This window comes from Anomaloglossus baeobatrachus, chromosome 4 (genome assembly GCF_048569485.1).
Source record: "Anomaloglossus baeobatrachus isolate aAnoBae1 chromosome 4, aAnoBae1.hap1, whole genome shotgun sequence".
Lineage (NCBI taxonomy): Eukaryota > Metazoa > Chordata > Amphibia > Anura > Aromobatidae > Anomaloglossus > Anomaloglossus baeobatrachus.
The window spans coordinates 290973048-291114551 of record NC_134356.1 but is presented as its reverse complement, the minus strand read 5'-3'; positions in this window follow the sequence as shown (position 1 = coordinate 291114551).

The window sequence follows — 141504 nt, the reverse complement described above, 5'->3', positions numbered from 1 at the left end:
TGGGGGGTATTGCAACTTTTCGGCATTTTGAGGCGAAATTGTTCCTTTGGGGGGGTATTGCAATTTTTTGCCATTTTGAGGCGAAATTGCTCCTTTGCGGGGGTATTGCAATTTTTTGCCATTTTGAGGTGAAATTGTTCCTTTGGGGGGTATTGCAACTTTTCGGCATTTTGAGGCGAAATTGTTCCTTTGAGGGGGTATTGCAATTTCTTGCCATTTTGAGGCGAAATTGTTCTTTTGGGGGGGTATTGCAACTTTTTGCCATTTTGAGGCGAAATTGTTCCTTTTGGGGGGTATTACAATTTTTGGCCATTTTGAGGCGAAATTGTTCCTTTGGGGGGGTATTGCAACTTTTCGGCATTTTGAGGCGAAATTGTTCCTTTGGGGGGGTATTGCAACTTTTGGCCATTTTGAAGCGAAATTGTTGCTTTGGGGGGGTATTGCAATTTTTTGCCAGTTTGAGGCGAAATTGTTCCTTTGGGGGAGTATTGCAACTTTTCGGCATTTTGAGGCGAAATTGTTCCTTTGGGGGGGTATTGCAATTTCTTGCCATTTTGAGGCGAAATTGTTCCTTTGGGGGGGTATTGCAACTTTTGGCCATTTTGAAGCTAAATTGTTCCTTTCTGGAGGTATTGCAACTTTTGGCCATTTTGAAGCGAAATTGTTCCTTTGGGGGGGTATTTCAACTTTTCGGGATTTTGAAGCGAAATTGTTCCTTTGGGGGGGTATTGCAACTTTTGACCATTTTGAAGCGAAATTGTTCCTTTCGGGGGGTTTTGAAACTTTTCGGCATTTTGAGGCGAAATTGTTCCTTTGGGGGGGTATTGCAATTTTTTTTCCATTTTGAGGCGAAATTGTTCCTTTAGGGGGTATTGCAACTTTTCGGCAATTTGAAGCGAAATTGTTCCTTTGGGGGGGTATTGCAATTTTTTTCCATTTTGAGGCGAAATTGTTCCTTTGGGGGGGTATTGCAACTTTTGGCCATTTTGAAGCGAAATTGTTCCTTTCGGGGGGTATTGCAATTTTTCGCCATTTTGAGGCGAAATTGTTTCTTTGGGGGGTATTGCAACTTTTGGCCATTTTGAAGCGAAATTGTTCCTTTGGGGGGGTATTGCAACTTTTGACCATTTTGAAGCGAAACTGTTCCTTTCGGGGGGTTTTGAAACTTTTCGGCATTTTGAGGCGAAATTGTTCCTTTGGGGGGGTATTGCAACTTTTGGCCATTTTGAAGCGAAATTGTACCTTTGGGGGGTATTGCAACTTTTGGCCATTTTGAAGCGAAATTGTTCCTTTCGGGGGGTATTGCAACTTTTCGGCATTTTGAGGAGAAATTGTTCCTTTGGGGGGTATTGCAACTTTTGGCCATTTTGAAGCGAAATTGTTCCTTTGGGGGGGTATTGCATTTTTTTTTCCATTTTGAGGCGAAATTGTTCCTTTGTGGGGGTATTGCAATTTTTTGCCATTTTGAGGCGAAATTGTTCCTTTGGGGGGGTATTGCAACTTTTGGCCATTTTGGAGCGAAATTGTTCCTTTCGGGGGGTATTGCAACTTTTCAGCATTTTGAGGCGAAATTGTTCCTTTGGGGGGGTATTGCAATTTTTTGCCATTTTGAGGCGAAATTTTTCCTTTGGGGGGGTATTGCAATTTTTTGCCATTTTGAGGCGAAATTGTTCCTTTGGGGGGGTATTGCAACTTTTCGGCATTTTGAGGTGAAATTGTTCCTTTTGGGGGTATTACAATTTTTGGCCATTTTGAGGCGAAATTGTTCCTTTGGGGGGGTATTGCAACTTTTCGGCATTTTGAGGCGACATTGTTCCTTTGGGGGGGGGTATTGCAACTTTTGGCCATTTTGAAGCGAAATTGTTGCTTTGGGGGGGTATTGCAATTTTTTGCCATTTTGAGGCGAAATTGTTCCTTTGGGGGGTATTGCAATTTTTTTTCCATTTTGAGGCGAAATTGTTCCTTTGTGGGGGTATTGCAATTTTTTGCCAGTTTGAGGCGAAATTGTTCCTTTGGGGGGGTATTGCAACTTTTCGGCATTTTGAGGCGAAATTGTTCCTTTGGGGGGGTATTGCAATTTCTTGCCATTTTGAGGCGAAATTGTTCCTTTGGGGAGGTATTGCAAATTTTGGCCATTTTGAAGCTAAATTGTTCCTTTCGGGAGGTATTTAAACTTTTCGGCATTTTGAGGCGAAATTGTTCCTTTGGGGGGGTATTGCAACTTTTGGCCATTTTGAAGCGAAATTGTTCCTTTGGGGGGTATTGCAACTTTTCGGCATTTTGAAGTGAAATTGTTCCTTTGGGAGGGTTTTGCAACTTTTGGCCATTTTGAAGCGAAATTGTTCCTTTGGGGGGGTATTGCAACTTTTCGGCATTTTGAAGCGAAATTGTTCCTTTGGGGGGGTATTGCAACTTTTACCATTTTGAAGCGAAATTGTTCCTTTCGGAGGGTTTTGAAACTTTTCGGCATTTTGAGGCGAAATTGTTCCTTTGGGGGGGTATTGCAATTTTTTTCCATTTTGAGGCGAAATTGTTCCTTTGGGGGGGTATTGCAACTTTTGGCCATTTTGAAGCGAAATTGTTCCTTTCGGGGGGTATTGCAATTTTTCGCCATTTTGAGGCGAAATTGTTTCTTTGGGGGGGTATTGCAACTTTTGGCCATTTTGAAGCGAAATTGTTCCTTTGGGGGGGTATTGCAACTTTTGACCATTTTGAAGCGAAACTGTTCCTTTCGGGGGGTTTTGAAACTTTTCGGCATTTTGAGGCGAAATTGTTCCTTTGGGGGGGTATTGCAATTTTTTTTCCATTTTGAGGCGAAATTGTTCCTTTGGGGGGGTATTGCAACTTTTGGCCATTTTGAAGCGAAATTGTACTTTTGGGGGGGTATTGCAACTTTTCGGCATTTTGAAGCGAAATTGTTCCTTTGGGGGGTATTGCAATTTTTTTTCCATTTTGAGGCGAAATTGTTCCTTTAAGGGGGTATTGCAACTTTTGGCCATTTTGAAGCGAAATTGTACCTTTGGGGGGGTATTGCAACTTTTGGCCATTTTGAAGTGAAATTGTTCCTTTGGGGGGTATTGCAATTTTTTGCCATTTTGAGGCGAAATTGTTCCTTTGGGGGGGTATTACAATTTTTGGCCATTTTGAGGCGAAATTGTTCCTTTGGGGGGGTATTGCAACTTTTCGGCATTTTAAGGCGAAATTGTTCCTTTGGGGGGTATTGCAATTTTTTGCCATTTTGAGGCGAAATTGTTCCTTTGGGGGGTATTGCAACTTTTCGGCAATTTGAAGCGAAATTGTTCCTTTGGGGGGGTATTGCAATTTTTTTCCATTTTGAGGCGAAATTGTTCCTTTGGGGGGGTATTGCAACTTTTGGCCATTTTGAAGCGAAATTGTTCCTTTCGGGGGGTATTGCAATTTTTCGCCATTTTGAGGCGAAATTGTTTCTTTGGGGGGGTATTGCAACTTTTGGCCATTTTGAAGCGAAATTGTTCCTTTGGGGGGGTATTGCAACTTTTGACCATTTTGAAGCGAAACTGTTCCTTTCGGGGGGTTTTGAAACTTTTCGGCATTTTGAGGCGAAATTGTTCCTTTGGGGGGGTATTGCAATTTTTTTTCCATTTTGAGGCGAAATTGTTCCTTTGGGGGGGTATTGCAACTTTTGGCCATTTTGAAGCGAAATTGTACTTTTGGGGGGGTATTGCAACTTTTCGGCATTTTGAAGCGAAATTGTTCCTTTGGGGGGTATTGCAATTTTTTTTCCATTTTGAGGCGAAATTGTTCCTTTAAGGGGGTATTGCAACTTTTGGCCATTTTGAAGCGAAATTGTACCTTTGGGGGGGTATTGCAACTTTTGGCCATTTTGAAGTGAAATTGTTCCTTTGGGGGGTATTGCAATTTTTTGCCATTTTGAGGCGAAATTGTTCCTTTGGGGGGGTATTACAATTTTTGGCCATTTTGAGGCGAAATTGTTCCTTTGGGGGGGTATTGCAACTTTTCGGCATTTTAAGGCGAAATTGTTCCTTTGGGGGGTATTGCAATTTTTTGCCATTTTGAGGCGAAATTGTTCCTTTGGGGGGGTATTGCAACTTTTCGGCATTTTGAAGCGAAATTGTTCCTTTGGGGGGGAATTGCAACTTTTGGCCATTTTGAAGCGAAATTGTTCCTTTGGAGGGGTATTGCAACTTTTCGGCATTTTGAAGCGAAATTGTTCCTTTGGGGGGGTATTGCAATTTTTTTTCCATTTTGAGGCGAAATTGTTCCTTTGGGGGGTATTGCAACTTTTCGGCAATTTGAAGCGAAATTGTTCCTTTGGGGGGGTATTGCAATTTTTTTCCATTTTGAGGCGAAATTGTTCCTTTGGGGGGGTATTGCAACTTTTGGCCATTTTGAAGCGAAATTGTTCCTTTCGGGGGGTATTGCAATTTTTCGCCATTTTGAGGCGAAATTGTTTCTTTGGGGGGTATTGCAACTTTTGGCCATTTTGAAGCGAAATTGTTCCTTTGGGGGGGTATTGCAACTTTTGACCATTTTGAAGCGAAACTGTTCCTTTCGGGGGGTTTTGAAACTTTTCGGCATTTTGAGGCGAAATTGTTCCTTTGGGGGGGTATTGCAACTTTTGGCCATTTTGAAGCGAAATTGTACCTTTGGGGGGTATTGCAACTTTTGGCCATTTTGAAGCGAAATTGTTCCTTTCGGGGGGTATTGCAACTTTTCGGCATTTTGAGGAGAAATTGTTCCTTTGGGGGGTATTGCAACTTTTGGCCATTTTGAAGCGAAATTGTTCCTTTGGGGGGGTATTGCAATTTTTTTTCCATTTTGAGGCGAAATTGTTCCTTTGTGGGGGTATTGCAATTTTTTGCCATTTTGAGGCGAAATTGTTCCTTTGGGGGGGTATTGCAACTTTTGGCCATTTTGGAGCGAAATTGTTCCTTTCGGGGGGTATTGCAACTTTTCAGCATTTTGAGGCGAAATTGTTCCTTTGGGGGGGTATTGCAATTTTTTGCCATTTTGAGGCGAAATTTTTCCTTTGGGGGGGTATTGCAATTTTTTGCCATTTTGAGGCGAAATTGTTCCTTTGGGGGGGTATTGCAACTTTTCGGCATTTTGAGGTGAAATTGTTCCTTTTGGGGGTTTTACAATTTTTGGCCATTTTGAGGCGAAATTGTTCCTTTGGGGGGGTATTGCAACTTTTCGGCATTTTGAGGCGACATTGTTCCTTTGGGGGGGGTATTGCAACTTTTGGCCATTTTGAAGCGAAATTGTTGCTTTGGGGGGGTATTGCAATTTTTTGCCATTTTGAGGCGAAATTGTTCCTTTGGGGGGTATTGCAATTTTTTTTCCATTTTGAGGTGAAATTGTTCCTTTGGGGGGGTATTGCAATTTTTTGCCAGTTTGAGGCGAAATTGTTCCTTTGGGGGGGTATTGCAACTTTTCGGCATTTTGAGGCGAAATTGTTCCTTTGGGGGGGTATTGCAATTTCTTGCCATTTTGAGGCGAAATTGTTCCTTTGGGGAGGTATTGCAAATTTTGGCCATTTTGAAGCTAAATTGTTCCTTTCGGGAGGTATTTAAACTTTTCGGCATTTTGAGGCGAAATTGTTCCTTTGGGGGGTATTGCAACTTTTGGCCATTTTGAAGCGAAATTGTTCCTTTGGGGGGTATTGCAACTTTTCGGCATTTTGAAGTGAAATTGTTCCTTTGGGGGGGTTTTGCAACTTTTGGCCATTTTGAAGCGAAATTGTTCCTTTGGGGGGGTATTGCAACTTTTCGGCATTTTGAAGCGAAATTGTTCCTTTGGGGGGGTATTGCAACTTTTACCATTTTGAAGCGAAATTGTTCCTTTCGGGGGGTTTTGAAACTTTTCGGCATTTTGAGGCGAAATTGTTCCTTTGGGGGGGTATTGCAATTTTTTTTTCCATTTTGAGGCGAAATTGTTCCTTTGGGGGGTATTGCAACTTTTCGGCAATTTGAAGCGAAATTGTTCCTTTGGGGGGGTATTGCAATTTTTTTCCATTTTGAGGCGAAATTGTTCCTTTGGGGGGGTATTGCAACTTTTGGCCATTTTGAAGCGAAATTGTTCCTTTCGGGGGGTATTGCAATTTTTCGCCATTTTGAGGCGAAATTGTTTCTTTGGGGGGGTATTGCAACTTTTGGCCATTTTGAAGCGAAATTGTTCCTTTGGGGGGGTATTGCAACTTTTGACCATTTTGAAGCGAAACTGTTCCTTTCGGGGGGTTTTGAAACTTTTCGGCATTTTGAGGCGAAATTGTTCCTTTGGGGGGGTATTGCAATTTCTTGCCATTTTGAGGCGAAATTGTTCCTTTGGGGAGGTATTGCAAATTTTGGCCATTTTGAAGCTAAATTGTTCCTTTCGGGAGGTATTTAAACTTTTCGGCATTTTGAGGCGAAATTGTTCCTTTGGGGGGTATTGCAACTTTTGGCCATTTTGAAGCGAAATTGTTCCTTTGGGGGGTATTGCAACTTTTCGGCATTTTGAAGTGAAATTGTTCCTTTGGGGGGGTTTTGCAACTTTTGGCCATTTTGAAGCGAAATTGTTCCTTTGGGGGGGTATTGCAACTTTTCGGCATTTTGAAGCGAAATTGTTCCTTTGGGGGGGTATTGCAACTTTTACCATTTTGAAGCGAAATTGTTCCTTTCGGGGGGTTTTGAAACTTTTCGGCATTTTGAGGCGAAATTGTTCCTTTGGGGGGGTATTGCAATTTTTTTTTCCATTTTGAGGCGAAATTGTTCCTTTGGGGGGTATTGCAACTTTTCGGCAATTTGAAGCGAAATTGTTCCTTTGGGGGGGTATTGCAATTTTTTTCCATTTTGAGGCGAAATTGTTCCTTTGGGGGGGTATTGCAACTTTTGGCCATTTTGAAGCGAAATTGTTCCTTTCGGGGGGTATTGCAATTTTTCGCCATTTTGAGGCGAAATTGTTTCTTTGGGGGGGTATTGCAACTTTTGGCCATTTTGAAGCGAAATTGTTCCTTTGGGGGGGTATTGCAACTTTTGACCATTTTGAAGCGAAACTGTTCCTTTCGGGGGGTTTTGAAACTTTTCGGCATTTTGAGGCGAAATTGTTCCTTTGGGGGGGTATTGCAATTTTTTTTCCATTTTGAGGCGAAATTGTTCCTTTGGGGGGGTATTGCAACTTTTGGCCATTTTGAAGCGAAATTGTACTTTTGGGGGGGTATTGCAACTTTTCGGCATTTTGAAGCGAAATTGTTCCTTTGGGGGGTATTGCAATTTTTTTTCCATTTTGAGGCGAAATTGTTCCTTTAAGGGGGTATTGCAACTTTTGGCCATTTTGAAGCGAAATTGTACCTTTAGGGGGGTATTGCAACTTTTGGCCATTTTGAAGTGAAATTGTTCCTTTGGGGGGTATTGCAATTTTTTGCCATTTTGAGGCGAAATTGTTCCTTTGGGGGGTATTACAATTTTTGGCCATTTTGAGGCGAAATTGTTCCTTTGGGGGGGTATTGCAACTTTTCGGCATTTTAAGGCGAAATTGTTCCTTTGGGGGGTATTGCAATTTTTTGCCATTTTGAGGCGAAATTGTTCCTTTGGGGGGGTATTGCAACTTTTCGGCATTTTGAAGCGAAATTGTTCCTTTGGGGGGGAATTGCAACTTTTGGCCATTTTGAAGCGAAATTGTTCCTTTGGAGGGGTATTGCAACTTTTCGGCATTTTGAAGCGAAATTGTTCCTTTGGGGGGGTATTGCAACTTTTGGCCATTTTGAAGCGAAATTGTTCCTTTGGGGGGGTATTGCAATTTTTTGCCATTTTGAGGCGAAATTGTTCCTTTGGGGGGGTATTGCAATTTTTTTTTCCATTTTGAGGCGAAATTGTTCCTTTGGGTGGGGTATTGCAACTTTTGGCCATTTTGAAGCGAAATTGTACCTTTGAGGGGGTATTGCAACTTTTCGGCATTTTGAAGCGAAATTGTTCCTTTGGGGGGTATTGCAATTTTTTTCCATTTTGAGGCGAAATTGTTCCTTTGGGGGGCTATTGCAACTTTTGGCCATTTTGAAGCGAAATTGTTCCTTTCGGGGGGTATTGCAACTTTTCGGCATTTTAAGGCGAAATTGTTCCTTTGGGGGGGTATTGCAACTTTTGGCCATTTTGAAGCGAAATTGTTCCTTTGGGGGGTATTGCAATTTTTTTTTCCATTTTGAGGCGAAATTGTTCCTTTGGGGGGTATTGCAACTTTTCGGCATTTTGAGGCGAAATTGTTCCTTTGGGGGGGTATTGCAATTTTTTGCCATTTTGAGGCGAAATTGCTCCTTTGGGGGGTATTGCAATTTTTTGCCATTTTGAGGTGAAATTGTTCCTTTGGGGGGTATTGCAACTTTTCGGCATTTTGAGGCGAAATTGTTCCTTTGAGGGGGTATTGCAATTTCTTGCCATTTTGAGGCGAAATTGTTCTTTTGGGGGGGTATTGCAACTTTTCGGCATTTTGAGGCGAAATTGTTGCTTTGGGGGGGTATTGCAATTTTTTGCCAGTTTGAGGCGAAATTGTTCCTTTGGGGGAGTATTGCAACTTTTCGGCATTTTGAGGCGAAATTGTTCCTTTGGGGGGGTATTGCAACTTTTCGGCATTTTGAGGCGAAATTGTTCCTTTGGGGGGGTATTGCAACTTTTGGCCATTTTGAAGCGAAATTGTTGCTTTGGGGGGGTATTGCAATTTTTTGCCAGTTTGAGGCGAAATTGTTCCTTTGGGGGAGTATTGCAACTTTTCGGCATTTTGAGGCGAAATTGTTCCTTTGGGGGGGTATTGCAATTTCTTGCCATTTTGAGGCGAAATTGTTCCTTTCTGGAGGTATTGAAACTTTTGGCCATTTTGAAGCGAAATTGTTCCTTTGGGGGGGTATTGCAACTTTTCGGGATTTTGAAGCGAAATTGTTCCTTTGGGGGGGTATTGCAACTTTTGACCATTTTGAAGCGAAATTGTTCCTTTCGGGGGGTTTTGAAACTTTTCGGCATTTTGAGGCGAAATTGTTCCTTTGGGGGGGTATTGCAATTTTTTTCCATTTTGAGGCGAAATTGTTCCTTTGGGGGGTATTGCAACTTTTCGGCAATTTGAAGCGAAATTGTTCCTTTGGGGGGGGTATTGCAATTTTTTTCCATTTTGAGGCGAAATTGTTCCTTTGGGGGGGTATTGCAACTTTTGGCCATTTTGAAGCGAAATTGTTCCTTTCGGGGGGTATTGCAATTTTTCGCCATTTTGAGGCGAAATTGTTTCTTTGGGGGGTATTGCAACTTTTGGCCATTTTGAAGCGAAATTGTTCCTTTGGGGGGGTATTGCAACTTTTGACCATTTTGAAGCGAAACTGTTCCTTTCGGGGGGTTTTGAAACTTTTCGGCATTTTGAGGCGAAATTGTTCCTTTGGGGGGGTATTGCAATTTTTTTTTCCTTTTTGAGGCGAAATTGTTCCTTTGGGGGGGTATTGCAACTTTTGGCCATTTTGAAGCGAAATTGTACCTTTGGGGGGGTATTGCAACTTTTGGCCATTTTGAAGCGAAATTGTTCCTTTTGGGGGGTATTGCAACTTTTCGGCATTTTGACGAGAAATTGTTCCTTTGGGGGGGTATTGCAACTTTTGGCCATTTTGAAGCGAAATTGTTCCTTTGGGGGGGTATTGCAATTTTTTTTCCATTTTGAGGCGAAATTGTTCCTTTGTGGGGGTATTGCAATTTTTTGCCATTTTGAGGCGAAATTGTTCCTTTGGGGGGGTATTGCAACTTTTGGCCATTTTGGAGCGAAATTGTTCCTTTCGGGGGGTATTGCAACTTTTCAGCATTTTGAGGCGAAATTGTTCCTTTGGGGGGGTATTGCAATTTTTTGCCATTTTGAGGCGAAATTTTTCATTTGGGGGGGTATTGCAATTTTTTGCCATTTTGAGGCGAAATTGTTCCTTTGGGGGGGTATTGCAACTTTTCGCCATTTTGAGGTGAAATTGTTCCTTTTGGGGGTATTACAATTTTTGGCCATTTTGAGGCGAAATTGTTCCTTTGGGGGGGGTATTGCAACTTTTCGGCATTTTGAGGCGAAATTGTTCCTTTGGGGGGGGGTATTGCAACTTTTGGCCATTTTGAAGCGAAATTGTTGCTTTGGGGGGGTATTGCAATTTTTTGCCATTTTGAGGCGAAATTGTTCCTTTGGGGGGTATTGCAATTTTTTTTCCATTTTGAGGCGAAATTGTTCCTTTGGGGGGGTATTGCAATTTTTTGCCATTTTGTGGCGAAATTGTTCCTTTGGGGGGGTATTGCAACTTTTCGGCATTTTGAGGCGAAATTGTTCCTTTGGGGGGTATTGCAACTTTTCGGCATTTTCAGGCGAAATTGTTCCTTTGGGGGGGTATTGCAATTTCTTGCCATTTTGAGGCGAAATTGTTCCTTTGGGGGGGAATTGCAACTTTTGGCCATTTTGAAGCGAAATTGTTCCTTTGGGGGGGTATTGCAACTTTTCGGCATTTTGAAGCGAAATTGTTCCTTTGGGGGGGAATTGCAACTTTTGGCCATTTTGAAGCGAAATTGTTCCTTTGGGGGGGTATTACAATTTTTTGCCATTTTGAGGCGAAATTGTTCCTTTGGGGGGGTATTGCAATTTTTTTTCCATTTTGAAGCGAATTTGTACCTTTGAGGGGGTATTGCAACTTTTGGCCATTTTGAAGCGAAATTGTTCCTTTGGGGGGTATTGCAACTTTTGGCCATTTTGAAGCGAAATTGTTCCTTTGGGGGGGTATTGCAACTTTTCGGCATTTTGAGGCGAAATTGTTCCTTTGGGGGGGTATTGCAATTTGTTGCCATTTTGAGGCGAAATTGTTCTTTTGGGGGGTATTGCAACTTTTCGGCATTTTGAAGCGAAATTGTTCCTTTGGGGGGTATTGCAACTTTTCGGCATTTTGAAGCGAAATTGTTCCTTTGAAGGGTATTGCAATTTTTTGCCATTTTGAGGCGAAATTGTTCCTTTGGGGGGGTATTGCAATTTTTCGGCATTTTGAGGCGAAATTGTTCCTTTGGGGGGGTATTGCAATTTTTTGCCATTTTGAGGCGAAATATTTCCTTTGGGGGGGTATTGCAACTTTTGGCCATTTTGAAGCGAAATTGTTCCTTTGGGGGGGTATTGCAACTTTTGGCCATTTTGAAGCGAAATTGTTCCTTTGGGGGGGTATTGAAACTTTTCGGCATTTTGAGGCGAAATTGTTCCTTTGGGGGGGTATTGCAATTTTTTGCCATTTTGAGGCGAAATTGTTCATTTGGGGGGTATTACAATTTTTCGGCATTTTGAGGCGAAATTGTTCCTTTGGGGGGGTATTGCAATTTTTTGCCATTTTGAGGCGAAATTGTTCCTTTGGGGGGGTATTGCAACTTTTGGCCATTTTGAAGCGAAATTGTTCCTTTCGGGGGTAATGCAACTTTTGGCCATTTTGAAGCGAAATTGTTCCTTTGGGGGGTATTGCAACTTTTCGGCATTTTGAGGAGAAATTGTTCCTTTGGGGGGTATTGCAATTTTTTGCCATTTTGAGGTGAAATTTTTCCTTTGGGGGGGTATTGCAACTTTTGGCCATTTTGAAGCGAAATTGTTCCTTTGGGGGGGTATTGCAACTTTTGGCCATTTTGAAGCGAAATTGTTCCTTTGGGGGGTATTGCAACTTTTCGGCATTTTGAAGCGAAATTGTTCCTTTGGGGGGTATTGCAATTTTTGGCCATTTTGATGCGAAATTGTTACTTTGGGTTTGCATTGCAACTTTTGGTCATTTTGAGGAGAAATTGTTCCTTTGGGGGGTATTGCAATTTTTTGCCATTTTGAGGCGAAATTGTTCCTTTGGGGGAGTATTGCAATTTTTGGCCATTTTGAGGCGAAATTGTTCCTTTGGGGGGTATTGCAACTTTCCGGCATTTTGAGGCAAAATTGTTCCTTGGGGGGGGGTATTGCAACTTTTCGCCATTTTGAAGCGAAATTGTTCCTTTGGGGAGGTATTGCAACTTTTGGCCATTTTGAAGCGAAATTGTTCCTTTCGGGGGGTAATGCAACTTTTCTGCATCTTGAGGCGAAATTGTTCCTTTGGGGGGTATTGCAATTTTTTGCCATTTTGAGGCGAAATTGTTCCTTTGGGGGGGTATTGCAACTTTTGGCCATTTTGAAGCGAAATTGTTCCTTTGGGGGGTATTGCAATTTTTTGCCATTTTGAGGCGAAATTATTCCTTTGGGGGGGTATTGCAACTTTTGGCCATTTTGAAGCGAAATTGTTCCTTTGGGGGGGTATTGCAACTTTTGGCCATTTTGAAGCGAAATTGTTCCTTTGGGGGGTATTGCAACTTTTCGGCATTTTGAGGCAAAATTGTTCCTTTGGGGGGGTATTGCAATTTTTTGCCATTTTGAGGCGAAATTGTTCCTTTGGGGGGTATTGCAACTTTTCGGCATTTTGAAGCGAAATTGTTCCTTTGGGGGGTATTGCAACTTTTCGGCATTTTGAAGCGAAATTGTTCCTTTGAAGGGTATTGCAATTTTTTGCCATTTTGAGGCGAAATTGTTCCTTTGGGGGGGTATTGCAACTTTTGGCCATTTTGAAGCGAAATTGTTCCCTTGGGGGGGTATTGCAACTTTTCGGCATTTTGAGGCGAAATTGTTCCTTTGGGGGGGTATTGCAACTTTTCGGCATTTTGATGCGAAATTGTTCCTTTGGGGGGGTATTGCAATTTTTTGCCATTTTGAGGCGAAATTGTTCATTTGAGGGGTATTACAATTTTTCGGCATTTTGAGGCGAAATTGTTCCTTTGGGGGGGTATTGCAATTTTTTGCCATTTTGAGGCGAAATTGTTACTTTGGGGGGGTATTGCAACTTTTCGCCATTTTGAAGCGAAATTGTTCCTTTCGGGGGGTATTTAAAGTTTTCAGCATTTTGAGGCGAAATTGTTCCTTTGGGGGGGTATTGCAACTTTTCGGCATTTTGATGCGAAATTGTTCCTTTGGGGGGTATTGCAACTTTTCGGCATTTTGAAGCGAAATTGTTCCTTTGGGGGGTATTGCAACTTTTCGGCATTTTGAAGCGAAATTGTTCCTTTGAAGGGTATTGCAATTTTTTGCCATTTTGAGGCGAAATTGTTCCTTTGGGGGGGTATTGCAATTTTTCGCCATTTTGAGGCGAAATTGTTCCTTTGGGGGGGTATTGCAACTTTTGGCCATTTAGAAGCGAAATTGTTCCTTTGGGGGGGTATTGCAACTTTTCGGCAATTTGAAGCGAAATTGTTCCTTTGGGGGGGTATTGCAATTTTTTCCATTTTGAGGCGAAATTGTTCCTTTGGAGGGGTATTGCAACTTTTGGCCATTTTGAAGCGAAATTGTTCCTTTCCGGGGGTATTGCAACTTTTCGGCATTTTGATGCGAAATTGTTCCTTTCGGGGGGTAATGCAACTTTTCGGCATTTTGAAGCGAAATTGTTCCTTTGGGGGGTATTGCAATTTTTTTTCCATTTTGAGGCGAAATTGTTCCTTTGGGGGGTATTGCAACTTTTGGCCATTTTGAAGCGAAATTGTTCCTTTGGGGGGGTATTGCAACTTTTCGGCATTTTGAGGCGAAATTGTTCCTTTGGGGGGTATTGCAATTTTTTGCCATTTTGAGGCGAAATTGTTCCTTTGGGGGGGTATTGCAATTTTTTGCCATTTTGAGGCGAAATTGTTCCTTTGGGGGGTATTGCAACTTTCCGGCATTTTGAGGCAAAATTGTTCCTTTGGGGGGGTTATTGCAACTTTTCGCCATTTTGAAGCGAAATTATTCCTTTGGGGGGGTATTGCAACTTTTCGGTATTTTGAGGCGAAATTGTTCCTTTGGGGGGGTATTGCAATTTTTTGCCATTTTGAGGCGAAATTGTTCCTTTGGGGGGATATTGCAACTTTTGGCCATTTTGAAGCGAAATTGTTCCTTTGGGGGGGTATTGCAACTTTTGGCCATTTTGAAGCGAAATTGTTCCTTTGGGGGGTATTGCAACTTTTCGGCATTTTGAGGCAAAATTGTTCCTTTGGGGGGGTATTGCAATTTTTTGCCATTTTGAGGCGAAATTTTTCCTTTGGGGGGGTATTGCAATTTTTGGCCTCTTTGAGGCGAAATTGTTCCTTTGGGGGGTATTGCAACTTTCCGGCATTTTGAGGCAAAATTGTTCCTTTGGGGGGGTATTGCAACTTTTGGCCATTTTGAAGCGAAATTGTTCCTTTGGGGGGGTATTGCAACTTTTGGCCATTTTGAAGCGAAATTGTTCCTTTCGGGGGATAATGCAACTTTTCGGCATTTTGAGGCGAAATTGTTCCTTTGGGGGGGTATTGCAATTTTTTGCCATTTTGAGGCGAAATTGTTCCTTTGGGGGGGGTATTGCAACTTTTGGCCATTTTGAAGCGAAATTGTTCCTTTGGGGGGTATTGCAATTTTTTGCCATTTTGAGGCGAAATTGTTCCTTTAGGGGGGTATTGCAACTTTTGGCCATTTTGAAGCGAAATTGTTCCTTTCGGGGGGTATTGAAACTTTTCGGCATTTTAAGGCGAAATTGTTCCTTTGGGGGGATATTGCAATTTTTTTTCCATTTTGAGGCGAAATTGTTCCTTTGGGGGGTATTGCAACTTTTGGCGATTTTGAAGCGAAATTGTTCCTTTGGGGGGGTAATGCAACTTTTCGGCATTTTGAAGCGAAATTGTTCCTTTGGGGGGGTATAGCAATTTTTTGCCATTTTGAGGCGAAATTGTTCCTTTGGGGGGGTATTGCAACTTTTCGGCATTTTGAGGCGAAATTGTTCCTTTGGGGGCGTATTTCAATTTTTTGACATTTTGAGGCGAAATTGTTCCTTTGGGGGGTATTGCAACTTTTGGCCATTTTAAAGCGAAATTGTTCCTTTGGGGGGGTATTGCAACTTTTGGCCATTATGAAGCGAAATTGTTCCTTTGGGGGGGTATTGCAACTTTTCGGCATTTTGAAGCGAAATTGTTCCTTTGAAGGGTATTGCAATTTTTTGCCATTTTGAGGCGAAATTGTTCCTTTGGGGGGGTATTGCAATTTTTCGCCATTTTGAGGCGAAATTGTTCCTTTGGGGGGGTATTGCAACTTTTGGCCATTTTGAAGCGAAATTGTTCCTTTGGGGGGGTATTGCAACTTTTCGGCAATTTGAAGCGAAATTGTTCCTTTGGGGGGGTATTGCAATTTTTTCCATTTTGAGGCGAAATTGTTCCTTTGGGGGGTATTGCAACTTTTGGCGATTTTGAAGCGAAATTGTTCCTTTGGGGGGGTAATGCAACTTTTCGGCATTTTGAAGCGAAATTGTTCCTTTGGGGGGGTATAGCAATTTTTTGCCATTTTGAGGCGAAATTGTTCCTTTGGGGGGGTATTGCAACTTTTCGGCATTTTGAGGCGAAATTGTTCCTTTGGGGGCGTATTTCAATTTTTTGACATTTTGAGGCGAAATTGTTCCTTTGGGGGGTATTGCAACTTTTGGCCATTTTAAAGCGAAATTGTTCCTTTGGGGGGGTATTGCAACTTTTGGCCATTATGAAGCGAAATTGTTCCTTTGGGGGGGTATTGCAACTTTTCGGCATTTTGAAGCGAAATTGTTCCTTTGAAGGGTATTGCAATTTTTTGCCATTTTGAGGCGAAATTGTTCCTTTGGGGGGGTATTGCAATTTTTCGCCATTTTGAGGCGAAATTGTTCCTTTGGGGGGTATTGCAACTTTTGGCCATTTTGAAGCGAAATTGTTCCTTTGGGGGGGTATTGCAACTTTTCGGCAATTTGAAGCGAAATTGTTCCTTTGGGGGGGTATTGCAATTTTTTCCATTTTGAGGCGAAATTGTTCCTTTGGAGGGGTATTGCAACTTTTGGCCATTTTGAAGCGAAATTGTTCCTTTCCGGGGGTATTGCAACTTTTCGGCATTTTGATGCGAAATTGTTCCTTTCGGGGGGTAATGCAACTTTTCGGCATTTTGAAGCGAAATTGTTCCTTTGGGGGGTATTGCAATTTTTTTTCCATTTTGAGGCGAAATTGTTCCTTTGGGGGGTATTGCAACTTTTGGCCATTTTGAAGCGAAATTGTTCCTTTGGGGGGGTATTGCAACTTTTCGGCATTTTGAGGCGAAATTGTTCCTTTGGGGGGTATTGCAATTTTTTGCCATTTTGAGGCGAAATTGTTCCTTTGGGGGGGTATTGCAATTTTTTGCCATTTTGAGGCGAAATTGTTCCTTTGGGGGGTATTGCAACTTTCCGGCATTTTGAGGCAAAATTGTTCCTTTGGGGGGGTTATTGCAACTTTTCGCCATTTTGAAGCGAAATTATTCCTTTGGGGGGGTATTGCAACTTTTCGGTATTTTGAGGCGAAATTGTTCCTTTGGGGGGGTATTGCAATTTTTTGCCATTTTGAGGCGAAATTGTTCCTTTGGGGGGATATTGCAACTTTTGGCCATTTTGAAGCGAAATTGTTCCTTTGGGGGGGTATTGCAACTTTTGGCCATTTTGAAGCGAAATTGTTCCTTTGGGGGGTATTGCAACTTTTCGGCATTTTGAGGCAAAATTGTTCCTTTGGGGGGGTATTGCAATTTTTTGCCATTTTGAGGCGAAATTTTTCCTTTGGGGGGGTATTGCAATTTTTGGCCATTTTGAGGCGAAATTGTTCCTTTGTGGGGTATTGCAACTTTCCGGCATTTTGAGGCAAAATTGTTCCTTTGGGGGGGTATTGCAACTTTTGGCCATTTTGAAGCGAAATTGTTCCTTTGGGGGGGTATTGCAACTTTTGGCCATTTTGAAGCGAAATTGTTCCTTTCGGGGGATAATGCAACTTTTCGGCATTTTGAGGCGAAATTGTTCCTTTGGGGGGGTATTGCAATTTTTTGCCATTTTGAGGCGAAATTGTTCCTTTGGGGGGGGTATTGCAACTTTTGGCCATTTTGAAGCGAAATTGTTCCTTTGGGGGGTATTGCAATTTTTTGCCATTTTGAGGCGAAATTGTTCCTTTAGGGGGGTATTGCAACTTTTGGCCATTTTGAAGCGAAATTGTTCCTTTCGGGGGGTATTGAAACTTTTCGGCATTTTAAGGCGAAATTGTTCCTTTGGGGGGATATTGCAATTTTTTTTCCATTTTGAGGCGAAATTGTTCCTTTGGGGGGTATTGCAACTTTTGGCGATTTTGAAGCGAAATTGTTCCTTTGGGGGGGTAATGCAACTTTTCGGCATTTTGAAGCGAAATTGTTCCTTTGGGGGGGTATAGCAATTTTTTGCCATTTTGAGGCGAAATTGTTCCTTTGGGGGGGTATTGCAACTTTTCGGCATTTTGAGGCGAAATTGTTCCTTTGGGGGCGTATTTCAATTTTTTGACATTTTGAGGCGAAATTGTTCCTTTGGGGGGTATTGCAACTTTTGGCCATTTTAAAGCGAAATTGTTCCTTTGGGGGGGTATTGCAACTTTTGGCCATTATGAAGCGAAATTGTTCCTTTGGGGGGGTATTGCAACTTTTCGGCATTTTGAGGCGAAATTGTTCCTTTGGGGGGGTATTGCAATTTTTTGCCATTTTGAGGCGAAATTGTTCCTTTGGGGGGGTATTGCAACTTTTGGCCATTTTGAAGCGAAATTGTTCCTTTCGGGGGGTAATGCAACTTTTCGGCATTTTGAGGAGAAATTGTTCCTTGGGGGGGTATTGCAATTTTTTGCCATTTTGAGGCGAAATTGTTCCTTTGGGGGGGTATTGCAACTTTTGGCCATTTTGAAGCGAAATTGTTCCTTTGGGGGGTATTGCAACTTTTCGGCATTTTGAAGCGAAATTGTTCCTTTGGGGGGTATTGCAATTTTTTGCCATTTTGAGGCGAAATTGTTCCTTTGGGGGGGTATTGCAATTTTTCGGCATTTTGAGGCGAAATAGTTCCTTTGGGGGGGTATTGCAATTTTTTCCCATTTTGAGGCGAAATTGTTCCTTTGGGGGGATATTGCAACTTTTGGCCATTTTGAAGCGAAATTGTTCCTTTGGGGGGGTATTGCAACTTTTCGGCATTTTGAGGCGAAATTGTTCCTTTGGGGGGGTATTGCAATTTTTTGCCATTTTGAGGCGAAATTGTTCATTTGGGGGGTATTACAATTTTTCGGCATTTTGAGGCGAAATTGTTCCTTTGGGGGGTATTGCAATTTTTTGCCATTTTGAGGCGAAATTGTTACTTTGGGGGGGTATTGCAACTTTTGGCCATTTTGAAGCGAAATTGTTCCTTTCGGGGGGTATTTAAACTTTTCAGCATTTTGATGCGAAATTGTTCCTTTGGGGGGGTATTGCAATTTTTTTCCATTTTGAGGCGAAATTGTTCCTTTGGGGGGGTATTGCAACTTTTCGGCATTTTGAGGCGAAATTATTCCTTTGGGGGCGTATTTCAATTTTTTGACATTTTGAGGCGAAATTGTTCCTTTGGGGGGGTATTGCAACTTTTGGCCATTTTAAAGCGAAATTGTTCCTTTGGGGGGGTATTGCAACTTTTGGCCATTATGAAGCGAAATTGTTCCTTGGGGGGGTATTGCAACTTTTCGGCATTTTGAGGCGAAATTGTTCCTTTGGGGGGGTATTGCAATTTTTTGCCATTTTGAGGCGAAATTGTTCCTTTGGGGGGGTATTGCAACTTTTTGCCATTTTGAAGCGAAATTGTTCCTTTCGGGGGGTAATGCAACTTTTCGGCATTTTGAGGAGAAATTGTTCCTTTGGGGGGGTATTGCAATTTTTTGCCATTTTGAAGCGAAATTGTTCCTTTGGGGGGTATTGCAACTTTTCGGCATTTTGAAGCGAAATTGTTCCTTTGGGGGGTATTGCAATTTTTTGCCATTTTGAGGCGAAATTGTTCCTTTGGGGGGGTATTGCAATTTTTCGGCATTTTGAGGCGAAATTGTTCCTTTGGGGGGGTATTGCAATTTTTTCCCATTTTGAGGCGAAATTGTTCCTTTGGGGGGGTATTGCAACTTTTGGCCATTTTGAAGCGAAATTGTTCCTTTGGGGGGGTATTGCAACTTTTGGCCATTTTGAAGCGAAATTGTTCCTTTGGGGGGGTATTGCAACTTTTCGGCATTTTGAGGCGAAATTGTTCCTTTGGGGGGGTATTGCAATTTTTTGCCATTTTGAGGCGAAATTGTTCATTTGGGGGGTATTACAATTTTTCGGCATTTTGAGGCGAAATTGTTCCTTTGGGGGGGTATTGCAATTTTTTGCCATTTTGAGGCGAAATTGTTACTTTGGGGGGGTATTGCAACTTTTGGCCATTTTGAAGCGAAATTGTTCCTTTCGGGGGGTATTTAAACTTTTCAGCATTTTGAGGCGAAATTGTTCCTTTGGGGGGGTATTGCAATTTTTTTCCATTTTGAGGCGAAATTGTTCCTTTGGGGGGGTATTGCAACTTTTGGCCATTTTGAAGCGAAATTGTTCCTTTCCGGGGGTATTGCAACTTTTCGGCATTTTGATGCGAAATTGTTCCTTTCGGGGGGTATTGCACCTTTTCGGCATTTTGAGGCGAAATTGTTCCTTTGGGGGGTATTGCAATTTTTTTTCCATTTTGAGGCGAAATTGTTCCTTTCGGGGGGTATTGCAACTTTTCGGCATTTTGAGGCGAAATTGTTCCTTTGGGGGGGTATTGCAATTTTTTGCCATTTTGAGGCGAAATTGTTCCTTTGGGGGGTATTGCAACTTTTGGCCATTTTGAAGCGAAATTGTTCCTTTGGGGGTATTGCAATTTTTTTCCATTTTGAGGCGAAATTGTTCCTTTGGGGGGGTATTGCAACTTTTGGCCATTTTGAAGCGAAATTGTTCCTTTCGGTGGGTATTGCAACTTTTCGGCATTTTAAGGCGAAATTGTTCCTTTGGGGGGTATTGCAACTTTTGACCATTTTGAAGCGAAATTGTTCCTTTCGGGGGGTATTGCAACTTTTCGGCATTTGGAGGCGAAATTGTTCCTTTGGGGGTATTGCAATTTCTTGCCATTTTGAGGCGAAATTGTTCCTTTGGGGGGGTATTGCAACTTTTGGCCATTTTAAAGCGAAATTGTTCCTTTCGGGTGGTATTTAAACTTTTCGGCATTTTGAGGCGAAATTGTTCCTTTGGGGGGTATAGCAATTTTTTTTCCATTTTGAGGCGAAATTGTTCCTTTGGGGGGGTATTGCAACTTTTCGGCATTTTGAAGCGAAATTGTTCCTTTGGGGGGGAATTGCAACTTTTGGCCACTTTAAAGCGAAATTGTTCCTTTGGGGGGGTATTGCAACTTTTAACCATTTTGAAGCGAAATTGTTCCTTTCGGGGGGTATTGAAACTTTTCGGCATTTTGAGGCGAAATTGTTCCTTTGGGGGGGTATTGCAATTTTTTTTCGATTTTAGGGCGAAATTGTTCCTTTGGGGGGGTATTGCAACTTTTCGGCAATTTGAAGCGAAATTGTTCCTTTGGGGGGGTATTGCAATTTTTTTCCATTTTGAGGCGAAATTGTTCCTTTGGGGGGGTATTGCAACTTTTGGGCATTTTGAAGCGAAATTGTTCCTTTGGGGGGGTATTGCAACTTTTCGGCATTTTGAGGCGAAATTGTTCCTTTGGGGGGGTATTGCAACTTTTGGCCATTTTGAAGCGAAATTGTTCCTTTGGGGGGTATTGCAATTTTTTTCCATTTTGAGGCGAAATTGTTCCTTTGGGGGGGTATTGCAACTTTTGGCCATTTTGAAGCGAAATTGTTCCTTTCGGGGGTATTGCAACTTTTCGGCATTTTTAGGCGAAATTGTTCCTTTGGGGGGGTATTGCAACTTTTGGCCATTTTGAAGCGAAATTGTTCCTTTGGGGGGTATTGCAATTTTTTGCCATTTTGAGGCGAAAATGTTCCTTTGGGGGGTATTGCAACTTTTGGCCATTTTGAAGCGAAATTGTTCCTTTCGGGGGCTATTGCAACTTTTCGGCATTTAGAGGCGAAATTGTTCCTTTGGGGGGGTATTGCAATTTCTTGCCATTTTGAGGCGAAATTGTTCCTTTGGGGGGGTATTGCAACTTTTGGCCATTTTAAAGCGAAATTGTTCCTTTCGGGTGGTATTTAAACTTTTCGGCATTTTGAGGCGAAATTGTTCCTTTGGGGGGGGTATAGCAATTTTTTTTCCATTTTGAGGCAAAATTGTTCCTTTGAGGGGGTATTGCAACTTTTGGCCATTTTGAAGCGAAATTGTTCCTTTGGGGGGGTATTGCAACTTTTCGGCATTTTGAAGCGAAATTGTTCCTTTGGGGGGGTTTTGCAACTTTTGGCCATTTTAAAGCGAAATTGTTCCTTTGGGGGGGTATTGCAACTTTTAACCATTTTGAAGCGAAATTGTTCCTTTCGGGGGGTATTGAAACTTTTCGGCATATTGAGGCGAAATTGTTCCTTTGGGGGGGTTTTGCAATTTTTTTTCGATTTTGGGGCGAAATTGTTCCTTTGGGGGGGTATTGCAACTTTTCGGCAATTTGAAGCGAAATTGTTCCTTTCGGGGGGTATTTAAACTTTTCAGCATTTTGAGGCGAAATTGTTCCTTTGGGGGGGTATTGCAATTTTTTTCCATTTTGAGGCGAAATTGTTCCTTTGGGGGGGGTATTGCAACTTTTGGCCATTTTGAAGCGAAATTGTTCCTTTGGGGGGGTATTGCAACTTTTCGGCATTTTGAGGCAAAATTGTTCCTTTGGGGGGGTATTGCAACTTTTGGCCATTTTGAAGCGAAATTGTTCCTTTGGGGGGTATTGCATTTTTTTTCCATTTTGAGGCGAAATCGTTCCTTTGGGGGGGTATTGCAAGTTTTGGCCATTTTGAAGCGAAATTGTTCCTTTCGGGGGGTATTGCAACTTTTCGGCATTTTGAGGCGAAATTGTTCCTTTGGGGGGGTATTGCAACTTTTCGGCAATTTGATTCAAAATTGTTCCTTGGGGGGTATTGCAATTTTTCTCCATTTTAAGGCGAAATTGTTCCTTTGGGGGGGTATTGCAACTTTTGGCCATTTTGAAGCGAAATTGCTCCTTTCGGGGGGTATTGCAACTTTTCGGCATTTTGAGGCGAAATTGTTCCTTTGGGAAGGTATTGCAATTTCTTGCCATTTTGAGGCGAAATTGTTCCTTTGGAGGGGTATTGCAACTTTTGGCCATTTTGAAGCGAAATTGTTCCTTTGGAGGGGTATTGCAACTTTTCGGCATTTTGAAGCAAAATTGTTCCTTTGGGGGGTATTGCAACTTTTGGCCATTTTGAAGCGAAATTGTTCCTTTGGGGGGGTATTGAAACTTTTCGGCATTTTGAGGCGAAATTGTTCCTTTGGGAGGATAATGCAATTTTTTTTCCATTTTGAGGCGAAATTGTTCCTTTGGGGGGTATTGCAACTTTTCGGCAATTTGAAGCGAAATTGTTCCTTTGGGGGTATTGCAATTTTTTTCCATTTTGAGGCGAAATTGTTCCTTTGGGGGGTATTGCAACTTTTGGCCATTTTGAAGAGAAATTGTTCCTTTCCGGGGGTATTGCAACTTTTCGGCATTTTGAGGCGAAATTGTTCCTTGGGGGGGTATTGCAATTTTTTTTCCATTTTGAGGCGAAATTGTTCCTTTGGGGGGGTATTTCAACTTTTCGGGATTTTGAAGCGAAATTGTTCCTTTGGGGGGGTATTGCAACTTTTGACCATTTTGAAGCGAAATTGTTCCTTTCGGGGGGTTTTGAAACTTTTCGGCATTTTGAGGCGAAATTGTTCCTTTGGGGGGGTATTGCAATTTTTTTTCCATTTTGAGGCGAAATTGTTCCTTTGGGGGGTATTGCAACTTTTGGCCATTTTGAAGCGAAATTGCTCCTTTCGGGGGGTATTGCAACTTTTCGGCATTTTGAGGCGAAATTGTTCCTTTGGGAAGGTATTGCAATTTCTTGCCATTTTGAGGCGAAATTGTTCCTTTGGGGGGGTATTGCAACTTTTGGCCATTTTGAAGCGAAATTGTTCCTTTCGGGGGGTATTTAAACTTTTCAGGATTTTGAGGCGAAATTGTTCCTTGGGGGGTATTGCAATTTTTTTTCCATTTTGAGGCGAAATTGTTCCTTTGGAGGGGTATTGCAACTTTTGGCCATTTTGAAGCGAAATTGTTCCTTTGGAGGGGTATTGCAACTTTTCGGCATTTTGAAGCAAAATTGTTCCTTTGGGGGGTATTGCAACTTTTGGCCATTTTGAAGCGAAATTGTTCCTTTGGGGGGGTATTGAAACTTTTCGGCATTTTGAGGCGAAATTGTTCCTTTGGGAGGATAATGCAATTTTTTTTCCATTTTGAGGCGAAATTGTTCCTTTGGGGGGTATTGCAACTTTTCGGCAATTTGAAGCGAAATTGTTCCTTTGGGGGTATTGCAATTTTTTTCCATTTTGAGGCGAAATTGTTCCTTTGGGGGGTATTGCAACTTTTGGCCATTTTGAAGAGAAATTGTTCCTTTCCGGGGGTATTGCAACTTTTCGGCATTTTGAGGCGAAATTGTTCCTTGGGGGGGTATTGCAATTTTTTTTCCATTTTGAGGCGAAATTGTTCCTTTGGGGGGGTATTGCAATTTTTGGCCATTTTGAGGCGAAATTGTTCCTTTGGGGGGTATTGCAACTTTCCGGCATTTTAAGGCAAAATTGTTCCTTTGGGGGGTATTGCAACTTTTGGCCATTTTGATGCGAAATTATTCCTTTAGGGGGGTATTGCAACTTTTCGGCATTTTGAGGCGAAATTGTTCCTTTGGGGGGGTATTGCAATTTTTTGCCATTTTGAGGCGAAATTGTTCCTTTGGGGGGGTATTGCAACTTTTGGCCATTTTGAAGCGAAATTGTTTCTTTGGGGGGGTATTGCAACTTTTGGCCATTTTGAAGCGAAATTGTTCCTTTGAAGGGGGTATTGCAACTTTTGGCCATTTTGAGGCGAAATTGTTCCTTTGGGGGGTATTGCAACTTTCCGGCATTTTGAGGCAAAATTGTTCCTTTGGGGGGGTATTGCAACTTTTGGTCATTTTGAAGCGAAATTGTTCCTTTGGGGGGCTATTGCAACTTTTGGCCATTTTGAAGCGAAATTGTTCCTTTCGGTGGATAATGCAACTTTTCGGCATTTTGAGGCGAAATTGTTCCTTTGGGGGGTATTGCAATTTTTTGCCATTTTGAGGCGAAATTGTTCCTTTAGGGGGGTATTGCAACTTTTGGCCATTTTGAAGCGAAATTGTTCCTTTGGGGGGTATTGCAATTTTTTGCCATTTTGAGGCGAAATTGTTCCTTTGGGGGGGTATTGCAACTTTTGGCCATTTTGAAGAGAAATTGTTCCTTTGGGGGTGTATTGCAACTTTTCGGCATTTTGAGGCGAAATTGTTCCTTTGGGGGGGTATTGCAATTTTTTGCCATTTTGAGGCGAAATTGTTCCTTTGGGGGGGTATTGCAACTTTTGGCCATTTTGAAGCGAAATTGTTCCTTTAGGGGGTATTGCAACTTTTGGCCATTTTGAAGCGAAATTGTTCCTTTCGGGGGGTAATGCAACTTTTCGGCATTTTGAGGCGAACTTGTTCCTTTGGGGGGGTATTGCAATTTTTTGCCATTTTGAGGCGAAATTGTTCCTTTGGGGGATATTGCAACTTTTGGCCATTTTGAAGCGAAATTGTTCCTTTGGGGGGGTATTGCTGCTTTTTGCCATTTTGAGGCAAAATTGTTCCTTTGGGGGGGTATTGCAACTTTTGGCCATTTTGAAGCGAAATTGTTCCTTTCGGGGGGTATTGAAACTTTTCGGCATTTTGAGGCGAAATTGTTCCTTTGGGGGGATATTGCAATTTTTTTTCCATTTTGAGGCGAAATTGTTCCTTTGGGGGGGTATTGCAACCTTTGGCCATTTTGAAGCGAAATTGTTCCTTTGGGGGGTATTGCAATTTTTTGCCATTTTGAGGCGAAATTGTTCCTTTGGGGGGGTATTGCAATTTTTTGCCATTTTGAGGCGAAATTGTTCCTTTCGGGGGGTATTGAAACTTTTCGGCATTTTGAGGCGAAATTGTTCCTTTGGGGGGATATTGCAATTTTTCGGCATTTGGAGGCGAAATTGTTCCTTTGGGGGGTATTGCAATTTCTTGCCATTTTGAGGCGAAATTGTTCCTTTGGGGGGGTATTGCAACTTTTGGCCATTTTAAAGCGAAATTGTTATTTCGGGTGGTATTTAAACTTTTCGGCATTTTGAGGCGAAATTGTTCCTTTGGGGGGGTATAGCAATTTTTTTTCCATTTTGAGGCGAAATTGTTCCTTTGAGGGGGTATTGCAACTTTTGGCCATTTTGAAGCTAAATTGTTCCTTTGGGGGGGTATTGCAACTTTTCGGCATTTTGAAGCGAAATTGTTCCTTTGGGGGGGTATTGCAACTTTTGGCCACTTTAAAGCGAAATTGTTCCTTTGGGGGGGTATTGCAACTTTTAACCATTTTGAAGCGAAATTGTTCCTTTCGGGGGGTATTGCAATTTTTTTTCGATTTTAGGGCGAAATTGTTCCTTTGGGGGGGTATTGCAACTTTTCGGCAATTTGAAGCAAAATTGTTCCTTTGGGGGGGTATTGAAATTTTTTCCATTTTGAGGCGAAATTGTTCCTTTGGGGGGGTATTGCAACTTTTGGCCATTTTGAAGCGAAATTGTTCCTTTGGGGGGGTATTGCAACTTTTCGGCATTTTGAGGCGAAATTGTTCCTTTGGGGGGTATTGCAACTTTTGGCCATTTTGAAGCGAAATTGTTTCTTTGGGGGGGTATTGCAACTTTTGGCCATTTTGAAGCGAAATTGTTCCTTTGAAGGGGGTATTGCAACTTTTGGCCATTTTGAGGCGAAATTGTTCCTTTGGGGGGTATTGCAACTTTCCGGCATTTTGAGGCAAAATTGTTCCTTTGGGGGGGTATTGCAACTTTTGGTCATTTTGAAGCGAAATTGTTCCTTTGGGGGGCTATTGCAACTTTTGGCCATTTTGAAGCGAAATTGTTCCTTTCGGGGGATAATGCAACTTTTCAGCATTTTGAGGCGAAATTGTTCCTTTGGGGGGGTATTGCAATTTTTTGCCATTTTGAGGCGAAATTGTTCCTTTAGGGGGGTATTGCAACTTTTGGCCATTTTGAAGCAAAATTGTTCCTTTGGGGGGTATTGCAATTTTTTTCCATTTTGAGGCGAAATTGTTCTTTTGGGATGGTATTGCAACTTTTGGCCAGTTTGAAGCGAAATTGTTCCTTTCGGGGGTATTGCAACTTTTCGGCATTTTGAGGCGAAATTGTTCCTTTGGGGGGGTATTGCAACTTTTGGCCATTTTGAAGCAAAATTGTTCCTTTGGGGGGGTATTGCAACTTTTGACCATTTTGAAGCGAAATTGTTCCTTTCGGGGGGTATTGCAACTTTTCGGCATTTTGAGGCGAAATTGTTCCTTTGGGGGGGTATTGCAATTTTTTGCCATTTTGAGGCGAAAATGTTCCTTTGGGGGGTATTGCAACTTTTGGCCATTTTGAAGCGAAATTGTTCCTTTCGGGGGGTAATGCAACTTTTCGGCATTTTGAGGCGAAATTGTTCTTTTGGGGGGGTATTGCAACTTTTCGGCATTTTGAGGCGAAATTGTTCCTTTGGGGGGTATTGCAACTTTTGACCATTTTGAAGCGAAATTGTTCCTTTCGGGGGGTATTGCAACTTTTCGGCATTTTGAGGCGAAATTGTTCCTTTGGGGGGGTATTGCAATTTCTTGCCATTTTGAGGCGAAATTGTTCCTTTGGGGGGGTATTGCAACTTTTGGCCATTTTAAAGCGAAATTGTTCCTTTCGGGTGGTATTTAAAATTTTCGGCATTTTGAGGCGAAATTGTTCCTTTGGGGTGGTATAGCAATTTTTTTTCCATTTTGAGGCAAAATTGTTCCTTTGAGGGGGTATTGCAACTTTTGGCCATTTTGAAGCGAAATTGTTCCTTTGGGGGGGTATTGCAACTTTTTGGCATTTTGAAGCGAAATTGTTCCTTTGGGGGGGTTTTGCAACTTTTGACCATTTTAAAGCGAAATTGTTCCTTTGGGGGGGTATTGCAACTTTTAACCATTTTGAAGCGAAATTGTTCCTTTGGGGGGGTATTGCAACTTTTCGGCATATTGAGGCGAAATTGTTCCTTTGGGGGGGTATTGCAATTTTTTTTCGATTTTGGGGCGAAATTGTTCCTTTGGGGGGGTATTGCAACTTTTCGGCAATTTGAAGCGAAATTGTTCCTTTCGGGGGGTATTTAAACTTTTCAGCATTTTGAGGCGAAATTGTTCCTTTGGGGGGGTATTGCAATTTTTTTCCATTTTGAGGCGAAATTGTTCCTTTGGGGGGGGTATTGCAACTTTTGGCCATTTTGAAGCGAAATTGTTCCTTTGGGGGGGTATTGCAACTTTTCAGCATTTTGAGGCGAAATTGTTCCTTTGGGGGGGTATTGCAACTTTTGGCCATTTTGAAGCGAAATTGTTCCTTTGGGGGGTATTGCAATATTTTTCCATTTTGAGGCGAAATCGTTCCTTTGGGGGGGTATTGCAACTTTTGTCCATTTTGAAGCGAAATTGTTCCTTTCGGGGGGTATTGCAACTTTTCGGCATTTTGAGGCGAAATTGTTCCTTTGGGGGGGTATTGCAACTTTTGGCCATTTTGAAGCGAAATTGTTCCTTTGGGGGGGTATTGCAACTTTTGACCATTTTGAAGCGAAATTGTTCCTTTCGGGGGGTATTGCAACTTTTCGGCAATTTGATGCAAAATTGTTCCTTGGGGGGGTATTGCAATTTTTTTCCATTTTAAGGCGAAATTGTTCCTTTGGGGGGGTATTGCAACTTTTGGCCATTTTGAAGCGAAATTGCTCCTTTCGGGGGGTATTGCAACTTTTCGGCATTTTGAGGCGAAATTGTTCCTTTGGGAAGGTATTGCAATTTCTTGCAATTTTGAGGCGAAATTGTTCCTTTGGGGGGGTATTGCAACTTTTGGCCATTTTGAAGCGAAATTGTTCCTTTCGGGGGGTATTTAAACTTTTCGGCATTTTGAGGCGAAATTGTTCCTTGGGGGGTATTGCAATTTTTTTTCCATTTTGAGGCGAAATTGTTCCTTTGGGGGGGTATTGCAACTTTTGGCCATTTTGAAGCGGAATTGTTCCTTTGGAGGGGTATTGCAACTTTTCGGCATTTTGAAGCAAAATTGTTCCTTTGGGGGGTATTGCAACTTTTGGCCATTTTGAAGCGAAATTGTTCCTTTGGGGGGGTATTGCAACTTTTGACCATTTTGAAGCGAAATTGTTCCTTTCGGGGGTATTGAAACTTTTCGGCATTTTGAGGCGAAATTGTTCCTTTGAGAGGATAATGCAATTTTTTTTCCATTTTGAGGCGAAATTGTTCCTTTGGGGGGTATTGCAACTTTTGGCCATTTTGAAGAGAAATTGTTCCTTTCCGGGGGTATTGCAACTTTTCGGCATTTTGAGGCGAAATTGTTCCTTTGGGGGGGATTGCAATTTTTTTTCCATTTTGAGGCAAAATTGTTCCTTTGGGGGGGTATTGCAATTTTTTGCCATTTTGAGGCGAAATTGTTCCTTTGGGGGTGTATTGCAATTTTTGGCCATTTTGAGGCGAAATTGTTCCTTTGGGGGGTATTGCAACTTTCCGGCATTTTAAGGCAAAATTGTTCCTTTGGGGGGTATTGCAACTTTTGGCCATTTTGATGCGAAATTATTCCTTTAGGGGGGTATTGCAACTTTTCGGCATTTTGAGGCGAAATTGTTCCTTTGGGGGGGTATTGCAATTTTTTGCCATTTTGAGGCGAAATTGTTCCTTTGGGGGGGTATTGCAACTTTTGGCCATTTTGAAGCGAAATTGTTTCTTTGGGGGGGTATTGCAACTTTTGGCCATTTTGAAGCGAAATTGTTCCTTTGAAGGGGGTATTGCAACTTTTGGCCATTTTGAGGCGAAATTGTTCCTTTGGGGGGTATTGCAACTTTCCGGCATTTTGAGGCAAAATTGTTCCTTTGGGGGGGTATTGCAACTTTTGGTCATTTTGAAGCGAAATTGTTCCTTTGGGGGGCTATTGCAACTTTTGGCCATTTTGAAGCGAAATTGTTCCTTTCGGGGGATAATGCAACTTTTCGGCATTTTGAGGCGAAATTGTTCCTTTGGGGGGTATTGCAATTTTTTGCCATTTTGAGGCGAAATTGTTCCTTTAGGGGGTATTGCAACTTTTGGCCATTTTGAAGCGAAATTGTTCCTTTGGGGGGTATTGCAATTTTTTGCCATTTTGAGGCGAAATTGTTCCTTTGGGGGGGTATTGCAACTTTTGGCCATTTTGAAGAGAATTTGTTACTTTGGGGGTGTATTGCAACTTTTCGGCATTTTGAGGCGAAATTGTTCCTTTGGGGGGGTATTGCAATTTTTTGCCATTTTGAGGCGAAATTGTTCCTTTGGGGGGGTATTGCAACTTTTGGCCATTTTGAAGCGAAATTGTTCCTTTGGGGGGGTATTGCAACTTTTGGCCATTTTGAAGCGAAATTGTTCCTTTCGGGGGGTAATGCAACTTTTCGGCATTTTGAGGCGAAATTGTTCCTTTGGGGGGGGTATTGCAATTTTTTGCCATTTTGAGGCGAAATTGTTCCTTTGGGGGATATTGCAACTTTTGGCCATTTTGAAGCGAAATTGTTCCTTTGGGGGGGTATTGCAACTTTTTGCCATTTTGAGGCAAAATTGTTCCTTTGGGGGGTATTGCAACTTTTGGCCATTTTGAAGCGAAATTGTTCCTTTCGGGGGGTATTGAAACTTTTCGGCATTTTGAGGCGAAATTGTTCCTTTGGGGGGATATTGCAATTTTTTTTCCATTTTGAGGCGAAATTGTTCCTTTGGGGGGGTATTGCAACTTTTGGCCATTTTGAAGCGAAATTGTGCCTTTGGGGGGGTATTGCAACTTTTCGGCATTTTAAAGCGAAATTGTTCCTTTGGGGGGTATTGCAATTTTTTGCCATTTTGAGGCGAAATTGTTCCTTTGGGGGGGTATTGCAACTTTTGGCCATTTTGAAGCGAAATTGTTCCTTTGGGGGGGATATTGCAATTTTTTTTCCATTTTGAGGCGAAATTGTTCCTTTGGGGGGGTAATGCAACTTTTCGGCATTTTGAAGCGAAATTGTTCCTTTGGGGAGGTATTGCAATTTTTTGCCATTTTGAGGCGAAATTGTTCCTTTGGGGGGTATTGCAACTTTTCGGCATTTTGAGGCAAAATTGTTCCTTTGGGGGGGTATTGCAACTTTTGGCCATTTTGAAGCGAAATTGTTCCTTTGGGGGTGTATTGCAACATTTCGGCATTTTGAAGCGAAATTGTTCCTTTGGGGGGTATTGCAACTTTTGGCCATTTTGAAGCGAAATTGTTCCTTTGGGGGGGTATTGCAATTTTTTGCCATTTTGAGGCGAAATTGTTCCTTTGGGGGGTATTGCAACTTTTGGCCATTTTGAAGCGAAATTGTTCCTTTGGGGGGGTATTGCAACTTTTGGCCATTTTGAAGCGAAATTGTTCCTTTCGGGGTATTGCAACTTTTGGCCATTTTGAAGCGAAATTGTTCCTTTGGGGGGGTAATGCAACATTTGGCCATTTTGAAGTGAAATTGTTCCTTTGGGGGGGTATTGCAACTTTTCGGCATTTTGAGGCGAAATTGTTCCTTTGGGGGGGTATTGCAATTTTTTGCCATTTTGAGGCGAAATTGTTCCTTGGGGGGGTATTGCAACTTTTGGCCATTTTGAAGCGAAATTGTTCCTTTGGGGGTGTATTGCAACTTTTGGCCATTTTGAAGCGAAATTGTTCCTTTCGGGGGGTATTGAAACTTTTCGGCATTTTGAGGCGAAATTGTTCCTTTGGGAGGGTATTGCAATTTTTTTTCCATTTTGAGGCGAAATTGTTCCTTTGGGGGGGTATTGCAACTTTTGGCCATTTTGAAGCGAAATTGTTCCTTTGGGGGGGTATTGCAACTTTTGGCCATTTTGAAGCGAAATTGTTCCTTTTGGGGGGTAATGCAACTTTTCGGCATTTTGAGGCGAAATTGTTCCTTTGGGGGGGTATTGCAATTTTTTGCCATTTTGAGGCGAAATTGTTCCTTTGGGAGGGTATTGCAATTTTTTTCCATTTTGAGGCGAAATTGTTCCTTTCGGGGGGTAATGCAACTTTTCGGCATTTTGAGGCGAAATTGTTCCTTTGGGGGGGTATTGCAATTTTTTGCCATTTTAAGGCGAAATTGTTCCTTTGGGGGGGTATTGCAACTTTTGGCCATTTTGAAGCGAAATTGTTCCTTTGGGGGGGTATTGCAATTCTTTGCCATTTTGAGGCGAAATTGTTCCTTTGGGGGGGGTATTGCAACTTTTGGCCATTTTGAAGCGAAATTGTTCCTTTCGGGGGGTATTGAAACTTTTCGGCATTTTGAGGCGAAATTGTTCCTTTGGGGGGATATTGCAATTTTTTTCCATTTTGAGGCGAAATTGTTCCTTTGGGGGGGTATTGCAACTTTTGGCCATTTTGAAGCGAAATTGTTCCTTTGGGGGGGTATTGCAATTTTTTGCCATTTTGAGGCGAAATTGTTCCTTTGGGGGTGTATTGCAACTTTTCGGCATTTTGAGGCGAAATTGTTCCTTTGGGGGGGTATTGCAATTTTTTGCCATTTTGAGGCGAAATTGTTCCTTTGGGGGGTATTGCAACTTTTGGCCATTTTGAAGCGAAATTGTTCCTTTGGGGGGGTATTGCAACTTTTGGCCATTTTGAAGCGAAATTGTTCCTTTCGGGGGGTAATGCAACTTTTCGGCATTTTGAGGTGAAATTGTTCCTTTGGGGGGGTATTGCAATTTTTTGCCATTTTGAGGCGAAATTGTTCCTTTGGGGGATATTGCAACTTTTGGCCATTTTGAAGCGAAATTGTTCCTTTCGGGGGGTATTGAAACTTTTCGGCATTTTGAGGCGAAATTGTTCCTTTGGGGGGATATTGCAATTTTTTTTCCATTTTGAGGCGAAATTGTTCCTTTGGGGGGGTATTGCAACTTTTGGCCATTTTGAAGCGAAATTGTTCCTTTGCGGGGGTATTGCAACTTTTCGGCATTTTGAAGCGAAATTGTTCCTTTGGGGGGTATTGCAATTTTTTGCCATTTTGAGGCGAAATTGTTCCTTTGGGGGGGATTTCAACTTTTGGCCATTTTGAAGCGAAATTGTTCCTTTGGGGGGGTATTGCAATTTTTTGCCATTTTGAGGCGAAATTGTTCCTTTCGGGGGGTATTGAAACTTTTCGGCATTTTGAGGCGAAATTGTTCCTTTGGGGGGATATTGCAATTTTTTTTCCATTTTGAGGCGAAATTGTTCCTTTGGGGGGGTAATGCAACTTTTCGGCATTTTGAAGCGAAATTGTTCCTTTGGGGAGGTATTGCAATTTTTTGCCATTTTGAGGCGAAATTGTTCCTTTGGGGGGGTATTGCAACTTTTCGGCATTTTGAGGCAAAATTGTTCCTTTGGGGGGGTATTGCAACTTTTGGCCATTTTGAAGCGAAATTGTTCCTTTGGGGGGTATTGCAACTTTTGGCCATTTTGAAGCGAAATCGTTCCTTTGGGGGTGTATTGCAACTTTTCGGCATTTTGAAGCGAAATTGTTCCTTTGGGGGGTATTGCAACTTTTGGCCATTTTGAAGCGAAATTGTTCCTTTGGGGGGGTATTGCAATTTTTTGCCATTTTGAGGCGAAATTGTTCCTTTAGGGGGTATTGCAACTTTTGTCCATTTTGAAGCGAAATTGTTCCTTTGGGGGGGTATTGCAACTTTTGGCCATTTTGAAGCGAAATTGTTCCTTTCGGGGGATAAGGCCTTGTGCGCACTAGGCGTTTTTGCCGCGTTTTTAGCGGCGTTTTTTACCGCGTTTTTGTGCTGAAAACGCAGTGACATTGCTTCCCAAGCAATGTCAATGGGTTTTCATAAGTGCTGTCCCCACACAGCGTTTTTTTTTTAGCTGCGTTTTTGTGGTGACCACAAAAACGCAGCATGTCAATTATTTCTGCGTTTTTCACTGCGTTTTTCACTCATTGAATTCAATGAGATGTTAAAAACGCAATGAAAAACGCATATAGCCGCGTTTCTATGACTAAAAACGCAGCTATACACGCAAGGGGTGGGCACTACAGTGACGTGTACAGGAAAAGGATTCCTTCTGTTGGTAAACACAGAAGCATGAATCCTCCCGGTACCGTCACCGCTGCGTCCACCTCCCGTCCTGTCCATGTCAGCTCCGTGCGGCGCCATGTCTGGGCGGGAGGTGGAGGCAGCGGCGAAAACCAAAGTGAACAGTAGAAAAATAAAAAAATGTCATATATACTCACCTGTCCGCAGGGTCCGGTGCAATGCCCGCTCCCATCTCCTCCCGGTACCGCCGCTCTGGCTGTGTGCAGTCTCCCCGGCCGGCAGGACCTTGCTTGCAGGACCTGGCGAGGGATCACCTGATGCAGTCACCTGACGCATCAGCTGATCGTAGTCTCGCCGGCTTTTTCCTGCCCGGCCGGCTATCAGCTGATCCTGCCGTCAGGGGACTTCATCAGCTGATTACCGGCAGCTGCAGCAGCGATCGGACGGGATCAGACTCCTGTCCAATCGATCGCTCCAGGAGCTGCCGGTCATCAGCACTTAAGTGAGTATTATTATTTTTTTTTTTCTACTGATGCATCAGCTGATTGTATAATCGGCTTTTATACAATCAGCTGATGTGTGATGTGATTCAGGCTTTTGAACCTGACACATCATCTGATCGCTTTGCCTTCCAGCAAACCGATCAGATGATATTGGATCCGGATTGGACGGCGTGGGACCCTGACCCAGGATTACTGCGGAGGGGGGTTAATTTCAATAAAGATGGAGTCACTAATTGTGTTGTGTTTTATTTCTAATAAAAATATTTTTCTGTGTGTTGTGTTTTTTTTATCATTACTAGAAATTCATGGTGGCCATGCCTAATATTGGCGTGACATCATGAATTTCGGGCTTAGGGCTAGCTGATAATATACAGCTAGCCCTAACTCCATTATTACCTAGCTAGCCACCCGGCATCAGGGCAGCTAGAAGAGTTGGATACAGCGCCAGAAGATGGCGCTTCTATGAAAGCGCCATTTTCTGGGGTGGCTGCGGACTGCAATTCGCAGTGGGGGTGCCCAGAAAGCATGGGCACCCTGCACTGTGGATTCCAATCCCCAGCTGCCTAGTTGTACCCGGCTGGACTCAAAAATTATGCGAAGCCCACGTCATTTTTTTTTTTTAATTATTTCATGAAATAATTAAAAAAAAAGGGCTTCTCTATATTTTTGGTTCCCAGCCGGGTACAAATAGGCAGCTGGGGGTTGGGGGCAGCCCGTATCTGCCTGCTGTACCCGGCTAGCATAGAAAAATATGGCGAAGCCCATGTCATTTTTTTTTCTTTTTGGGCAAAAAACTGCATACAGTCCTGGATGGAGGCTGCTGAGCCTTGTAGTTCTGCAGCTGCTGCCTGCTCTCCTGCATACACTAGTGAATGGAGGATGCTGAGACTTGTAGTTCTGCAGCTGCTGTCTGCTCTCCTGCATACACTAGTGAATGGAGGATGCTGAGACTTGTAGTCCTGCAGCTGCTGTCTGCTCTCCTGCATTCACTAGTGAATGGAGGATGCTGAGACTTGTAGTCCTGCAGCTGCTGTCTGCTCTCCTGCATACACTAGTGAATGGAGGATGCTGAGACTTGTAGTCCTGCAGCTGCTGTCTGCTCTCCTGCATACACTAGTGAATGGAGGATGCTGAGACTTGTAGTTCTGCAGCTGCTGCCTGCTCTACTGCATTCACTAGTGAATGGAGGATGCTGAGACTTGTAGTTCTGCAGCTGCTGCCTGCTCTCCTGCATACACTAGTGAATGGAGGATGCTGAGACTTGTAGTTCTGCAGCTGCTGTCTGCTCTCCTGCATACAATGAACATTTTGAAGAAGGAAATGACATCAGACCTTTTTTTTTTTTTTTTTTTTCATCAACAATCTTTAATGGCATTGTGCACTGATTAAAAACGCAGTGAGCAAAAACGCAGCACAAACGCACGCGTTTTTGCCGCGTTTTTTAGCCGCGGGTGCGTTTTTTAGACAAAAACGCACATAAAAACGCAGCGTGAAAAAAACACCTAGTGCGCACATAGCCTAATGCAACTTTTGGCCATTTTGAAGCGAAATTGTTCCTTTGGGGGGGTATTGCAACATTTGGCCATTTTGAAGCGAAATTGTTCCTTTGGGGGGGTATTGCAACTTTTCGGCATTTTGAGGCGAAATTGTTCCTTTGGGGGGTATTGCAATTTTTTGCCATTTTGAGGCGAAATTGTTCCTTGGGGGGGTATTGCAACTTTTGGCCATTTTGAAGCGAAATTGTTCCTTTCGGGGGGTATTGAAACTTTTCGGCATTTTGAGGCGAAATTGTTCCTTTGGGAGGGTATTGCAATTTTTTTTCCATTTTGAGGCGAAATTGTTCCTTTGGGGGGGTATTGCAACTTTTGGCCATTTTGAAGCGAAATTGTTTCTTTGGGGGGGTATTGCAACTTTTGGCCATTTTGAAGCGAAATTGTTCCTTTGAAGGGGGTATTGCAACTTTTGGCCATTTTGAGGCGAAATTGTTCCTTTGGGGGGTATTGCAACTTTCCGGCATTTTGAGGCAAAATTGTTCCTTTGGGGGGGTATTGCAACTTTTGGTCATTTTGAAGCGAAATTGTTCCTTTGGGGGGCTATTGCAACTTTTGGCCATTTTGAAGCGAAATTGTTCCTTTCGGGGGATAATGCAACTTTTCGGCATTTTGAGGCGAAATTGTTCCTTTGGGGGGTATTGCAACTTTTGGCCATTTTGAAGCGAAATTGTTCCTTTGGGGGGTATTGCAATTTTTTGCCATTTTGAGGCGAAATTGTTCCTTTGGGGGGGTATTGCAACTTTTGGCCATTTTGAAGAGAATTTGTTCCTTTGGGGGTGTATTGCAACTTTTCGGCATTTTGAGGCGAAATTGTTCCTTTGGGGGGGTATTGCAATTTTTTGCCATTTTGAGGCGAAATTGTTCCTTTGGGGGGGTATTGCAACTTTTGGCCATTTTGAAGCGAAATTGTTCCTTTGGGGGGGTATTGCAACTTTTGGCCATTTTGAAGCGAAATTGTTCCTTTCGGGGGGTAATGCAACTTTTCGGCATTTTGAGGCGAAATTGTTCCTTTGGGGGGGGTATTGCAATTTTTTGCCATTTTGAGGCGAAATTGTTCCTTTGGGGGATATTGCAACTTTTGGCCATTTTGAAGCGAAATTGTTCCTTTGGGGGGGTATTGCAACTTTTTGCCATTTTGAGGCAAAATTGTTCCTTTGGGGGGGTATTGCAACTTTTGGCCATTTTGAAGCGAAATTGTTCCTTTCGGGGGGTATTGAAACTTTTCGGCATTTTGAGGCGAAATTGTTCCTTTGGGGGGATATTGCAATTTTTTTTCCATTTTGAGGCGAAATTGTTCCTTTGGGGGGGTATTGCAACTTTTGGCCATTTTGAAGCGAAATTGTGCCTTTGGGGGGGTATTGCAACTTTTCGGCATTTTAAAGCGAAATTGTTCCTTTGGGGGGTATTGCAATTTTTTGCCATTTTGAGGCGAAATTGTTCCTTTGGGGGGGTATTGCAACTTTTGGCCATTTTGAAGCGAAATTGTTCCTTTGGGGGGGATATTGCAATTTTTTTTCCATTTTGAGGCGAAATTGTTCCTTTGGGGGGGTAATGCAACTTTTCGGCATTTTGAAGCGAAATTGTTCCTTTGGGGAGGTATTGCAATTTTTTGCCATTTTGAGGCGAAATTGTTCCTTTGGGGGGTATTGCAACTTTTCGGCATTTTGAGGCAAAATTGTTCCTTTGGGGGGGTATTGCAACTTTTGGCCATTTTGAAGCGAAATTGTTCCTTTGGGGGTGTATTGCAACATTTCGGCATTTTGAAGCGAAATTGTTCCTTTGGGGGGTATTGCAACTTTTGGCCATTTTGAAGCGAAATTGTTCCTTTGGGGGGGTATTGCAATTTTTTGCCATTTTGAGGCGAAATTGTTCCTTTGGGGGGTATTGCAACTTTTGGCCATTTTGAAGCGAAATTGTTCCTTTGGGGGGTATTGCAACTTTTGGCCATTTTGAAGCGAAATTGTTCCTTTCGGGGGGTATTGAAACTTTTCGGCATTTTGAGGCGAAATTGTTCCTTTGGGGGGGTATTGCAACTTTTGGCCATTTTGAAGAGAATTTGTTCCTTTGGGGGTGTATTGCAACTTTTCGGCATTTTGAGGCGAAATTGTTCCTTTGGGGGGGTATTGCAATTTTTTGCCATTTTGAGGCGAAATTGTTCCTTTGGGGGGGTATTGCAACTTTTGGCCATTTTGAAGCGAAATTGTTCCTTTGGGGGGGTATTGCAACTTTTGGCCATTTTGAAGCGAAATTGTTCCTTTCGGGGGGTAATGCAACTTTTCGGCATTTTGAGGCGAAATTGTTCCTTTGGGGGGGGTATTGCAATTTTTTGCCATTTTGAGGCGAAATTGTTCCTTTGGGGGATATTGCAACTTTTGGCCATTTTGAAGCGAAATTGTTCCTTTGGGGGGGTATTGCAACTTTTTGCCATTTTGAGGCAAAATTGTTCCTTTGGGGGGGTATTGCAACTTTTGGCCATTTTGAAGCGAAATTGTTCCTTTCGGGGGGTATTGAAACTTTTCGGCATTTTGAGGCGAAATTGTTCCTTTGGGGGGATATTGCAATTTTTTTTCCATTTTGAGGCGAAATTGTTCCTTTGGGGGGGTATTGCAACTTTTGGCCATTTTGAAGCGAAATTGTGCCTTTGGGGGGGTATTGCAACTTTTCGGCATTTTAAAGCGAAATTGTTCCTTTGGGGGGTATTGCAATTTTTTGCCATTTTGAGGCGAAATTGTTCCTTTGGGGGGGTATTGCAACTTTTGGCCATTTTGAAGCGAAATTGTTCCTTTGGGGGGGATATTGCAATTTTTTTTCCATTTTGAGGCGAAATTGTTCCTTTGGGGGGGTAATGCAACTTTTCGGCATTTTGAAGCGAAATTGTTCCTTTGGGGAGGTATTGCAATTTTTTGCCATTTTGAGGCGAAATTGTTCCTTTGGGGGGTATTGCAACTTTTCGGCATTTTGAGGCAAAATTGTTCCTTTGGGGGGGTATTGCAACTTTTGGCCATTTTGAAGCGAAATTGTTCCTTTGGGGGTGTATTGCAACATTTCGGCATTTTGAAGCGAAATTGTTCCTTTGGGGGGTATTGCAACTTTTGGCCATTTTGAAGCGAAATTGTTCCTTTGGGGGGGTATTGCAATTTTTTGCCATTTTGAGGCGAAATTGTTCCTTTGGGGGGTATTGCAACTTTTGGCCATTTTGAAGCGAAATTGTTCCTTTGGGGGGTATTGCAACTTTTGGCCATTTTGAAGCGAAATTGTTCCTTTCGGGGGGTATTGAAACTTTTCGGCATTTTGAGGCGAAATTGTTCCTTTGGGGGGATATTGCAATTTTTTTTCCATTTTGAGGCGAAATTGTTCCTTTGGGGGGGTATTGCAACTTTTGGCCATTTTGAAGCGAAATTGTTCCTTTGGGGGTGTATTGCAACATTTCGGCATTTTGAAGCGAAATTGTTCCTTTGGGGGGTATTGCAACTTTTGGCCGTTTTGAAGCGAAATTGTTCCTTTGGGGGGGTATTGCAACTTTTGGCCATTTTGAAGCGAAATTGTTCCTTTCGGGGTATTGCAACTTTTGGCCATTTTGAAGCGAAATTGTTCCTTTGGGGGGGTATTGCAACATTTGGCCATTTTGAAGTGAAATTGTTCCTTTGGGGGGGTATTGCAACTTTTCGGCATTTTGAGGCGAAATTGTTCCTTTGGGGGGGTATTGCAATTTTTTGCCATTTTGAGGCGAAATTGTTCCTTGGGGGGGTATTGCAACTTTTGGCCATTTTGAAGCGAAATTGTTCCTTTGGGGGTGTATTGCAACTTTTGGCCATTTTGAAGCGAAATTGTTCCTTTCGGGGGGTATTGAAACTTTTCGGCATTTTGAGGCGAAATTGTTCCTTTGGGAGGGTATTGCAATTTTTTTTCCATTTTGAGGCGAAATTGTTCCTTTGGGGGGGTATTGCAACTTTTGGCCATTTTGAAGCGAAATTGTTCCTTTGGGGGGGTATTGCAACTTTTGGCCATTTTGAAGCGAAATTGTTCCTTTCGGGGGGTAATGCAACTTTTCGGCATTTTGAGGCGAAATTGTTCCTTTGGGGGGGTATTGCAATTTTTTGCCATTTTGAGGCGAAATTGTTCCTTTGGGAGGGTATTGCAATTTTTTTTCCATTTTGAGGCGAAATTGTTCCTTTCGGGGGGTAATGCAACTTTTCGGCATTTTGAGGCGAAATTGTTCCTTTGGGGGGGTATTGCAATTTTTTGCCATTTTAAGGCGAAATTGTTCTTTTGGGGGGGTATTGCAACTTTTGGCCATTTTGAAGCGAAATTGTTCCTTTGGGGGGGTATTGCAATTCTTTGCCATTTTGAGGCGAAATTGTTCCTTTGGGGGCGTATTGCAACTTTTGGCCATTTTGAAGCGAAATTGTTCCTTTCGGGGGGTATTGAAACTTTTCGGCATTTTGAGGCGAAATTGTTCCTTTGGGGGGATATTGCAATTTTTTTCCATTTTGAGGCGAAATTGTTCCTTTGGGGGGGTATTGCAACTTTTGGCCATTTTGAAGCGAAATTGTTCCTTTGGGGGGGTATTGCAATTTTTTGCCATTTTGAGGCGAAATTGTTCCTTTGGGGGTGTATTGCAACTTTTCGGCATTTTGAGGCGAAATGGTTCCTTTGGGGGGGTATTGCAATTTTTTGCCATTTTGAGGCGAAATTGTTCCTTTGGGGGGGTATTGCAACTTTTGGCCATTTTGAAGCGAAATTGTTCCTTTCGGGGGGTATTGAAACTTTTCGGCATTTTGAGGCGAAATTGTTCCTTTGGGGGGATATTGCAATTTTTTTTCCATTTTGAGGCGAAATTGTTCCTTTGGGGGGGTATTGCAACTTTTGGCCATTTTGAAGCGAAATTGTTCCTTTGGGGGGGTATTGCAACTTTTCGGCATTTTGAAGCGAAATTGTTCCTTTGGGGGGTATTGCAATTTTTTGCCATTTTGAGGCGAAATTGTTCCTTTGGGGGGGATTTCAACTTTTGGCCATTTTGAAGCGAAATTGTTCCTTTGGGGGGGTATTGCAATTTTTTGCCATTTTGAGGCGAAATTGTTCCTTTCGGGGGGTATTGAAACTTTTCGGCATTTTGAGGCGAAATTGTTCCTTTGGGGGATATTGCAATTTTTTTTCCATTTTGAGGCGAAATTGTTCCTTTGGGGGGGTAATGCAACTTTTCGGCATTTTGAAGCGAAATTGTTCCTTTGGGGAGGTATTGTAATTTTTTGCCATTTTGAGGCGAAATTGTTCCTTTGGGGGGGTATTGCAACTTTTCGGCATTTTGAGGCAAAATTGTTCCTTTGGGGGGGTATTGCAACTTTTGGCCATTTTGAAGCGAAATTGTTCCTTTGGGGGGGTATTGCAACTTTTGGCCATTTTGAAGCGAAATCGTTCCTTTGGGGGTGTATTGCAACTTTTCGGCATTTTGAAGCGAAATTGTTCCTTTGGGGGGTATTGCAACTTTTGGCCATTTTGAAGCGAAATTGTTCCTTTGGGGGGGTATTGCAATTTTTTGCCATTTTGAGGCGAAATTGTTCCTTTGGGGGGTATTGCAACTTTTGGCCATTTTGAAGCGAAATTGTTCCTTTGGGGGGGTATTGCAACTTTTGGCCATTTTGAAGCGAAATTGTTCCTTTCGGGGGATAAGGCCTTGTGCGCACTAGGCGTTTTTGCCGCGTTTTTAGCGGCGTTTTTTACCGCGTTTTTGTGCTGAAAACGCAGTGACATTGCTTCCCCAGCAATGTCAATGGGTTTTCATAAGTGCTGTCCCCACACAGCGTTTTTTTTTAGCTGCGTTTTTGTGGTGACCACAAAAACGCAGCATGTCAATTATTTCTGCGTTTTTCACTGCGTTTTTCACTCATTGAATTCAATGAGATGTTAAAAACGCAATGAAAAACGCATATAGCCGCGTTTCTATGACTAAAAACGCAGCTATACACGCAAGGTGACGTGTACAGGAAGATGATTCCTTCTGTTGGTAAACACAGAAGCATGAATCCTCCCGGTACCGTCACCGCTGCGTCCACCTCCCGTCCTGTCCATGTCAGCTCCGTGCGGCGCCATGTCTGGGCGGGAGGTGGAGGCAGCGGCGAAAACCAAAGTGAACAGTAGAAAAATAAAAAAATGTCATATATACTCACCTGTCCGCAGGGTCCGGTGCAATGCCCGCTCCCATCTCCTCCTGGTACCGCCGCTCTGGCTGTGTGCAGTCTCCCCGGCCGGCAGGACCTTGCTTGCAGGACCTGGCGAGGGATCACCTGATGCAGTCACCTGACGCATCAGCTGATCGTAGTCTCGCCGGCTTTTTCCTGCCCGGCCGGCTATCAGCTGATCCTGCCGTCAGGGGACTTCATCAGCTGATTACCGGCAGCTGCTGCAGCGATCGGACGGGATCAGACTCCTGTCCAATCGATCGCTCCAGGAGCTGCCGGTCATCAGCACTTAAGTGAGTATTATTATTTTTTTTTTTCTACTGATGCATCAGCTGATTGTATAATCGGCTTTTATACAATCAGCTGATGTGTGATGTGATTCAGGCTTTTGAACCTGACACATCATCTGATCGCTTTGCCTTCCAGCAAACCGATCAGATGATATTGGATCCGGATTGGACGGCGTGGGACCCTGACCCAGGATTACTGCGGAGGGGGGTTAATTTCAATAAAGATGGAGTCACTAATTGTGTTGTGTTTTATTTCTAATAAAAATATTTTTCTGTGTGTTGTGTTTTTTTTTTATCATTACTAGAAATTCATGGTGGCCATGCCTAATATTGGCGTGACATCATGAATTTCGGGCTTAGGGCTAGCTGATAATATACAGCTAGCCCTAACTCCATTATTACCTAGCTAGCCACCCGGCATCAGGGCAGCTAGAAGAGTTGGATACAGCGCCAGAAGATGGCGCTTCTATGAAAGCGCCATTTTCTGGGGTGGCTGCGGACTGCAATTCGCAGTGGGGGTGCCCAGAAAGCATGGGCACCCTGCACTGTGGATTCCAATCCCCAGCTGCCTAGTTGTACCCGGCTGGACTCAAAAATTATGCGAAGCCCACGTCATTTTTTTTTTAAAATTATTTCATGAAATAATTAAAAAAAAGGGCTTCTCTATATTTTTGGTTCCCAGCCGGGTACAAATAGGCAGCTGGGGGTTGGGGGCAGCCCGTATCTGCCTGCTGTACCCGGCTAGCATAGAAAAATATGGCGAAGCCCATGTCATTTTTTTTTCTTTTTGGGCAAAAAACTGCATACAGTCCTGGATGGAGGCTGCTGAGCCTTGTAGTTCTGCAGCTGCTGCCTGCTCTCCTGCATACACTAGTGAATGGAGGATGCTGAGACTTGTAGTTCTGCAGCTGCTGTCTGCTCTCCTGCATACACTAGTGAATGGAGGATGCTGAGACTTGTAGTCCTGCAGCTGCTGTCTGCTCTCCTGCATACACTAGTGAATGGAGGATGCTGAGACTTGTAGTCCTGCAGCTGCTGTCTGCTCTCCTGCATACACTAGTGAATGGAGGATGCTGAGACTTGTAGTTCTGCAGCTGCTGCCTGCTCTACTGCATTCACTAGTGAATGGAGGATGCTGAGACTTGTAGTTCTGCAGCTGCTGCCTGCTCTCCTGCATACACTAGTGAATGGAGGATGCTGAGACTTGTAGTTCTGCAGCTGCTGTCTGCTCTCCTGCATAAAATGAACATTTTGAAGAAGGAAATGACATCAGACCTTTTTTTTTTTTTTTTTTTCATCAACAATCTTTAATGGCATTGTGCACTGATTTAAAACGCAGTGAGCAAAAACGCAGCAAAAACGCACCAAATCGCGGCAAAAACGCATGCGTTTTTGCCGCGTTTTTTTAGCCGCGGGTGCGTTTTTTAGACAAAAACGCACATAAAAACGCAGCGTGAAAAAAACGCCTAGTGCGCACATAGCCTAATGCAACTTTTGGCCATTTTGAAGCGAAATTGTTCCTTTGGGGGGGTATTGCAACATTTGGCCATTTTGAAGCGAAATTGTTCCTTTGGGGGGTATTGCAACTTTTCGGCATTTTGAGGCGAAATTGTTCCTTTGGGGGGTATTGCAACTTTTGGCCATTTTGAAGCGAAATTGTTCCTTTGGGGGTGTATTGCAACTTTTGGCCATTTTGAAGCGAAATTGTTCCTTTCGGGGGGTATTGCAATTTTTTTTCCATTTTGAGGCGAAATTGTTCCTTTGGGAGGGTATTGCAATTTTTTTTCCATTTTGAGGCGAAATTGTTCCTTTCGGGGGGTAATGCAACTTTTCGGCATTTTGAGGCGAAATTGTTCCTTTGGGGGGTATTGCAATTTTTTGCCATTTTAAGGCGAAATTGTTCCTTTGGGGGGGTATTGCAACTTTTGGCCATTTTGAAGCGAAATTGTTCCTTTGGGGGGGTATTGCAATTCTTTGCCATTTTGAGGCGAAATTGTTCCTTTGGGGGGGTATTGCAACTTTTGGCCATTTTGAAGCGAAATTGTTCCTTTCGGGGGGTATTGAAACTTTTCGGCATTTTGAGGCGAAATTGTTCCTTTGGGGGGATATTGCAATTTTTTTCCATTTTGAGGCGAAATTGTTCCTTTGGGGGGGTATTGCAACTTTTGGCCATTTTGAAGCGAAATTGTTCCTTGGGGGGTATTGCAACTTTTCGGCATTTTGAAGCGAAATTGTTCCTTTGGGGGGTATTGCAACTTTTGGCCATTTTGAAGCGAAATTGTTCCTTTGGGGGGGTATTGCAATTTTTTGCCATTTTGAGGCGAAATTGTTCCTTTGGGGGGTATTGCAACTTTTGGCCATTTTGAAGCGAAATTGTTCCTTTGGGGGGGTATTGCAACTTTTGGCCATTTTGAAGCGAAATTGTTCCTTTCGGGGGATAATGCAACTTTTCAGCATTTTGAGGCGAAATTGTTCCTTTGGGGGGGTATTGCAATTTTTTGCCATTTTGAGGCGAAATTGTTCCTTTTGGGGGGTATTGCAACTGTTGGCCATTTTGAAGCGAAATTGTTCCTTTGAGGGGGTATTGCAACTTTTGGCCATTTTGAAGCGAAATTGTTCCTTTGGGGGGTATTGCAACTTTTCGGCATTTTGAGACGAAATTGTTCCTTTGGGGGGTATTGCAATTTTTTGCCATTTTGAGGCGAAATTGTTCCTTTGGGGGGGTATTGCAACTTTTGGCCATTTTGAAGCGAAATTGTTCCTTTGGGGGTGTATTGCAACTTTTGGCCATTTTGAAGCGAAATTGTTCCTTTTGGGGGGTAATGCAACTTTTCGGCATTTTGAGGCGAAATTGTTCCTTTGGGGGGGTATTGCAATTTTTTGCCATTTTGAGGCAAAATTGTTCCTTTGGGGGGGGGTATTGCAACTTTTCGCCATTTTGAAGCGAAATTATTCCTTTGGGGGGGTATTGCAACTTTTCGGCATTTTGAGGCGAAATTGTTCCTTTGGGGGGGTATTGCAATTTTTTGCCATTTTGAGGCAAAATTGTTCCTTTGGGGGGATATTGCAACTTTTGGCCATTTTGAAGCGAAATTGTTCCTTTCGGGGGGTAATGCAACTTTTCTGCATCCTGAGGCGAAATTGTTCCTTTGGGGGGTATTGCAATTTTTAAACCATTTTGAGGCGAAATTGTTACTTTGGGGGGGTATTGCAACTTTTGGCCATTTTGAAGCGAAATTGTTCCTTTGGGGGGTATTGCAATTTTTTGCCATTTTGAGGCGAAATTATTCCTTTGGGGGGGTATTGCAACTTTTGGCCATTTTGAAGCGAAATTGTTCCTTTGGGGGGTATTGCAACTTTCCGGCATTTTGAGGCAAAATTGTTCCTTTGGGGGGGTTTTGCAACTTTTGGCTATTTTGAAGCGAAATTATTCCTTTGGGGTGGTATTGCAACAATTCGGCATTTTGAGGTGAAATTGTTCCTTTGGGGGGGTATTGCAACTTTTGGCCATTTTGAAGCGAAATTGTTCCTTTGGGGGGGTATTGCAACTTTTGGCCATTTTGAAGCGAAATTGTTCCTTTCGGGGGATAATGCAACTTTTCGGCATTTTGAGGCGAAATTGTTCCTTTGGGGGGGTATTGCAATTTTTTGCCATTTTGAGGCGAAATTGTTCCTTTGGGGGGGTATTGCAACTTTTGGCCATTTTGAAGCGAAATTGTTCCTTTGGGGGGTATTGCAATTTTTTGCCATTTTGAGGCGAAATTGTTCCTTTAGGGGGGTATTGCAACTTTTGGCCATTTTGAAGCGAAATTGTTCCTTTCGGGGGGTATTGAAACTTTTCGGCATTTTAAGGTGAAATTGTTCCTTTGGGGGGATATTGCAATTTTTTTTCCATTTTGAGGCGAAATTGTTCCTTTGGGGGGTATTGCAACTTTTGGCGATTTTGAAGCGAAATTGTTCCTTTGGGGGGGGTAATGCAACTTTTCGGCATTTTGAACCGAAATTGTTCCTTTGGGGGGGTATTGCAATTTTTTGCCATTTTGAGGCGAAATTGTTCCTTTGGGGGGGTATTGCAACTTTTCGGCATTTTGAGGCGAAATTGTTCCTTTGGGGGCGTATTTCAATTTTTTGCCATTTTGAGGCGAAATTGTTCCTTTGGGGGGGTATTGCACTTTTGGCCATTTTGAAGCGAAATTGTTCCTTTGGGGGGGTATTGCAACTTTTCGGCATTTTGAGGCGAAATTGTTCCTTTGGGGGGGTATTGCAATTTTTTGCCATTTTGAGGCGAAATTGTTCCTTTGGGGGGGTATTGCAACTTTTGGCCATTTTGAAGCGAAATTGTTCCTTTCGGGGGGTAATGCAACTTTTCGGCATTTTGAGGAGAAATTGTTCCTTTGGGGGGGTATTGCAATTTTTTGCCATTTTGAGGCGAAATTGTTTCTTTGGGGGGGTATTGCAACTTTTGGCCATTTTGAAGCGAAATTGTTCCTTTTGGGGGGTATTGCAACTTTTGGCCATTTTGAAGCGAAATTGTTCCTTTGGGGGGTATTGCAACTTTCCGGCATTTTGAGGCAAAATTGTTCCTTTGGGGGGGTTTTGCAACTTTTGGCTATTTTGAAGCGAAATTATTCCTTTGGGGTGGTATTGCAACAATTCGGCATTTTGAGGCGAAATTGTTCCTTTGGGGGGGTATTGCAATTTTTTGCCATTTTGAGGCGAAATTGTTCCTTTGGGGGGGTATTGCAACTTTTGGCCATTTTGAAGCGAAATTGTTCCTTTGAGGGGGTATTGCAACTTTTGGCCATTTTGAAGCGAAATTGTTCCTTTCGGGGGATAATGCAACTTTTGGCCATTTTGAAGCGAAATTGTTCCTTTAGGGGGGTATTGCAACTTTTGGCCATTTTGAAGCGAAATTGTTCCTTTCGGGGGGTATTGAAACTTTTCGGCATTTTAAGGTGAAATTGTTCCTTTGGGGGGATATTGCAATTTTTTTTCCATTTTGAGGTGAAATTGCTCCTTTGGGGGGTATTGCAACTTTTGGCGATTTTGAAGCGAAATTGTTCCTTTGGGGGGGGTAATGCAACTTTTCGGCATTTTGAAGCGAAATTGTTCCTTTGGGGGGGTATTGCAATTTTTTGCCATTTTGAGGCGAAATTGTTCCTTTGGGGGGGTATTGCAACTTTTCGGCATTTTGAGGCGAAATTGTTCCTTTGGGGGCGTATTTCAATTTTTTGCCATTTTGAGGCGAAATTGTTCCTTTGGGGGGGTATTGCAACTTTTGGCCATTTTGAAGCGAAATTGTTCCTTTGGGGGGGTATTTCAACTTTTCGGCATTTTGAGGCGAAATTGTTCCTTTGGGGGGGTATTGCAATTTTTTGCCATTTTGAGGCGAAATTGTTCCTTTGGGGGGGTATTGCAACTTTTGGCCATTTTGAAGCGAAATTGTTCCTTTCGGGGGGTAATGCAACTTTTCGGCATTTTGAGGAGAAATTGTTCCTTTGGGGGGGTATTGCAATTTTTTGCCATTTTGAGGCGAAATTGTTCCTTTGGGGGGGTATTGCAACTTTTGGCCATTTTGAAGCGAAATTGTTCCTTTGGGGGGTATTGCAACTTTTGGGCATTTTGAAGCGAAATTGTTCCTTTGGGGGGTATTGCAATTTTTTGCCATTTTGAGGCGAAATTGTTCCTTTGGGGGGTATTGCAATTTTTTGGCATTTTGAGGCGAAATTGTTCCTTTGGGGGGGTATTGCAATTTTTTGCCATTTTGAGGCGAAATTGTTCCTTTGGGGGGGTATTGCAACTTTTGGCCATTTTGAAGCGAAATTGTTCCTTTGGGGGGGTATTGCAACTTTTGGCCATTTTGAAGCGAAATTGTTCCTTTGGGGGGTATTGCAACTTTTCGGCATTTTGAGGCGAAATTGTTCCTTTGGGGGGGTATTGCAATTTTTTGCCATTTTGAGGCGAAATTGTTCATTTTGGGGGGTACTACAATTTTTTGCCATTTTGAGGCGAAATTGTTACTTTGGGGGGGTATTGCAACTTTTGGCCATTTTGAAGCGAAATTGTTCCTTTCGGGGGGTATTTAAACTTTTCAGCATTTTGAGGCGAAATTGTTCCTTTGGGGGGGTATTGCAACTTTTCGGCAATTTGAAGCGAAATTGTTCCTTTGGGGGGGTATTGCAATTTTTTTCCATTTTGAGGCGAAATTGTTCCTTTGGGGGGTATTGCAACTTTTGGCCATTTTGAAGCGAAATTGTTCCTTTCCGGGGGTATTGCAACTTTTCGGCATTTTGATGCGAAATTGTTCCTTTCGGGGGGTATTGCACCTTTTCGGCATTTTGTGGCGAAATTGTTCCTTTGGGGGGTATTGCAATTTTTTTTCCATTTTGAGGCGAAATTGTTCCTTTCGGGGGGTATTGCAACTTTTCGGCATTTGGAGGCGAAATTGTTCCTTTGGGGGGTATTGCAATTTCTTGCCATTTTGAGGCGAAATTGTTCCTTTGGGGGGGTATTGCAACTTTTGGCCATTTTGAAGCGAAATTGTTCCTTTGGGGGGGTATTGCAACTTTTCGGCATTTTGAGGCGAAATTGTTCCTTTGGGGGGGTATTGCAACTTTTGACCATTTTGAAGCGAAATTGTTCCTTTCGGGGGGTATTGAAACTTTTCGGCATTTTGAGGCGAAATTGTTCCTTTGGGGGGGTATTGCAATTTTTTTTCGATTTTAGGGCGAAATTGTTCCTTTGGGGGGGTATTGCAACTTTTCGGCAATTTGAAGCGAAATTGTTCCTTTGGGGGGGTATTGCAATTTTTTTCCATTTTGAGGCGAAATTGTTCCTTTGGGGGGTATTGCAACTTTTGGCCATTTTGAAGAGAAATTGTTCCTTTGGGGGGGTATTGCAACTTTTCGGCATTTTGAGGCGAAATTGTTCCTTTGGGGGGGTATTGCAACTTTTGGCCATTTTGAAGCGAAATTTTTCCTTTGGGGGGTATTGCAATTTTTTTCCATTTTGAGGCGAAATTGTTCCTTTGGGGGGGTATTGCAACTTTTGGCCATTTTGAAGCGAAATTGTTCCTTTCGGGGGTATTGCAACTTTTCGGCATTTTGAGGCGAAATTGTTCCTTTGGGGGGGTATTGCAATTTTTTGCCATTTTGAGGCGAAATTGTTCCTTTGGGGGGGTATTGCAACTTTTGGCCATTTTGAAGCGAAATTGTTCCTTTGGGGGGGTATTGCAACTTTTGGCCATTTTGAAGCGAAATTGTTCCTTTGGGGGGTATTGCAACTTTTCGGCATTTTGAGGCGAAATTGTTCCTTTGGGGGGGTATTGCAATTTTTTGCCATTTTGAGGCGAAATTGTTCGTTTGGGGGGTACTACAATTTTTTGCCATTTTGAGGCGAAATTGTTACTTTGGGGGGGTATTGCAACTTTTGGCCATTTTGAAGCGAAATTGTTCCTTTCGGGGGGTATTTAAACTTTTCAGCATTTTGAGGCGAAATTGTTCCTTTGGGGGGGTATTGCAACTTTTCGGCAATTTGAAGCGAAATTGTTCCTTTCCGGGGGTATTGCAACTTTTCGGCATTTTGATGCGAAATTGTTCCTTTCGGGGGGTATTGCACCTTTTCGGCATTTTGAGGCGAAATTGTTCCTTTGGGGGGTATTGCAATTTTTTTTCCATTTTGAGGCGAAATTGTTCCTTTCGGGGGGTATTGCAACTTTTCGGCATTTGGAGGCGAAATTGTTCCTTTGGGGGGTATTGCAATTTCTTGCCATTTTGAGGCGAAATTGTTCCTTTTGGGGGGGTATTGCAACTTTTGGCCATTTTGAAGCGAAATTGTTCCTTTGGGGGGGTATTGCAACTTTTCGGCATTTTGAGGCGAAATTGTTCCTTTGGGGGGGTATTGCAACTTTTGGCCATTTTGAAGCGAAATTGTTCCTTTGGGGGGTATTGCAATTTTTTTCCATTTTGAGGCGAAATTGTTCCTTTGGGGGGGTATTGCAACTTTTGGCCATTTTGAAGCGAAATTGTTCCTTTCGTGGGTATTGCAACTTTTCGGCATTTTGAGGCGAAATTGTTCCTTTGGGGGGGTATTGCAACTTTTGGCCATTTTGAAGCGAAATTGTTCCTTTGGGGGGGTATTGCAACTTTTGACCATTTTGAAGCGAAATTGTTCCTTTCGGGGGGTATTGAAACTTTTCGGCATTTTGAGGCGAAATTGTTCCTTTGGGGGGGTATTGCAATTTTTTTTCGATTTTAGGGCGAAATTGTTCCTTTGGGGGGTATTGCAACTTTTCGGCAATTTGAAGCGAAATTGTTCCTTTGGGGGGGTATTGCAATTTTTTTCCATTTTGAGGCGAAATTGTTCCTTTGGGGGGTATTGCAACTTTTGGCCATTTTGAAGAGAAATTGTTCCTTTGGGGGGGTATTGCAACTTTTCGGCATTTTGAGGCGAAATTGTTCCTTTGGGGGGGTATTGCAACTTTTGGCCATTTTGAAGCGAAATTGTTCCTTTGGGGGGTATTGCAATTTTTTTCCATTTTGAGGCGAAATTGTTCCTTTGGGGGGGTATTGCAACTTTTGGCCATTTTGAAGCGAAATTGTTCCTTTCGGGGGTATTGCAACTTTTCGGCATTTTGAGGCGAAATTGTTCCTTTGGGGGGGTATTGCAACTTTTGGCCATTTTGAAGCGAAATTGTTCCTTTGGGGGGGTATTGCAACTTTTGACCATTTTGAAGCGAAATTGTTCCTTTCGGGGGGTATTGCAACTTTTGGCCATTTTGAAGCGAAATTGTTCCTTTGGGGGGGTATTGCAACTTTTCGGCATTTTGAGGCGAAATTGTTCCTTTGGGGGGGTATTGCAACTTTTGGCCATTTTGAAGCGAAATTGTTCCTTTGGGGGGTATTGCAATTTTTTTCCATTTTGAGGCGAAATTGTTCCTTTGGGGGGGTATTGCAACTTTTGGCCATTTTGAAGCGAAATTGTTCCTTTCGGGGGTATTGCAACTTTTCGGCATTTTGAGGCGAAATTGTTCCTTTGGGGGGGTATTGCAACTTTTGGCCATTTTGAAGCGAAATTGTTCCTTTGGGGGGGTATTGCAACTTTTGACCATTTTGAAGCGAAATTGTTCCTTTCGGGGGGTATTGCAACTTTTCGGCATTTTGAGGCGAAATTGTTCCTTTGGGGGGGTATTGCAATTTTTTGCCATTTTGAGGCGAAAATGTTCCTTTGGGGGGTATTGCAACTTTTGGCCATTTTGAAGCGAAATTGTTCCTTTTGGGGGGTAATGCAACTTTTCGGCATTTTGAGGCGAAATTGTTCTTTTGGGGGGGTATTGCAACTTTTGGCCATTTTGAAGCGAAATTGTTCCTTTCGGGGGGTATTGCAACTTTTCGGCATTTTGAGGCGAAATTGTTCCTTTGGGGGGTATTGCAACTTTTGACCATTTTGAAGCGAAATTGTTCCTTTCGGGGGGTATTGCAACTTTTCGGCATTTTGAGGCGAAATTGTTCCTTTGGGGGGGTATTGCAATTTTTTGCCATTTTGAGGCGAAATTGTTCCTTTGGGGGGGTATTGCAACTTTTGGCCATTTTGAAGCGAAATTGTTCCTTTGGGGGGTATTGCAACTTTTGGGCATTTTGAAGCGAAATTGTTCCTTTGGGGGGTATTGCAATTTTTTGCCATTTTGAGGCGAAATTGTTCCTTTGGGGGGTATTGCAATTTTTTGGCATTTTGAGGCGAAATTGTTCCTTTGGGGGGGTATTGCAATTTTTTGCAATTTTGAGGCGAAATTGTTCCTTTGGGGGGGTATTGCAACTTTTGGCCATTTTGAAGCGAAATTGTTCCTTTGGGGGGGTATTGCAATTTTTGGCCATTTTGAAGCGAAATTGTTCCTTTGGGGGGTATTGCAACTTTTCGGCATTTTGAGGCGAAATTGTTCCTTTGGGGGGGTATTGCAATTTATTGCCATTTTGAGGCGAAATTGTTCATTTGGGGGGTACTACAATTTTTCGGCATTTTGAGGCGAAATTGTTCCTTTGGGGGGGTATTGCAATTTTTTGCCATTTTGAGGCGAAATTGTTACTTTGGGGGGGTATTGCAACTTTTGGCCATTTTGAAGCGAAATTGTTCCTTTCGGGGGGTATTTAAACTTTTCAGCATTTTGAGGCGAAATTGTTCCTTTGGGGGGGTATTGCAACTTTTCGGCAATTTGAAGCGAAATTGTTCCTTTGGGGGGGTATTGCAATTTTTTTCCATTTTGAGGCGAAATTGTTCCTTTGGGGGGTATTGCAACTTTTGGCCATTTTGAAGCGAAATTGTTCCTTTCCGGGGGTATTGCAACTTTTCGGCATTTTGATGCGAAATTGTTCCTTTCGGGGGGTATTGCACCTTTTCGGCATTTTGAGGCGAAATTCTTCCTTTGGGGGGTATTGCAATTTTTTTTCCATTTTGAGGCGAAATTGTTCCTTTCGGGGGGTATTGCAACTTTTCGGCATTTGGAGGCGAAATTGTTCCTTTGGGGGGTATTGCAATTTCTTGCCATTTTGAGGCGAAATTGTTCCTTTGGGGGGGTATTGCAACTTTTGGCCATTTTGAAGCGAAATTGTTCCTTTGGGGGGGTATTGCAACTTTTCGGCATTTTGAGGCGAAATTGTTCCTTTGGGGGGGTATTGCAACTTTTGGCCATTTTGAAGCGAAATTGTTCCTTTGGGGGGTATTGCAATTTTTTTCCATTTTGAGGCGAAATTGTTCCTTTGGGGGGGTATTGCAACTTTTGGCCATTTTGAAGCGAAATTGTTCCTTTCGTGGGTATTGCAACTTTTCGGCATTTTGAGGCGAAATTGTTCCTTTGGGGGGGTATTGCAACTTTTGGCCATTTTGAAGCGAAATTGTTCCTTTGGGGGGGTATTGCAACTTTTGACCATTTTGAAGCGAAATTGTTCCTTTCGGGGGGTATTGAAACTTTTCGGCATTTTGAGGCGAAATTGTTCCTTTGGGGGGGTATTGCAACTTTTCGGCAATTTGAAGCGAAATTGTTCCTTTGGGGGGGTATTGCAATTTTTTTCCATTTTGAGGCGAAATTGTTCCTTTGGGGGGGTATTGCAACTTTTGGCCATTTTGAAGAGAAATTGTTCCTTTGGGGGGGTATTGCAACTTTTCGGCATTTTGAGGCGAAATTGTTCCTTTGGGGGGGTATTGCAACTTTTGGCCATTTTGAAGCGAAATTGTTCCTTTGGGGGGTATTGCAATTTTTTTCCATTTTGAGGCGAAATTGTTCCTTTGGGGGGGTATTGCAACTTTTGGCCATTTTGAAGCGAAATTGTTCCTTTCGGGGGTATTGCAACTTTTCGGCATTTTGAGGCGAAATTGTTCCTTTGGGGGGGTATTGCAACTTTTGGCCATTTTGAAGCGAAATTGTTCCTTTGGGGGGGTATTGCAACTTTTGACCATTTTGAAGCGAAATTGATCCTTTCGGGGGGTATTGCAACTTTTGGCCATTTTGAAGCGAAATTGTTCCTTTGGGGGGGTATTGCAACTTTTCGGCATTTTGAGGCGAAATTGTTCCTTTGGGGGGGTATTGCAACTTTTGGCCATTTTGAAGCGAAATTGTTCCTTTGGGGGGTATTGCAATTTTTTTCCATTTTGAGGCGAAATTGTTCCTTTGGGGGGGTATTGCAACTTTTGGCCATTTTGAAGCGAAATTGTTCCTTTCGGGGGTATTGCAACTTTTCGGCATTTTGAGGCGAAATTGTTCCTTTGGGGGGTATTGCAACTTTTGGCCATTTTGAAGCGAAATTGTTCCTTTGGGGGGGTATTGCAACTTTTGACCATTTTGAAGCGAAATTGTTCCTTTCGGGGGGTATTGCAACTTTTCGGCATTTTGAGGCGAAATTGTTCCTTTGGGGGGGTATTGCAATTTTTTGCCATTTTGAGGCGAAAATGTTCCTTTGGGGGGTATTGCAACTTTTGGCCATTTTGAAGCGAAATTGTTCCTTTCGGGGGGTAATGCAACTTTTCGGCATTTTGAGGCGAAATTGTTCTTTTGGGGGGGTATTGCAACTTTTGGCCATTTTGAAGCGAAATTGTTCCTTTCGGGGGGTATTGCAACTTTTCGGCATTTTGAGGCGAAATTGTTCCTTTGGGGGGTATTGCAACTTTTGACCATTTTGAAGCGAAATTGTTCCTTTCGGGGGGTATTGCAACTTTTCGGCATTTTGAGGCGAAATTGTTCCTTTGGGGGGGTATTGCAATTTCTTGCCATTTTGAGGCGAAATTGTTCTTTTGGGGGGGTATTGCAACTTTTGGCCATTTTAAAGCGAAATTGTTCCTTTCGGGTGGTATTTAAACTTTTCGGCATTTTGAGGCGAAATTGTTCCTTTGGGGGGGTATAGCAATTTTTTTTCCATTTTGAGGCAAAATTGTTCCTTTGAGGGGGTATTGCAACTTTTTGCCATTTTGAAGCGAAATTGTTCCTTTGGGGGGTATTGCAACTTTTCGGCATTTTGAAGCGAAATTGTTCCTTTGGGGGGGTTTTGCAACTTTTGGCCATTTTAAAGCGAAATTGTTCCTTTGGGGGGGTATTGCAACTTTTAACCATTTTGAAGCGAAATTGTTCCTTTCGGGGGGTATTGAAACTTTTCGGCATATTGAGGCGAAATTGTTCCTTGGGGGGGGTATTGCAATTTTTTTTCGATTTTGGGGCGAAATTGTTCCTTTGGGGGGTTATTGCAACTTTTCGGCAATTTGAAGCAAAATTGTTCCTTTCGGGGGGTATTTAAACTTTTCAGCATTTTGAGGCGAAATTGTTCCTTTGGGGGGGTATTGCAATTTTTTTCCATTTTGAGGCGAAATTGTTCCTTTGGGGGGGTATTGCAACTTTTGCCATTTTGAAGCGAAATTGTTCCTTTGGGGGGGTATTGCAATTTTTTTCCATTTTGAAGCGAAATTGTTCCCTTGGGGGGGTATTGCAACTTTTGGCCATTTTGAAGCGAAATTGTTCCTTTGGGGGGTATTGCAATTTTTTTCAATTTTGAGGCGAAATCGTTCCTTTGGGGGGGTATTGCAACTTTTGGCCATTTTGAAGCGAAATTGTTCCTTTTGGGGGGTATTGCAACTTTTCGGCATTTTGAGGCGAAATTGTTCCTTTGGGGGGGGTATTGCAATTTTTTTTCCATTTTGAGGCAAAATTGTTCCTTTGGGGGGGTATTGCAATTTTTTGCCATTTTGAGGCGAAATTGTTCCTTTGGGGGTGTATTGCAATTTTTGGCCATTTTGAGGCGAAATTGATCCTTTGGGGGGTATTGCAACTTTCCGGCATTTTAAGGCAAAATTGTTCCTTTGGGGGGGTATTGCAACTTTTGACCATTTTGAAGCGAAATTGTTCCTTTCGGGGGTATTGAAACTTTTCGGCATTTTGAGGCGAAATTGTTCCTTTGGGGGGATATTGCAATTTTTTTTCCATTTTGAGGCGAAATTGTTCCTTTGGGGGGGTATTGCAACTTTTCGGCAATTTGAAGCGAAATTGTTCCTTTGGGGGTATTGCAATTTTTTTCCATTTTGAGGCGAAATCGTTCCTTTGGGGGGGTATTGCAACTTTTGGCCATTTTGAAGCGAAATTGTTCCTTTCGGGGGGTATTGCAACTTTTCGGCATTTTGAGGCGAAATTGTTCCTTTGGGGGGGTATTGCAACTTTTGGCCATTTTGAAGCGAAATTGTTCCTTTGGGGGGGTATTGCAACTTTTGACCATTTTGAAGCGAAATTGTTCCTTTCGGGGGGTATTGAAACTTTTCGGCATTTTGAGGCGAAATTGTTCCTTTGGGGGGGTATTGCAATTTTTTTTCCATTTTGAGGCGAAATTGTTCCTTTGGGAGGGTATTGCAACTTTTCGACAATTTGATGCAAAATTGTTCCTTGGGGGGGTATTGCAAATTTTTTTCCATTTTAAGGCGAAATTGTTACTTTGGGGGGGTATTGCAACTTTTGGCCATTTTGAAGCGAAATTGCTCCTTTCGGGGGGTATTGCAACTTTTCGGCATTTTGAGGCGAAATTGTTCCTTTGGGGGGGTATTGCAATTTCTTGCCATTTTGAGGCGAAATTGTTCCTTTTGGGGGGTATTGCAACTTTTGGCCATTTTGAAGCGAAATTGTTCCTTTCGGGTGGTATTTAAACTTTTCGGCATTTTGAGGCGAAATTGTTCCTTTGGGGGGGTATTGCAACTTTTGGCCATTTTGAAGCGAAATTGTTCCTTTGGGGGGGTATTGCAACTTTTGACCATTTTGAAGCGAAATTGTTCCTTTCGGGGGTATTGAAACTTTTCGGCATTTTGAGGCGAAATTGTTCCTTTGGGAGGATATTGCAATTTTTTTTCCATTTTGATGCGAAATTGTTCCTTTGGGGGGGTATTGCAACTTTTCGGCAATTTGAAGCGAAATTGTTCCTTTGGGGGTATTGCAATTTTTTTCCATTTTGAGGCGAAATTGTTCCTTTGGGGGGTATTGCAACTTTTGGCCATTTTGAAGAGAAATTGTTCCTTTCCGGGGGTATTGCAACTTTTCGGCATTTTGAGGCGAAATTGTTCCTTTGGGGGGGTATTGCAATTTTTTTCCATTTTGAGGCAAAATTGTTCCTTTGGGGGGGTATTGCAATTTTTTGCCATTTTGAGGCGAAATTGTTCCTTTGGGGGTGTATTGCAATTTTTGGCCATTTTGAGGCGAAATTGTTCCTTTGGGGGGTATTGCAACTTTCCGGCATTTTAAGCCAAAATTGTTCCTTTGGGGGGGTATTTCAACTTTTGGCCATTTTGATGCGAAATTATTCCTTTGGGGGGTATTGCAACTTTTCGGCATTTTGAGGCGAAATTGTTCCTTTGGGGGGGTATTGCAATTTTTTGCCATTTTGAGGCGAAATTGTTCCTTTGGGGGGGTATTGCAACTTTTGGCCATTTTGAAGCGAAATTGTTTCTTTGGGGGTATTGCAACTTTTGGCCATTTTGAAGCGAAATTGTTCCTTTGAAGGGGGTATTGCAACTTTTGGCCATTTTGAGGCGAAATTGTTCCTTTGGGGGGTATTGCAACTTTCCGGCATTTTGAGGCAAAATTGTTCCTTTGGGGGGGTATTGCAACTTTTGGTCATTTTGAAGCGAAATTGTTCCTTTGGGGGGGTATTGCAACTTTTGGCCATTTTGAAGCGAAATTGTTCCTTTCGGGGGATAATGCAACTTTTCGGCATTTTTAGGCGAAATTGTTCCTTTGGGGGGTATTGCAATTTTTTGCCATTTTGAGGCGAAATTGTTCCTTTAGGGGGGTATTGCAACTTTTGACCATTTTGAAGCGAAATTGTTCCTTTCGGGGGTATTGAAACTTTTCGGCATTTTGAGGCGAAATTGTTCCTTTGGGAGGATATTGCAATTTTTTTTCCATTTTGAGGCGAAATTGTTCCTTTGGGGGGGTATTGCAACTTTTCGGCAATTTGAAGCGAAATTGTTCCTTTGGGGGTATTGCAATTTTTTTCCATTTTGAGGCGAAATTGTTCCTTTGGGGGGTATTGCAACTTTTGGCCATTTTGAAGAGAAATTGTTCCTTTCCGGGGGTATTGCAACTTTTCGGCATTTTGAGGCGAAATTGTTCCTTTGGGGGGGTATTGCAATTTTTTTCCATTTTGAGGCAAAATTGTTCCTTTGGGGGGGTATTGCAATTTTTTGCCATTTTGAGGCGAAATTGTTCCTTTGGGGGTGTATTGCAATTTTTGGCCATTTTGAGGCGAAATTGTTCCTTTGGGGGGTATTGCAACTTTCCGGCATTTTAAGGCAAAATTGTTCCTTTGGGGGGGTATTGCAACTTTTGGCCATTTTGATGCGAAATTATTCCTTTGGGGGGTATTGCAACTTTTCGGCATTTTGAGGCGAAATTGTTCCTTTGGGGGGGTATTGCAATTTTTTGCCATTTTGAGGCGAAATTGTTCCTTTGGGGGGGTATTGCAACTTTTGGCCATTTTGAAGCGAAATTGTTTCTTTGGGGGTATTGCAACTTTTGGCCATTTTGAAGCGAAATTGTTCCTTTGAAGGGGGTATTGCAACTTTTGGCCATTTTGAGGCGAAATTGTTCCTTTGGGGGGTATTGCAACTTTCCGGCATTTTGAGGCAAAATTGTTCCTTTGGGGGGGTATTGCAACTTTTGGTCATTTTGAAGCGAAATTGTTCCTTTGGGGGGGTATTGCAACTTTTGGCCATTTTGAAGCGAAATTGTTCCTTTCGGGGGATAATGCAACTTTTCGGCATTTTGAGGCGAAATTGTTCCTTTGGGGGGTATTGCAATTTTTTGCCATTTTGAGGCGAAATTGTTCCTTTAGGGGGGTATTGCAACTTTTGGCCATTTTGAAGCAAAATTGTTCCTTTGGGGGTGTATTGCAATTTTTTGCCATTTTGAGGCGAAATTGTTCCTTTGGGGGGGTATTGCAACTTTTGGCCATTTTGAAGAGAAATTGTTCCTTTGGGGGTGTATTGCAACTTTTCGGCATTTTGAGGCGAAATTGTTCCTTTGGGGGGGTATTGCAATTTTTTGCCATTTTGAGGCGAAATTGTTCCTTTGGGGGGGTATTGCAACTTTTGGCCACTTTGAAGCGAAATTGTTCCTTTGGGGGGGTATTGCAACTTTTGGCCATTTTGAAGCGAAATTGTTCCTTTCGGGGGGTAATGCAACTTTTCGGCATTTTGAGGCGAAATTGTTCCTTTGGGGGGGTATTGCAATTTTTTGCCATTTTGAGGCGAAATTGTTCCTTTGGGGGATATTGCAACTTTTGGCCATTTTGAAGCGAAATTGTTCCTTTGGGGGGGTATTGCAACTTTTTGCCATTTTGAGGCGAAATTGTTCCTTTGGGGGGGTATTGCAACTTTTGGCCATTTTGAAGCGAAATTGTTCCTTTGGGGGGTATTGCAATTTTTTGCCATTTTGAGGCGAAATTGTTCCTTTGGGGGGGTATTGCAACTTTTGGCCATTTTGAAGCGAAATTGTTCCTTTGGGGGGGTATTGCAATTTTTTGCCATTTTGAGGCGAAATTGTTCCTTTCGGGGGGTATTGAAACTTTTCGGCATTTTGAGGCGAAATTGTTCCTTTGGGGGGGTATTGCAACTTTTGGCCATTTTGAAGCGAAATTGTTCCTTTGGGGGGTATTGCAACTTTTGGCCATTTTGAAGCGAAATCGTTCCTTTGGGGGTGTATTGCAACTTTTCGGCATTTTGAAGCGAAATTGTTCCTTTGGGGGGTATTGCAACTTTTGGCCATTTTGAAGCGAAATTGTTCCTTTGGGGGGGTATTGCAATTTTTTGCCATTTTTAGGCGAAATTGTTCCTTTTGGGGGGTATTGCAACTTTTGGCCATTTTGAAGCGAAATTGTTCCTTTGGGGGGGTATTGCAACTTTTGGCCATTTTGAAGCGAAATTGTTCCTTTGGGGGGGTATTGCAACTTTTCGGCATTTTGAGATGAAATTGTTCCTTTGGGGGGGTATTGCAATTTTTTGCCATTTTGAGGCGAAATTGTTCCTTTGGGGGGGTATTGCAACTTTTGGCCATTTTGAAGCGAAATTGTTCCTTTGGGGGGGTATTGCAACTTTTGGCCATTTTGAAGCGAAATTGTTCCTTTCGGGGGGTAATGCAACTTTTCGGCATTTTGAGGCGAAATTGTTCCTTTGGGGGGGTATTGCAATTTTTTGCCATTTTGAGGCGAAATTGTTCCTTTGGGGGGGTATTGCAACTTTTGGCCATTTTGAAGCAAAATTGTTCCTTTGTGGGTGTATTGCAACTTTTGGCCATTTTGAAGCGAAATTGTTCCTTTCGGGGGGTATTGAAACTTTTCGGCATTTTGAGGCGAAATTGTTCCTTTGGGAGGGTATTGCAATTTTTTTTCCATTTTGAGGCGAAATTGTTCCTTTCGGGGGGTAATGCAACTTTTCGGCATTTTGAGGCGAAATTGTTCCTTTGGGGGGGTATTGCAATTTTTTGCCATTTTAAGGCGAAATTGTTCCTTTGGGGGGGTATTGCAACTTTTGGCCATTTTGAAGCGAAATTGTTCCTTTGGGGGGGTATTGCAATTCTTTGCCATTTTGAGGCGAAATTGTTCCTTTGGGGGGGTATTGCAACTTTTCGGCATTTTGAAGCGAAATTGTTCCTTTGGGGGGTATTGCAACTTTTGGCCATTTTGAAGCGAAATTGTTCCTTTGGGGGGGTATTGCAATTTTTTGCCATTTTGAGGCGAAATTGATCCTTTGGGGGGGTATTGCAACTTTTGGCCATTTTGAAGCGAAATTGTTCCTTTCGGGGGATAATGCAACTTTTCGGCATTTTGAGGCGAAATTGTTCCTTTGGGGGGGTATTGCAATTTTTTGCCATTTTGAGGCGAAATTGTTCCTTTTGGGGGGTATTGCAACTTTTGGCCATTTTGAAGCGAAATTGTTCCTTTGGGGGGTATTGCAACTTTTCGGCATTTTGAGACGAAATTGTTCATTTTGGGGGTATTGCAATTTTTTGCCATTTTGAGGCGAAATTGTTCCTTTGGGGGGGTATTGCAACTTTTGGCCATTTTGAAGCGAAATTGTTCCTTTGGTGGTGTATTGCAACTTTTGGCCATTTTGAAGCGAAATTGTTCCTTTCGGGGGGTAATGCAACTTTTCGGCATTTTGAGGCGAAATTGTTCCTTTGGGGGGTATTGCAACTTTTGGCCATTTTGAAGCGAAATTGTTCCTTTGGGGGGGTATTGCAATTCTTTGCCATTTTGAGGCGAAATTGTTCCTTTGGGGGGGTATTGCAACTTTTGGCCATTTTGAAGCGAAATTGTTCCTTTGAAGGGGGTATTGCAACTTTTGGCCATTTTGAGGCGAAATTATTCCTTTGGGGGGTATTGCAACTTTCCGGCATTTTGAGGCAAAATTGTTCCTTTGGGGGGGTATTGCAACTTTTGGTCATTTTGAAGCGAAATTTTTCCTTTGGGGGTGTATTGCAACTTTTGGCCATTTTGAAACGAAATTGTTCCTTTCGGGGGATAATGCAACTTTTCGGCATTTTGAGGCGAAATTGTTCCTTTGGTGGGTATTGCAATTTTTTGCCATTTTGAGGCGAAATTGTTCCTTTGGGGGGGTATTGCAACTTTTGGCCATTTTGAAGCAAAATTGTTCCTTTGGGGGTGTATTGCAACTTTTGGCCATTTTGAAGCGAAATTGTTCCTTTCGGGGGTATTGAAACTTTTCGGCATTTTGAGGCGAAATTGTTCCTTTGGGGGGATATTGCAATTTTTTTTCCATTTTGAGGCGAAATTGTTCCTTTGGGGGGGTATTGCAACTTTTCGGCAATTTGAAGCGAAATTGTTCCTTTGAGGGTATTGCAATTTTTTTCCATTTTGAGGCGAAATCGTTCCTTTGGGGGGGTATTGCAACTTTTGGCCATTTTGAAGCGAAATTGTTCCTTTCGGGGGGTATTGCAACTTTTGACCATTTTGAAGCGAAATTGTTCCTTTCGGGGGGTATTGAAACTTTTCGGCATTTTGAGGCGAAATTGTTCCTTTGGGGGGGTATTGCAATTTTTTTTCCATTTTGAGGCGAAATTGTTCCTATGGGAGGGTATTGCAACTTTTCGACAATTTGATGCAAAATTGTTCCTTGGGGGGGTATTGCAATTTTTTTCCATTTTAAGGCGAAATTGTTCCTTTGGGGGGGTATTGCAACTTTTGGCCATTTTGAAGCGAAATTGCTCCTTTCGGGGGGTATTGCAACTTTTCGGCATTTTGAGGCGAAATTGTTCCTTTGGGGGGGTATTGCAATTTCTTGCCATTTTGAGGCGAAATTGTTCCTTTGGGGGGGTATTGCAACTTTTGGCCATTTTGAAGCGAAATTGTTCCTTTCGGGTGGTATTTAAACTTTTCGGCATTTTGAGGCGAAATTGTTCCTTTGGGGGGGTATTGCAACTTTTGGCCATTTTGAAGCGAAATTGTTCCTTTGGGGGGGTATTGCAACTTTTGACCATTTTGAAGCGAAATTGTTCCTTTCGGGGGTATTGAAACTTTTCGGCATTTTGAGGCGAAATTGTTCCTTTGGGAGGATATTGCAATTTTTTTTCCATTTTGAGGCGAAATTGTTCCTTTGGGGGGGTATTGCAACTTTTCGGCAATTTGAAGCGAAATTGTTCCTTTGGGGGTATTGCAATTTTTTTCCATTTTGAGGCGAAATTATTCCTTTGGGGGGTATTGCAACTTTTGGCCATTTTGAAGAGAAATTGTTCCTTTCCGGGGGTATTGCAACTTTTCGGCATTTTGAGGCGAAATTGTTCCTTTGGGGGGGTATTGCAATTTTTTTTCCATTTTGAGGCAAAATTGTTCCTTTGGGGGGGTATTGCAATTTTTTGCCATTTTGAGGCGAAATTGTTCCTTTGGGGGTGTATTGCAATTTTTGGCCATTTTGAGGCGAAATTGTTCCTTTGGGGGGTATTGCAACTTTCCGGCATTTTAAGGCAAAATTGTTCCTTTGGGGGGGTATTGCAACTTTTGGCCATTTTGATGCGAAATTATTCCTTTGGGGGGTATTGCAACTTTTCGGCATTTTGAGGCGAAATTGTTCCTTTGGGGGGGTATTGCAATTTTTTGCCATTTTGAGGCGAAATTGTTCCTTTGGGGGGGTATTGCAACTTTTGGCCATTTTGAAGCGAAATTGTTTCTTTGGGGGGGTATTGCAACTTTTGGCCATTTTGAAGCGAAATTGTTCCTTTGAAGGGGGTATTGCAACTTTTGGCCATTTTGAGGCGAAATTGTTCCTTTGGGGGGTATTGCAACTTTCCGGCATTTTGAGGCAAAATTGTTCCTTTGGGGGGGTATTGCAACTTTTGGTCATTTTGAAGCGAAATTGTTCCTTTGGGGGGGTATTGCAACTTTTGGCCATTTTGAAGCGAAATTGTTCCTTTCGGGGGATAATGCAACTTTTCGGCATTTTGAGGCGAAATTGTTCCTTTGGGGGGTATTGCAATTTTTTGCCATTTTGAGGCGAAATTGTTCCTTTAGGGGGGTATTGCAACTTTTGGCCATTTTGAAGCAAAATTGTTCCTTTGGGGGGGTATTGCAATTTTTTGCCATTTTGAGGCGAAATTGTTCCTTTGGGGGGGTATTGCAACTTTTGGCCATTTTGAAGAGAAATTGTTCCTTTGGGGGTGTATTGCAACTTTTCGGCATTTTGAGGCGAAATTGTTCCTTTGGGGGGGTATTGCAATTTTTTGCCATTTTGAGGCGAAATTGTTCCTTTGGGGGGGTATTGCAACTTTTGGCCACTTTGAAGCGAAATTGTTCCTTTGGGGGGGTATTGCAACTTTTGGCCATTTTGAAGCGAAATTGTTCCTTTCGGGGGGTAATGCAACTTTTCGGCATTTTGAGGCGAAATTGTTCCTTTGGGGGGGGTATTGCAATTTTTTGCCATTTTGAGGCGAAATTGTTCCTTTGGGGGATATTGCAACTTTTGGCCATTTTGAAGCGAAATTGTTCCTTTGGGGGGGTATTGCAACTTTTTGCCATTTTGAGGCGAAATTGTTCCTTTGGGGGGGTATTGCAACTTTTGGCCATTTTGAATCGAAATTGTTCCTTTGAGGGTATTGCAATTTTTTTCCATTTTGAGGCGAAATCGTTCCTTTGGGGGGGTATTGCAACTTTTGGCCATTTTGAAGCGAAATTGTTCCTTTCGGGGGGTATTGCAACTTTTCGGCATTTTGAGGCGAAATTGTTCCTTTGGGGGGGTATTGCAACTTTTGGCCATTTTGAAGCGAAATTGTTCCTTTGGGGGGGTATTGCAACTTTTGACCATTTTGAAGCGAAATTGTTCCTTTCGGGGGGTATTGAAACTTTTCGGCATTTTGAGGCGAAATTGTTCCTTTGGGGGGGTATTGCAATTTTTTTTCCATTTTGAGGCGAAATTGTTCCTTTGGGAGGGTATTGCAACTTTTGGCCATTTTGAAGCGAAATTGCTCCTTTCGGGGGGTATTGCAACTTTTCGGCATTTTGAGGCGAAATTGTTCCTTTGGGGGGGTATTGCAATTTCTTGCCATTTTGAGGCGAAATTGTTCCTTTGGGGGGGTATTGCAACTTTTGGCCATTTTGAAGCGAAATTGTTCCTTTCGGGTGGTATTTAAACTTTTCGGCATTTTGAGGCGAAATTGTTCCTTTGGGGGGGTATTGCAACTTTTGGCCATTTTGAAGCGAAATTGTTCCTTTGGGGGGGTATTGCAACTTTTGACCATTTTGAAGCGAAATTGTTCCTTTCGGGGGTATTGAAACTTTTCGGCATTTTGAGGCGAAATTGTTCCTTTGGGAGGATATTGCAATTTTTTTTCCATTTTGAGGCGAAATTGTTCCTTTGGGGGGGTATTGCAACTTTTCGGCAATTTGAAGCGAAATTGTTCCTTTGGGGGTATTGCAATTTTTTTCCATTTTGAGGCGAAATTATTCCTTTGGGGGGTATTGCAACTTTTGGCCATTTTGAAGAGAAATTGTTCCTTTCCGGGGGTATTGCAACTTTTCGGCATTTTGAGGCGAAATTGTTCCTTTGGGGGGGTATTGCAATTTTTTTTCCATTTTGAGGCAAAATTGTTCCTTTGGGGGGGTATTGCAATTTTTTGCCATTTTGAGGCGAAATTGTTCCTTTGGGGGTGTATTGCAATTTTTGGCCATTTTGAGGCGAAATTGTTCCTTTGGGGGGTATTGCAACTTTCCGGCATTTTAAGGCAAAATTGTTCCTTTGGGGGGGTATTGCAACTTTTGGCCATTTTGATGCGAAATTATTCCTTTGGGGGGTATTGCAACTTTTCGGCATTTTGAGGCGAAATTGTTCCTTTGGGGGGGTATTGCAATTTTTTGCCATTTTGAGGCGAAATTGTTCCTTTGGGGGGGTATTGCAACTTTTGGCCATTTTGAAGCGAAATTGTTTCTTTGGGGGGGTATTGCAACTTTTGGCCATTTTGAAGCGAAATTGTTCCTTTGAAGGGGGTATTGCAACTTTTGGCCATTTTGAGGCGAAATTGTTCCTTGGGGGGTATTGCAACTTTCCGGCATTTTGAGGCAAAATTGTTCCTTTGGGGGGGTATTGCAACTTTTGGTCATTTTGAAGCGAAATTGTTCCTTTGGGGGGGTATTGCAACTTTTGGCCATTTTGAAGCGAAATTGTTCCTTTCGGGGGATAATGCAACTTTTCGGCATTTTGAGGCGAAATTGTTCCTTTGGGGGGTATTGCAATTTTTTGCCATTTTGAGGCGAAATTGTTCCTTTAGGGGGGTATTGCAACTTTTGGCCATTTTGAAGCAAAATTGTTCCTTTGGGGGGGTATTGCAATTTTTTGCCATTTTGAGGCGAAATTGTTCCTTTGGGGGGGTATTGCAACTTTTGGCCATTTTGAAGAGAAATTGTTCCTTTGGGGGTGTATTGCAACTTTTCGGCATTTTGAGGCGAAATTGTTCCTTTGGGGGGGTATTGCAATTTTTTGCCATTTTGAGGCGAAATTGTTCCTTTGGGGGGGGTATTGCAATTTTTTGCCATTTTGAGGCGAAATTGTTCCTTTGGGGGATATTGCAACTTTTGGCCATTTTGAAGCGAAATTGTTCCTTTGGGGGGGTATTGCAACTTTTTGCCATTTTGAGGCGAAATTGTTCCTTTGGGGGGGTATTGCAACTTTTGGCCATTTTGAAGCGAAATTGTTCCTTTGGGGGGTATTGCAATTTTTTGCCATTTTGAGGCGAAATTGTTCCTTTGGGGGGGGGTATTGCAACTTTTGGCCATTTTGAAGCGAAATTGTTCCTTTGGGGGGGTATTGCAATTTTTTGCCATTTTGAGGCGAAATTGTTCCTTTCGGGGGGTATTGAAACTTTTCGGCATTTTGAGGCGAAATTGTTCCTTTGGGGGGATATTGCAATTTTTTTCCATTTTGAGGCGAAATTGTTCCTTTGGGGGGGTAATGCAACTTTTCGGCATTTTGAAGCGAAATTGTTCCTTTGGGGAGGTATTGCAATTTTTTGCCATTTTGAGGCGAAATTGTTCCTTTGGGGGGGTATTGCAACTTTTCGGCATTTTGAGGCAAAATTGTTCCTTTGGGGGGGTATTGCAACTTTTGGCCATTTTGAAGCGAAATTGTTCCTTTGGGGGGTATTGCAACTTTTGGCCATTTTGAAGCGAAATCGTTCCTTTGGGGGTGTATTGCAACTTTTCGGCATTTTGAAGCGAAATTGTTCCTTTGGGGGGTATTGCAACTTTTGGCCATTTTGAAGCGAAATTGTTCCTTTGGGGGGGTATTGCAATTTTTTGCCATTTTGAGGCGAAATTGTTCCTTTGGGGGGTATTGCAACTTTTGGCCATTTTGAAGCGAAATTGTTCCTTTGGGGGGGTATTGCAACTTTTGGCCATTTTGAAGCGAAATTGTTCCTTTCGGGGGATAATGCAACTTTTCGGCATTTTGAGGCGAAATTGTTCCTTTGGGGGGGTATTGCAATTTTTTGCCATTTTTAGGCGAAATTGTTCCTTTTGGGGGGTATTGCAACTTTTGGCCATTTTGAAGCGAAATTGTTCCTTTGGGGGGGTATTGCAACTTTTGGCCATTTTGAAGCGAAATTGTTCCTTTGGGGGGGTATTGCAACTTTTCGGCATTTTGAGATGAAATTGTTCCTTTGGGGGGGTATTGCAATTTTTTGCCATTTTGAGGCGAAATTGTTCCTTGGGGGGGTATTGCAACTTTTGGCCATTTTGAAGCGAAATTGTTCCTTTGGGGGTGTATTGCAACTTTTGGCCATTTTGAAGCGAAATTGTTCCTTTCGGGGGGTATTGAAACTTTTCAGCATTTTGAGGCGAAATTGTTCCTTTGGGAGGGTATTGCAATTTTTTTTCCATTTTGAGGCGAAATTGTTTCTTTGGGGGGGTATTGCAACTTTTGGCCATTTTGAAGCGAAATTGTTCCTTTGGGGGGGTATTGCAACTTTTGGCCATTTTGAAGCGAAATTGTTCCTTTCGGGGGGTAATGCAACTTTTCGGCATTTTGAGGCGAAATTGTTCCTTTGGGGGGTATTGCAATTTTTTGCCATTTTGAGGCGAAATTGTTCCTTTGGGGGGGTATTGCAACTTTTGGCCATTTTGAAGCAAAATTGTTCCTTTGGGGGTGTATTGCAACTTTTGGCCATTTTGAAGCGAAATTGTTCCTTTCGGGGGGTATTGAAACTTTTCGGCATTTTGAGGCGAAATTGTTCCTTTGGGAGGGTATTGCAATTTTTTTTCCATTTTGAGGCGAAATTGTTCCTTTCGGGGGGTAATGCAACTTTTCGGCATTTTGAGGCGAAATTGTTCCTTTGGGGGGGTATTGCAATTTTTTGCCATTTTAAGGCGAAATTGTTCCTTTGGGGGGGTATTGCAACTTTTGGCCATTTTGAAGCGAAATTGTTCCTTTGAGGGGGTATTGCAATTCTTTGCCATTTTGAGGCGAAATTGTTCCTTTGGGGGGGTATTGCAACTTTTGGCCATTTTGAAGCGAAATTGTTCCTTTCGGGGGGTATTGAAACTTTTTGGCATTTTGAGGTGAAATTGTTCCTTTGGGGGGATATTGCAATTTTTTTCCATTTTGAGGCGAAATTGTTCCTTTGGGGGGGTATTGCAACTTTTGGCCATTTTGAAGCGAAATTGTTCCTTTGGGGGGTATTGCAACTTTTGGCCATTTTGAAGCGAAATTGTTCCTTTGGGGGGGTATTGCAATTTTTTGCCATTTTGAGGGGAAATTGATCCTTTGGGGGGGTATTGCAACTTTTGGCCATTTTGAAGCGAAATTGTCCCTTTGGGGGGGTATTGCAACTTTTGGCCATTTTGAAGCGAAATTGTTCCTTTCGGGGGATAATGCAACTTTTCGGCATTTTGAGGCGAAATTGTTCCTTTGGGGGGGTATTGCAATTTTTTGCCATTTTGAGGCGAAATTGTTCCTTTTGGGGGGTATTGCAACTTTTGGCCATTTTGAAGCGAAATTGTTCCTTTGGGGGGTATTGCAACTTTTCGGCATTTTGAGACGAAATTGTTCATTTTGGGGGTATTGCAATTTTTTGCCATTTTGAGGCGAAATTGTTCCTTTGGGGGGGTATTGCAACTTTTGGCCATTTTGCAGCGAAATTGTTCCTTTGGTGGTGTATTGCAACTTTTGGCCATTTTGAAGCGAAAATGTTCCTTTCGGGGGGTAATGCAACTTTTCGGCATTTTGAGGCGAAATTGTTCCTTTGGGGGGGTATTGCAATTTTTTGCCATTTTGAGGCAAAATTGTTCCTTTGGGGGGTATTGCAACTTTTGGCCATTTTGAAGCGAAATTGTTCCTTTGAAGGGGGTATTGCAACTTTTGGCCATTTTGAGGCGAAATTGTTCCTTTGGGGGGTATTGCAACTTTCCGGCATTTTGAGGCAAAATTGTTCCTTTGGGGGGGTATTGCAACTTTTGGTCATTTTGAAGCGAAATTGTTCCTTTGGGGGTGTATTGCAACTTTTGGCCATTTTGAAGCGAAATTGTTCCTTTCGGGGGATAATGCAACTTTTCGGCATTTTGAGGCGAAATTGTTCCTTTGGGGGGTATTGCAATTTTTTGCCATTTTGAGGCGAAATTGTTCCTTTGGGGGGGTATTGCAACTTTTTGCCATTTTGAGGCGAAATTGTTCCTTTGGGGGGGTATTGCAATTTTTTGCCATTTTGAGGCGAAATTGTTCCTTTGGGGGGGTATTGCAACTTTTGGCCATTTTGAAGAGAAATTGTTCCTTTGGGGGGGTATTACAACTTTTTGCCATTTTGAGGCGAAATTGTTCCTTTGGGGGGGTATTGCAACTTTTGGCCATTTTGAAGAAAAATTGTTCCTTTGGGGGGGTATTGCAACTTTTTGCCATTTTGAGGCGAAATTGTTCCTTTGGGGGGGTATTGCAACTTTTGGCCATTTTGAAGCGAAATTGTTCCTTTGGGGGGGTATTGCAACTTTTCAGCATTTTGAAGCGAAATTGTTCCTTTGGGGGGTATTGCAATTTTTTGCCATTTTGAGGCGAAATTGTTCCTTTGGGGGGGTATTGCAACTTTTGGCCATTTTGAAGCGAAATTGTTCCTTTGGGGGGGTATTGCAATTTTTTTCCATTTTGAGGCGAAATTGTTCCTTTGGGGGGTATTGAAACTTTTCGGCATTTTGAGGCGAAATTGTTCCTTTGGGGGGATATTGCAATTTTTTTTCCATTTTGAGGCGAAATTGTTCCTTTGGGGGGGTATTGCAACTTTTGGCCATTTTGAAGCGAAATTGTTCCTTTGGGGGGGTATTGCAACTTTTGGCCATTTTGAAGCGAAATCGTTCCTTTGGGGGTGTATTGCAACTTTTCGGCATTTTGAAGCGAAATTGTTCCTTTGGGGGGTATTGCAACTTTTGGCCATTTTGAAGCGAAATTGTTCCTTTGGGGGGGTATTACAACTTTTGGCCATTTTGAAGCGAAATTGTTCCTTTCGGGGGGTATTGCAACTTTTCGGCATTTTGAGACGAAATTGTTCCTTTGGGGGGGTATTGCAATTTTTTGCCATTTTGAGGCGAAATTGTTCCTTGGGGGGGTATTGCAACTTTTGGCCATTTTGAAGCGAAATTGTTCCTTTGGGGGTGTATTGCAACTTTTGGCCATTTTGAAGCGAAATTGTTCCTTTCGGGGGGTATTGAAACTTTTCGGCATTTTGAGGCGAAATTGTTCCTTTGGGAGGGTATTGCAATTTTTTTTCCATTTTGAGGCGAAATTGTTCCTTTGGGGGGGTATTGCAACTTTTGGCCATTTTGAAGCGAAATTGTTCCTTTGGGGGGGTATTTCAACTTTTGGCCATTTTGAAGCGAAATTGTTCCTTTCGGGGGGTAATGCAACTTTTCGGCATTTTGAGGCGAAATTGTTCCTTTGGGGGGGTATTGCAATTTTTTGCCATTTTGAGGCGAAATTGTTCCTTTGGGGGGGTATTGCAACTTTTGGCCATTTTGAAGCAAAATTGTTCCTTTGGGGGTGTATTGCAACTTTTGGCCATTTTGAAGCGAAATTGTTCCTTTCGGGGGGTATTGAAACTTTTCGGCATTTTGAGGCGAAATTGTTCCTTTGGGAGGGTATTGCAATTTTTTTTCAATTTTGAGGCGAAATTGTTCCTTTCGGGGGGTAATGCAACTTTTCGGCATTTTGAGGCGAAATTGTTCCTTTGGGGGGGTATTGCAATTTTTTGCCATTTTAAGGCGAAATTGTTCCTTTGGGGGGGTATTGCAATTCTTTGCCATTTTGAGGCGAAATTGTTCCTTTGGGGGGGTATTGCAACTTTTGGCCATTTTGAAGCGAAATTGTTCCTTTCGGGGGGTATTGAAACTTTTTGGCATTTTGAGGCGAAATTGTTCCTTTGGGGGGATATTGCAATTTTTTTCCATTTTGAGGCGAAATTGTTCCTTTGGGGGGGTATTGCAACTTTTGGCCATTTTGAAGCGAAATTGTTCCTTGGGGGGGTATTGCAACTTTTCGGCATTTTGAAGCGAAATTGTTCCTTTGGGGGGTATTGCAACTTTTGGCCATTTTGAAGCGAAATTGTTCCTTTGGGGGGTATTGCAATTTTTTGCCATTTTGAGGCGAAATTGTTCCTTTGGGGGGGTATTGCAACTTTTGGCCATTTTGAAGCGAAATTGTTCCTTTGGGGGGGTATTGCAACTTTTGGCCATTTTGAAGCGAAATTGTTCCTTTCGGGGGGTAATGCAACTTTTCGGCATTTTGAGGCGAAATTGTTCCTTTGGGGGGGTATTGCAATTTTTTGCCATTTTGAGGCGAAATTGTTCCTTTGGGGGGGTATTGCAACTTTTGGCCATTTTGAAGCAAAATTGTTCCTTTGGGGGTGTATTGCAACTTTTGGCCATTTTGAAGCGAAATTGTTCCTTTCGGGGGGTATTGAAACTTTTCGGCATTTTGAGGCGAAATTGTTCCTTTGGGAGGGTATTGCAATTTTTTTTCAATTTTGAGGCGAAATTGTTCCTTTCGGGGGGTAATGCAACTTTTCGGCATTTTGAGGCGAAATTGTTCCTTTGGGGGGGTATTGCAATTTTTTGCCATTTTAAGGCGAAATTGTTCCTTTGGGGGGGTATTGCAACTTTTGGCCATTTTGAAGCGAAATTGTTCCTTTGGGGGGGTATTGCAATTCTTTGCCATTTTGAGGCGAAATTGTTCCTTTGGGGGGGTATTGCAACTTTTGGCCATTTTGAAGCGAAATTGTTCCTTTCGGGGGGGTATTGAAACTTTTTGGCATTTTGAGGCGAAATTGTTCCTTTGGGGGGATATTGCAATTTTTTTCCATTTTGAGGCGAAATTGTTCCTTTGGGGGGGTATTGCAAGTTTTGGCCATTTTGAAGCGAAATTGTTCCTTGGGGGGGTATTGCAACTTTTCGGCATTTTGAAGCGAAATTGTTCCTTTGGGGGGTATTGCAACTTTTGGCCATTTTGAAGCGAAATTGTTCCTTTGGGGGGTTATTGCAACTTTTGGCCATTTTGAAGAAAAATTGTTCCTTTCGGGGGATAATGCAACTTTTCGGCATTTTGAGGCAAAATTGTTCCTTTGGGGGGGTATTGCAATTTTTTGCCATTTTGAGGCGAAATTGTTCCTTTTGGGGGGTATTGCAACTTTTGGCCATTTTGAAGCGAAATTGTTCCTTTGGGGGGTATTGCAACTTTTCGGCATTTTGAGACGAAATTGTTCATTTTGGGGGTATTGCAATTTTTTGCCATTTTGAGGCGAAATTGTTCCTTTGGGGGGGTATTGCAACTTTTGGCCATTTTGAAGCGAAATTGTTCCTTTGGGGGTGTATTGCACTTTTTGGCCATTTTGAAGCGAAATTGTTCCTTTCAGGGGATAATGCAACTTTTCGGCATTTTGAGGCGAAATTGTTCCTTTGGGGGGGTAAAGCAATTTTTTTCCATTTTGAAGCGAAATTGTTCCTTTCGGGGGGTAATGCAACTTTTCGGCATTTTGAGGCGAAATTGTTCCTTTGGGGGGGTATTGCAATTTTTTGCCATTTTGAGGCGAAATTGTTCCTTTGGGGGATATTGCAACTTTTGGCCATTTTGAAGCGAAATTGTTCCTTTGGGGGGGTATTGCAACTTTTTGCCATTTTGAGGCGAAATTGTTCCTTTGGGGGGGTATTGCAACTTTTGGCCATTTTGAAGCGAAATTGTTCCTTTGGGGGGGTATTGCAACTTTTCGGCATTTTGAAGCGAAATTGTTCCTTTGGGGGGTATTGCAATTTTTTGCCATTTTGAGGCGAAATTGTTCCTTTGGGGGGGTATTGCAACTTTTGGCCATTTTGAAGCGAAATTGTTCCTTTGGGGGGGTATTGCAATTTTTTGCCATTTTGAGGCGAAATTGTTCCTTTCGGGGGGTATTGAAACTTTTCGGCATTTTGAGGCGAAATTGTTCCTTTGGGGGGATATTGCAATTTTTTTTCCATTTTTAGGCGCAATTGTTCCTTTGGGGGGGTAATGCAACTTTTCGGCATTTTGAAGCGAAATTGTTCCTTTGGGGAGGTATTGCAATTTTTTGCCATTTTGAGGCGAAATTGTTCCTTTGGGGGGGTATTGCAACTTTTCGGCATTTTGAGGCAAAATTGTTCCTTTGGGGGGGTATTGCAACTTTTGGCCATTTTGAAGCGAAATTGTTCCTTTGGGGGGGTATTGCAACTTTTGGCCATTTTGAAGCAAAATCGTTCCTTTGGGGGTGTATTGCAACTTTTCGGCATTTTGAAGCGAAATTGTTCCTTTGCGGGGTATTGCAACTTTTGGCCATTTTGAAGCGAAATTGTTCCTTTGGGGGGGTATTGCAACTTTTGGCCATTTTGAAGCGAAATTGTTCCTTTGGGGGGGTATTGCAACTTTTGGCCATTTTGAAGCGAAATTGTTCCTTTCGGGGGATAATGCAACTTTTCGGCATTTTGAGGCGAAATTGTTCCTTTGGAGGGGTATTGCAATTTTTTGCCATTTTGAGGCGAAATTGTTCCTTTTGGGGGGTATTGCAACTTTTGGCCATTTTGAAGCGAAATTGTTCCTTTGGGGGGGGTATTGCAACTTTTGGCCATTTTGAAGCGAAATTGTTCCTTTCGGGGGGTATTGAAACTTTTCGGCATTTTGAGGCGAAATTGTTCCTTTGGGAGGGTATTGCAATTTTTTTTCCATTTTGAGGCGAAATTGTTCCTTTGGGGGGGTATTGCAACTTTTGGCCATTTTGAAGCGAAATTGTTCCTTTGGGGGGGTATTGCAACTTTTGGTCATTTTGAAGCGAAATTGTTCCTTTCGGGGGGTAATGCAACTTTTCGGCATTTTGAGGCGAAATTGTTCCTTTGGGGGGGTATTGCAATTTTTTGCCATTTTGAGGCGAAATTGTTCCTTTGGGGGGGTATTGCAACTTTTGGCCATTTTGAAGCAAAATTGTTCCTTTGGGGGTGTATTGCAACTTTTGGCCATTTTGAAGCGAAATTGTTCCTTTCGGGGGGTATTGAAACTTTTCGGCATTTTGAGGCGAAATTGTTCCTTTGGGAGGGTATTGCAATTTTTTTTCAATTTTGAGGCGAAATTGTTCCTTTCGGGGGGTAATGCAACTTTTCGGCATTTTGAGGCGAAATTGTTCCTTTGGGGGGGTATTGCAATTTTTTGCCATTTTAAGGCGAAATTGTTCCTTTGGGGGGGTATTGCAACTTTTGGCCATTTTGAAGCGAAATTGTTCCTTTGGGGGGGTATTGCAATTCTTTGCCATTTTGAGGCGAAATTGTTCCTTTGGAAGGGTATTGCAACTTTTGGCCATTTTGAAGCGAAATTGTTCCTTTCGGGGGGTATTGAAACTTTTTGGCATTTTGAGGCGAAATTGTTCCTTTGGGGGATATTGCAATTTTTTTCCATTTTGAGGCGAAATTGTTCCTTTGGGGGGGTATTGCAACTTTTGGCCATTTTGAAGCGAAATTGTTCCTTGGGGGGGTATTGCAACTTTTCGGCATTTTGAAGCGAAATTGTTCCTTTGGGGGGTATTGCAACTTTTGGCCATTTTGAAGCGAAATTGTTCCTTTGGGGGGTATTGCAATTTTTTGCCATTTTGAGGCGAAATTGTTCCTTTGGGGGGGTATTGCAACTTTTGGCCATTTTGAAGCGAAATTGTTCCTTTGGGGGGGTATTGCAACTTTTGGCCATTTTGAAGCGAAATTGTTCCTTTCGGGGGATAATGCAACTTTTCGGCATTTTGAGGCGAAATTGTTCCTTTGGGGGGGTATTGCAATTTTTTGCCTTTTTGAGGCGAAATTGTTCCTTTTGGGGGGTATTGCAACTTTTGGCCATTTTGAAGCGAAATTGTTCCTTTGGGGGGTATTGCAACTTTTCGTCATTTTGAGACGAAATTGTTCATTTTGGGGGTATTGCAATTTTTTGCCATTTTGAGGCGAAATTGTTCCTTTGGGGGGGTATTGCAACTTTTGACCATTTTGAAGCGAAATTGTTCCTTTGGGGGTGTATTGCAACTTTTGGCCATTTTGAAGCGAAATTGTTCCTTTCGGGGGGTAATGCAACTTTTCGGCATTTTGAGGCGAAATTGTTCCTTTGGGGGGGTATTGCAATGTTTTGCCATTTTGAGGCGAAATTGTTCCTTTGGGGGGTATTGCAACTTTTGGCCATTTTGAAGCGAAATTGTTCCTTTGGGGGGGTATTGCAATTCTTTGCCATTTTGAGGCGAAATTGTTCCTTGGGGGGGTATTGCAACTTTTGGCCATTTTGAAGCGAAATTTTTCCTTTCGGGGGGTATTGAAACTTTTCGGCATTTTGAGGCGAAATTGTTCCTTTGGGGGGATATTGCAATTTTTTTTCCATTTTGAGGCGAAATTGTTCCTTTGGGGGGGTATTGCAACTTTTGGCCAGTTTGAAGCGAAATTGTTCCTTTGGGGGGTATTGCAACTTTTCGGCATTTTGAAGCGAAATTGTTCCTTTGGGGGGTATTGCAATTTTTTGCCATTTTGAGGCGAAATTGTTCCTTTGGGGGGGTATTGCAATTTTTCGGCATTTTGAGGCGAAATTGTTCCTTTGGTAGGGTATTGCAATTTTTTGCCATTTTGAGGCGAAATTGTTCCTTTGGGGGGGTATTGCAATTCTTTGCCATTTTGAGGCGAAATTGTTCCTTTGGGGGGGTATTGCAACTTTTGGCCATTTTGAAGCGAAATTGTTCCTTTCGGGGGGTATTGAAACTTTTCGGCATTTTGAGGCGAAATTGTTCCTTTGGGGGGATATTGCAATTTTTTTTTCCATTTTGAGGCGAAATTGTTCCTTTGGGGGGGTATTGCAACTTTTGGCCAGTTTGAAGCGAAATTGTTCCTTTGGGGGGTATTGCAACTTTTCGGCATTTTGAAGCGAAATTGTTCCTTTGGGGGTATTGCAATTTTTCGGCATTTTGAGGCGAAATTGTTCCTTTGGTAGGGTATTGCAATTTTTTGCCATTTTGAGGCGAAATTGTTCCTTTGGGGGGGTATTGCAACTTTTCGGCATTTTGAGGCGAAATTGTTCCTTTGGGGGGTATTGCAATTTTTTGCCATTTTGAGGCGAAATTGTTCCTTTGGGGGGGTATTGCAACTTTTGGCCATTTTGAAGCGAAATTATTCCTTTGGGGGGGTATTGCAACTTTTCAGCATTTTGAGGCGAAATTGTTCCTTTGGGGGGTATTGCAATTTTTTGCCATTTTGAGGCGAAATTGTTCCTTTGGGGGGGTATTGCAACTTTTGGCCATTTTGAAGCGAAATTGTTCCTTTGGGAGGGTATTGCAACTTTTGGCCATTTTGAAGCGAAATTGCTCCTTTGGGGGGGTATTGCAACTTTTGACCATTTTGATGCAAAATTGTTCCTTTGGGGGGTATTGCAACTTTTGGCCATTTTGAAGCGAAATTGTTCCTTTGGGGGGGTATTGCAACTTTTCGGCATTTTGAGGTGAAATTGTTCCTTTGGGGGTATTGCAATTTTTTGCCATTTTGAGGCGAAATTGTTCCTTTTGGGGGGTATTGCAACTTTTGGCCATTTTGAAGCGAAATTGTTCCTTTGGGGGGGGTATTGCAACTTTTGGCCATTTTGAAGCGAAATTGTTCCTTTGGGGGGGTATTGCAACTTTTCGGCATTTTGAGGCGAAATTGTTCCTTTGGGGGGGTATTGCAATTTTTTGCCATTTTGAGGCGAAATTGTTCCTTGGGGGGGTATTGCAACTTTTGGCCATTTTGAAGCGAAATTGTTCCTTTGGGGGGGTATTGAAACTTTTCGGCATTTTGAGGCGAAATTGTTCCTTTGGGAGGGTATTGCAATTTTTTTTCCATTTTGAGGCGAAATTGTTCCTTTGGGGGGGTATTGCAACTTTTGGCCATTTTGAAGCGAAATTGTTCCTTTGGGGGGGTATTGCAACTTTTGGCCATTTTGAAGCGAAATTGTTCCTTTCGGGGGGTAATGCAACTTTTCGGCATTTTGAGGCGAAATTGTTCCTTTGGGGGGGTATTGCAATTTTTTGCCATTTTGAGGCGAAATTGTTCCTTTGGGGGGGTATTGCAACTTTTGGCCATTTTGAAGCGAAATTGTTCCTTTGGGGGTGTATTGCAACTTTTGGCCATTTTGAAGCGAAATTGTTCCTTTCGGGGGGTATTGAAACTTTTCGGCATTTTGAGGCGAAATTGTTCCTTTGGGAGGGTATTGCAATTTTTTTTCCATTTTGAGGCGAAATTGTTCCTTTCGGGGGGTAATGCAACTTTTCGGCATTTTGAGGCGAAATTGTTCCTTTGGGGGGGTATTGCAACTTTTGGCCATTTTGAAGCGAAATTGTTCCTTTCGGGGGGTATTGAAACTTTTCGGCATTTTGAGGCGAAATTGTTCCTTTGGGGGGATATTGCAATTTTTTTCCATTTTGAGGCGAAATTGTTCCTTTGGGGGGTATTGCAACTTTTGGCCATTTTGAAGCGAAATTGTTCCTTGGGGGGTATTGCAACTTTTCGGCATTTTGAAGCGAAATTGTTCCTTTGGGGGGTATTGCCACTTTTGGCCATTTTGAAGCGAAATTGTTCCTTTGGGGGGGTATTGCAACTTTTGGCCATTTTGAAGCGAAATTGTTCCTTTCGGGGGATAATGCAACTTTTCGGCATTTTGAGGCTAAATTGTTCCTTTGGGGGGGTATTGCAATTTTTTGCCATTTTGAGGCGAAATTGTTCCTTTTGGGGGGTATTGCAACTTTTGACCATTTTGAAGCGAAATTGTTCCTTTGGGGGTGTATTGCAACTTTTGGCCATTTTGAAGCGAAATTGTTCCTTTCGGGGGGTAATGCAACTTTTCGGCATTTTGAGGCGAAATTGTTCCTTTGGGGGGGTATTGCAATGTTTTGCCATTTTGAGGCGAAATTGTTCCTTTGGGGGGTATTGCAACTTTTGGCCATTTTGAAGCGAAATTGTTCCTTTGGGGGGGTATTGCAATTCTTTGCCATTTTGAGGCGAAATTGTTCCTTTGGGGGGGTATTGCAACTTTTGGCCATTTTGAAGCGAAATTGTTCCTTTCGGGGGGTATTGAAACTTTTCGGCATTTTGAGGCGAAATTGTTCCTTTGGGGGGATATTGCATTTTTTTTTTCCATTTTGAGGCGAAATTGTTCCTTTGGGGGGCTATTGCAACTTTTGGCCAGTTTGAAGCGAAATTGTTCCTTTGGGGGGTATTGCAACTTTTCGGCATTTGAAGCGAAATTGTTCCTTTGGGGGGTATTGCAATTTTTTGCCATTTTGAGGCGAAATTGTTCCTTTGGTAGGGTATTGCAATTTTTTGCCATTTTGAGGCGAAATTGTTCCTTTGGGGGGTATTGCAATTCTTTGCCATTTTGAGGCGAAATTGTTCCTTTGGGGGGGGTATTGCAACTTTTGGCCATTTTGAAGCGAAATTGTTCCTTTCGGGGGGTATTGAAACTTTTCGGCATTTTGAGGCGAAATTGTTCCTTTGGGGGGATGTTGCAATTTTTTTTTCCATTTTGAGGCGAAATTGTTCCTTTGGGGGGGTATTGCAACTTTTGGCCAGTTTGAAGCGAAATTGTTCCTTTGGGGGGTATTGCAACTTTTCGGCATTTTGAAGCGAAATTGTTCCTTTGGGGGGTATTGCAATTTTTTGCCATTTTGAGGCGAAATTGTTCCTTTTGGGGGGTATTGCAATTTTTCGGCATTTTGAGGCGAAATTGTTCCTTTGGTAGGGTATTGCAATTTTTTGCCATTTTGAGGCGAAATTGTTCCTTTGGGGAGGTATTGCAACTTTTTGCCATTTTGAAGCGAAATTGTTCCTTTGGGGGGGTATTGCAATTTTTGGCCATTTTGAGGCGAAATTGTTCCTTTGGGGGGTAATGCAACTTTCCGGCATTTTGAGGCAAAATTGTTCCTTTGGGGTGGGTATTGCAACTTTTGGCCATTTTGAAGCGAAATTATTCCTTTGGGGGGGTATTGCAACTTTTCGGCATTTTGAGGCAAAATTGTTCCTTTGGGGGGTATTGCAATTTTTTGCCATTTTGAGGCGAAATTGTTCCTTTGGGGGGTATTGCAATTTTTGGCCATTTTGAGGCGAAATTGTTCCTTTGGGGGGTAATGCAACTTTCCGGCATTTTGAGGCAAAATTGTTCCTTTGGGGTGGGTATTGCAACTTTTGGCCATTTTGAAGCGAAATTATTCCTTTGGGGGGGTATTGCAACTTTTCGGCATTTTGAGGCGAAATTGTTCCTTTGGGGGGTATTGCAATTTTTTGCCATTTTGAGGCGAAATTGTTCCTTTGGGGGGGTATTGCAACTTTTGGCCATTTTGAAGCGAAATTGTTCCTTTGGGGGGGTATTGCAACTTTTGGCCATTTTGAAGCGAAATTGTTCCTTTGGGGAGGTATTGCAACTTTTGACCATTTTGATGCAAAATTGTTCCTTTGGGGGGTATTGCAACTTTTGGCCATTTTGAAGCGAAATTGTTCCTTTGGGGGGGTATTGCAACTTTTCGGCATTTTGAGGTGAAATTGTTCCTTTGGGGGTATTGCAATTTTTTGCCATTTTGAGGCGAAATTGTTCCTTTTGGGGGGTATTGCAACTTTTGGCCATTTTGAAGCGAAATTGTTCCTTTGGGGGGGGTATTGCAACTTTTGGCCATTTTGAAGCGAAATTGTTCCTTTGGGGGGGTATTGCAACTTTTCGGCATTTTGAGGCGAAATTGTTCCTTTGGGGGGGTATTGCAATTTTTTGCCATTTTGAGGCGAAATTGTTCCTTGGGGGGGTATTGCAACTTTTGGCCATTTTGAAGCGAAATTGTTCCTTTGGGGGGGTATTGAAACTTTTCGGCATTTTGAGGCGAAATTGTTCCTTTGGGAGGGTATTGCAATTTTTTTTCCATTTTGAGGTGAAATTGTTCCTTTGGGGGGGTATTGCAACTTTTGGCCATTTTGAAGCGAAATTGTTCCTTTGGGGGGGTATTGCAACTTTTGGCCATTTTGAAGCGAAATTGTTCCTTTCGGGGGGTAATGCAACTTTTCGGCATTTTGAGGCGAAATTGTTCCTTTGGGGGGGTATTGCAATTTTTTGCCATTTTGAGGCGAAATTGTTCCTTTGGGGGGGTATTGCAACTTTTGGCCATTTTGAAGCGAAATTGTTCCTTTGGGGGTGTATTGCAACTTTTGGCCATTTTGAAGCGAAATTGTTCCTTTCGGGGGGGTATTGAAACTTTTCGGCATTTTGAGGCGAAATTGTTCCTTTGGGAGGGTATTGCAATTTTTTTTCCATTTTGAGGCGAAATTGTTCCTTTCGGGGGGTAATGCAACTTTTCGGCATTTTGAGGCGAAATTGTTCCTTTGGGGGGTATTGCAACTTTTGGCCATTTTGAAGCGAAATTGTTCCTTTCGGGGGGTATTGAAACTTTTCGGCATTTTGAGGCGAAATTGTTCCTTTGGGGGATTATTGCAATTTTTTTCCATTTTGAGGCGAAATTGTTCCTTTGGGGGGGTATTGCAACTTTTGGCCATTTTGAAGCGAAATTGTTCCTTGGGGGGTATTGCAACTTTTCGGCATTTTGAAGCGAAATTGTTCCTTTGGGGGGTATTGCCACTTTTGGCCATTTTGAAGCGAAATTGTTCCTTTGGGGGGGTATTGCAATTTTTTGCCATTTTGAGGCGAATTTGTTCCTTTGGGGGGGTATTGCAACTTTTGGCCATTTTGAAGCGAAATTGTTCCTTTGGGGGGGTATTGCAACTTTTGGCCATTTTGAAGCGAAATTGTTCCTTTCGGGGGATAATGCAACTTTTCGGCATTTTGAGGCTAAATTGTTCCTTTGGGGGGGTATTGCAATTTTTTGCCATTTTGAGGCGAAATTGTTCCTTTTGGGGGGTATTGCAACTTTTGGCTATTTTGAAGCGAAATTGTTCCTTTGGGGGGGTATTGCAACTTTTGGCCATTTTGAAGCGAAATTGTTCCTTTGGGGGGGTATTGCAACTTTTCGGCATTTTGAGACGAAATTGTTCCTTTGGGGGGTATTGCAATTTTTTGCCATTTTGAGGCGAAATTGTTCCTTTGGGGGGGTATTGCAACTTTTGGCCATTTTGAAGCGAAATTGTTCCTTTGGGGGTGTATTGCAACTTTTGGCCATTTTGAAGCGAAATTGTTCCTTTCGGGGGGTAATGCAACTTTTCGGCATTTTGAGGCGAAATTGTTCCTTTGGGGGGGTATTGCAATTTTTTGCCATTTTGAGGTGAAATTGTTCCTTTGGGGGGGTATTGCAATTTTTGGCCATTTTGAGGCGAAATTGTTCCTTTGGGGGGTAATGCAACTTTCCGGCATTTTGAGGCAAAATTGTTCCTTTGGGGTGGGTATTGCAACTTTTGGCCATTTTGAAGCGAAATTGTTCCTTTGGGGGGGTATTGCAACTTTTGGCCATTTTGAAGCGAAATTGTTCCTTTGGGGGGGTATTGCAACTTTTCGGCATTTTGAGGCGAAATTGTTCCTTTGGGGGGGTATTGCAATTTTTTGCCATTTTGAGGCGAAATTGTTCCTTGGGGGGGTATTGCAACTTTTGGCCATTTTGAAGCAAAATTGTTCCTTTGGGGGTGTATTGCAACTTTTGGCCATTTTGAAACGAAATTGTTCCTTTCGGGGGGTATTGAAACTTTTCGGCATTTTGAGGCGAAATTGTTCCTTTGGGAGGGTATTGCAATTTTTTTTCCATTTTGAGGCGAAATTGTTCCTTTGGGGGGGTATTGCAACTTTTGGCCATTTTGAAGCGAAATTGTTCCTTTGGGGGGTATTGCAATTTTTTGCCATTTTGAGGCGAAATTGTTCCTTTGGGGGGGTATTGCAACTTTTGGCCATTTTGAAGCGAAATTGTTCCTTTGGGGGGTATTGCAACTTTTCGGCATTTTGAGGCAAAATTGTTCCTTTGGGGGAGTATTGCAATTTCTTGCCATTTTGAGGCGAAATTGTTCCTTTGGGGGGGTATTGCAACTTTTGGCCATTTTGAAGCGAAATTGTTCCTTTCGGGGCGTATTGAAACTTTTCGGCATTTTGAGGCGAAATTGTTCCTTTGGGGGGGTATTGCAATTTTTTTTCCATTTTGAGGCGAAATTGTTCCTTTGGGGGGGTATTGCAATTTTTGGCCATTTTGAAGCGAAATTGTTCCTTTGGGGGGTATTGCAACTTTTGGCCATTTTGAAGCGAAATTGTTCCTTTCGGGGGGTATTGCAACTTTTCGGCATTTTGAGGCGAAATTGTTCCTTTGGGGGGGTATTGCAATTTTTTTTCCATTTTGAGGCGAAATTGTTCCTTTGGGGGGGTATTGCAACTTTTGGCCATTTTGAAGCGAAATTGTTCCTTTGGGGGGTATTGCAACTTTTGGCCATTTTGAAGCGAAATTGTTCCTTTCGGGGGGTATTCCACCTTTTCGGCATTTTGAGGCGAAATTGTTCCTTTGGGGGGGTATTGCAATTTCTTGCCATTTTGAGGCAAAATTGTTCCTTTGGGGGGGTATTGCAACTTTTGGCCATTTTGAAGCGAAATTGTTCCTTTCGAAGGGTATTGAAACTTTTCGGCATTTTGAGGCGAAATTGTTCCTTTGGGGGGTATTGCAATTTTTTTTCCATTTTGAAGCGAAATTTTTCCTTTGGGGGGGTATTGCAACTTTTGGCCATTTTGAAGCGAAATTGTTCCTTTGGGGGGTATTGCAATTTTTTGCCATTTTGAGGCGAAATTGTTCCTTTGGAGGGGTATTGCAATATTTTTCCATTTTGAGGCGTAATTGTTCCTTTGGGGTGGTATTGCAACTTTTGGCCATTTTGAAGCGAAATTGTTCCATTCGGGGGGTATTGCAACTTTTCGGCATTTTGAGGCGAAATTGTTCCTTTGGGGGGGTTTTGCAATTTCCTGCCATTTTGAGACAAAATTGTTCCTTTGGGGGGGTATTGCAACTTTTGGCCATTTTGAAGCGAAATTGTTCCTTTCGGAGGGTATTGAAACTTTTCGGCATTTTGAGGCGAAATTGTTCCTTTGGGGTGTATTGCAATTTTTTTTCCATTTTGAAGCGAAATTGATCCTTTGGGGGGTATTGCAACTTTTGGCCATTTTGAAGCGAAATTGTTCCTTTGGGGGGTATGGCAATTTTTTGCCATTTTGAGGCGAAATTGTTCCTTTGGAGGGGTATTGCAAGTTTTGGCCATTTTGAAGCGAAATTGTTCCTTTGGGGGGGTTATTGCAACTTTTCGGCATTTTGAAGCAAAACTGTTCCTTTGGGGGGGTATTGCAATTTTTTTCCATTTTGAGGCGAAATTGTTCCTTTGGTGGGGTATTGCAACCTTTGGCCATTTTGAAGCGAAATTGTTCCTTTGGGTGGTATTGCAACTTTTGGCCATTTTGAAGCGAAATTGTTCCTTTGGGGGGGTATTGCAACTTTTCGGCATTTTGAAGCGAAATTGTTCCTTTGGGGGGTATTGGAATTTTTTTTCCATTTTGAGGCGAAATTGTTCCTTTGGGGGGGGATTGCAACTTTTGGCCATTTTGAAGTGAAATTGTTTCTTTCGGGGGGTATTGCAACTTTTCGGCATTTTGAGGCGAAATTGTTCCTTTGGGGGGGTATTGCAACTTTTGGCCATTTTGAAGCGAAATTGTTCCTTTCGGGGGGTATTGCAATTTTTTTTCATTTTGAGGCGAAATTGTTCGTTTGGGGGGGTATTGCAATTTTTTTTACATTTTGAGGCGAAATTGTTCCTTTGGGGGGGTATTGCAAGTTTTGGCCATTTTGAAGCGAAATTGTTCCTTTGGGGGGGTATTGCAACTTTTCAGCATTTTGAAGCAAAATTGTTCCTTTGGGGGGGTATTGCAATTTTTTTTCCATTTTGAGGCGAAATTGTTCCTTTGGGGGGGTATTGCAACTTTTGGCCATTTTGAAGCGAAATTGTTCCTTTGGGGGGTATTGCAACTTTTGGCCATTTTGAAGCGAAATTGTTCCTTTCGGGGGGTATTGCAACTTTTCGGCATTTTGAGGCGAAATTGTTCCTTTGGGGGGGTATTGCAATTTTTTGCCATTTTGAGGCGAAATTGTTCCTTTGGAGGGGTATTGCAAGTTTTGGCCATTTTGAAGCGAAATTGTTCCTTTGGGGGGGTTATTGCAACTTTTCGGCATTTTGAAGCAAAACTGTTCCTTTGGGGGGGTATTGCAATTTTTTTCCATTTTGAGGCGAAATTGTTCCTTTGGGGGGGTATTGCAACTTTTGGCCATTTTGAAGCGAAATTGTTCCTTTGGGGGGTATTGCAATTTTTTGCCATTTTGAGGCGAAATTGTTCCTTTGGGGGGGTATTGCAACTTTTGGCCATTTTGAAGCGAAATTGTTCCTTTGGGGGGTATTGCAACTTTTCGGCATTTTGAGGCAAAATTGTTCCTTTGGGGGAGTATTGCAATTTCTTGCCATTTTGAGGCGAAATTGTTCCTTTGGGGGGGTATTGCAACTTTTGGCCATTTTGAAGCGAAATTGTTCCTTTCGGGGCGTATTGAAACTTTTCGGCATTTTGAGGCGAAATTGTTCCTTTGGGGGGGTATTGCAATTTTTTTTCCATTTTGAGGCGAAATTGTTCCTTTGGGGGGGTATTGCAAGTTTTCGACATTTTGAGGCGAAATTGTTCCTTTGGGGGGGTATTGCAATTTTTTTTCCATTTAGAGGCGAAATTGTTCCTTTGGGGGGGTATTGCAATTTTTGGCCATTTTGAAGCGAAATTGTTCCTTTGGGGGGTATTGCAACTTTTGGCCATTTTGAAGCGAAATTGTTCCTTTCGGGGGGTATTGCAACTTTTCGGCATTTTGAGGCGAAATTGTTCCTTTGGGGGGTATTGCAATTTTTTTCCATTTTGAGGCGAAACTGTTCCTTTGGGGGGGTATTGCAACTTTTGGCCATTTTGAAGCGAAATTGTTCCTTTGGGGGGTATTGCAACTTTTGGCCATTTTGAAGCGAAATTGTTCCTTTCGGGGGGTATTGCAACTTTTCGGCATTTTGAAGCGAAATTGTTCCTTTCGGAGGGTATTGAAACTTTTCTGCATTTTAAGGCGAAATTGTTCCTTTGGGGGGTATTGCAATTTTTTTTCCATTTTGAAGCGAAATTGTTCCTTTGGGGTGGTATTGCAACTTTTGGCCATTTTGAAGCGAAATTGTTCCTTTGGGGGGTATTGCAACTTTTGGCCATTTTGAAGCGAAATTGTTCCTTTCGGGGGGTATTGCAACTTTTCGGCATTTTGAGGCGAAATTGTTCCTTTGGGGGGGTATTGCAATTTTTTTTCCATTTTAAGGCGAAATTGTTCCTTTGGGGGGGTATTGCAACTTTTGGCCATTTTGAAGCGAAATTGTTCCTTTGGGGGGTATTGCAACTTTTGGCCATTTTGAAGCGAAATTGTTCCTTTCGGGGGGTATTGCAACTTTTCGGCATTTTGAGGCGAAATTGTTCCTTTGGGGGGGTATTGCAATTTCTTGCCATTTTGAGGCAAAATTGTTCCTTTGGGGGGGTATTGCAACTTTTGGCCATTTTGAAGCGAAATTGTTCCTTTCGGAGGGTATTGAAACTTTTCTGCATTTTGAGGCGAAATTGTTCCTTTGGGGGGTATTGCAATTTTTTTTCCATTTTGAAGCAAAATTGTTCCTTTGGGGTGGTATTGCAACTTTTGGCCATTTTGAAGCGAAATTGTTCCTTTGGGGGGTATTGCAATTTTTTGCCATTTTGAGGCGAAATTGTTCCTTTGGGGGGGTATTGCAACTTTTGGCCATTTTGAAGCGAAATTGTTCCTTTGGGTGGTATTGCAATTTTTTGCCATTTTGAGGCGAAATTGTTCCTTTGGAGGGGTATTGCAAGTTTTGGCCATTTTGAAGCGAAATTGTTCTTTTGGGGGGGTTATTGCAACTTTTCGGCATTTTGAAGCAAAATTGTTCCTTTGGGGGGGTATTGCAATTTTTTTCCATTTTGAGGCGAAATTGTTCCTTTGGGGGGGGTATTGCAACTTTTGGCCATTTTGAAGCGAAATTGTTCCTTTGGGGGGTATTGCAATTTTTTGCCATTTTGAGGCGAAATTGTTCCTTTGGGGGGGTATTGCAACTTTTGGCCATTTTGAAGCGAAATTGTTCCTTTGGGGGGTATTGCAACTTTTCGGCATTTTGAGGTAAAATTGTTCCTTTGGGGGAGTATTGCAATTTCTTGCCATTTTGAGGCGAAATTGTTCCTTTGGGGGGGTATTGCAACTTTTGGCCATTTTGAAGCGAAATTGTTCCTTTCGGGGCGTATTGAAACTTTTCGGCATTTTGAGGCGAAATTGTTCCTTTGGGGGGGTATTGCAATTTTTTTTCCATTTTGAGGCGAAATTGTTCCTTTGGGGGGGTATTGCAAGTTTTCGACATTTTGAGGCGAAATTGTTCCTTTGGGGGGGTATTGCAATTTTTTTTCCATTTTGAGGCGAAATTGTTCCTTTGGGGGGGTATTGCAATTTTTGGCCATTTTGAAGCGAAATTGTTCCTTTGGGGGTATTGCAACTTTTGGCCATTTTGAAGCGAAATTGTTCCTTGGGGGGGTATTGCAACTTTTGGCCATTTTGAAGCGAAATTGTTCCTTTGGGGGGGTATTGCAATTTTTTGCCATTTTGAGGCGAAATTGATCCTTTGGGGGGGTATTGCAACTTTTGGCCATTTTGAAGCGAAATTGTCCCTTTGGGGGGGTATTGCAACTTTTGGCCATTTTGAAGCGAAATTGTTCCTTTCGGGGGATAATGCAACTTTTCGGCATTTTGAGGCGAAATTGTTCCTTTGGGGGGGTATTGCAATTTTTTGCCATTTTGAGGCGAAATTGTTCCTTTTGGGGGGTATTGCAACTTTTGGCCATTTTGAAGCGAAATTGTTCCTTTGGGGGGTATTGCAACTTTTTGGCATTTTGAGACAAAATTGTTCATTTTGGGGGTATTGCAATTTTTTGCCATTTTGAGGCGAAATTGTTCCTTTGGGGGGGTATTGCAACTTTTGGCCATTTTGAAGCGAAATTGTTCCTTTGGTGGTGTATTGCAACTTTTGGCCATTTTGAAGCGAAATTGTTCCTTTCGGGGGGTAATGCAACTTTTCGGCATTTTGAGGCGAAATTGTTCCTTTGGGGGGGTATTGCAATTTTTTGCCATTTTGAGGCGAAATTGTTCCTTTGGGGGGTATTGCAACTTTTGGCCATTTTGAAGCGAAATTGTTCCTTTGGGGGGGTATTGCAATTCTTTGCCATTTTGAGGCGAAATTGTTCCTTTGGGGGGTATTGCAACTTTTGGCCATTTTGAAGCGAAATTGTTCCTTTGAAGGGGGTATTGCAACTTTTGGCCATTTTGAGGCGAAATTGTTCCTTTGGGGGGTATTGCAACTTTCCGGCATTTTGAGGCAAAATTGTTCCTTTGGGGGGGTATTGCAACTTTTGGTCATTTTGAAGCGAAATTGTTCCTTTGGGGGTGTATTGCAACTTTTGGCCATTTTGAAGCGAAATTGTTCCTTTCGGGGGATAATGCAACTTTTCGGCATTTTGAGGCGAAATTGTTCCTTTGGGGGGTATTGCAATTTTTTGCCATTTTGAGGCGAAATTGTTCCTTTGGGGGGGATTGCAACTTTTTGCCATTTTGAGGCGAAATTGTTCCTTTGGGGGGGTATTGCAATTTTTTGCCATTTTGAGGCGAAATTGTTCCTTTGGGGGGGTATTGCAACTTTTGGCCATTTTGAAGAGAAATTGTTCCTTTGGGGGGGTATTACAACTTTTTGCCATTTTGAGGCGAAATTGTTCCTTTGGGGGGGTATTGCAACTTTTGGCCATTTTGAAGAGAAATTGTTCCTTTGGGGGGGTATTGCAACTTTTTGCCATTTTGAGGCGAAATTGTTCCTTTGGGGGGGTATTGCAACTTTTGGCCATTTTGAAGCGAAATTGTTCCTTTGGGGGGGTATTGCAACTTTTCAGCATTTTGAAGCGAAATTGTTCCTTTGGGGGGTATTGCAATTTTTTGCCATTTTGAGGCGAAATTGTTCCTTTGGGGGGTATTGCAACTTTTGGCCATTTTGAAGCGAAATTGTTCCTTTCGGGGGTATTGAAACTTTTGGCCATTTTGAAGCGAAATTGTTCCTTTGGGTGGTATTGCAACTTTTGGCCATTTTGAAGCGAAATTGTTCCTTTGGGGGGGTATTGCAACTTTTCGGCATTTTGAAGCGAAATTGTTCCTTTGGGGGGTATTGGAATTTTTTTTCCATTTTGAGGCGAAATTGTTCCTTTGGGGGGGGATTGCAACTTTTGGCCATTTTGAAGCGAAATTGTTCCTTTCGGGGGGTATTGCAATTTTTTTTCATTTTGAGGCGAAATTGTTCGTTTGGGGGGGTATTGCAATTTTTTTTACATTTTGAGGCGAAATTGTTCCTTTGGGGGGGTATTGCAAGTTTTGGCCATTTTGAAGCGAAATTGTTCCTTTGAGGGGGTATTGCAACTTTTCAGCATTTTGAAGCAAAATTGTTCCTTTGGGGGGGTATTGCAATTTTTTTTCCATTTTGAGGCGAAATTGTTCCTTTGGGGGGGTATTGCAACTTTTGGCCATTTTGAAGCGAAATTGTTCCTTTGGGGGGTATTGCAACTTTTGGCCATTTTGAAGCGAAATTGTTCCTTTCGGGGGGTATTGCAACTTTTCGGCATTTTGAGGCGAAATTGTTCCTTTGGGGGGGTATTGCAATTTTTTGCCATTTTGAGGCGAAATTGTTCCTTTGGAGGGGTATTGCAAGTTTTGGCCATTTTGAAGCGAAATTGTTCCTTTGGGGGGGTTATTGCAACTTTTCGGCATTTTGAAGCAAAACTGTTCCTTTGGGGGGGTATTGCAATTTTTTTCCATTTTGAGGCGAAATTGTTCCTTTGGGGGGGTATTGCAACTTTTGGCCATTTTGAAGCGAAATTGTTCCTTTGGGGGGTATTGCAATTTTTTGCCATTTTGAGGCGAAATTGTTCCTTTGGGGGGGTATTGCAACTTTTGGCCATTTTGAAGCGAAATTGTTCCTTTGGGGGGTATTGCAACTTTTCGGCATTTTGAGGCAAAATTGTTCCTTTGGGGGAGTATTGCAATTTCTTGCCATTTTGAGGCGAAATTGTTCCTTTGGGGGGGTATTGCAACTTTTGGCCATTTTGAAGCGAAATTGTTCCTTTGGGGGGTATTGAAACTTTTCGGCACTTTGAGGCGAAATTGTTCCTTTGGGGGGGTATTGCAATTTTTTTTCCATTTTGAGGCGAAATTGTTCCTTTGGGGGGGTATTGCAAGTTTTCGACATTTTGAGGCGAAATTGTTCCTTTGGGGGGGTATTGCAATTTTTTTTCCATTTTGAGGCGAAATTGTTCCTTTGGGGGGTATTGCAACTTTTGGCCATTTTGAAGCGAAATTGTTCCTTTCGGGGGGTATTGCAACTTTTCGGCATTTTGAGGCGAAATTGTTCCTTTGGGGGGGTATTGCAATTTTTTTCCATTTTGAGGCGAAACTGTTCCTTTGGGGGGGTATTGCAACTTTTGGCCATTTTGAAGCGAAATTGTTCCTTTGGGGGGTATTGCAACTTTTGGCCATTTTGAAGCGAAATTGTTCCTTTCGGGGGGTATTGCAACTTTTCGGCATTTTGAAGCGAAATTGTTCCTTTCGGAGGGTATTGAAACTTTTCTGCATTTTAAGGCGAAATTGTTCCTTTGGGGGGTATTGCAATTTTTTTTCCATTTTGAAGCGAAATTGTTCCTTTGGGGTGGTATTGCAACTTTTGGCCATTTTGAAGCGAAATTGTTCCTTTGGGGGGTATTGCAACTTTTGGCCATTTTGAAGCGAAATTGTTCCTTTCGGGGGGTATTGCAACTTTTCGGCATTTTGAGGCGAAATTGTTCCTTTGGGGGGGTATTGCAATTTTTTTTCCATTTTAAGGCGAAATTGTTCCTTTGGGGGGGTATTGCAACTTTTGGCCATTTTGAAGCGAAATTGTTCCTTTGGGGGGTATTGCAACTTTTGGCCATTTTGAAGCGAAATTGTTCCTTTCGGGGGGTATTGCAACTTTTCGGCATTTTGAGGCGAAATTGTTCCTTTGGGGGGGTATTGCAATTTCTTGCCATTTTGAGGCAAAATTGTTCCTTTGGGGGGGTATTGCAACTTTTGGCCATTTTGAAGCGAAATTGTTCCTTTCGGAGGGTATTGAAACTTTTCTGCATTTTGAGGCGAAATTGTTCCTTTGGGGGGGTATTGCAACTTTTGGCCATTTTGAAGCGAAATTGTTCCTTTGAAGGGGGTATTGCAACTTTTGGCCATTTTGAGGCGAAATTGTTCCTTTGGGGGGTATTGCAACTTTCCGGCATTTTGAGGCAAAATTGTTCCTTTGGGGGGGTATTGCAACTTTTGGTCATTTTGAAGCGAAATTGTTCCTTTGGGGGTGTATTGCAACTTTTGGCCATTTTGAAGCGAAATTGTTCCTTTCGGGGGATAATGCAACTTTTCGGCATTTTGAGGCGAAATTGTTCCTTTGGGGGGTATTGCAATTTTTTGCCATTTTGAGGCGAAATTGTTCCTTTGGGGGGGTATTGCAACTTTTTGCCATTTTGAGGCGAAATTGTTCCTTTGGGGGGGTATTGCAATTTTTTGCCATTTTGAGGCGAAATTGTTCCTTTGGGGGGGTATTGCAACTTTTGGCCATTTTGAAGAGAAATTGTTCCTTTGGGGGGGTATTACAACTTTTTGCCATTTTGAGGCGAAATTGTTCCTTTGGGGGGGTATTGCAACTTTTTGCCATTTTGAGGCGAAATTGTTCCTTTGGGGGGGTATTGCAACTTTTGGCCATTTTGAAGCGAAATTGTTCCTTTGGGGGGGTATTGCAACTTTTCAGCATTTTGAAGCGAAATTGTTCCTTTGGGGGGTATTGCAATTTTTTGCCATTTTGAGGCGAAATTGTTCCTTTGGGGGGGTATTGCAACTTTTGGCCATTTTGAAGCGAAATTGTTCCTTTGGGGGGGTATTGCAATTTTTTGCCATTTTGAGGCGAAATTGTTCCTTTCGGGGGGTATTGAAACTTTTCGGCATTTTGAGGCGAAATTGTTCCTTTGGGGGGATATTGCAATTTTCTTTCCATTTTGAGGCGAAATTGTTCCTTTGGGGGGGTATTGCAACTTTTGGCCATTTTGAAGCGAAATTGTTCCTTTGGGGGGGTATTGCAACTTTTGGCCATTTTGAAGCGAAATCGTTCCTTTGGGGGTGTATTGCAACTTTTCGGCATTTTGAAGCGAAATTGTTCCTTTGGGGGGTATTGCAACTTTTGGCCATTTTGAAGCGAAATTGTTCCTTTGGGGGGTATTGCAATTTTTTGCCATTTTGAGGCGAAATTGTTTCTTTTGGGGGGTATTGCAACTTTTGGCCATTTTGAAGCGAAATTGTTCCTTTGGGGGGGTATTACAACTTTTGGCCATTTTGAAGCGAAATTGTTCCTTTCGGGGGGTATTGCAACTTTTCGGCATTTTGAGACGAAATTGTTCCTTTGGGGGGGTATTGCAATTTTTTGCCATTTTGAGGCGAAATTGTTCCTTGGGGGGGGTATTGCAACTTTTGGCCATTTTGAAGCGAAATTGTTCCTTTGGGGGTGTATTGCAACTTTTGGCCATTTTGAAGCGAAATTGTTCCTTTCGGAGGGTATTGAAACTTTTCGGCATTTTGAGGCGAAATTGTTCCTTTGGGAGGGTATTGCAATTTTTTTTCCATTTTGAGGCGAAATTGTTCCTTTGGGGGGGTATTGCAACTTTTGGCCATTTTGAAGCGAAATTGTTCCTTTGGGGGGGTATTGCAACTTTTGGCCATTTTGAAGCGAAATTGTTCCTTTCGGGGGGTAATGCAACTTTTCGGCATTTTGAGGCGAAATTGTTCCTTTGGGGGGGTATTGCAATTTTTTGCCATTTTGAGGCGAAATTGTTCCTTTGGGGGGGTATTGCAACTTTTGGCCATTTTGAAGCAAAATTGTTCCTTTGGGGGTGTATTGCAACTTTTGGCCATTTTGAAGCGAAATTGTTCCTTTCGGGGGGTATTGAAACTTTTCGGCATTTTGAGGCGAAATTGTTCCTTTGGGAGGGTATTGCAATTTTTTTTCAATTTTGAGGCGAAATTGTTCCTTTCGGGGGGCAATGCAACTTTTCGGCATTTTGAGGCGAAATTGTTCCTTTGGGGGGGTATTGCAATTTTTTGCCATTTTAAGGCGAAATTGTTCCTTTGGGGGGGTATTGCAACTTTTGGCCATTTTGAAGCGAAATTGTTCCTTTGGGGGGGTATTGCAATTCTTTGCCATTTTGAGGCGAAATTGTTCCTTTGGGGGGGTATTGCAACTTTTGGCCATTTTGAAGCGAAATTGTTCCTTTCGGGGGGTATTGAAACTTTTTGGCATTTTGAGGCGAAATTGTTCCTTTGGGGGGATATTGCAATTTTTTTCCATTTTGAGGCGAAATTGTTCCTTTGGGGGGTATTGCAACTTTTGGCCATTTTGAAGCGAAATTGTTCCTTGGGGGGGTATTGCAACTTTTCGGCATTTTGAAGCGAAATTGTTCCTTTGGGGGGTATTGCAACTTTTGGCCATTTTGAAGCGAAATTGTTCCTTTGGGGGGGTATTGCAATTTTTTGCCATTTTGAGGCGAAATTGTTCCTTTGGGGGGGTATTGCAACTTTTGGCCATTTTGAAGCGAAATTGTTCCTTTGGGGGGGTATTGCAACTTTTGGCCATTTTGAAGCGAAATTGTTCCTTTCGGGGGGTAATGCAACTTTTCGGCATTTTGAGGCGAAATTGTTCCTTTGGGGGGGTATTGCAATTTTTTGCCATTTTGAGGCGAAATTGTTCCTTTGGGGGGGTATTGCAACTTTTGGCCATTTTGAAGCAAAATTGTTCCTTTGGGGGTGTATTGCAACTTTTGGCCATTTTGAAGCGAAATTGTTCCTTTCGGGGGGTATTGAAACTTTTCGGCATTTTGAGGCGAAATTGTTCCTTTGGGAGGGTATTGCAATTTTTTTTCAATTTTGAGGCGAAATTGTTCCTTTCGGGGGGTAATGCAACTTTTCGGCATTTTGAGGCGAAATTGTTCCTTTGGGGGGGTATTGCAATTTTTTGCCATTTTAAGGCGAAATTGTTCCTTTGGGGGGGTATTGCAACTTTTGGCCATTTTGAAGCGAAATTGTTCCTTTGGGGGGGTATTGCAATTCTTTGCCATTTTGAGGCGAAATTGTTCCTTTGGGGGGGTATTGCAACTTTTGGCCATTTTGAAGCGAAATTGTTCCTTTCGGGGGGTATTGAAACTTTTTGGCATTTTGAGGCGAAATTGTTCCTTTGGGGGGATATTGCAATTTTTTTCCATTTTGAGGCGAAATTGTTCCTTTGGGGGGGTATTGCAACTTTTGGCCATTTTGAAGCGAAATTGTTCCTTGGGGGGGTATTGCAACTTTTCGGCATTTTGAAGCGAAATTGTTCCTTTGGGGGGTATTGCAACTTTTGGCCATTTTGAAGCGAAATTGTTCCTTTGGGGGGGTATTGCAATTTTTTGCCATTTTGAGGCGAAATTGTTCCTTTGGGGGGGTATTGCAACTTTTGGCTATTTTGAAGCGAAATTGTTCCTTTGGGGGGGTATTGCAACTTTTGGCCATTTTGAAGAAAAATTGTTCCTTTCGGGGGATAATGCAACTTTTCGGCATTTTGAGGCAAAATTGTTCCTTTGGGGGGGTATTGCAATTTTTTGCCATTTTGAGGCGAAATTGTTCCTTTTGGGGGGTATTGCAACTTTTGGCCATTTTGAAGCGAAATTGTTCCTTTGGGGGGTATTGCAACTTTTCGGCATTTTGAGACGAAATTGTTCATTTTGGGGGTATTGCAATTTTTTGCCATTTTGAGGCGAAATTGTTCCTTTGGGGGGGTATTGCAACTTTTGGCCATTTTGAAGCGAAATTGTTCCTTTGGGGGGGTATTGCAACTTTTGGCCATTTTGAAGCAAAATCGTTCCTTTGGGGGTGTATTGCAACTTTTCGGCATTTTGAAGCGAAATTGTTCCTTTGCGGGGTATTGCAACTTTTGGCCATTTTGAAGCGAAATTGTTCCTTTGGGGGGGTATTGCAACTTTTGGCCATTTTGAAGCGAAATTGTTCCTTTGGGGGGGTATTGCAACTTTTGGCCATTTTGAAGCGAAATTGTTCCTTTCGGGGGATAATGCAACTTTTCGGCATTTTGAGGCGAAATTGTTCCTTTGGGGGGGTATTGCAATTTTTTGCCATTTTGAGGCGAAATTGTTCCTTTTGGGGGGTATTGCAACTTTTGGCCATTTTGAAGCGAAATTGTTCCTTTGGGGGGGGTATTGCAACTTTTGGCCATTTTGAAGCGAAATTGTTCCTTTCGGGGGGTATTGAAACTTTTCGGCATTTTGAGGCGAAATTGTTCCTTTGGGAGGGTATTGCAATTTTTTTTCCATTTTGAGGCGAAATTGTTCCTTTGGGGGGGTATTGCAACTTTTGGCCATTTTGAAGCGAAATTGTTCCTTTGGGGGGGTATTGCAACTTTTGGTCATTTTGAAGCGAAATTGTTCCTTTCGGGGGGTAATGCAACTTTTCGGCATTTTGAGGCGAAATTGTTCCTTTGGGGGGGTATTGCAATTTTTTGCCATTTTGAGGCGAAATTGTTCCTTTGGGGGGGTATTGCAACTTTTGGCCATTTTGAAGCAAAATTGTTCCTTTGGGGGTGTATTGCAACTTTTGGCCATTTTGAAGCGAAATTGTTCCTTTCGGGGGGTATTGAAACTTTTCGGCATTTTGAGGCGAAATTGTTCCTTTGGGAGGGTATTGCAATTTTTTTTCAATTTTGAGGCGAAAGTGTTCCTTTCGGGGGGTAATGCAACTTTTCGGCATTTTGAGGCGAAATTGTTCCTTTGGGGGGGTATTGCAATTTTTTGCCATTTTAAGGCGAAATTGTTCCTTTGGGGGGGTATTGCAACTTTTGGCCATTTTGAAGCGAAATTGTTCCTTTGGGGGGGTATTGCAATTCTTTGCCATTTTGAGGCGAAATTGTTCCTTTGGGGGGGTATTGCAACTTTTGGCCATTTTGAAGCGAAATTGTTCCTTTCGGGGGGTATTGAAACTTTTTGGCATTTTGAGGCGAAATTGTTCCTTTGGGGGGATATTGCAATTTTTTTCCATTTTGAGGCGAAATTGTTCCTTTGGGGGGGTATTGCAACTTTTGGCCATTTTGAAGCGAAATTGTTCCTTGGGGGGGTATTGCAACTTTTCGGCATTTTGAAGCGAAATTGTTCCTTTGGGGGGTATTGCAACTTTTGGCCATTTTGAAGCGAAATTGTTCCTTTGGGGGGGTATTGCAATTTTTTGCCATTTTGAGGCGAAATTGTTCCTTTGGGGGGGTATTGCAACTTTTGGCCATTTTGAAGCGAAATTGTTCCTTTGGGGGGGTATTGCAACTTTTGGCCATTTTGAAGCGAAATTGTTCCTTTCGGGGGGTAATGCAACTTTTCGGCATTTTGAGGCGAAATTGTTCCTTTGGGGGGGTATTGCAATTTTTTGCCATTTTGAGGCGAAATTGTTCCTTTGGGGGGGTATTGCAACTTTTGGCCATTTTGAAGCAAAATTGTTCCTTTGGGGGTGTATTGCAACTTTTGGCCATTTTGAAGCGAAATTGTTCCTTTCGGGGGGTATTGAAACTTTTCGGCATTTTGAGGCGAAATTGTTCCTTTGGGAGGGTATTGCAATTTTTTTTCAATTTTGAGGCGAAATTGTTCCTTTCGGGGGGTAATGCAACTTTTCGGCATTTTGAGGCGAAATTGTTCCTTTGGGGGGGTATTGCAATTTTTTGCCATTTTAAGGCGAAATTGTTCCTTTGGGGGGGTATTGCAACTTTTGGCCATTTTGAAGCGAAATTGTTCCTTTGGGGGGGTATTGCAATTCTTTGCCATTTTGAGGCGAAATTGTTCCTTTGGGGGGGTATTGCAACTTTTGGCCATTTTGAAGCGAAATTGTTCCTTTCGGGGGGTATTGAAACTTTTTGGCATTTTGAGGCGAAATTGTTCCTTTGGGGGGATATTGCAATTTTTTCCCATTTTGAGGCGAAATTGTTCCTTTGGGGGGGTATTGCAACTTTTGGCCATTTTGAAGCGAAATTGTTCCTTGGGGGGGTATTGCAACTTTTCGGCATTTTGAAGCGAAATTGTTCCTTTGGGGGGTATTGCAACTTTTGGCCATTTTGAAGCGAAATTGTTCCTTTGGGGGGGTATTGCAATTTTTTGCCATTTTGAGGCGAAATTGTTCCTTTGGGGGGGTATTGCAACTTTTGGCCATTTTGAAGCGAAATTGTTCCTTTGGGGGGGTATTGCAACTTTTGGCCATTTTGAAGAAAAATTGTTCCTTTCGGGGGATAATGCAACTTTTCGGCATTTTGAGGCAAAATTGTTCCTTTGGGGGGGTATTGCAATTTTTTGCCATTTTGAGGCGAAATTGTTCCTTTTGGGGGGTATTGCAACTTTTGGCCATTTTGAAGCGAAATTGTTCCTTTGGGGGGTATTGCAACTTTTCGGCATTTTGAGACGAAATTGTTCATTTTGGGGGTATTGCAATTTTTTGCCATTTTGAGGCGAAATTGTTCCTTTGGGGGGGTATTGCAACTTTTGGCCATTTTGAAGCGAAATTGTTCCTTTGGGGGTGTATTGCAACTTTTGGCCATTTTGAAGCGAAATTGTTCCTTTGGGGGGGTATTGCAATTTTTTTCCATTTTGAAGCGAAATTGTTCCTTTCGGGGGGTAATGCAACTTTTCGGCATTTTGAGGCGAAATTGTTCCTTTGGGGGGGTATTGCAATTTTTTGCCATTTTGAGGCGAAATTGTTCCTTTGGGGGATATTGCAACTTTTGGCCATTTTGAAGCGAAATTGTTCCTTTGGGGGGGTATTGCAACTTTTTGCCATTTTGAGGCGAAATTGTTCCTTTGGGGGGGTATTGCAACTTTTGGCCATTTTGAAGCGAAATTGTTCCTTTGGGGGGGTATTGCAACTTTTCGGCATTTTGAAGCGAAATTGTTCCTTTGGGGGGTATTGCAATTTTTTGCCATTTTGAGGCGAAATTGTTCCTTTGGGGGGGTATTGCAACTTTTGGCCATTTTGAAGCGAAATTGTTCCTTTGGGGGGGTATTGCAATTTTTTGCCATTTTGAGGCGAAATTGTTCCTTTCGGGGGGTATTGAAACTTTTCGGCATTTTGAGGCGAAATTGTTCCTTTGGGGGGATATTGCAACTTTTTTTCCATTTTTAGGCGAAATTGTTCCTTTGGGGGGGTAATGCAACTTTTCGGCATTTTGAAGCGAAATTGTTCCTTTGGGGAGGTATTGCAATTTTTTGCCATTTTGAGGCGAAATTGTTCCTTTGGGGGGGTATTGCAACTTTTCGGCATTTTGAGGCAAAATTGTTCCTTTGGGGGGGTATTGCAACTTTTGGCCATTTTGAAGCGAAATTGTTCCTTTGGGGGGGTATTGCAACTTTTGGCCATTTTGAAGCAAAATCGTTCCTTTGGGGGTGTATTGCAACTTTTCGGCATTTTGAAGCGAAATTGTTCCTTTGCGGGGTATTGCAACTTTTGGCCATTTTGAAGCGAAATTGTTCCTTTGGGGGGGTATTGCAACTTTTGGCCATTTTGAAGCGAAATTGTTCCTTTGGGGGGATATTGCAATTTTTTTTCCATTTTTAGGCGAAATTGTTCCTTTGGGGGGGTAATGCAACTTTTCGGCATTTTGAAGCGAAATTGTTCCTTTGGGGAGGTATTGCAATTTTTTGCCATTTTGAGGCGAAATTGTTCCTTTGGGGGGGTATTGCAACTTTTCGGCATTTTGAGGCAAAATTGTTCCTTTGGGGGGGTATTGCAACTTTTGGCCATTTTGAAGCGAAATTGTTCCTTTGGGGGGGTATTGCAACTTTTGGCCATTTTGAAGCAAAATCGTTCCTTTGGGGGTGTATTGCAACTTTTCGGCATTTTGAAGCGAAATTGTTCCTTTGCGGGGTATTGCAACTTTTGGCCATTTTGAAGCGAAATTGTTCCTTTGGGGGGGTATTGCAACTTTTCGGCATTTTGAGGCGAAATTGTTCCTTTGGGGGGGTATTGCAATTTTTTGCCATTTTGAGGCGAAATTGTTCCTTTTGGGGGGTATTGCAACTTTTGGCCATTTTGAAGCGAAATTGTTCCTTTGGGGGGGGTATTGCAACTTTTGGCCATTTTGAAGCGAAATTGTTCCTTTCGGGGGGTATTGAAACTTTTCGGCATTTTGAGGCGAAATTGTTCCTTTGGGAGGGTATTGCAATTTTTTTTCCATTTTGAGGCGAAATTGGTCCTTTGGGGGGGTATTGCAACTTTTGGACATTTTGAAGCGAAATTGTTCCTTTGGGGGGGTATTGCAACTTTTGGTCATTTTGAAGCGAAATTGTTCCTTTCGGGGGGTAATGCAACTTTTCGGCATTTTGAGGCGAAATTGTTCCTTTGGGGGGGTATTGCAATTTTTTGCCATTTTGAGGCGAAATTGTTCCTTTGGGGGGGTATTGCAACTTTTGGCCATTTTGAAGCAAAATTGTTCCTTTGGGGGTGTATTGCAACTTTTGGCCATTTTGAAGCGAAATTGTTCCTTTCGGGGGGTATTGAAACTTTTCGGCATTTTGAGGCGAAATTGTTCCTTTGGGAGGGTATTGCAATTTTTTTTCAATTTTGAGGCGAAATTGTTCCTTTCGGGGGGTAATGCAACTTTTCGGCATTTTGAGGCGAAATTGTTCCTTTGGGGGGGTATTGCAATTTTTTGCCATTTTAAGGCGAAATTGTTCCTTTGGGGGGGTATTGCAACTTTTGGCCATTTTGAAGCGAAATTGTTCCTTTGGGGGGGTATTGCAATTCTTTGCCATTTTGAGGCGAAATTGTTCCTTTGGGGGGGTATTGCAACTTTTGGCCATTTTGAAGCGAAATTGTTCCTTTCGGGGGGTATTGAAACTTTTTGGCATTTTGAGGCGAAATTGTTCCTTTGGGGGATATTGCAATTTTTTTCCATTTTGAGGCGAAATTGTTCCTTTGGGGGGGTATTGCAACTTTTGGCCATTTTGAAGCGAAATTGTTCCTTGGGGGGGTATTGCAACTTTTCGGCATTTTGAGGCGAAATTGTTCCTTTGGGGGGGGTATTGCAATTTTTTGCCATTTTGAGGCGAAATTGTTCCTTTTGGGGGGTATTGCAACTTTTGGCCATTTTGAAGCGAAATTGTTCCTTTGGGGGGTATTGCAACTTTTCGTCATTTTGAGACGAAATTGTTCATTTTGGGGGTATTGCAATTTTTTGCCATTTTGAGGCGAAATTGTTCCTTTGGGGGGGTATTGCAACTTTTGGCCATTTTGAAGCGAAATTGTTCCTTTGGGGGTGTATTGCAACTTTTGGCCATTTTGAAGCGAAATTGTTCCTTTCGGGGGGTAATGCAACTTTTCGGCATTTTGAGGCGAAATTGTTCCTTTGGGGGGGTATTGCAATGTTTTGCCATTTTGAGGCGAAATTGTTCCTTTGGGGGGTATTGCAACTTTTGGCCATTTTGAAGCGAAATTGTTCCTTTGGGGGGGTATTGCAATTCTTTGCCATTTTGAGGCGAAATTGTTCCTTTGGGGGGGTATTGCAACTTTTGGCCATTTTGAAGCGAAATTGTTCCTTTCGGGGGGTATTGAAACTTTTCGGCATTTTGAGGCGAAATTGTTCCTTTGGGGGGATATTGCAATTTTTTTTTCCATTTTGAGGCGAAATTGTTCCTTTGGGGGGGTATTGCAACTTTTGGCCAGTTTGAAGCGAAATTGTTCCTTTGGGGGGTATTGCAACTTTTCGGCATTTTGAAGCGAAATTGTTCCTTTGGGGGGTATTGCAATTTTTTGCCATTTTGAGGCGAAATTGTTCCTTTGGGGGGTATTGCAATTTTTCGGCATTTTGAGGCGAAATTGTTCCTTTGGTAGGGTATTGCAATTTTTTGCCATTTTGAGGCGAAATTGTTCCTTTGGGGGGGTATTGCAATTCTTTGCCATTTTGAGGCGAAATTGTTCCTTTGGGGGGTATTGCAACTTTTGGCCATTTTGAAGCGAAATTGTTCCTTTCGGGGGGTATTGAAACTTTTCGGCATTTTGAGGCGAAATTGTTCCTTTGGGGGGATATTGCAATTTTTTTTTCCATTTTGAGGCGAAATTGTTCCTTTGGGGGGGTAATGCAACTTTTCGGCATTTTGAAGCGAAATTGTTCCTTTGGGGAGGTATTGCAATTTTTTGCCATTTTGAGGCGAAATTGTTCCTTTGGGGGGGTATTGCAACTTTTCGGCATTTTGAGGCAAAATTGTTCCTTTGGGGGGGTATTGCAACTTTTGGCCATTTTGAAGCGAAATTGTTCCTTTGGGGGGGTATTGCAACTTTTGGCCATTTTGAAGCAAAATCGTTCCTTTGGGGGTGTATTGCAACTTTTCGGCATTTTGAAGCGAAATTGTTCCTTTGCGGGGTATTGCAACTTTTGGCCATTTTGAAGCGAAATTGTTCCTTTGGGGGGGTATTGCAACTTTTGGCCATTTTGAAGCGAAATTGTTCCTTTGGGGGGGTATTGCAACTTTTGGCCATTTTGAAGCGAAATTGTTCCTTTCGGGGGATAATGCAACTTTTCGGCATTTTGAGGCGAAATTGTTCCTTTGGGGGGGTATTGCAATTTTTTGCCATTTTGAGGCGAAATTGTTCCTTTTGGGGGGTATTGCAACTTTTGGCCATTTTGAAGCGAAATTGTTCCTTTGGGGGGGGTATTGCAACTTTTGGCCATTTTGAAGCGAAATTGTTCCTTTCGGGGGGTATTGAAACTTTTCGGCATTTTGAGGCGAAATTGTTCCTTTGGGAGGGTATTGCAATTTTTTTTCCATTTTGAGGCGAAATTGTTCCTTTGGGGGGGTATTGCAACTTTTGGCCATTTTGAAGCGAAATTGTTCCTTTGGGGGGGTATTGCAACTTTTGGTCATTTTGAAGCGAAATTGTTCCTTTCGGGGGGTAATGCAACTTTTCGGCATTTTGAGGCGAAATTGTTCCTTTGGGGGGGTATTGCAATTTTTTGCCATTTTGAGGCGAAATTGTTCCTTTGGGGGTGTATTGCAACTTTTGGCCATTTTGAAGCGAAATTGTTCCTTTCGGGGGGTATTGAAACTTTTCGGCATTTTGAGGCGAAATTGTTCCTTTGGGAGGGTATTGCAATTTTTTTTCAATTTTGAGGCGAAATTGTTCCTTTCGGGGGGTAATGCAACTTTTCGGCATTTTGAGGCGAAATTGTTCCTTTGGGGGGGTATTGCAATTTTTTGCCATTTTAAGGCGAAATTGTTCCTTTGGGGGGGTATTGCAACTTTTGGCCATTTTGAAGCGAAATTGTTCCTTTGGGGGGGTATTTCAATTCTTTGCCATTTTGAGGCGAAATTGTTCCTTTGGGGGGGTATTGCAACTTTTGGCCATTTTGAAGCGAAATTGTTCCTTTCGGGGGGTATTGAAACTTTTTGGCATTTTGAGGCGAAATTGTTCCTTTGGGGGATATTGCAATTTTTTTCCATTTTGAGGCGAAATTGTTCCTTTGGGGGGGTATTGCAACTTTTGGCCATTTTGAAGCGAAATTGTTCCTTGGGGGGGTATTGCAACTTTTCGGCATTTTGAGGCGAAATTGTTCCTTTGGGGGGGGTATTGCAATTTTTTGCCATTTTGAGGCGAAATTGTTCCTTTTGGGGGGTATTGCAACTTTTGGCCATTTTGAAGCGAAATTGTTCCTTTGGGGGGTATTGCAACTTTTCGTCATTTTGAGACGAAATTGTTCATTTTGGGGGTATTGCAATTTTTTGCCATTTTGAGGCGAAATTGTTCCTTTGGGGGGGTATTGCAACTTTTGGCCATTTTGAAGCGAAATTGTTCCTTTGGGGGTGTATTGCAACTTTTGGCCATTTTGAAGCGAAATTGTTCCTTTCGGGGGGTAATGCAACTTTTCGGCATTTTGAGGCGAAATTGTTCCTTTGGGGGGGTATTGCAATGTTTTGCCATTTTGAGGCGAAATTGTTCCTTTGGGGGGTATTGCAACTTTTGGCCATTTTGAAGCGAAATTGTTCCTTTGGGGGGGTATTGCAATTCTTTGCCATTTTGAGGCGAAATTGTTCCTTTGGGGGGGTATTGCAACTTTTGGCCATTTTGAAGCGAAATTGTTCCTTTCGGGGGGTATTGAAACTTTTCGGCATTTTGAGGCGAAATTGTTCCTTTGGGGGGATATTGCAATTTTTTTTTCCATTTTGAGGCGAAATTGTTCCTTTGGGGGGGTATTGCAACTTTTGGCCAGTTTGAAGCGAAATTGTTCCTTTGGGGGGTATTGCAACTTTTCGGCATTTTGAAGCGAAATTGTTCCTTTGGGGGGTATTGCAATTTTTTGCCATTTTGAGGCGAAATTGTTCCTTTGGGGGGGTATTGCAATTTTTCGGCATTTTGAGGCGAAATTGTTCCTTTGGTAGGGTATTGCAATTTTTTGCCATTTTGAGGCGAAATTGTTCCTTTGGGGGGGTATTGCAATTCTTTGCCATTTTGAGGCGAAATTGTTCCTTTGGGGGGTATTGCAACTTTTGGCCATTTTGAAGCGAAATTGTTCCTTTCGGGGGGTATTGAAACTTTTCGGCATTTTGAGGCGAAATTGTTCCTTTGGGGGGATATTGCAATTTTTTTTTCCATTTTGAGGCGAAATTGTTCCTTTGGGGGGGTATTGCAACTTTTGGCCAGTTTGAAGCGAAATTGTTCCTTTGGGGGGTATTGCAACTTTTCGGCATTTTGAAGCGAAATTGTTCCTTTGGGGGTATTGCAATTTTTTGCCATTTTGAGGCGAAATTGTTCCTTTTGGGGGGTATTGCAATTTTTCGGCATTTTGAGGCGAAATTGTTCCTTTGGTAGGGTATTGCAATTTTTTGCCATTTTGAGGCGAAATTGTTCCTTTGGGGGGGTATTGCAACTTTTTGCCATTTTGAAGCGAAATTGTTCCTTTGGGGGGGTATTGCAATTTTTGGCCATTTTGAGGCGAAATTGTTCCTTTGGGGGGTAATGCAACTTTCCGGCATTTTGAGGCAAAATTGTTCCTTTGGGGTGGGTATTGCAACTTTTGGCCATTTTGAAGCGAAATTATTCCTTTGGGGGGGTATTGCAACTTTTCGGCATTTTGAGGCAAAATTGTTCCTTTGGGGGGTATTGCAATTTTTTGCCATTTTGAGGCGAAATTGTTCCTTTGGGGGGGTATTGCAATTTTTGGCCATTTTGAGGCGAAATTGTTCCTTTGGGGGGTAATGCAACTTTCCGGCATTTTGAGGCAAAATTGTTCCTTTGGGGTGGGTATTGCAACTTTTGGCCATTTTGAAGCGAAATTATTCCTTTGGGGGGGTATTGCAACTTTTCGGCATTTTGAGGCGAAATTGTTCCTTTGGGGGGTATTGCAATTTTTTGCCATTTTGAGGAGAAATTGTTCCTTTGGGGGGGTATTGCAACTTTTGGCCATTTTGAAGCGAAATTGTTCCTTTGGGGGGGTATTGCAACTTTTGGCCATTTTGAAGCGAAATTGTTCCTTTGGGGAGGTATTGCAACTTTTGACCATTTTGATGCAAAATTGTTCCTTTGGGGGGTATTGCAACTTTTGGCCATTTTGAAGCGAAATTGTTCCTTTGGGGGGTATTGCAACTTTTCGGCATTTTGAGGTGAAATTGTTCCTTTGGGGGTATTGCAATTTTTTGCCATTTTGAGGCGAAATTGTTCCTTTTGGGGGGTATTGCAACTTTTGGCCATTTTGAAGCGAAATTGTTCCTTTGGGGGGGGTATTGCAACTTTTGGCCATTTTGAAGCGAAATTGTTCCTTTGGGGGGGTATTGCAACTTTTCGGCATTTTGAGGCGAAATTGTTCCTTTGGGGGGGTATTGCAATTTTTTGCCATTTTGAGGCGAAATTGTTCCTTGGGGGGGTATTGCAACTTTTGGCCATTTTGAAGCGAAATTGTTCCTTTGGGGGGGTATTGAAACTTTTCGGCATTTTGAGGCGAAATTGTGCCTTTGGGAGGGTATTGCAATTTTTTTTCCATTTTGAGGCGAAATTGTTCCTTTGGGGGGGTATTGCAACTTTTGGCCATTTTGAAGCGAAATTGTTCCTTTGGGGGGGTATTGCAACTTTTGGCCATTTTGAAGCGAAATTGTTCCTTTCGGGGGGTAATGCAACTTTTCGGCATTTTGAGGCGAAATTGTTCCTTTGGGGGGGTATTGCAATTTTTTGCCATTTTGAGGCGAAATTGTTCCTTTGGGGGGGTATTGCAACTTTTGGCCATTTTGAAGCGAAATTGTTCCTTTGGGGGTGTATTGCAACTTTTGGCCATTTTGAAGCGAAATTGTTCCTTTCGGGGGGTATTGAAACTTTTCGGCATTTTGAGGCGAAATTGTTCCTTTGGGAGGGTATTGCAATTTTTTTTCCATTTTGAGGCGAAATTGTTCCTTTCGGGGGGTAATGCAACTTTTCGGCATTTTGAGGCGAAATTGTTCCTTTGGGGGGGTATTGCAACTTTTGGCCATTTTGAAGCGAAATTGTTCCTTTCGGGGGGTATTGAAACTTTTCGGCATTTTGAGGTGAAATTGTTCCTTTGGTAGGGTTTTGCAATTTTTTGCCATTTTGAGGCGAAATTGTTCCTTTGGGGGGGGTATTGCAACTTTTGGCCATTTTGAAGCGAAATTGTTCCTTTGGGGGGGTATTTCAACTTTTGGCCATTTTGAAGCGAAATTGTTCCTTGGGGGGGTATCGCAACTTTTCGGCATTTTGAGGCAAAATTGTTCCTTTGGGGGGTATTGCAATTTTTTGCCATTTTGAGGTGAAATTGTTCCTTTGGGGGGGTATTGCAATTTTTGGCCATTTTGAGGCGAAATTGTTCCTTTGGGGGGTAATGCAACTTTCCGGCATTTTGAGGCGAAATTGTTCCTTTGGGGGGGTATTTCAATTTTTTGCCATTTTGAGGCGAAATTGTTCCTTGGGGGGGTATTGCAACTTTTGGCCATTTTGAAGCAAAATTGTTCCTTTGGGGGTGTATTGCAACTTTTGGCCATTTTGAAACGAAATTGTTCCTTTCGGGGGGTATTGAAACTTTTCGGCATTTTGAGGCGAAATTGTTCCTTTGGGAGGGTATTGCAATTTTTTTTCCATTTTGAGGCGAAATTGTTCCTTTGGGGGGGTATTGCAACTTTTGGCCATTTTGAAGCGAAATTGTTCCTTTGGGGGTGTATTGCAACTTTTGGCCATTTTGAAGCGAAATTGTTCCTTTCGGGGGGTAATGCATCTTTTCGGCATTTTGAGGCGAAATTGTTCCTTTGGGGGGGTATTGCAATTTTTTGCCATTTTGAGGCGAAATTGTTCCTTTGGGGGGGTATTGCAACTTTTGGCCATTTTGAAGCGAAATTGTTCCTTTGGGGGGGTATTGCAATTCTTTGCCATTTTGAGGCGAAATTGTTCCTTTGGGGGGGTATTGCAACTTTTCGGCATTTTGAAGCGAAATTGTTAATTTGGGGGGTATTGCAATTTTTGGCCATTTTGAGGCGAAATTGTTCCTTTGGGGGGGTATTGCAATTTTTCGGCATTTTGAGGCGAAATTGTTCCTTTGGTAGGGTATTGCAATTTTTTGCCATTTTGAGGCGAAATTGTTCCTTTGGGGGGTATTGCAACTTTTGGCCATTTTGAAGCGAAATTGTTCCTTTGGGGGGGTATTGCAACTTTTGGCCATTTTGAAGCGAAATTGTTCCTTGGGGGGGTATCGCAACTTTTCGGCATTTTGAGGCAAAATTGTTCCTTTGGGGAGTATTGCAATTTTTGGCCATTTTGAGGCGAAATTGTTCCTTTGGGGGGTAATGCAACTTTCTGGCATTTTGAGGCAAAATTGTTCCTTTGGGGTGGGTATTGCAACTTTTGGCCATTTTGAAGCGAAATTGTTCCTTTGGGGGGTATTGAAACTTTTGGCCATTTTGAAGCGAAATTGTTCCTTTGGGGGGGTATTGCAACTTTTCGGCATTTTGAGGCGAAATTGTTCCTTTGGGGGGGTATTGCAATTTTTTGCCATTTTGAGGCGAAATTGTTCCTTTGGGGGGGTATTGCAACTTTTGGCCATTTTGAAGCGAAATTGTTCCTTTCGGGGGGTAATGCAACTTTTCGGCATTTTGAGGCGAAATTGTTCCTTTGGGGGGGTATTGCAATTTTTTGCCATTTTGAGGCGAAATTGTTCCTTTGGGGGGGTATTGCAACTTTTGGCCATTTTGAAGCGAAATTGTTCCTTTGGGGGTGTATTGCAACTTTTGGCCATTTTGAAGCGAAATTGTTCCTTTCGGGGGGTATTGAAACTTTTCGGCATTTTGAGGTGAAATTGTTCCTTTGGGAGGGTATTGCAATTTTTTTTCCATTTTGAGGCGAAATTGTTCCTTTCGGGGGGTAATGCAACTTTTCGGCATTTTGAGGCGAAATTGTTCCTTTGGGGGGGTATTGCAATTTTTTGCCATTTTAAGGCGAAATTGTTCCTTTGGGGGGGTATTGCAACTTTTGGCCATTTTGAAGCGAAATTGTTCCTTTGGGGGGGTATTGCAATTCTTTGCCATTTTGAGGCGAAATTGTTCCTTTGGGGGGGTATTGCAACTTTTGGCCATTTTGAAGCGAAATTGTTCCTTTCGGGGGGTATTGAAACTTTTCGGCATTTTGAGGCGAAATTGTTCCTTTGGGGGGATATTGCAATTTTTTTCCATTTTGAGGCGAAATTGTTCCTTTGGGGGGGTATTGCAACTTTTGGCCATTTTGAAGCGAAATTGTTCCTTGGGGGGGTATTGCAACTTTTCGGCATTTTGAAGCGAAATTGTTCCTTTGGGGGGTATTGCAACTTTTGGCCATTTTGAAGCGAAATTGTTCCTTTCGGGGGATAATGCAACTTTTCGGCATTTTGAGGCGAAATTGTTCCTTTGGGGGGTATTGCAACTTTTGGCCATTTTGAAGCGAAATTGTTCCTTTGGGGGGGTATTGCAACTTTTGGCCATTTTGAAGCGAAATTGTTCCTTGGGGGGGTATCGCAACTTTTCGGCATTTTGAGGCAAAATTGTTCCTTTGGGGAGTATTGCAATTTTTGGCCATTTTGAGGCGAAATTGTTCCTTTGGGGGGTAATGCAACTTTCCGGCATTTTGAGGCAAAATTGTTCCTTTGGGGTGGGTATTGCAACTTTTGGCCATTTTGAAGCGAAATTGTTCCTTTGGGGGGGTATTGAAACTTTTGGCCATTTTGAAGCGAAATTGTTCCTTTGGGGGGGTATTGCAACTTTTCGGCATTTTGAGGCGAAATTGTTCCTTTGGGGGGGTATTGCAATTTTTTGCCATTTTGAGGCGAAATTGTTCCTTTGGGGGGGTATTGCAACTTTTGGCCATTTTGAAGCGAAATTGTTCCTTTCGGGGGGTAATGCAACTTTTCGGCATTTTGAGGCGAAATTGTTCCTTTGGGGGGGTATTGCAATTTTTTGCCATTTTGAGGCGAAATTGTTCCTTTGGGGGGGTATTGCAACTTTTGGCCATTTTGAAGCGAAATTGTTCCTTTGGGGGTGTATTGCAACTTTTGGCCATTTTGAAGCGAAATTGTTCCTTTCGGGGGGTATTGAAACTTTTCGGCATTTTGAGGTGAAATTGTTCCTTTGGGAGGGTATTGCAATTTTTTTTCCATTTTGAGGCGAAATTGTTCCTTTCGGGGGGGTAATGCAACTTTTCGGCATTTTGAGGCGAAATTGTTCCTTTGGGGGGGTATTGCAATTTTTTGCCATTTTAAGGCGAAATTGTTCCTTTGGGGGGGTATTGCAACTTTTGGCCATTTTGAAGCGAAATTGTTCCTTTGGGGGGGTATTGCAATTCTTTGCCATTTTGAGGCGAAATTGTTCCTTTGGGGGGGTATTGCAACTTTTGGCCATTTTGAAGCGAAATTGTTCCTTTGGGGGGGTATTGCAACTTTTGGCCATTTTGAAGCGAAATTGTTCCTTTGGGGGGTATTGCAACTTTTCGGCATTTTGAGACGAAATTGTTCCTTTGGGGGGTATTGCAATTTTTTGCCATTTTGAGGCGAAATTGTTCCTTTGGGGGGGTATTGCAACTTTTGACCATTTTGAAGCGAAATTGTTCCTTTGGGGGTGTATTGCAACTTTTGGCCATTTTGAAGCGAAATTGTTCCTTTCGGGGGGTAATGCAACTTTTCGGCATTTTAAGGCGAAATTGTTCCTTTGGGGGGGTATTGCAATTTTTTGCCATTTTGAGGCGAAATTGTTCCTTTGAGGGGGTATTGCAACTTTTGGCCATTTTGAAGCGAAATTGTTCCTTTGGGGGTATTGCAATTCTTTGCCATTTTGAGGCGAAATTGTTCCTTTGGGGTGGTATTGCAACTTTTGGCCATTTTGAAGCGAAATTGTTCCTTTCGGGGGGTATTGAAACTTTTCGGCATTTTGAGGCGAAATTGTTCCTTTGGGGGGATATTGCAATTATTTTTTTCCACTTTGAGGCGAAATTGTTCCTTTGGTAGGGTATTGCAATTTTTTGCCATTTTGAGGCGAAATTGTTCCTTTGGGGGGTATTGCAACTTTTGGCCATTTTGAAGCGAAATTGTTCCTTTGGGGGGGTATTGCAACTTTTGGCCATTTTGAAGCGAAATTGTTCCTTGGGGGGGTATCGCAACTTTTCGGCATTTTGAGGCAAAATTGTTCCTTTGGGGAGTATTGCAATTTTTGGCCATTTTGAGGCGAAATTGTTCCTTTGGGGGGTAATGCAACTTTCCGGCATTTTGAGGCAAAATTGTTCCTTTGGGGTGGGTATTGCAACTTTTGGCCATTTTGAAGCGAAATTGTTCCTTTGGGGGGGTATTGAAACTTTTGGCCATTTTGAAGCGAAATTGTTCCTTTGGGGGGGTATTGCAACTTTTCGGCATTTTGAGGCGAAATTGTTCCTTTGGGGGGGTATTGCAATTTTTTGCCATTTTGAGGCGAAATTGTTCCTTTGGGGGGGTATTGCAACTTTTGGCCATTTTGAAGCGAAATTGTTCCTTTCGGGGGGTAATGCAACTTTTCGGCATTTTGAGGCGAAATTGTTCCTTTGGGGGGGTATTGCAATTTTTTGCCATTTTGAGGCGAAATTGTTCCTTTGGGGGGGTATTGCAACTTTTGGCCATTTTGAAGCGAAATTGTTCCTTTGGGGGTGTATTGCAACTTTTGGCCATTTTGAAGCGAAATTGTTCCTTTCGGGGGGTATTGAAACTTTTCGGCATTTTGAGGTGAAATTGTTCCTTTGGGAGGGTATTGCAATTTTTTTTCCATTTTGAGGCGAAATTGTTCCTTTCCGGGGGGTAATGCAACTTTTCGGCATTTTGAGGCGAAATTGTTCCTTTGGGGGGGTATTGCAATTTTTTGCCATTTTAAGGCGAAATTGTTCCTTTGGGGGGGTATTGCAACTTTTGGCCATTTTGAAGCGAAATTGTTCCTTTGGGGGGGTATTGCAATTCTTTGCCATTTTGAGGCGAAATTGTTCCTTTGGGGGGGTATTGCAACTTTTGGCCATTTTGAAGCGAAATTGTTCCTTTCGGTGGGTATTGAAACTTTTCGGCATTTTGAGGCGAAATTGTTCCTTTGGGGGGATATTGCAATTTTTTTCCATTTTGAGGCGAAATTGTTCCTTTGGGGGGGTATTGCAACTTTTGGCCATTTTGAAGCGAAATTGTTCCTTGGGGGGTATTGCAACTTTTCGGCATTTTGAAGCGAAATTGTTCCTTTGGGGGGTATTGCAACTTTTGGCCATTTTGAAGCGAAATTGTTCCTTTGGGGGGGTATTGCAATTTTTTGCCATTTTGAGGCGAAATTGTTCCTTTGGGGGGGTATTGCAACTTTTCGGCATTTTGAGACGAAATTGTTCCTTTGGGGGGTATTGCAATTTTTTGCCATTTTGAGGCGAAATTGTTCCTTTGGGGGGGTATTGCAACTTTTGACCATTTTGAAGCGAAATTGTTCCTTTGGGGGTGTATTGCAACTTTTGGCCATTTTGAAGCGAAATTGTTCCTTTCGGGGGGTAATGCAACTTTTCGGCATTTTGAGGCGAAATTGTTCCTTTGGGGGGGTATTGCAATTTTTTGCCATTTTGAGGCGAAATTGTTCCTTTGGGGGGGTATTGCAACTTTTGGCCATTTTGAAGCGAAATTGTTCCTTTGGGGGTATTGCAATTCTTTGCCATTTTGAGGCGAAATTGTTCCTTTGGGGTGGTATTGCAACTTTTGGCCATTTTGAAGCGAAATTGTTCCTTTCGGGGGGTATTGAAACTTTTCGGCATTTTGAGGCGAAATTGTTCCTTTGGGGGGATATTGCAATTATTTTTTTCCATTTTGAGGCGAAATTGTTCCTTTGGGGGGGTATTGCAACTTTTGGCCAGTTTGAAGCAAAATTGTTCCTTTGGGGGGTATTGCAACTTTTCGGCATTTTGAAGCGAAATTGTTCCTTTGGGGGGTATTGCAATTTTTTGCCATTTTGAGGCGAAATTGTTCCTTTGGGGGGGTATTGCAATTTTTGGCCATTTTGAGGCGAATTTGTTCCTTTGGGGGGTAATGCAACTTTCCGGCATTTTGAGGCAAAATTGTTCCTTTGGGGTGGGTATTGCAACTTTTGGCCATTTTGAAGCGAAATTATTCCTTTGGGGGGGTATTGCAACTTTTCGGCATTTTGAGGCGAAATTGTTCCTTTGAAGGGTATTGCAATTTTTTGCCATTTTGAGGCGAAATTGTTCCTTTGGGGGGGTATTGCAACTTTTGGCCATTTTGAAGCGAAATTGTTCCTTTGGGGGGGTATTGCAACTTTTGGCCATTTTGAAGCGAAATTGTTCCTTTGGGGGGGTATTGCAACTTTTGACCGATTTGATGCGAAATTGTTCCTTTGGGGGGGTATTCCAACTTTTGGCCATTTTGAAGCGAAATTGTTCCTTTGGGGGGGTATTGCAACTTTTCGGCATTTTGAGGGGAAATTGTTCCTTTGGGGGGTATTGCAACTGTTGGCCATTTTGAAGCGAAATTGTTCCTTTCGGGCGGTATTGAAAGTTTTCGGCATTTTGAGGCGAAATTGTTCCTTGGGGGGGTATTGCAATTTTTTTTCCATTTTAAGGCGAAATTGTTCCTTTGGGAGGGTATTGCAACATTTGGCCATTTTGAAGCGAAATTGTTCCTTTGGGGGGGTATTGCAACTTTTCGGCATTTTGAAGCGAAATTGTTCCTTTGGGGGGGTATTGCAATTTTTTTCCATTTTGAGGCGAAATTGTTCCTTTGGGGGGGTATTGCAACTTTTGGCCATTTTAAAGCGAAATTGTTCCTTTCGGGGGGGTATTGCAACTTTTCGGCATTTTGAGGCGAAATTGTTCCTTTGGGGGGTATTGCAACTTTTGGCCATTTTGAAGCGAAATTGTTCCTTTGGGGGGTATTGCAATTTTTTGCCATTTTGAGGCGAAATTGTTCCTTTGGGGGGGTATTGCAACTGTTGGCCATTTTGAAGCGAAATTGTTCCTTTCGGGGGGTATTGAAACTTTTCGGCATTTTGAGGCGAAATTGTTCCTTTGGGGGGGTATTGCAACTTTTGGCCATTTTAAAGCGAAATTGTTCCTTTCGGGGGGTATTGCAACTTTTCGGCATTTTGAGGCGAAATTGTTCCTTTGGGGGTATTGCAATTTTTTGCCGTTTTGAGGCGAAATTGTTCCTTTGGGAAGGTATTGCAACTTTTGGCCATTTTGAAGCGAAATTGTTCCTTTCGGGGGGTATTGCAACTTTTCGGCATTTTGAGGCGAAATTGTTCCTTTGGGGGGGTATTGCAATTTTTTTTCCATTTTGAGGCGAAATTGCTCCTTTGGGGTGTATTGCAACTTTTGGCCATTTTGAAGCGAAATTGTTCCTTTGGGGGGTATTGCAATTTTTTGCCATTTTGAGGCGAAATTGTTCCTTTGGGGGGGTATTGCAACTGTTGGCCATTTTGAAGCGAAATTGTTCCTTTCGGGGGGTATTGAAACTTTTCGGCATTTTGAGGCGAAATTGTTCCTTTGGGGGGGTATTGCAATTTTTTTTCCATTTTAAGGCGAAATTGTTCCTTTGGGAGGGTATTGCAACTTTTGGCCATTTTGAGGCGAAATTGTTCCTTTGGGGGGGTATTGCAACTTTTGGCCATTTTGAAGCGAAATTGTTCCTTTGGGGGGGTATTGCAACTTTTGGCCATTTTGAAGCGAAATTGTTCTTTTCGGGGGATAATGCAACTTTTCGGCATTTTGAGGCGAAATTGTTCCTTTGGGGGGGTATTGCAATTTTTTTTCCATTTTGAGGCGAAATTGCTCCTTTGGGGTGTATTGCAACTTTTGGCCATTTTGAAGCGAAATTGTTCCTTTGGGGGGTATTGCAATTTTTTGCCATTTTGAGGCGAAATTGTTCCTTTGGGGGGGTATTGCAACTGTTGGCCATTTTGAAGCGAAATTGTTCCTTTCGGGGGGTATTGAAACTTTTCGGCATTTTGAGGCGAAATTGTTCCTTTGGGAAGGTATTGCAACTTTTGGCCATTTTGAAGCGAAATTGTTCCTTTCGGGGGGTATTGCAACTTTTCGGCATTTTGAGGCGAAATTGTTCCTTTGGGGGGGTATTGCAATTTTTTTTCCATTTTGAGGCGAAATTGCTCCTTTGGGGTGTATTGCAACTTTTGGCCATTTTGAAGCGAAATTGTTCCTTTGGGGGGTATTGCAATTTTTTGCCATTTTGAGGCGAAATTGTTCCTTTGGGGGGGTATTGCAACTGTTGGCCATTTTGAAGCGAAATTGTTCCTTTCGGGGGGTATTGAAACTTTTCGGCATTTTGAGGCGAAATTGTTCCTTTGGGGGGGTATTGCAATTTTTTTTCCATTTTAAGGCGAAATTGTTCCTTTGGGAGGGTATTGCAACTTTTGGCCATTTTGAGGCGAAATTGTTCCTTTGGGGGGGTATTGCAACTTTTCGGCATTTTGAGGTGAATTTGTTCCTTTGGGGGGTATTGCAACTTTTGGCCATTTTGAAGCGAAATTGTTCCTTTAGGGGGTATTGCAATTTTTTGCCATTTTGAGGCGAAATTGTTCCTTTGGGGGGGTATTGCAACTGTTGGCCATTTTGAAGCGAAATTGTTCCTTTCGGGGGGTATTGAAACTTTTCGGCATTTTGAGGCGAAATTGTTCCTTTGGGGGGGTATTGCAATTTTTTTTCCATTTTAAGGCGAAATTGTTCCTTTGGGAGGGTATTGCAACTTTTGGCCATTTTGAGGCGAAATTGTTCCTTTGGGGGGGTATTGCAACTTTTGGCCATTTTGAAGCGAAATTGTTCCTTTGGGGGGGTATTGCAACTTTTGGCCATTTTGAAGCGAAATTGTTCTTTTCGGGGGATAATGCAACTTTTCGGCATTTTGAGGCGAAATTGTTCCTTTGGGGGGGTATTGCAATTTTTTGCCATTTTGAGGCGAAATTGTTCCTTTTGGGGGGTATTGCAACTTTTGGCCATTTTGAAGCGAAATTGTTCCTTTGGGGGGGTATTGCAACTTTTGGCCATTTTGAAGCGAAATTGTTCCTTTGGGGGGTATTGCAACTTTTCGGCATTTTGAGGCGAAATTGTTCCTTTGGGGGGGTATTGCAATTTTTTGCCATTTTGAGGCGAAATTGTTCCTTTGGGGGAGTATTGCAACTTTTGGCCATTTTGAAGCAAAATTGTTCCTTTGGGGGTGTATTGCAACTTTTGGCCATTTTGAAGCGAAATTGTTCCTTTCGGGGGGTATTGAAACTTTTCGGCATTTTGAGGCGAAATTGTTCCTTTGGGAGGGTATTGCAATTTTTTTTCCATTTTGAGGCGAAATTGTTCCTTTGGGGGGGTATTGCAATTTTTGAGGCGAAATTGTTCCTTTGGGGGGTAATGCAACTTTCCGGCATTTTGAGGCAAAATTGTTCCTTTGGGGTGGGTATTGCAACTTTTGGCCATTTTGAAGCGAAATTATTCCTTTGGGGGGGTATTGCAATTTTTTGCCATTTTGAGGCGAAATTGTTCCTTTGGGGGGGTATTGCAACTTTTGGCCATTTTGAAGCGAAATTGTTCCTTTGGGGGTATTGCAATTCTTTGCCATTTTGAGGCGAAATTGTTCCTTTGGGGTGGTATTGCAACTTTTGGCCATTTTGAAGCGAAATTGTTCCTTTCGGGGGGTATTGAAACTTTTCGGCATTTTGAGGCGAAATTGTTCCTTTGGGGGGATATTGCAATTATTTTTTTCCATTTTGAGGCGAAATTGTTCCTTTGGGGGGGTATTGCAACTTTTGGCCAGTTTGAAGCAAAATTGTTCCTTTGGGGGGTATTGCAACTTTTCGGCATTTTGAAGGGAAATTGTTCCTTTGGGGGGTATTGCAATTTTTTGCCATTTTGAGGCGAAATTGTTCCTTTGGGGGGGTATTGCAATTTTTCGGCATTTTGAGGCGAAATTGTTCCTTTGGTAGGGTATTGCAATTTTTGCCATTTTGAGGCGAAATTGTTCCTTTGGGGGGTATTGCAACTTTTGGCCATTTTGAAGCGAAATTGTTCCTTTGGGGGGGTATTGCAACTTTTGGCCATTTTGAAGCGAAATTGTTCCTTGGGGGGGTATTGCAACTTTTCTGCATTTTGAGGCAAAATTGTTCCTTTGGGGGGTATTGCAATTTTTTGCCATTTTGAGGTGAAATTGTTCCTTTGGGGGGGTATTGCAATTTTTGGCCATTTTGAGGCGAAATTGTTCCTTTGGGGGGTAATGCAACTTTCCGGCATTTTGAGGCAAAATTGTTCCTTTGGGGTGGGTATTGCAACTTTTGGCCATTTTGAAGCGAAATTATTCCTTTGGGGGGTATTGCAACTTTTCGGCATTTTGAGGCGAAATTGTTCCTTTGAAGGGTATTGCAATTTTTTGCCATTTTGAGGCGAAATTGTTCCTTTGGGGGGGTATTGCAACTTTTGGCCATTTTGAAGCGAAATTGTTCCTTTGGGGGGGTATTGCAACTTTTGGCCATTTTGAAGCGAAATTGTTCCTTTGGGGGGGTATTGCAACTTTTGACCGATTTGATGCGAAATTGTTCCTTTGGGGGGGTATTGCAACTTTTGGCCATTTTGAAGCGAAATTGTTCCTTTGGGGGGGTATTGCAACTTTTCGGCATTTTGAGGGGAAATTGTTCCTTTGGGGGGTATTGCAACTGTTGGCCATTTTGAAGCGAAATTGTTCCTTTCGGGAGGTATTGAAACTTTTCGGCATTTTGAGGCGAAATTGTTCCTTTGGGGGGGTATTGCAATTTTTTTTCCATTTTAAGGCGAAATTGTTCCTTTGGGAGGGTATTGCAACATTTGGCCATTTTGAAGCGAAATTGTTCCTTTGGGGGGGTATTGCAACTTTTCGGCATTTTGAAGCGAAATTGTTCCTTTGGGGGGGTATTGCAATTTTTTTCCATTTTGAGGCGAAATTGTTCCTTTGGGGGGGTATTGCAACTTTTGGCCATTTTAAAGCGAAATTGTTCCTTTCGGGGGGTATTGCAACTTTTCGGCATTTTGAGGCGAAATTGTTCCTTTGGGGGGTATTGCAACTTTTGGCCATTTTGAAGCGAAATTGTTCCTTTGGGGGGTATTGCAATTTTTTGCCATTTTGAGGCGAAATTGTTCCTTTGGGGGGGTATTGCAACTGTTGGCCATTTTGAAGCGAAATTGTTCCTTTCGGGGGGTATTGAAACTTTTCGGCATTTTGAGGCGAAATTGTTCCTTTGGGGGGGTATTGCAACTTTTGGCCATTTTAAAGCGAAATTGTTCCTTTCGGGGGGTATTGCAACTTTTCGGCATTTTGAGGCGAAATTGTTCCTTTGGGGGTATTGCAATTTTTTGCCGTTTTGAGGCGAAATTGTTCCTTTGGGAAGGTATTGCAACTTTTGGCCATTTTGAAGCGAAATTGTTCCTTTCGGGGGGTATTGCAACTTTTCGGCATTTTGAGGCGAAATTGTTCCTTTGGGGGGGTATTGCAATTTTTTTTCCATTTTGAGGCGAAATTGCTCCTTTGGGGTGTATTGCAACTTTTGGCCATTTTGAAGCGAAATTGTTCCTTTGGGGGGGTATTGCAACTTTTCGGCATTTTGAGGTGAATTTGTTCCTTTGGGGGGTATTGCAACTTTTGGCCATTTTGAAGCGAAATTGTTCCTTTAGGGGGTATTGCAATTTTTTGCCATTTTGAGGCGAAATTGTTCCTTTGGGGGGGTATTGCAACTGTTGGCCATTTTGAAGCGAAATTGTTCCTTTCGGGGGGTATTGAAACTTTTCGGCATTTTGAGGCGAAATTGTTCCTTTGGGGGGGTATTGCAATTTTTTTTCCATTTTAAGGCGAAATTGTTCCTTTGGGAGGGTATTGCAACTTTTGGCCATTTTGAGGCGAAATTGTTCCTTTGGGGGGGTATTGCAACTTTTGGCCATTTTGAAGCGAAATTGTTCCTTTGGGGGGGTATTGCAACTTTTGGCCATTTTGAAGCGAAATTGTTCCTTTCGGGGGATAATGCAACTTTTCGGCATTTTGAGGCGAAATTGTTCCTTTGGGGGGGTATTGCAATTTTTTGCCATTTTGAGGCGAAATTGTTCCTTTTGGGGGGTATTGCAACTTTTGGCCATTTTGAAGCGAAATTGTTCCTTTGGGGGGGTATTGCAACTTTTGGCCATTTTGAAGCGAAATTGTTCCTTTGGGGGGTATTGCAACTTTTCGGCATTTTGAGGCGAAATTGTTCCTTTGGGGGGGTATTGCAATTTTTTGCCATTTTGAGGCGAAATTGTTCCTTTGGGGGAGTATTGCAACTTTTGGCCATTTTGAAGCGAAATTGTTCCTTTGGGGGTGTATTGCAACTTTTGGCCATTTTGAAGCGAAATTGTTCCTTTCGGGGGGTATTGAAACTTTTCGGCATTTTGAGGCGAAATTGTTCCTTTGGGAGGGTATTGCAATTTTTTTTCCATTTTGAGGCGAAATTGTTCCTTTGGGGGGGTATTGCAATTTTTGAGGCGAAATTGTTCCTTTGGGGGGTAATGCAACTTTCCGGCATTTTGAGGCAAAATTGTTCCTTTGGGGTGGGTATTGCAACTTTTGGCCATTTTCAAGCGAAATTATTCCTTTGGGGGGGTATTGCAACTTTTCGGCATTTTGAGGCGAAATTGTTCCTTTGGGGGGGTATTGCAATTTTTTTCCATTTTGAGGCAAAATTGTTCCTTTGGGGGGGTATTGCAACTTTTGGCCATTTTGAAGCGAAATTGTTCCTTTGTGGGGTTATTGCAACTTTTGACCATTTTGAAGCGAAATTGTTCCTTTGGGGGGGTATTGCAACTTTTGGCCATTTTGAAGCGAAATTGTTCCTTTGGGGGGGTATTGCAACTTTTCGGCATTTTGAGGTGAAATTGTTCCTTTGGGGGGTATTGCAACTTTTGGCCATTTTGAAGCGAAATTGTTCCTTTGGGGGGGTATTGCAATTTTTTGCCATTTTGAGGCGAAATTGTTCCTTTGGGGGGGTTTTGCAACTGTTGGCTATTTTGAAGCGAAATTGTTCCTTTCGGGGGGTATTGAAACTTTTCGGCATTTTGAGGCGAAATTGTTCCTTTGGGGGGGTATTTCAATTTTTTTTCCATTTTAAGGCGAAATTGTTCCTTTGGAAGGGTATTGCAACTTTTGGCCATTTTGAAGCGAAATTGTTCCTTTGGGGGGGTATTGCAATTTTTTTCCATTTTGAGGCGAAATTGTTCCTTTGGGGGGGTATTGCAACTTTTGGCCATTTTAAAGCGAAATTGTTCCTTTCGGGGGGTATTGCAACTTTTCGGCATTTTGAGGCGAAATTGTTCCTTTGGGGGTATTGCAATTTTTTGCCATTTTGAGGCGAAATTGTTCCTTTGGGAAGGTATTGCAACTTTTGGCCATTTTAAAGCGAAATTGTTCCTTTCGGGGGGTATTGCAACTTTTCGGCATTTTGAGGCGAAATTGTTCCTTTGGGGGGGTATTGCAATTTTTTTTCCATTTTGAGGCGAAATTGTTCCTTTGGGGGGATATTGCAATTTTTTTTCCATTTTGAGGCGAAATTGTTCCTTTGCTGGGGTATTGCAACTTTTGGCCATTTTGAAGCGAAATTGTTCCTTTGGGGGGTATTGCAACTTTTCGGCATTTTGAAGCGAAATTGTTCCTTTGGGGGGTATTGCAATTTTTTGCCATTTTGAGGCGAAATTGTTCCTTTGGGGGGGTATTGCAATTTTTCGGCATTTTGAGGCAAAATTGTTCCTTTGGTAGGGTATTGCAATTTTTTGCCATTTTGAGGCGAAATTGTTCCTTTGGGGGGGTATTGCAACTTTTGGCCATTTTGAAGCGAAATTGTTCCTTTGGGGGGTATTGCAACTTTTGGCCATTTTGAAGCGAAATTGATCCTTGGGGGGGTATTGCAACTTTTCGGCATTTTGAGGCAAAATTGTTCCTTTGGGGGGTATTGCAATTTTTTGCCATTTTGAGGCGAAATTGTTCGTTTGGGGGGGTATTGCAATTTTTGGCCATTTTGAGGCGAAATTGTGCCTTTGGGGGGTAATGCAACTTTCCGGCATTTTGAGGCAAAATTGTTCCTTTGGGGTGGGTATTGCAACTTTTGGCCATTTTGAAGCGAAATTATTCCTTTGGGGGGTATTGCAACTTTTCGGCATTTTGAGGCGAAATTGTTCCTTTGGGGGGTATTGCAATTTTTTGCCATTTTGAGGCGAAATTGTTCCTTTGGGGGGTATTGCAACTTTTGGCCATTTTGAAGCGAAATTGTTCCTTTGGGGGGATATTGCAACTTTTGGCCATTTTGAAGCGAAATTGTTCCTTTGGGGGGTATTGCAACTTTTGACCATTTTGAAGCGAAATTGTTCCTTTGGGGGGGTATTGCAGCTTTTGGCCATTTTGAAGCGAAATTGTTCCTTTGGGGGGTATTGCAACTTTTCGGCATTTTGAGGTGAAATTGTTCCTTTGGGGGGGTATTGCAATTTTTTGCCATTTTGAGGCGAAATTCTTCCTTTGGGGGGGTATTGCAACTGTTGGCCATTTTGAAGCGAAATTGTTCCTTTCGGGGGGTATTGAAACTTTTCGGCATTTTGAGGCGAAATTGTTCCTTTGGGGGGGTATTGCAATTTTTTTTCCATTTTAAGGCGAAATTGTTCCTTTGGGAGGGTATTGCAACTTTTGGCCATTTTGAAGCGAAATTGTTTCTTTGGGGGGGTATTGCAACTTTTCGGCATTTTGAAGCGAAATTGTTCCTTTGGGGGGGTATTGCAATTTTTTTCCATTTTGAGGCGAAATTGTTCCTTTGGGGGGGTATTGCAACTTTTGGCCATTTTAAAGCGAAATTGTTCCTTTCGGGGGGTATTGCAACTTTTCGGCATTTTGAGGCGAAATTGTTCCTTTGGGGGTATTGCAATTTTTTGCCATTTTGAGGCGAAATTGTTCCTTTGGGAAGGTATTGCAACTTTTGGCCATTTTGAAGCGAAATTGTTCCTTTCGGGGGGTATTGCAACTTTTCGGCATTTTGAGGCGAAATTGTTCCTTTGGGGGGGTATTGCAATTTTTTTTCCATTTTGAGGCGAAATTGTTCCTTTGGGGTGTATTGCAACTTTTGGCCATTTTGAAGCGAAATTGTTCCTTTGGGGGGGTATTGCAACTTTTCGGCATTTTGAGGTGAAATTGTTCCTTTGAGGGGTATTGCAACTTTTGGCCATTTTGAAGCGAAATTGTTCCTTTGGGGGGGTATTGCAATTTTTTGCCATTTTGAGGCGAAATTGTTCCTTTGGGGGGGAATTGCAACTGTTGGCCATTTTGAAGCGAAATTGTTCCTTTCGGGGGGTATTGAAACTTTTCGGCATTTTGAGGCGAAATTGTTCCTTTGGGGGGGTATTGCAATTTTTTTTCCATTTTAAGGCGAAATTGTTCCTTTTGGGGGGTATTGCAACTTTTGGCCATTTTGAAGCGAAATTGTTCCTTTGGGGGGGTATTGCAACTTTTGGTCATTTTGAAGCGAAATTGTTCCTTTGGGGGGGTATTGCAATTTTTGGCCATTTTGAGGCGAAATTGTTCCTTTGGGGGGGTATTGCAACTTTTGGCCATTTTGAAGCGAAATTGTTCCTTTGGGGGTGTATTGCAACTTTTGGCCATTTTGAAGCGAAATTGTTCCTTTCGGGGGTTATTGAAACTTTTCAGCATTTTGAGGCGAAATTGTTCCTTTGGGAGGGTATTGCAATTTTTTTTCCATTTTAAGGCGAAATTGTTCCTTTGGGGGGTATTGCAACTTTTGGCCATTTTGAGGCGAAATTGTTCCTTTGGGGGGGTATTGCAACTTTTGGCCATTTTGAAGCGAAATTGTTCCTTTGGGGGGTATTGCAACTTTTGGCCATTTTGAAGCGAAATTGTTCCTTTCGGGGGGTAATGCAACTTTTCGGCATTTTGAGGCGAAATTGTTCCTTTGGGGGGGTATTGCAACTTTTGGCCATTTTGAAGCGAAATTGTTCCTTTCGGGGGGTAATGCAACTTTCCGGCATTTTGAGGCAAAATTGTTCCTTTGGGGTGAGTATTGCAACTTTTGGCCATTTTGAAGCGAAATTATTCCTTTGGGGGGGTATTGCAACTTTTCGGCATTTTGATGCGAAATTGTTCCTTTGGGGGGGGTATTGCAATTTTTTGCCATTTTGAGGCGAAATTGTTCCTTTGGGGGGGTATTGCAACTTTTGACCATTTTGAAGCGAAATTGTTCCTTTGGGGGGGTATTGCAACTTTTGACCATTTTGAAGCGAAATTGTTCCTTTGGGGGGTATTGTAACTTTTGGCCATTTTGAAGCGAAATTGTTCCTTTGGGGGGGTATTGAAACTTTTCGGCATTTTGAGGCGAAATTGTTCCTTTGTGGAGGTATTGCAATTTTTTTTCCATTTTAAGGCGAAATTGTTCCTTTGGGAGGGTATTGCAACTTTTGGCCATTTTGAAGCGAAATTGTTCCTTTCGGGGGGTATTGCAACTTTTCGGCATTTTGAGGCGAAATTGTTCCTTTGGGGGGGTATTGCAATTTTTTTTCCATTTTGAGGCGAAATTGTTCCTTTGGGGTGTATTGCAACTTTTGGCCATTTTGAAGCGAAATTGTTCCTTTGGGGGGTATTGCAATTTTTTGCCATTTTGAGGCGAAATTGTTCCTTTGGGGGGGTATTGCAACTGTTGGCCATTTTGAAGCGAAATTGTTCCTTTCGGGGGGTATTGAAACTTTTCGGCATTTTGAGGCGAAATTGTTCCTTTGGGGGGTATTGCAACTTTTGGCCATTTTGAAGCGAATTTGTTCCTTTGGGGGGTATTGCAATTTTTTGCCATTTTGAGGCGAAATTGTTCCTTTGGGAGGGTATTGCAATTTTTTTGCCATTTTGAGGAGAAATTGTTCCTTTGGGGGGGTATTGCAACTTTTGGCCATTTTGAAGCGAAATTGTTCCTTTAGGGGGGTATTGCAATTTTTTGCCATTTTGAGGCGAAATTGTTCCTTTGGGGGGGTATTGCAACTTTTGGCCATTTTGAAGCAAAATTGTTCCTTTGGGGGGGTATTGCAATTGTTTTCCATTTTGAGGCGAAATTGTTCCTTTGGGGGGGTATTGCAACTTTTCGGCATTTTGAAGCAAAATTGTTCCTTTGGGGGTATTGCAATTTTTTTCCATTTTGAGGCGAAATTGTTCCTTTCGGGGGGTATTGCAACTTTTCGGCATTTTGAGGCGAAATGGTTCCTTTGAGGGGGTATTGCAACTTTTGGCCATTTTAAAGCGAAATTGTTCCTTTGGGGGGGTATTGCAACTTTTAACCATTTTGAAGCGAAATTGTTCCTTTCGGGGGGTATTGAAACTTTTCGACATTTTGAGGCAAAATTGTTCCTTTAGGGGGTATTGCATTTTTTTCCATTTTGAGGCGAAATTGTTCCTTTGGGGGGGTATTGCAACTTTTGGCCATTTTGAAGCAAAATTGTTCCTTTGGGGGGGTATTGCAATTGTTTTCCATTTTGAGGCGAAATTGTTCCTTTGGGGGGGTATTGCAACTTTTCGGCATTTTGAAGCAAAAATGTTCCTTTGGGGGTGTGGAGACACGGGGCTCAGTGGGCGCTCTCCTCCACTAAAACCCGCCGCCTTTAGAAAGACAGCGGGACTCAGGGCTCATCCCAACTGAACGCCGGCCTCCTTAACCGTGGGTGTAACACTACTCAGACAACACAGGGTGAGGGAACCACAATAATTAGACTTTATTGGATCCCCAAACAATTAACAGCACATAACACATAACCAGCAAAACACACAAATGTAACAGGCAACAGAGTCTCACCCTTCCGCTGGCTCACCAGGGATTTAGAATGTCCATGCCCCACAGGTTCCAAGCTGTCTGAGGTCTGCAAAGTCTGTAACAGGTGACTGAACTGTCCCAACCTGCGTGTCCTTCTTAGGTAGTCCTGGGTTGATGTTACAATCCTGGCAGCAGGAGTCGAAATCCCTAGGCTGTGGATATGGTCTCCAATCGGATCCGGAGTCCCTAGATTGAAGCCATAAGATGTCCTGATCCTCCAGTCAGCTTCAAAGAGCTTAAACTGAATCCATCAACCATCAACAACCCTGGTGGCTTAAAGAAGTCCCTTTTATAGCCACAGCCTTCCACTTAGATACACTGTGTCCTCATCGATTGGTTGGACAAGATTGCTTCTCCCATTGGAGGAATTTCAAGCTGCATGGACAATGTTCATTTAAATGATATGGGTAGAAAGCCTGAGGGTGTACATGTAAACTGTGAGTCACCGTCTAGACAATGGCTACTAAGGTAATTACATTATCAATACACAACTACAATACGTCTAGCTTTCAGTGGCCAACACAAGTACATTGAGTCAACAAGAGTCTTGTAAAAACAATGAGGGACTTCTCCCCCGTCTATAGACAATCTATCATGCTGTCTGGCTGGATTTTAAGAAACTTTAACCCATGTCGTCACAGGGGGTATTGCAATTTTTTTCCATTTTGAGGCGAAATTGTGACTTTGGGGGTATTGCAACTTTTCGGCATTTTGAAGCGAAATTGTTCCTTTGGGGGGGTATTGCAACTTTTAAACATTTTGAAGCGAAATTGTTCCTTTCGGGGGGTATTGAAACTTTTCGGCATTTTGAGGCGAAATTGTTCCTTTAGGGGGTATTGCAATTTTTTTCCATTTTGAGGCGAAATTGTTCCTTTGGGGGGGTATTGCAACTTTTCGGCAATTTGAAGCGAAATTGTTCCTTTGGGGGGGTATTGCATTTTTTTCCATTTTGAGGCGAAATTGTTCATTTGGGGGGGTATTGCAACTTTTGGCTATTTTGAAGCGAAATTGTTCCTTTCGGTGGGTATTGCAACTTTTCGGCATTTTGAGGCGAAATTGTTCCTTTGGGGGTATTGCAATTTCTTGCCATTTTGAGGCGAAATTGTTCCTTTGGGGGGGTATTGCAACTTTTGGCCATTTTGAAGCGAAATTGTTCCTTTCGGGGGGTATTTAAACTTTTCAGCATTTTGAGGCGAAATTGTTCCTTTGGGGGGGTATTGCAATTTTTTTCCATTTTGAGGCGAAATTGTTCCTTTGGGGGGGTATTGCAACTTTTGGCCATTTTGAAGCGAAATTGTTCCTTTGGGGGGTATTGCAACTTTTCGACATTTTGAGGCGAAATTGTTCCTTTGGGGGAGTATTGCAATTTTTTTCCATTTTGAGGCGAAATTTTTCCTTGGGGGGGTATTGCAACTTTTATCCATTTTGAAGCGAAATTGTTCCTTTCAGTGGGTATTGCAACTTTTCGGCATTTTGAGGCGAAATTGTTGCTTTGAGGGGGTATTGCATCTTTTGGCCATTTTGAAGCGAAATTGTTCTTTTCGAGGGGTATTGCAACTTTTCGGCATTTTGAGGTGAAATTGTTCCTTTGGGGGGTATTGCAATTTTTTTTCCAATTTGAGGCGAAATTGTTCCTTTGGGGGGGTATTGCGACTTTTGGCCATTTTGAAGCGATATTGTACCTTTGGGGGGGTATTGCAACTTTTCGGCATTTTGAAGCGAAATTGTTCCTTTGGGGGGTATAGCAACTTTTAACCATTTTGAAGCGAAATTGTTCCTTTCGGGGGGTATTGAAACTTTTCGGCATTTTGAGGCGAAATTGTTCCTTTAGGGGGTATTGCAATTTTTTTGCCATTTTGAGGCGAAATTGTTCCTTTGGGGGGGTATTGCAACTTTTCGGCAATTTGAAGCGAAATTGTTCCTTTGGGGGGTATTGCATTTTTTTCCATTTTGAGGCGAAATTGTTCATTTGGGGGGGTATTGCAACTTTTGGCCATTTTGAAGCGAAATTGTTCCTTTCGGTGGGTATTGCAACTTTTCGGCATTTGAGGCGAAATTGTTCCTTTGGGGGTATTGCAATTTCTTGCCATTTTGAGGCGAAATTGTTCCTTTGGGGGGATATTGCAACTTTTGGCCATTTTGAAGCGAAATTGTACCTTTCGGGGGGTATTTAAACTTTTCAGCATTTTGAGGCGAAATTGTTCCTTTGGGGGGGTATTGCAATTTTTTTCCATTTTGAGGCGAAATTTTTCCTTTCGGGGGGTATTGAAACTTTTCGGCATTTTGAGGCGAAATTGTTCCTTTAGGGGGTATTGCAATTTTTTTCCATTTTGAGGCGAAATTGTTCCTTTGGGGGGGTATTGCAACTTTTCGGCAATTTGAAGCGAAATTGTTCCTTTCGGGGGGTATTTAAACTTTTCAGCATTTTGAGGCGAAATTGTTCCTTTGGGGGGGTATTGCAATTTTTTTCCATTTTGAGGCGAAATTGTTCCTTTGGGGGGGTATTGCAACTTTTGGCCATTTTGAAGCGAAATTGTTCCTTTGGGGGGTATTGCAACTTTTCGACATTTTGAGGCGAAATTGTTCCTTTGGGGGAGTATTGCAATTTTTTTCCATTTTGAGGCGAAATTTTTCCTTGGGGGGGTATTGCAACTTTTATCCATTTTGAAGCGAAATTGTTCCTTTCAGTGGGTATTGCAACTTTTCGGCATTTTGAGGCGAAATTGTTGCTTTGAGGGGGTATTGCATCTTTTGGCCATTTTGAAGCGAAATTGTTCTTTTCGAGGGGTATTGCAACTTTTCGGCATTTTGAGGTGAAATTGTTCCTTTGGGGGGTATTGCAATTTTTTTTCCAATTTGAGGCGAAATTGTTCCTTTGGGGGGGTATTGTGACTTTTGGCCATTTTGAAGCGAAATTGTACCTTTGGGGGGGTATTGCAACTTTTCGGCATTTTGAAGCGAAATTGTTCCTTTGGGGGGTATAGCAACTTTTAACCATTTTGAAGCGAAATTGTTCCTTTCGGGGGGTATTGAAACTTTTCGGCATTTTGAGGCGAAATTGTTCCTTTAGGGGGTATTGCAATTTTTTGCCATTTTGAGGCGAAATTGTTCCTTTGGGGGGGTATTGCAACTTTTCGGCAATTTGAAGCGAAATTGTTCCTTTGGGGGGGTATTGCATTTTTTTCCATTTTGAGGCGAAATTGTTCATTTGGGGGGGTATTGCAACTTTTGGCCATTTTGAAGCGAAATTGTTCCTTTCGGTGGGTATTGCAACTTTTCGGCATTTTGAGGCGAAATTGTTCCTTTGGGGGTATTGCAATTTCTTGCCATTTTGAGGCGAAATTGTTCCTTTGGGGGGATATTGCAACTTTTGGCCATTTTGAAGCGAAATTGTACCTTTCGGGGGGTATTTAAACTTTTCAGCATTTTGAGGCGAAATTGTTCCTTTGGGGGGGTATTGCAATTTTTTTCCATTTTGAGGCGAAATTGTTCCTTTGGGGGGGTATTGCAACTTTTGGCCATTTTGAAGCGAAATTGTTCCTTTGGGGGGTATTGCAACTTTTCGACCTTTTGAGGCGAAATTGTTCCTTTGGGGGAGTATTGCAATTTTTTTCCATTTTGAGGCGAAATTTTTCCTTGGGGGGGTATTGCAACTTTTGTCCATTTTGAAGCGAAATTGTTCCTTTCAGTGGGTATTGCAACTTTTCGGCATTTTGAGGCGAAATTGTTGCTTTGAGGGGGTATTGCATCTTTTGGCCATTTTGAAGCGAAATTGTTCTTTTCGAGGGGTATTGCAACTTTTCGGCATTTTGAGGTGAAATTGTTCCTTTGGGGGGTATTGCAATTTTTTTTCCAATTTGAGGCGAAATTGTTCCTTTGGGGGGGTATTGCAATTTTTTTCCATTTTGAGGCGAAATTGTTCCTTTGGGGGGTTTTGCAACTGTTGGCCATTTTGAAGCGAAATTGTTCCTTTCGGGGGGTATTGAAACTTTTCGGCATTTTGAGGCGAAATTGTTCCTTTGGGGGGGTATTGCAATTTTTTTCCATTTTAAGGCGAAATTGTTCCTTTGGGAGGGTATTGCAACTTTTCGGCATTTTGAAGCGAAATTGTTCCTTTGGGGGGGTATTGCAATTTTTTTCCATTTTGAGGCGAAATTGTTCCTTTGGGGGGGTATTGCAACTTTTGGCCATTTTAAAGCGAAATTTTTCCTTTCGGGGGGTATTGCAACTTTTCGGCATTTTGAGGCGAAATTGTTCCTTTGGGGTATTGCAATTTTTTGCCATTTTGAGGCGAAATTGTTCCTTTGGGATGGTATTGCAACTTTTGGCCATTTTGAAGCGAAATTGTTCCTTTCGGGGGGTATTGCAACTTTTTGGCATTTTGAGGCGAAATTGTTCCTTTGGAGGGGTATTGCAATTTTTTTTCCATTTTGAGGCGAAATTGTTCCTTTGGGGTGTATTGCAACTTTTGGCTATTTTGAAGCGAAATTGTTCCTTTGGGGGGGTATTGCAACTTTTTGCCATTTTGAGGCGAAATTGTTCCTTTGGGGGGGTATTGCAACTTTTGGCCATTTTGAAGCGAAATTGTTCCTTTCGGGGGGTATTGAAACTTTTCGGCATTTTGAGGCGAAATTGTTCCTTTGGGGGGATATTGCAATTTTTTTTCCATTTTGAGGCGAAATTGTTCCTTTGGGGGGGTATTGCAACTTTTGCCCATTTTGAAGCGAAATTGTTCCTTTGGGGGGGTATTGCAACTTTTCGGCATTTTGAAGCGAAATTGTTCCTTTGGGGAGGTATTGCAATTTTTTGCCATTTTGAGGCGAAATTGTTCCTTTGGGGGGGTATTGCAACTTTTCGGCATTTTGAGGCAAAATTGTTCCTTTGGGGGGGTATTGCAACTTTTGGCCATTTTGAAGCGAAATTGTTCCTTTGGGGGGGTATTGCAACTTTTGGCCATTTTGAAGCGAAATTGTTCCTTTGGGGGTGTATTGCAACTTTTGGCCATTTTGAAGCGAAATTGTTCCTTTCGGGGGGTATTGAAACTTTTCAGCATTTTGAGGCGAAATTGTTCCTTTGGGAGGGTATTGCAATTTTTTTTCCATTTTGAGGTGAAATTGTTCCTTTCGGGGGGTAATGCAACTTTTCGGCATTTTGAGGCGAAATTGTTCCTTTGGGGGGGTATTGCAATTTTTTGCCATTTTAAGGCGAAATTGTTCCTTTGGGGGGTATTGCAACTTTTGGCCATTTTGAAGCGAAATTGTTCCTTTGGGGGGGTATTGCAATTCTTTGCCATTTTGAGGCGAAATTGTTCCTTTGGGGGGGTATTGCAACTTTTGGCCATTTTGAAGCGAAATTGTTCCTTTCGGGGGGTATTGAAACTTTTCGGCATTTTGAGGCGAAATTGTTCCTTTGGGGGGATATTGCAATTTTTTTTCCATTTTGAGGCGAAATTGTTCCTTTGGGGGGGTATTGCAACTTTTGGCCATTTTGAAGCAAAATTGTTCCTTGGGGGGGTATTGCAACTTTTCGGCATTTTGAAGCGAAATTGTTCCTTTGGGGGGTATTGCAACTTTTGGCCATTTTGAAGCGAAATTGTTCCTTTGGGGGGGTATTGCAATTTTTTGCCATTTTGAGGCGAAATTGTTCCTTTGGGGGGGTATTGGAACTTTTGGCCATTTTGAAGCGAAATTGTTCCTTGGGGGGGTATTGCAACTTTTCGGCATTTTGAAGCGAAATTGTTCCTTTGGGGGGTATTGCAACTTTTGGCCATTTTGAAGCGAAATTGTTCCTTTGGGGGGTATTGCAATTTTTTGCCATTTTGAGGCGAAATTGTTCCTTTGGGGGGGTATTGCAACTTTTGGCCATTTTGAAGCGAAATTGTTCCTTTGGGGGGGTATTGCAACTTTTGGCCATTTTGAAGCGAAATTGTTTCTTTGGGGGGGTATTGCAACTTTTCGGCATTTTGAAGCGAAATTGTTCCTTTGGGGGGTATTGCAATTTTTTTCCATTTTGAGGCGAAATTGTTCCTTTGGGGGGGTATTGCAACTTTTGGCCATTTTAAAGCGAAATTGTTCCTTTGGGGGTATTGCAATTTTTTGCCATTTTGAGGCGAAATTGTTCCTTTGGGAAGGTATTGCAACTTTTGGCCATTTTGAAGCGAAATTGTTCCTTTCGGGGGGTATTGCAACTTTTCGGCATTTTGAGGCGAAATTGTTCCTTTGGGGGGGTATTGCAATTTTTTTTCCATTTTGAGGCGAAATTGTTCCTTTGGGGTGTATTGCGACTTTTGGCCATTTTGAAGCGAAATTGTTCCTTTGGGGGGGAATTGCAACTTTTCGGCATTTTGAGGTGAAATTGTTCCTTTGAGGGGTATTGCAACTTTTAGCCATTTTGAAGCGAAATTGTTCCTTTGGGGGGGTATTGCAATTTTTTGCCATTTTGAGGCGAAATTGTTCCTTTGGGGGGGAATTGCAACTGTTGGCCATTTTGAAGCGAAATTGTTCCTTTCGGGGGGTATTGAAACTTTTCGGCATTTTGAGGCGAAATTGTTCCTTTGGGGGGGTATTGCAATTTTTTTTCCATTTTAAGGCAAAATTGTTCCTTTTGGGGGGTATTGCAACTTTTGGCCATTTTGAAGCGAAATTGTTCCTTTTGGGGGGGTATTGCAACTTTTGGCCATTTTGAAGCGAAATTGTTCCTTTGGGGGGGTATTGCAATTTTTGGCCATTTTGAGGCGAAATTGTTCCTTTGGGGGGGTATTGCAACTTTTGGCCATTTTGAAGCGAAATTGTTCCTTTGGGGGTGTATTGCAACTTTTGGCCATTTTGAAGCGAAATTGTTCCTTTCGGGGGTTATTGAAACTTTTCGGCATTTTGAGGCGAAATTGTTCCTTTGGGAGGGTATTGCAATTTTTTTTCCATTTTAAGGCGAAATTGTTCCTTTGGGGGGTATTGCAACTTTTGGCCATTTTGAGGCGAAATTGTTCCTTTGGGGGGGTATTGCAACTTTTGGCCATTTTGAAGCGAAATTGTTCCTTGGGGGGGTATTGCACCTTTTCGGCATTTTGAAGCGAAATTGTTCCTTTGGGGGGTATTGCAACTTTTGGCCATTTTGAAGCGAAATTGTTGCTTTGGGGGGTATTGCAATTTTTTGCCATTTTGAGGCGAAATTGTTCCTTTGGGGGGGTATTGCAACTTTTGGCCATTTTGAAGCGAAATTGTTCCTTTGGGGGGGTATTGCAACTTTTGGCCATTTTGAAGCGAAATTGTTTCTTTGGGGGGGTATTGCAACTTTTCGGCATTTTGAAGCGAAATTGTTCCTTTGGGGGGTATTGCAATTTTTTTCCATTTTGAGGCGAAATTGTTCCTTTGGGGGGGTATTGCAACTTTTGGCCATTTTAAAGCGAAATTGTTCCTTTCGGGGGGTATTGCAACTTTTCGGCATTTTGAGGCGAAATTGTTCCTTTGGGGGTATTGCAATTTTTTGCCATTTTGAGGCGAAATTGTTCCTTTGGGAAGGTATTGCAACTTTTGGCCATTTTGAAGCGAAATTGTTCCTTTCGGGGGGTATTGCAACTTTTCGGCATTTTGAGGCGAAATTGTTCCTTTGGGGGGGTATTGCAATTTTTTTTCCATTTTGAGGCGAAATTGTTCCTTTGGGGTGTATTGCAACTTTTGGCCATTTTGAAGCGAAATTGTTCCTTTGGGGGGGTATTGCAACTTTTCGGCATTTTGAGGTGAAATTGTTCCTTTGAGGGGTATTGCAACTTTTAGCCATTTTGAAGCGAAATTGTTCCTTTGGGGGGTATTGCAATTTTTTGCCATTTTGAGGCGAAATTGTTCCTTTGGGGGGGAATTGCAACTGTTGGCCATTTTGAAGCGAAATTGTTCCTTTCGGGGGGTATTGAAACTTTTCGGCATTTTGAGGCGAAATTGTTCCTTTTGGGGGGTATTGCAACTTTTGGCCATTTTGAAGCGAAATTGTTCCTTTGGGGGGGTATTGCAACTTTTGGCCATTTTGAAGCGAAATTGTTCCTTTGGGGGGGTATTGCAATTTTTGGCCATTTTGAGGCGAAATTGTTCCTTTGGATGGTATTGCAACTTTTGGCCATTTTGAAGCGAAATTGTTCCTTTCGGGGGTTATTGAAACTTTTCAGCATTTTGAGGCGAAATTGTTCCTTTGGGAGGGTATTGCAATTTTTTTTCCATTTTAAGGCGAAATTGTTCCTTTGGGGGGTATTGCAACTTTTGGCCATTTTGAGGCGAAATTGTTCCTTTGGGGGGGTATTACAACTTTTGGCCATTTTGAAGCGAAATTGTTCCTTTGGGGGGGTATTGCAACTTTTGGCCATTTTGAAGCGAAATTGTTCCTTTTGGGGGGTAATGCAACTTTTCGGCATTTTGAGGCGAAATTGTTCCTTTGGGGGGTATTGCAATTTTTGGCCATTTTGAGGCGAAATTGTTCCTTTGGGGGGTAATGCAACTTTCCGGCATTTTGAGGCAAAATTGTTCCTTTGGGGTGAGTATTGCAACTTTTGGCCATTTTGAAGCGAAATTATTCCTTTGGGGGGGTATTGCAACTTTTCGGCATTTTGATGCGAAATTGTTCCTTTGGGGGGGTATTGCAATTTTTTGCCATTTTGAGGCGAAATTGTTCCTTTGGGGGGGTATTGCAACTTTTGGCCGTTTTGAAGCGAAATTGTTCCTTTGGGGGGGTATTGCAATTTTTTTCCATTTTGAGGCGAAATTGTTCCTTTGGGGGGGTATTGCAACTGTTGGCCATTTTGAAGCGAAATTGTTCCTTTCGGGGGGTATTGAAACTTTTCGGCATTTTGAGGCGAAATTGTTCCTTTGGGGGGTATTGCAATTTTTTTTCCATTTTAAGGCGAAATTGTTCCTTTGGGAGGGTATTGCAACTTTTGGCCATTTTGAAGCGAAATTGTTCCTTTGGGGGGTATTGCAACTTTTCGGCATTTTGAAGCGAAATTGTTCCTTTGGGGGGGTATTGCAATTTTTTTCCATTTTGAGGCGAAATTGTTCCTTTGGGGGGGTATTGCAACTTTTGGCCATTTTAAAGCGAAATTGTTCCTTTCGGGGGGTATTGCAACTTTTCGGCATTTTGAGGCGAAATTGTTCCTTTGGGGTATTGCAATTTTTTGCCATTTTGAGGCGAAATTGTTCCTTTGGGATGGTATTGCAACTTTTGGCCATTTTGAAGCGAAATTGTTCCTTTCGGGGGGTATTGCAACTTTTCGGCATTTTGAGGCGAAATTGTTCCTTTGGAGGGGTATTGCAATTTTTTTTCCATTTTGAGGCGAAATTGTTCCTTTGGGGTGTATTGCAACTTTTTGCCATTTTGAGGCGAAATTGTTCCTTTGGGGGGGTATTGCAACTTTTGGCCATTTTGAAGCGAAATTGTTCCTTTGGGGGGGTATTGCAACTTTTCGGCATTTTGAAGCGAAATTGTTCCTTTGGGGAGGTATTGCAATTTTTTGCCATTTTGAGGCGAAATTGTTCCTTTGGGGGGGTATTGCAACTTTTCGGCATTTTGAGGCAAAATTGTTCCTTTGGGGGGGTATTGCAACTTTTGGCCATTTTGAAGCGAAATTGTTCCTTTGGGGGGGTATTGCAACTTTTGGCCATTTTGAAGCGAAATTGTTCCTTTGGGGGGGTATTGCAACTTTTCGGCATTTTGAGGCGAAATTGTTCCTTTGGGGGGTATTGCAATTTTTTGCCATTTTGAGGCGAAATTGTTACTTGGGGGGGTATTGCAACTTTTGGCCATTTTGAAGCGAAATTGTTCCTTTGGGGGTGTATTGCAACTTTTGGCCATTTTGAAGCGAAATTGTTCCTTTCGGGGGGTATTGAAACTTTTCGGCATTTTGAGGCGAAATTGTTCCTTTGGGAGGGTATTGCAATTTTTTTTCCATTTTGAGGCGAAATTGTTCCTTTGGGGGGGTATTGCAACTTTTGGCCATTTTGAAGCGAAATTGTTCCTTTGGGGGGGTATTGCAACTTTTGGCCATTTTGAAGCGAAATTGTTCCTTTCGGGGGGTAATGCAACTTTTCGGCATTTTGAGGCGAAATTGTTCCTTTGGGGGGGTATTGCAATTTTTTGCCATTTTGAGGCGAAATTGTTCCTTTGGGGGGTATTGCAACTTTTGGCCATTTTGAAGCGAAATTGTTCCTTTGGGGGTGTATTGCAACTTTTGGCCATTTTGAAGCGAAATTGTTCCTTTCGGGGGGTATTGAAACTTTTCAGCATTTTGAGGCGAAATTGTTCCTTTGGGAGGGTATTGCAATTTTTTTTCCATTTTGAGGTGAAATTGTTCCTTTCGGGGGGTAATGCAACTTTTCGGCATTTTGAGGCGAAATTGTTCCTTTGGGGGGGTATTGCAATTTTTTGCCATTTTAAGGCGAAATTGTTCCTTTGGGGGGTATTGCAACTTTTGGCCATTTTGAAGCGAAATTGTTCCTTTGGGGGGGTATTGCAATTCTTTGCCATTTTGAGGCGAAATTGTTCCTTTGGGGGGGTATTGCAACTTTTGGCCATTTTGAAGCGAAATTGTTCCTTTCGGGGGGTATTGAAACTTTTCGGCATTTTGAGGCGAAATTGTTCCTTTGGGGGGATATTGCAATTTTTTTTCCATTTTGAGGCGAAATTGTTCCTTTGGGGGGGTATTGCAACTTTTGGCCATTTTGAAGCGAAATAGTTCCTTGGGGGGGTATTGCAACTTTTCGGCATTTTGAAGCGAAATTGTTCCTTTGGGGGGTATTGCAACTTTTGGCCATTTTGAAGCGAAATTGTTCCTTTGGGGGGGTATTGCAATTTTTTGCCATTTTGAGGCGAAATTGTTCCTTTGGGGGGGTATTGCAACTTTTGGCCATTTTGAAGCGAAATTGTTCCTTTGGGGGGGTATTGCAACTTTTGGCCATTTTGAAGCGAAATTGTTCCTTTCGGGGGATAATGCAACTTTTCGGCATTTTGAGGCGAAATTGTTCCTTTGGGGGGGGTATTGCAATTTTTTGCCATTTTGAGGCGAAATTGTTCCTTTTGGGGGGTATTGAAACTTTTGGCCATTTTGAAGCGAAATTGTTCCTTTGGGGGGGGTATTGCAACTTTTGGCCATTTTGAAGCGAAATTGTTCCTTTGGGGGGTATTGCAACTTTTCGGCATTTTGAGACGAAATTGTTCCTTTGGGGGGTATTGCAATTTTTTGCCATTTTGAGGCGAAATTGTTCCTTTGGGGGTGTATTGCAACTTTTGGCCATTTTGAAGCGAAATTGTTCCTTTCGGGGGGTATTGAAACTTTTCGGCATTTTGAGGCGAAATTGTTCCTTTGGGAGGGTATTGCAATTTTTTTTCCATTTTGAGGCGAAATTGTTCCTTTGGGGGGGTATTGCAACTTTTGGCCATTTTGAAGCGAAATTGTTCCTTTGGGGGGGTATTGCAACTTTTGGCCATTTTGAAGCGAAATTGTTCCTTTCGGGGGGTAATGCAACTTTTCGGCATTTTGAGGCGAAATTGTTCCTTTGGGGGGGTATTGCAATTTTTTGCCATTTTGAGGCGAAATTGTTCCTTTGGGGGGTATTGCAACTTTTGGCCATTTTGAAGCGAAATTGTTCCTTTGGGGGTGTATTGCAACTTTTGGCCATTTTGAAGCGAAATTGTTCCTTTCGGGGGGTATTGAAACTTTTCAGCATTTTGAGGCGAAATTGTTCCTTTGGGAGGGTATTGCAATTTTTTTTCCATTTTGAGGTGAAATTGTTCCTTTCGGGGGGTAATGCAACTTTTCGGCATTTTGAGGCGAAATTGTTCCTTTGGGGGGGTATTGCAATTTTTTGCCATTTTAAGGCGAAATTGTTCCTTTGGGGGGTATTGCAACTTTTGGCCATTTTGAAGCGAAATTGTTCCTTTGGGGGGGTATTGCAATTCTTTGCCATTTTGAGGCGAAATTGTTCCTTTGGGGGGGTATTGCAACTTTTGGCCATTTTGAAGCGAAATTGTTCCTTTCGGGGGGTATTGAAACTTTTCGGCATTTTGAGGCGAAATTGTTCCTTTGGGGGGATATTGCAATTTTTTTTCCATTTTGAGGCGAAATTGTTCCTTTGGGGGGGTATTGCAACTTTTGGCCATTTTGAAGCGAAATAGTTCCTTGGGGGGGTATTGCAACTTTTCGGCATTTTGAAGCGAAATTGTTCCTTTGGGGGGTATTGCAACTTTTGGCCATTTTGAAGCGAAATTGTTCCTTTGGGGGGGTATTGCAATTTTTTGCCATTTTGAGGCGAAATTGTTCCTTTGGGGGGGTATTGCAACTTTTGGCCATTTTGAAGCGAAATTGTTCCTTTGGGGGGGTATTGCAACTTTTGGCCATTTTGAAGCGAAATTGTTCCTTTCGGGGGATAATGCAACTTTTCGGCATTTTGAGGCGAAATTGTTCCTTTGGGGGGGTATTGCAATTTTTTGCCATTTTGAGGCGAAATTGTTCCTTTTGGGGGGTATTGAAACTTTTGGCCATTTTGAAGCGAAATTGTTCCTTTGGGGGGGGTATTGCAACTTTTGGCCATTTTGAAGCGAAATTGTTCCTTTGGGGGGTATTGCAACTTTTCGGCATTTTGAGACGAAATTGTTCCTTTGGGGGGTATTGCAATTTTTTGCCATTTTGAGGCGAAATTGTTCCTTTGGGGGGGTATTGCAACTTTTGGCCATTTTGAAGCGAAATTGTTCCTTTCGGGGGGTAATGCAACTTTTTGGCATTTTGAGGCGAAATTGTTCCTTTTGGGGGTATTGCAATTTTTTGCCATTTTGAGGCGAAATTGTTCCTTTGGGGGGGTATTGCAACTTTTGGCCATTTTGAAGCGAAATTGTTCCTTTGGGGGGTATTGCAACTTTTCGGCATTTTGAAGCGAAATTGTTCCTTTGGGGGGTATTGCAATTTTTTGCCATTTTGAGGCGAAATTGTTCCTTTGGGGTATTGCAATTTTTTGCCATTTTGAGGCGAAATTGTTCCTTTGGGATGGTGTTGCAACTTTTGGCCATTTTGAAGCGAAATTGTTCCTTTCGGGGGGTATTGCAACTTTTCGGCATTTTGAGGCGAAATTGTTCCTTTGGGGGGGTATTGCAATTTTTTTTCCATTTTGAGGCGAAATTGTTCCTTTGGGGTGTATTGCAACTTTTGGCTATTTTGAAGCGAAATTGTTCCTTTCGGGGGGTAATGCAACTTTTCGGCATTTTGAGGCGAAATTGTTCCTTTGGGGGTATTGCAATTTTTTGCCATTTTGAGGCGAAATTGTTCCTTTGGGGGGGTATTGCAACTTTTGGCCATTTTGAAGCGAAATTGTTCCTTTGGGGGGTATTGCAATTCTTTGCCATTTTGAGGCGAAATTGTTCCTTTGGGGGGTATTGCAACTTTTGGCCATTTTGAAGCGAAATTGTTCCTTTCAGGGGGTATTGAAACTTTTCGGCATTTTGAGGCGAAATTGTTCCTTTGGGGGGATATTGCAATTTTTTTTCCATTTTGAGGCGAAATTGTTCCTTTGGGGGGGTATTGCAACTTTTGGCCATTTTGAAGCGAAATTGTTCCTTTGGGGGGGTATTGCAACTTTTCGGCATTTTGAAGCGAAATTGTTCCTTTGGGGAGTATTGCAATTTTTTGCCATTTTGAGGCGAAATTGTTCCTTTGGGGGGGTATTGCAACTTTTGGCCATTTTGAAGCGAAATTGTTCCTTTGGGGGGTATTGCAATTTTTTGCCATTTTGAGGCGAAATTGTTCCTTTCGGGGGGTATTGAAACTTTTCGGCATTTTGAGGCGAAATTGTTCCTTTGGGGGGATATTGCAATTTTTTTTCCATTTTGAGGCGAAATTGTTCCTTTGGGGGGGTATTGCAACTTTTCGGCATTTTGAAGCGAAATTGTTCCTTTGGGGAGGTATTGCAATTTTTTGCCATTTTGAGGCGAAATTGTTCCTTTGGGGGGTATTGCAACTTTTCGGCATTTTGAGGCAAAATTGTTCCTTTGGGGGGGTATTGCAACTTTTGGCCATTTTGAAGCGAAATTGTTCCTTTGGGGAGGTATTGCAATTTTTTGTCATTTTGAGGTGAAATTGTTCCTTTTGGGGGGTATTGCAACTTTTGGCCATATTGAAGCGAAATTGTTCCTTTGGGGGGGGGTATTGCAACTTTTGGCCATTTTAAAGCGAAATTGTTCCTTTGGGGGGGTATTGCAACTTTTCGGCATTTTGAGGCGAAATTGTTCCTTTGGTGTGGTATTGCAATTTTTTGCCATTTTGAGGCGAAATTGTTCCTTTGGGGGGGTATTGCAACTTTTGGCCATTTTGAAGCGAAATTGTTCCTTTGGGGGGGTAATGCAACTTTTCGGCATTTTGAAGCGAAATTGTTCCTTTCGGGGGGTATTGAAACTTTTCGGCATTTTGAGGCGAAATTGTTCCTTTGGGAGGGTATTGCAATTTTTTTTCCATTTTGAGGCGAAATTGTTCCTTTTGGGGGGTATTGCAACTTTTGGCCATTTTGAAGCGAAATTGTTCCTTTGGGGGGGTATTGCAACTTTTGGCCATTTTGAAGCGAAATTGTTCCTTTCGGGGGGTAATGCAACTTTTCGGCATTTTGAGGCGAAATTGTTCCTTTGGGGGGGGTATTGCAATTTTTTGCCATTTTGAGGCGAAATTGTTCCTTTGGGGGGGTATTGCAACTTTTGGCCATTTTGAAGCGAAATTGTTCCTTTGGGGGTGTATTGCAACTTTTGGCCATTTTGAAGCGAAATTGTTCCTTTCGGGGGGTATTGAAACTTTTCGGCATTTTGAGGCGAAATTGTTCCTTTGGGAGGGTATTGCAATTTTTTTTCCATTTTGAGGTGAAATTGTTCCTTTCGGGGGGTAATGCAACTTTTCGGCATTTTGAGGCGAAATTGTTCCTTTGGGGGGTATTGCAATTTTTTGCCATTTTAAGGCGAAATTGTTCCTTTGGGGGGGTATTGCAACTTTTGGCCATTTTGAAGCGAAATTGTTCCTTTGGGGGGGTAATGCAACTTTTCGGCATTTTGAAGCGAAATTGTTCCTTTCGGGGGGTATTGAAACTTTTCGGCATTTTGAGGCGAAATTGTTCCTTTGGGAGGGTATTGCAATTTTTTTTCCATTTTGAGGCGAAATTGTTCCTTTGGGGGGGTATTGCAACTTTTGGCCATTTTGAAGCGAAATTGTTCCTTTGGGGGGTATTGCAACTTTTGGCCATTTTGAAGCGAAATTGTTCCTTTCGGGGGGTAATGCAACTTTTCGGCATTTTGAGGCGAAATTGTTCCTTTGGGGGGGTATTGCAATTTTTTGCCATTTTGAGGCGAAATTGTTCCTTTGGGGGGGTATTGCAACTTTTGGCCATTTTGAAGCGAAATTGTTCCTTTGGGGGTGTATTGCAACTTTTGGCCATTTTGAAGCGAAATTGTTCCTTTCGGGGGGTATTGAAACTTTTCGGCATTTTGAGGCGAAATTGTTCCTTTGGGAGGGTATTGCAATTTTTTTTCCATTTTGAGGTGAAATTGTTCCTTTCGGGGGGTAATGCAACTTTTCGGCATTTTGAGGCGAAATTGTTCCTTTGGGGGGTATTGCAATTTTTTGCCATTTTAAGGCGAAATTGTTCCTTTGGGGGGGTATTGCAACTTTTGGCCATTTTGAAGCGAAATTGTTCCTTTGGGGGGGTATTGCAATTCTTTGCCATTTTGAGGCGAAATTGTTCCTTTGGGGGGGTATTGCAACTTTTGGCCATTTTGAAGCGAAATTGTTCCTTTCGGGGGGTATTGAAACTTTTCGGCATTTTGAGGCGAAATTGTTCCTTTGGGGGGATATTGCAATTTTTTTTCCATTTTGAGGCGAAATTGTTCCTTTGGGGGGGTATTGCAATTTTTTGCCATTTTGAGGCGAAATTGTTCCTTTGTGGGGTATTGCAACTTTTCGGCATTTTGAGGCAAAATTGTTCCTTTGGGGGGGTATTGCAACTTTTGGCCATTTTGAAGCGAAATTGTTCCTTTCGGGAGGTATTGCAATTTTTTGCCATTTTGAGGCGAAATTGTTCCTTTTGGGGGGTATTGCAACTTTTGGCCATATTGAAGCGAAATTGTTCCTTTGGGGGGGGTATTGCAACTTTTGGCCATTTTAAAGCGAAATTGTTCCTTTGGGGGGGTATTGCAACTTTTCGGCATTTTGAGGCGAAATTGTTCCTTTGGTGTGGTATTGCAATTTTTTGCCATTTTGAGGCGAAATTGTTCCTTGGGGGGGTATTGCAACTTTTGGCCATTTTGAAGCGAAATTGTTCCTTTGGGGGGGGTAATGCAACTTTTCGGCATTTTGAAGCGAAATTGTTCCTTTCGGGGGGTATTGAAACTTTTCGGCATTTTGAGGCGAAATTGTTCCTTTGGGAGGGTATTGCAATTTTTTTTCCATTTTGAGGCGAAATTGTTCCTTTGGGGGGGTATTGCAACTTTTGGCCATTTTGAAGCGAAATTGTTCCTTTGGGGGGGTATTGCAACTTTTGGCCATTTTGAAGCGAAATTGTTCCTTTCGGGGGGTAATGCAACTTTTCGGCATTTTGAGGCGAAATTGTTCCTTTGGGGGGGTATTGCAATTTTTTGCCATTTTGAGGCGAAATTGTTCCTTTGGGGGGGTATTGCAACTTTTGGCCATTTTGAAGCGAAATTGTTCCTTTGGGGGTGTATTGCAACTTTTGGCCATTTTGAAGCGAAATTGTTCCTTTCGGGGGGTATTGAAACTTTTCGGCATTTTGAGGCGAAATTGTTCCTTTGGGAGGGTATTGCAATTTTTTTTCCATTTTGAGGTGAAATTGTTCCTTTCGGGGGGTAATGCAACTTTTCGGCATTTTGAGGCGAAATTGTTCCTTTGGGGGGGTATTGCAATTTTTTGCCATTTTAAGGCGAAATTGTTCCTTTGGGGGGGTATTGCAACTTTTGGCCATTTTGAAGCGAAATTGTTCCTTTGGGGGGGTATTGCAATTCTTTGCCATTTTGAGGCGAAATTGTTCCTTTGGGGGGGTATTGCAACTTTTGGCCATTTTGAAGCGAAATTGTTCCTTTCGGGGGGTATTGAAACTTTTCGGCATTTTGAGGCGAAATTGTTCCTTTGGGGGGATATTGCAATTTTTTTTCCATTTTGAGGCGAAATTGTTTCTTTGGGGGGGTATTGCAACTTTTGGCCATTTTGAAGCGAAATTGTTCCTTGGGGGGGTATTGCAACTTTTCGGCATTTTGAAGCGAAATTGTTCCTTTGGGGGGTATTGCAACTTTTGGCCATTTTGAAGCGAATTTGTTCCTTTGGGGGGTATTGCAATTTTTTGCCATTTTGAGGCGAAATTGTTCCTTTGGGGGGGTATTGCAACTTTTGGCCATTTTGAAGCGAAATTGTTCCTTTGGGGGGGTATTGCAACTTTTGGCCATTTTGAAGCGAAATTGTTCCTTTCGGGGGATAATGCAACTTTTCGGCATTTTGAGGCCAAATTGTTCCTTTGGGGGGGTATTGCAATTTTTTGCCATTTTGAGGCGAAATTGTTCCTTTTGGGGGGTATTGAAACTTTTGGCCATTTTGAAGCGAAATTGTTCCTTTGGGGGGGTATTGCAACTTTTGGCCATTTTGAAGCGAAATTGTTCCTTTGGGGGGGTAATGCAACTTTTCGGCATTTTGAAGCGAAATTGTTCCTTTCGGGGGGTATTGAAACTTTTCGGCATTTTGAGGCAAAATTGTTCCTTTGGGGTGAGTATTGCAACTTTTGGCCATTTTGAAGCGAAATTATTCCTTTGGGGGGGTATTGCAACTTTTCGGCATTTTGATGCGAAATTGTTCCTTTGGGGGGGTATTGCAATTTTTTGCCATTTTGAGGCGAAATTGTTCCTTTGGGGGGGTATTGCAACTTTTGGCCGTTTTGAAGCGAAATTGTTCCTTTGGGGGGGTATTGCAATTTTTTTCCATTTTGAGGCGAAATTGTTCCTTTGGGGGGGTATTGCAACTGTTGGCCATTTTGAAGCGAAATTGTTCCTTTCGGGGGGTATTGAAACTTTTCGGCATTTTGAGGCGAAATTGTTCCTTTGGGGGGTATTGCAATTTTTTTTCCATTTTAAGGCGAAATTGTTCCTTTGGGAGGGTATTGCAACTTTTGGCCATTTTGAAGCGAAATTGTTCCTTTGGGGGGTATTGCAACTTTTCGGCATTTTGAAGCGAAATTGTTCCTTTGGGGGGGTATTGCAATTTTTTTCCATTTTGAGGCGAAATTGTTCCTTTGGGGGGGTATTGCAACTTTTGGCCATTTTAAAGCGAAATTGTTCCTTTCGGGGGGTATTGCAACTTTTCGGCATTTTGAGGCGAAATTGTTCCTTTGGGGTATTGCAATTTTTTTTCCATTTTGAGGCGAAATTGTTCCTTTGGGGTGTATTGCAACTTTTTGCCATTTTGAGGCGAAATTGTTCCTTTGGGGGGGTATTGCAACTTTTGGCCATTTTGAAGCGAAATTGTTCCTTTGGGGGGGTATTGCAACTTTTCGGCATTTTGAAGCGAAATTGTTCCTTTGGGGAGGTATTGCAATTTTTTGCCATTTTGAGGCGAAATTGTTCCTTTGGGGGGGTATTGCAACTTTTCGGCATTTTGAGGCAAAATTGTTCCTTTGGGGGGGTATTGCAACTTTTGGCCATTTTGAAGCGAAATTGTTCCTTTGGGGGGGTATTGCAACTTTTGGCCATTTTGAAGCGAAATTGTTCCTTTGGGGGGGTATTGCAACTTTTCGGCATTTTGAGGCGAAATTGTTCCTTTGGGGGGGTATTGCAATTTTTTGCCATTTTGAGGCGAAATTGTTCCTTGGGGGGGTATTGCAACTTTTGGCCATTTTGAAGCGAAATTGTTCCTTTGGGGGTGTATTGCAACTTTTGGCCATTTTGAAGCGAAATTGTTCCTTTCGGGGGGTATTGAAACTTTTCGGCATTTTGAGGCGAAATTGTTCCTTTGGGAGGGTATTGCAATTTTTTTTCCATTTTGAGGCGAAATTGTTCCTTTGGGGGGGTATTGCAACTTTTGGCCTTTTTGAAGCGAAATTGTTCCTTTGGGGGGGTATTGCAACTTTTGGCCATTTTGAAGCGAAATTGTTCCTTTCGGGGGGTAATGCAACTTTTCGGCATTTTGAGGCGAAATTGTTCCTTTGGGGGGGTATTGCAATTTTTTGCCATTTTGAGGCGAAATTGTTCCTTTGGGGGGTATTGCAACTTTTGGCCATTTTGAAGCGAAATTGTTCCTTTGGGGGTGTATTGCAACTTTTGGCCATTTTGAAGCGAAATTGTTCCTTTCGGGGGGTATTGAAACTTTTCAGCATTTTGAGGCGAAATTGTTCCTTTGGGAGGGTATTGCAATTTTTTTTCCATTTTGAGGTGAAATTGTTCCTTTCGGGGGGTAATGCAACTTTTCGGCATTTTGAGGCGAAATTGTTCCTTTGGGGGGGTATTGCAATTTTTTGCCATTTTAAGGCGAAATTGTTCCTTTGGGGGGTATTGCAACTTTTGGCCATTTTGAAGCGAAATTGTTCCTTTGGGGGGGTATTGCAATTCTTTGCCATTTTGAGGCGAAATTGTTCCTTTGGGGGGGTATTGCAACTTTTGGCCATTTTGAAGCGAAATTGTTCCTTTCGGGGGGTATTGAAACTTTTCGGCATTTTGAGGCGAAATTGTTCCTTTGGGGGGATATTGCAAT